The 144,179-nt window shown below is 43.6% G+C and overlaps 5 protein-coding genes across 12 annotated transcripts in view; 1 reads left to right on the forward strand and 4 right to left on the reverse strand.

The window, feature by feature from the left end:
- Positions 1 to 1,314: 1,314 nt before the first annotated feature.
- On the reverse strand, positions 1,315 to 24,500 carry LOC135521773 (eukaryotic translation initiation factor 3 subunit A-like). Of its 3 annotated transcripts, none has more exons than XM_064947495.1 (11): positions 24,382 to 24,500; positions 14,170 to 14,252; positions 13,939 to 14,029; positions 6,948 to 7,009; positions 6,412 to 6,844; positions 6,044 to 6,271; positions 5,766 to 5,789; positions 5,094 to 5,146; positions 4,865 to 4,981; positions 4,640 to 4,730; positions 1,315 to 3,614 (listed from the first exon to the last, which is right to left on the reverse strand). In XM_064947495.1, exons 2-11 carry the CDS (start codon positions 14,224 to 14,226, stop codon positions 1,807 to 1,809), a joined length of 2,964 nt encoding a protein of 987 aa, XP_064803567.1. In that variant the 5' UTR covers positions 14,227 to 14,252; positions 24,382 to 24,500; the 3' UTR covers positions 1,315 to 1,806. The 3 variants fall into 3 exon arrangements, with proteins under 3 accessions (XP_064803567.1, XP_064803565.1, XP_064803566.1); XM_064947493.1 differs by having other exon boundaries at positions 4,496 to 4,730; XM_064947494.1 differs by lacking the exon at positions 5,766 to 5,789 and having other exon boundaries at positions 4,496 to 4,730.
- Positions 24,501 to 24,773: 273 nt separating this feature from the next.
- Positions 24,774 to 26,793, reverse strand: LOC135521776 (lens epithelial cell protein LEP503-like). Its single transcript, XM_064947500.1, has one exon. It carries the CDS (start codon positions 25,630 to 25,632, stop codon positions 25,441 to 25,443), a length of 192 nt encoding a protein of 63 aa, XP_064803572.1. The 5' UTR covers positions 25,633 to 26,793; the 3' UTR covers positions 24,774 to 25,440.
- Positions 26,794 to 27,000: 207 nt separating this feature from the next.
- LOC135521774 (SHC-transforming protein 1-like) lies at positions 27,001 to 55,093 on the reverse strand. 4 transcript variants are annotated; one of them, XM_064947498.1, is made up of 14 exons: positions 54,827 to 55,093; positions 47,328 to 47,374; positions 39,717 to 39,881; positions 39,327 to 39,397; positions 37,742 to 37,805; positions 36,921 to 37,040; positions 36,549 to 36,602; positions 35,302 to 35,353; positions 33,904 to 34,030; positions 33,644 to 33,794; positions 33,321 to 33,378; positions 30,997 to 31,116; positions 30,482 to 30,726; positions 27,001 to 30,287 (listed from the first exon to the last, which is right to left on the reverse strand). In XM_064947498.1, the coding sequence occupies exons 2-14, from the start codon at positions 47,337 to 47,339 to the stop codon at positions 30,159 to 30,161; spliced, it is 1,368 nt and encodes a 455-aa protein (XP_064803570.1). In that variant the 5' UTR covers positions 47,340 to 47,374; positions 54,827 to 55,093; the 3' UTR covers positions 27,001 to 30,158. The 4 variants fall into 4 exon arrangements, with proteins under 4 accessions (XP_064803570.1, XP_064803569.1, XP_064803571.1 ...); XM_064947497.1 differs by lacking the exon at positions 47,328 to 47,374 and having other exon boundaries at positions 39,717 to 40,062; XM_064947499.1 differs by lacking the exon at positions 47,328 to 47,374 and having other exon boundaries at positions 54,827 to 55,092.
- Positions 55,094 to 56,180: 1,087 nt separating this feature from the next.
- LOC135521777 (FAD synthase-like) lies at positions 56,181 to 67,018 on the forward strand. Of its 3 annotated transcripts, none has more exons than XM_064947503.1 (10): positions 56,181 to 56,253; positions 57,494 to 57,711; positions 57,862 to 58,239; positions 62,016 to 62,129; positions 62,409 to 62,676; positions 62,803 to 62,950; positions 63,113 to 63,211; positions 65,021 to 65,210; positions 66,323 to 66,396; positions 66,501 to 67,018. In XM_064947503.1, exons 2-10 carry the CDS (start codon positions 57,532 to 57,534, stop codon positions 66,634 to 66,636), a joined length of 1,587 nt encoding a protein of 528 aa, XP_064803575.1. In that variant the 5' UTR covers positions 56,181 to 56,253; positions 57,494 to 57,531; the 3' UTR covers positions 66,637 to 67,018. The 3 variants fall into 3 exon arrangements, with proteins under 3 accessions (XP_064803575.1, XP_064803574.1, XP_064803576.1); XM_064947502.1 differs by having other exon boundaries at positions 56,194 to 56,253; positions 57,526 to 57,711; XM_064947504.1 differs by lacking the exon at positions 56,181 to 56,253 and adding an exon at positions 56,269 to 56,712.
- Positions 67,019 to 144,170: 77,152 nt separating this feature from the next.
- The window catches only part of LOC135521778 (ephrin-A4-like), an 84,420-nt gene continuing 84,411 nt past the window's right edge, over positions 144,171 to 144,179 (reverse strand). Inside the window, exon 5 of the mRNA XM_064947505.1 lies at positions 144,171 to 144,179. This exon is cut by the window's right edge and continues 2,314 nt beyond it. The gene's annotated coding sequence lies outside the window, so the exon portion shown is untranslated.

The raw sequence follows: 144,179 nt of genomic DNA on the forward strand, positions 1-144,179 counted from the left end.
TCTCTCTCGATTCCCATCAACAACTTCACACATCCCTCTGAAATGAATGGCTGAGGTGTGTGTTTGTGTGTAATGCATTATTCATTCAGACTTTTAAACTGTTGAAATGGAAAATAGCATAAGCTTAAAGACATTAATAGATTGTGTGTGTGTGTGTGTGTGTGTGGATGTGTTTCACCATATTTGTGGGGACCAGAAGTCCCCACAAGAATAGTAAAAAAACTAATTTGACTGGGAACATTTTGTTCGTCCCCAAGGTCAAATGCTATTTCTAGGGGGTTTAGGGTTAAGGTTAGATTTGGTGTTATGGTTAGAATTAAGTTCAGGGTTAGGAGCTAGGTTTAAGGATTAATGTTAGGGTACAGGATTTCGAATGGGTTAGTTATACAAGACTGTGTGTGTGTGTGTATATAACATACATACACATACATATATATATATATATATATATATATATATATATCCGTTCAAAGGTTTGGGGTCACTTAGAAATGTCCTTGTTTTTGAAAGAAAAGCTACTTTTTTGTCCATTAAAATATCAAATTGATTATAAATACAGTGTAGACATTGTTAATGTTGTAAATGACTACTCTAGATGGAAGTGTACAGAGGCCCTTTATCAGCAACCATCACTCCTGTGTTAGCTAATTCAATTTTAAAAGGCTAATTAATCATTAGAAAACCCTTTTGCAATTATGTTAGCACAGTTGAAAACTGTTGTACTGATTAAAGAAGCAATAAAACTGGCCTTCTTTAGACTACTTGAGTATCTGGAGCATCAGCATTTGTGGGTTCGATTACAGGCTCAAGATGGTCAGAAACAAAGTGCTTTCTTCTGAAACTTGTCAGTCTATTCTTCTTCTGAGAATTGAAGGCTTTTCAATGCGAGAAATTGCCAAGAATTTGAAGATCTCGTACCACGCTGTGTACTACTCCCTTCAAAAGAACAGCGCAAACTGGCTCTAACTAGAAATAGAAAGGAGTGGGAGGCCCCGGTGCACAACTGAGCAAGAAGACAAGTACATTAGTGTGTCTAGTTCGAGAAACAGACGCCTCACAAGTCCTTAACTGGCAGCTTCATTAAATAGAACCTGCAAAACACCAGTCTCAACTTCAACAGTGAAGAGGCGACTCCGGGAGTCTGGCCTTCTGGGCAGAATTCCTCTGTCCAGTGTCTGTGTTCTTTTGCACATCTTAATCTTTTATTTTTATTGGCCAGTCTGAGATATGGCTTTTTCTTTGCAACTCTGCCTAGAAGGCCAGCATCCCGGAGTCGCCTCTTCACTGTTGACGTTGAGACTGGTGTTTTGCGGGTACTATTTAATAAAGCTGCCAGTTGAGGACTTGTGAGGCAATTGTTTCTCAAACTAGACACTAATGTTTTCTAATGATCAATTAGCCTTTTAAAATGATAAACTTGTATTAGCTAACACAACATGCCATTGGAACACAGGAGTGATGGTTGCTGATAACTGGCCTCTGTAAGCCTATGTAGATATTACACATATTCCACAAAAAAAATCAGCAGTTTCCAGCTATAATTTACAACACTAACAATGTCTACATTGTATTTCTGATCAATTTGATATTACATTTATAAATGACCCCAAACTTTTGAACAGTGGTAGTGTGTGTGTGTGTATATATATATATATATATATATATATATATATATGTGTGTGTGTGTGTGTGTGTGTGTGTGAGTGTTGCTCCTCCTAAATTCTACCTTGCAGCACATCCATCTATTTTCCTCCACCTTTATCTTTCCGCTCCTCCTGACATGCGTTGACTCCCTTTCTCACTCCATCACACCCGTCCTCTCCCACTATCCTTCTTCCACTTCTCCCTCTCTCCTCCCCCTGGAACTGAAAACCTGTTCATTGCCTCTTCCTCAAAGTCATCCATCTCCTCCTCTACCTCCTCATCCTCCACAATATCCTCTAAGATGTCATCCACATCCTCCACAAAGTCCTTGAAGCTCATCTGGTCGTGAACGAACACTCCGTCACTGAAGAACTCCTTGGTTAGCTTACTGAGCTCCTCCCTCTTGGAGGCCTCCACCCCCAGCCTCTCTGCCTTGACCAGGTAACCCAGGAGCAGGGCCTCAAACTCCGGCATGGTGACAGGGAGCAGCCCCTCTGCCTGGGCGCAGGCCTCCACTGAACTGCAGTGGGTTTGAGGGTTGGGTTTGTGCTGCAGTCGTTCTCTCTGGTGGCTCCAGTAGTCAGGTTGCTCAAGGGGGGGTCTTCGGTGGGTTTGGGGAGGGCCCTTTTCTCTCTTTCTCCTCTCTTTCTGCCCTTCCTTAGAGTAGTGGTGGTGGTGGTCCTTCTCGTACTTCTCATTCCCTCCGTCCTTTTTCCAGTTCCCACCGTTTCTCTCCTCCTTCAATCCTTCCATCTTTCTATTTCCATCCGACCACTCATTTTCTCTCCTGTTGTCTTTACTCTTCCACTCTTTACTGACACCTTTCTTTCTGTCTTTCTTTGTTCGATCTTTCTCTCCCTTCCACTCCCTTTTCTCTCCTCTCTCCTTCCATCCTCTGCCAAGGTCCTTATAGTCATCCTTGTCGTTCTTCCACTCCTTCTCTCCCTTCCACTCATCCCTGCCCTTATTATAACCTTTTCTTAGATTGTTGTCCTCTTTTCCATTCTTCTCTCCCTTCCACTCCTTCTCTCCCTTCCACTCATCCCTGCCCTCGTTCCAACCTTTTCTTAGATGTTTCTCCTCTTTTCCATTCTTCTCTCCCTTCCACTCATCCCTGCCCTCGTTCCAACCTCCTTTTCTTCGATTTGTGTCCTCTTTTCCATTCTTCTCTCCCTTCCACTCATCCCTGCCCTCATTCCAACCTCCTTTTCTTCGATTTGTGTCCTCTTTTCCATTCTTCTCTCCCTTCCACTCATCCCTGCCCTCGTTCCAACCTCCTTTTCTTCGATTTGTGTCCTCTTTTCCATTCTTCTCTCCCTTCCACTCATCCCTGCCCTCATTCCAACCTCCTTTTCTTCGATTTGCGTCTTTTCCATTCTTCTCTCCCTTCCACTCCTTGCTATCACTCCATCTTTCAGGTGTTTCCCTTTTCCAATCTTTCTCCACCTTCCAGTCTTTTTTCTCACTCTTCTCCTTCCATTCCATCTTGTTTCCTCTGTCCTTCCATGGTTTGCCCTCATCCCCTCTGATAGATTTATCTTTCTTCCATTCTCCCTTCTTGTCTTCTCTCTTCTTCCACTCTTTCTCCTCTTTTCCTTCTTTCTCCTGGTCATATTTTCCACTTCTCCACTCTTTTTCAACCTTATAATCCGCCTTCCGTCCCTTATTCCAATCAGTCTTCCCCCCCTTATTCCAATCAGTCTTCCCTCCCTTATTCCAATCAGTCTTCCCTCCCTTATTCCAATCAGTCTTCCCTCCCTTATTCCAATCCGCCTTCCGTCCCTTATTCCAATCCGCCTTCCCTCCCTTATTCCAATCAGTCTTCTCTTCCTTCAACTCTGTTTTCTCTCCCTTCCCTGGTTTCTTAACCTTCCTCTCTATTGTTCCGGCTGTGTTCTGGCTGTCATCCCCAGCTTGGCCAGAGGGGGGCGGGACAGAGGCAGAGACTGGAGGTGATGCTGCTTCTTTGGCTAAGGAAAGAATTTAAGAGAATTAGACATCTTTGTGTTTGTGTGCATGTACATGTGTGTGTGCTAGTTCAGTCACTGTGGCTATTAGTGTCACTAGCTAGTGCTTTCCCCTTGTCCTCTTCCTCCCTCCTTCACATTCCCTACTCACCTCCCTCTGTCCTACTCATTCCCTACTCCCCTCCCTCTCTCTCTCCTACTCATTCCCTACTCCCCTCCCTCTCTCCTACTCATTCCCTACTCCCCTCCCTCTCTCCTACTCATTCCCTACTCCCCTCCCTCTCTCCTACTCATTCCCTACTCCCCTCCCTCTCTCCTACACATTCCCTACTCCCCTCCCTCTCTCCTACACATTCCCTACTCCCCTCCTTCTCTCCTACACATTCTCTACTCCCCTCCCTCTCTCCTTCTCATTCCCTACTCCCCTCCCTCTCTCCTACACATTCCCTACTCCCCTCCCTCTCTCCTACACATTCCCTACTCCCCTCCCTCTCTCCTACACATTCCCTACTCCCCTCCCTCTCTCCTACACATTCCCTACTCCCCTCCCTCTCTCCTACTCATTCCCTACTCCCCTCCCTCTCTCCTACACATTCCCTACTCCCCTCCCTCTCTCCTACACATTCCCTACTCCCCTCCCTCTCTCCTACACATTCCCTACTCCCCTCCCTCTCTCCTACACAGACCTGTGGGTTCAAATACTACTGGAAATCTTCCAATTACTTTTAGGGATCGCTTTAGCATGCCTGGTGTAGCAGGTGGGTGGGGCTCGCTTGGAGTTAAGACAATTGTATTGTGCCAGGCATTCTCAATCAAGCCCAGCTGAAGTACAGTATTGTAAATTATTTTAAATAGTATTTGAAGCCAGGTCTACTCCTAAGTACCTGTGCTGTGTTTTAGTTCAGTCACTGTGGCTCTGAGTGTCTCTAGATCCTTCTGTAAGACAGGAACAGACTCCAGCTCTCTCTTCATCCTCTCGTTCTCCTTCTGAAGGACAGGGAGCGACGTCATCTCTTTCTTCAGCCTACCGTGCTCCTTCTCCACCTCCTCCCTCTTCTTTCTCTCCTTCCCTCCATCCTCCGCCTCCTTCTGGGCTACTTTTAGCTCCTCTTTCTGTGCCTGATTAAAAAAAAAGACAAAAAAGAGGATCCTTTGAGAATATAGGCAGCACACACACAGTTGAACATTAAGTCAGAAAGAGAGAGAGATGGGGGGAGAGGAAGAGAGAGAGAGAGACACAGCGAGGGGCCTACCAGGAGTTGGGCTTGCAGTACAGCTATCCGTGGGTCTTCTTTAGCCAGTTTATTCAGTTGGTCTGTACTGTCAACTTCTACAGGTGGTGGAAGAGGAACCTCAGGATTCAGCCATTCCTTTGATAACACACACAGACAATCATTACACACACACACAACACACACACTACACACACTACCATTTGAATGTTGAAGTTAGAGGGGATAAGATAGAGAGAAAGAGGCTGACCTGTTTTCCCACCACCTCTGTTTCTCTCAGCTCCCTGGCATCATAGTCCCCCTCTGGAAGGACAACAGCTGTTATAACGCATCACAAGACTGACACAGAATGTTACAATGCATTATATCACAGTTATAACAAGTATAATGCATCATAAAGACAATGGAGACAACCACAGACATATCAAATAATACATTGGGGACAATACACATCACTCAAACACTAGGATGCACTATCACCATGACAACAACACACAAGGATGGAATGCAATAGTGCATGTCAGGAGCTTCCTAATCAAAGCATTGAGAAACAACATGATGCATCAAAACACACTCAAATGGTGTCATGAGGATGGGCAGGCAACATTCACCTGCACAAAGCCCCCTCAGCATGCACACACACACACACACACGTTATCATTATCAACGTGCACTTGTCATTTGTAATTGGCTAAGTAACCCTTCAGTTACACAGGGGGGAAAAAACTAAATCATTAAGCGAATATCAATTTCTAACATTCATTGAATAGTAATATTATATACAGTGTAGATCTAGAGAGAGCAGTGCATCTTGGGAAAGCATGGAGAGCACTGTCAACCAAGCATGTGAGTGTTAATCGCATTACACTCCTCTTTTCATCTGGTATACACACACACACACACACACACACACACAACCTACCACCATCCAGGTCCATGAAGACACCTGTAGACATAATACAGTCTCAGATACACCATTATCTGCGACCACGACTTCAACCAACACACTACTGACTCGCTGTGATGTGGGGGACAAATCCCTTTAGTCTAATCATTCATCATTATGTGAAGCACATCGTGTTACCGTCAAAGAGAAGAGACAGGCACAGGTGACATACAGGTGTGTGTAGGTTGTACACAGGTCACTTAAAGGTAGCAATATTGTATGTTACCATAGTAACAGAAACTGCAGACACACACCTGAGAAGATGATGGTTCCGAGGCCCAGCAGTATGACAGCTCCCAGGATGCACTTGTTGAGAGAGAAACCAGTCTCCTCTTGCTCCCTCTGCTGCGGAATCCGGAACTCATCCTCCTCCTCCTCCCTTCCGATCCGCTCCAGAGCCGCCAGGAGAGACCCCCTCCTCCTCCTCACCCCTGACACCCCTTCCTCCTCCTCCCCCACCACTTCCGCTTCCAGATGGGAGTCTGACCCAGGGAGAAAGAGAGGAGTTATAGCCACTGAACATTAGCGTTAAAGGGACAGTTCACACAAACTACATTTTAAGGAGAAGTGACAGTGAAGCTAATGTTGTTACGGTGCTCCAGACAGATGCCTTGTGTCTCACCTGTCTTGGCCCTGACCTCAGACAGATCAGACTCCTCCTCTTCCTGCCCAAGGCCTTCCTCATAATGATGATGCACATCCTGTATATACCCCTCCGCTTCCTGTACAAGCCCCACATGCTCAGTGTTGAGCAGCAAGGCAGGGGGCTCTTCAAGGTCGGGGGAGGAGCTAATGTGGGTGTAGGAGTCAGAGAACGAATCAGGGTCAGAGATGGGAGGGGCTGGGTTCCCAGGGAGGCTTCTGGATTGGCTGTGTGTATTTGGGTCAAGCCCTGTGGGGGCGGGGACTTCTAACAGAGGGCTTGGAGGAGCAACACTAGCAGAGGTGGAGTCAAGGGCAGGGTCAAAAGGAAGGTCAAAGGGAAGGTCATGGGTGGGACTCTCTACAACAGGGGTGTAATCCTTGTCTCTCTCTGGTTGTGTTTCCTGGGTCTCCTGGGGATGGATGTGAAACAACTGTTAGTGTCCAAGACCAGTCAGTGTTTCCTCTAGCTAGATATGATCCTAGGTGGGGTGTCAATAGAGATGGATCTCTAACCTGCTGTAGCTTCACAGAGTGAGACTCTTCAGCAGACACGGCATCCTCCCCAGGCCTACTCTCTGACAGACAGACAGACATGTTAGAGGTTAAGTAGTATAACAGTATTAGTGCCTGTAGGTTATACTATTGCAGTTGCTACCCATCATTCACGGCAGGGCAGAGCCCCACCTCTTTTGTGTGTTATTTGGCATTAATACATTTCAAATATCAGTTTGCAAACAATGAGTTTATAAAGCTGCATACAAACATGGTCTCTTTTTAGATTTCCTGAGTAACGCAGCTCCAAAATGCAGGTGTTTTTGCCAGGCTCAGCGCTTTCTGTGGTGGTGGGGCAGCCAGAGGATAATACAGAGCGAAGGGGATGGAAACGTTCTCTAGTTGGGTCGTGATTGGGTCAGTATTCTGTCACTCATGGGGACACTGTCAATGTAAAATCTACAGGGAGATTCTGCAGCAATGAAGGTCCACAAGAACACAGTGGCCTCCATCATTCTTAAATGAAAGAAGTTTGGAAACACCAAGACTATTCCTAGAACTGGCCGCCCGGCCAAACTGAGCAATCAGGGGAGAAAGGCCTGGTCAGGGAGGTGACCAAGAACCCTATGGTCACGTTGACAGCGCTCCATAGTTCCTCTGTGGAGATGGGAGAACCTTCCAGAAGGACAACCATCTCTGCAGCACTCCACCAAATCAGGCCTTTATAGTAGATTGGCCAGACCGAAGCCAATGCTCAGTTAAAGGCACACGACAGCCAGCTTGGAGTTTGCCAAAAGGCACCTGAAGGACTCCGACCATGAGAAACAAGATTCTCTGGTCTGATGATTGAACTCTTTGGCCTGAATACCAAGTGTCACGTCTGGAGGAAACCTTGCACCATCCCTACGGTGAAGAATGGTGGTGGCAGCATCATGCTGTGGTGATGTTTTTCAGTGTCAGGGATTGGGAGACTAGTCAGGATCGAGGGAAAGATGAACGGGGCAAAGTACAGAGAGAACCTTGATGACAAACTGCTGTAGACCGGCTCATCTTCCAACAGGACAACAACCCTAAGCACACAGCCCGGACAACACAGGAGTGGCTTCAGGACAAGTCTCTGAATGTCCTTGAGTGACCCAGCCAGAGACCGGACTTGTAACATCTCTGGAGAGACCTGAAGAGAGTTGAGCAGCGACACTCCCCATCCAACCTGACAGAGCTTGAGAGGATCTACAGAGAAGAATGGGAGAAACTCCCCAAATTAGCTTCATACCCAAGAAGACTCGAGGCTGTAATCGCTGCCAAATGTGCTTCAACAAAGTACCGAGTAAAGAATCTGAATACTTGTGTAAATGTAACATACATTTGCAAAAAAAAAGAACAAGTTTTTGCTTTGTCATGATGGGGTATTGTGTGTAGATTGGGCGCACAATTGGCCCTGCGTTGTCCAGGTTTGGCCGGGGTAGGCCGTCATTGTAAATAAGAATTTGTTCTTAACTGATTTGCCTAGTTAAATAAAGGTTAAATAAAAATTTTTTACAATTCTTTTTTACAATTCTTTTAAAAATCTATTTTAAAATAAGGCTGTAATGTAACAAAATGTGGAAAAAGTCAATGGGTCTGAATACTTTCCGAATGCACCATCTACCGTAGCTTTGATTGGACTGATCATGTCAACATGATTATTTCAAAATCTTATCTATCAAACAGTCATCATGAGTCAGGTCGACAATGTACTGGCAAATCATTTTCAATAATTGTCATACGAAGAGAAATTATACAAAATGTATCATTGCTCATCGGCCAAACATTACACAACAAGTTGAAAATCGCAAATTCAACAATGAGTGGTTTGGAAGGAATCAGTGGCTAACTGCAATCATTGCAAAGCAATCACTAGCCTGCTATTCAGTGGAAAGGGTGTGTGGTCCAAGTCTGGGTTTAAGGGTCTCTTTTCCAAGCTTCAAAGGATAAACTCACTCAAGTCAGATTTCCAAGTTCCAAAAACTGCCACGTTGTTTTGAACACGGCAGATTTCGGAACTGGGACATCTCAGACTTGAGTGAGTTCAAGACAAATGGGAACTCTGGAAGAAATAAAAAGATCTGACTCGGAAGATATGTTTTGAATGGTCATCCAACTCTGAATTCTAATTCAGGAACTCAAGCCTCTTTCTAGAGCTCCGTCCTGAAGATCATGACCTTGTCCCTTCCCGTCCCCCGTCCCCCTCCAGAGTTCCCAGTTGTCTTGAAGGCACCATAAATCCAGCGAATGCCAGGCTTTGATGACTAAATTTGCTCCCAAGATGGACCTCTGCACCCCCTTCCTGTTCAAGTGAGCACAACAAGGTGAGTCCAAACATGTCTTGTATGCTGCTGCATAAATTATGTAATATGCCAGGGAGATACAGTAAGCTATTAGTAGCTCCTGTGCCTCACCCTAATAGATTTGGTAACTTTCCCCCTCATAATTTAGCCTACTGTTCTGACTTGTAGCCTATAGCCTGTTTTAGAGATGTCACTTGTATTATCAATAAACACTTCTACATTAATGTGGATGCTACCATGATTATGGATAGTCCTGAATGAATCGTGAATAATGATGAGTCAGAAAGTTAGACGCACAAATATCATACCCCCAAGACATGCTAATCTCTCACCATTACAATAACAGGAGAGGTTAGCATTTTATATCATACCCCCAAGACATGCTAATCTCTCACCATTACAATAACAGGAGAAGTTAGCATTTTATATCATACCCCCAAGACATGCTAATCTCTCACCATTACAATAACAGGAGAGGTTAGCATTTTCTATCATACCCCCAAGACATGCTAATCTCTCACCATTACAATAACAGGAGAGGTTAGCATTTTCTATCATACCCCCAAGACATGCTAATCTCTCACCATTACAATAACAGGGGAGGTTAGCATTTTCTATCATACCCCCAAGACATGCTAATCTCTCACCATTACAATAACAGGAGAGGTTAGCATTTTATATCATACCCCCAAGACATGCTAATCTCTCACCATTACAATAACAGGAGAGGTTAGCATTTTCTATCATACCCCCAAGACATGCTAATCTCTCACCATTACAATAACAGGGGAGGTTAGCATTTTCTATCATACCCCCAAGACATGCTAATCTCTCACCATTACAATAACAGGAGAGGTTAGCATTTTATATCATACCCCCAAGACATGCTAATCTCTCACCATTACAATAACAGGAGAGGTTAGCATTTTATATCATACCCCCAAGACATGCTAATCTCATTACAATAACAGGAGAGGTTAGCATTTTCTATCATACCCCCAAGACATGCTAATCTCTCACCATCACAAAATAAGGGGAGGTTAGCATTTTTTGGGGGGGGGGTATTTGAGCGTCTAACATTCTCACTCATAATTATTCAGGACTATCCGTAATCTTGGCAGCTTTCACATTTTTTTAAATTTTTTTTTTACCTTTATTTTACTAGGCAAGTCAGTTAAGAACAAATTCTTATTTTCAATGACGGCCTAGGAACAGTGGGTTAACTGCCTGTTCAGGGGCAGAATGACAGATTTTGTACCTTGTCAGCTCGGGGATTTGAACTTGCAACCTTTCGTTTACTAATCCAATGCTCTAACCACTAGGCTACACTGCCGCCCCTCAATGTAGAAGTGTTTAAAAACATATATTGTTATTTACAATGCACCTGACTTAAAACAATACAATTCATTCATTTACTATTCATTTCTACTGGGCAAAAAATTATCTGAAAGACAACCAAAACAAACAGCAAATGCATCCAACAAGTTTGTAGAGTCACACGCTTTATGTAATACTAAACAACTTCTTTGCTCACTTTGAGGACAATACAATGCCACTGACACGGCCCGCTACCAAAACCGGCGGGCTCTCCTTTACTGCAGCCAACGTGAGTAAAACATTTAAACGTGTTAACCCGCGCAAGGCTGCAGGCCCAGACGACATCCCCAGCCGCGCCCTCAGAACATGCGCAGACCAGCTGGCTGGTGTGTTTACGGACATATTCAATCGATCCCTATCCCAGTCTGCTGTTCCCACATGCTTCAAGAGGGCCACCATTGTTCCTGTTCCCAAGAAAGCTAAGGTAACTGAGCTAAACGACTACCGCCCCGTAGCACTCACTTCTGTCATCATGAAGTGCTTTGAGAGACTAGTCAAGGACCATATCACCTCCACCCTACCTGACACCCTAGACCCACTCCAATTTGCTTACCACCCAAATAGGTCCACAGACGACGCAATCGCCATCACACTGCACACTGCCCTAACCCATCTGGACAAGAGGAATACCTATGTGAGAATGCTGTTCATCGACTACAGCTCAGCATTTAACACCATAGTGCCCTCCAAACTCGTCATTAAGCTCCAGATCCTGGGTCTCGACCCCACCCTGTGCAACTGGGTCCTGGACTTCCTGATGGGCCGCCCCCAGGTGGTGAGGGTAGGTAACAACATCTCCACCCCTCTGATCCTCAACACTGGGACCCCACAAGGGTGCGTTCACATCCCTCTCCTGTACTCCCTGTTCACTCATGACTGCGTGGCCATGCACGCCTTCAACTCAATCATCAAGCTTGCAGATGACACTCCAGTGCTAGGCTTGAATACCAACAACGACAACAACAGGGAGGAGGTGAGGGCCCTCGGAGTGTGGTGTCAGGAAAATAACCTCACACTCAACGTCAACAAAACAAAAGGAGATGATCGTGGACTTCAGGAAACAGCAGAGGGAGCAGCCCCCCTATCCACATCGATGGGACAGTAGTAGAGAGGGTAGTAAGTTTTAAGTTCCTCGGCGTACACATCACAGACAAACTGAATTGGTCCACCCACACAGACAGCATCGTGAAGAAGGCGCAGCAGCGCCTCTTCAACCTCAGGAGGCTGAAGAAATTCGGCTTGTCACCAAAAATACACAAACTTCTACAGATGCACAATCGAGAGCATCCTGGCGGGCTGTATCACCGCCTGGTACGGCAACTGCTCCGCCCACAACCGTAAGGCTCTCCAGAGGGTAGTGAGGTCTGCACAACGCATCACCGGGGGCAAACTACCTGCCCTCCAGGACACCTACACCACCCGATGTCACAGGAAGGCCATAAAGATCATCAGGGACAAGAACCACCCGAGCCACTGCCTGTTCACCCCGCTATCATCCAGAAGGCGAGGTCAATACATGTGCATCAAAGCTGGGACCGAGAGACTGAAAAACAGCTTCTATCAAGGCCATCAGACTGTGAAACAGTCACCACTAACATTGAGTGGCTGCTGCCAACATTCTGACTCAACTCAAGCCACTTTAATAATGGAAAAATGGATGTAATAAATGTATCACTAGCCACTTTAAACAATGCCACTTTATATAATGTTTACATACCCTACATTACTCATCTCATATGTATATACTGTACTCTATACCATCTACTGCATCTTGCCTATGCCGTTCAGCCATCACTCATTCATATATTTATATGTACATATTCTTATTCATTCCTTTACACTTGAGTGTATAAGGTAGTTGTTGCGAAATTGTTAGGTTAGATTACTTGTTACATATTATTGCATGGTTGGAACTAGAAGCACAAGCATGTTCTACACTCGCATTAACATCTGCTAACCATGTGTACGTGACAAATACATTTTGATTTGAGAAGTGAATTTGTTCCCTATACTTGGGGTACTATGTACAACAAGTGCTGTTAATTCTACACAGTTCACCCAATATGTATGAAAATACCCTCAAATCAAAGCTTGACAGTCTGCACTTTAACCTCATTTCAAATCCAAAGTGCTGGAGTACAGAGCCAAAACATGTCCAATACTTTTGGTGCTCACTGTATGACTGGGTGTACCTGTAGGTTTCTCTGCAGCAGTATGACTGGGTGTACCTGAAGGATTCTCTGCAGCAGTATGACTGGGTGTACCTGTAGGTTTCCCTGCAGCAGTATGACTGGGTGTACCTGAAGGATTCTCTGCAGCAGTATGACTGGGTGTACCTGTAGGTTTCTCTGCAGCAGTATGACTGGGTGTACCTGTAGGTTTCTCTGCAGCAGTATGACTGGGTGTACCTGTAGGTTTCTCTGCAGCAGTATGACTGGGTGTACCTGTAGGTTTCACTGCAGCAGTATGACTGGGTGTACCTGAAGGATTCTCTGCAGCAGTATGACTGGGTGTACCTGTAGGTTTCTCTGCAGCAGTATGACTGGGTGTACCTGTAGGTTTCTCTGCAGCAGTATGACTGGGTGTACCTGTAGGTTTCCCTGCAGCAGTATGACTGGGTGCACCTGTAGGTTTCCCTGCAGCAGTATGACTGGGTGCACCTGTAGGTTTCCCTGCAGCAGTATGACTGGGTGCACCTGTAGGTTTCCCTGCAGCAGTATGACTGGGTGCACCTGTAGGTTTCCCTGCAGCAGTATGACTGGGCGCACCTGTAGGTTTCCCTGCAGCAGTATGACTGGGCGTACCTGTAGGTTTCTCTGCAGCAGTATGACTGGGTGTACCTGTAGGTTTCCCCACAGCAGTATGACTGGGTGTACCTGTAGGATTCCCCACAGCAGTATGACTGGGCGTACCTGTAGGTTTCCCCGCAGCAGTATGACTGGGTGTACCTGTAGGTTTCCCCACAGCAGTATGACTGGGTGTACCTGTAGGTTTCTCTGCAGCAGTATGACTGGGTGTACCTGTAGGTTTCTCTGCAGCAGTATGACTGGGCGTACCTGTAGGTTTCCCCACAGCAGTATGACTGGGCGTACCTGTAGGTTTCCCCACAGCAGTATGACTGGGCGTACCTGTAGGTTTCCCCACAGCAGTATGACTGGGCGTACCTGTATGTTTCCCCACAGCAGTATGACTGGGCGTACCTGTAGGTTTCCCCACAGCAGTATGACTGGGCGTACCTGTATGTTTCCCCACAGCAGTATGACTGGGCGTACCTGTAGGTTTCTCTGCAGCAGTATGACTGGGCGTACCTGTAGGTTTCCCCACAGCAGTATGACTGGGTGTATCTTCATGGTGTTCTGTTCCCTCCGCTACAGGCCTCAGGGTTTCAGCAACAGTCTCCTGAGACACACACATTATTTAATTGACCCATATGGTGACACATTAATCTCATTTGAAAAACAAAATGTTCAAAACTCAAACTTTTGTAAACTCTGCAGTTCGCACACACACACACACACTAAAGTGTAAAGAGAGCGTACCTCAGCTGTGAGGACAGTCCAGCTACTGCTGTTGGCAGCACCACTGTTGTCAGACATTTCCCCCTCGTGGCTCTGACCAGCACCTGCAAGTCAAACACAGTACTTCAGCACAGGCTATAGACAGGCCTACAGTAGGCCAGCGATACTGAAATCCTGGCCTCAAGGTCCACAGTTTAATGGTTTTCATTCTTTCCTTCAACTGATTTAGACCTGGGAAACCAAGTGTGTGCCTGTCATGGGCGATTACATTAGATTGATAGAGTAAGGGCCAGAGGGAGAGGAGAAAGGCAGCAGTACTGCAGAGAGGCCCCCAGGGCCTGAATAGTGTTGCTATAGACTTTATGTACAGATACTAAAAAGACTAAGAACACCAGGAAATCAGCTCCAAGAGATTTAATTCAATAAGTCTGTTGTAAGGATTCCCATACATAAGAGAGACACGTGGTTGTACACAAAGGTAAGCAAGGTTTGAAATGATTATTTTAGTCAAACATAGTGGCAAGAAAAGTATGTGAACCCTTTGGAATTACCTGGATTTCTGTATAAATTAGTCATAACATTTGATCTGATCTTCATCTAAGTCACAACAATAGACAAACAGTGTTCTTAAACTAATAACACAAATTATTGTATTGTTCTTGTCTATATTGAATACATAATTTAAACATTCAGTGTAGGTTTGAAAAGTATGTGAACCCCTAGGTTAATGACTTCTCCAAAAGCTCATTGTAGTCAGGAGTCAGCTAACCTGGAGTCTAGTCAATGAGACGAGATTGGAGATGTTGGTTAGAGCTGCCCTGCCCTATATAGAAAAAACCTCACAAAATTTGAGTTTGCTATTCACAAGAATCATTACCCGAAGTGAACCATGCATCGAACAAATGAGATCTCAGAAGACCCAAGATTAAGAATTGTTGACTTGCATATATCTGGAAAGGGTTACAACAATTCTCTAAAAGCTTTGATGTAAATGGAGAAAGTTCAGCAAAGATGGCAGCAAGAGCACAGTGCAGAATGCTCAACTCGGTCAAGGAAAATCCTAGTGTCAGCTAAAGACTTACAGAAACCTCTGGGACATGCTAACATCTCTGTTGACGAGTCTACGATACATAAAACAAGAATGGTGTTCATGGGAGAACACCACGAAAGACGCCACTGCTGTCCAAAAAACAATTGCTGCACATCGGAAGTTCGCAAAAGGGCAGCTGGATGTTCCACAGAGCTACTGGCAAAATATTCTGTGGACAGATGAAACTACAGTTGAGTTGTTTGGAAGGAAGGAACACACAACACTGTGTGGAGAAAAAAGGCACAGCACACAAACATCAAAACATCATCCCAACTATAAAGAATGGTTTTGTAAAGAGGAATGGTCCAAAATTCCTCCTGACCGTTGTGCAGGTCTGATCCGCAACCACAGAAAACATGTGGTTGAGGTTATTGCTGCCAAAGGAGGGTCAACCAGTTTTTAAATCCAAGGGTTCACATACTTTTCCCACCCTGCACTGTGAATGTTTACACGGTGTGTTCAATAAAGGCATGAAAACGTATAATTGTTTGTGTTATTAGTTTAAGAAGACTTTGTCTTTTGTTGTGACCTAGATGAAGATCAGATCACATTTTATGACCAATTTATGCAGAAATCCAAAGGGATCAGATACTTTTTCTTGCCACTGTATCTGTTTGGGCTTCTTGTTCCCCCCCCCCGACCATCCACTCAGAGTCAGTATGATACAGTACAGTTCAGTGTTCCATTTCTCATTCTGTTACTGAAGGCCTTACAGAGTCAGTATGCTACAGTACAGTTCAGTGTTCCATTTCTCATTCTGTTACTGAAGGCCTTACAGAGTCAGTATGCTACAGTACAGTTCAGTGTTCCATTTCTCATTCTGTTACTGAAGGCCTTACAGAGTCAGTATGATACAGTACAGTTCAGTGTTCCATTTCTCATTCTGTTACTGAAGGCCTTAGAGTCAGTATGCTACAGTACAGTTCAGTGTTCCATTTCTCATTCTGTTACTGAAGGCCTTACAGAGTCAGTATGCTACAGTACTGTTTTACTCCTCATTCTGTTACTGAAGGCCCTACAGCATCAGTATGCTACAGTACTGTTTTACTCCTCATTCTGTTACTGAAGGCCTTACAGAGTCAGTATGCTACAGTACAGTTCAGTGTTCCATTTCTCATTCTGCTACTGAAGGCCTTACAGAGTCAGTATGCTACAGTACAGTTCAGTGTTCCATTTCTCATTCTGTTACTGAAGGCCTTACAGAGTCAGTATGATACAGTACAGTTCAGTGTTCCATTTCTCATTCTGTTACTGAAGGCCTTACAGAGTCAGTATGATACAGTACAGTTCAGTGTTCCATTTCTCATTCTGTTACTGAAGGCCTTACAGAGTCAGTATGATACAGTACAGTTCAGTGTTCCATTTCTCATTCTGTTACTGAAGGCCTTACAGAGTCAGTATGATACAGTACAGTTCAGTGTTCCATTTCTCATTCTGTTACTGAAGGCCTTACAGAGTCAGTATGCTACAGTACAGTTCAGTGTTCCATTTCTCATTCTGTTACTGAAGGCCTTACAGAGTCAGTATGATACAGTACAGTTCAGTGTTCCATTTCTCATTCTGTTACTGAAGGCCTTACAGAGTCAGTATGATACAGTACAGTTCAGTGTTCCATTTCTCATTCTGCTACTGAAGGCCCTACAGCATCAGTATGCTACAGTACTGTCCTCATTCTGCTACTGAAGGCCCTACAGCATCAGTATGCTACAGTACTGTCCTCATTCTGCTACTGAAGGCCCTACAGCATCAGTATGCTATAGTACTGTCCTCATTCAGCTACTGAAGGCCCTACAGCATCAGTATGCTACAGTACTGTCCTCATTCTGCTACTGAAGGCCCTACAGCATCAGTATGCTACAGTACTGTCCTCATTCTGCTACTGAAGGCCCTACAGCATCAGTATGCTACAGTACTGTCCTCATTCTGCTACTGAAGGCCCTACAGCATCAGTATGCTACAGTACTGTCCTCATTCTGCTACTGAAGGCCCTACAGCATCAGTATGCTACAGTACTGTCCTCATTCTGCTACTGAAGGCCCCACAGCATCAGTATGTTACAGTACTGTCCTCATTCTGCTACTGAAGGCCCCACAGCATCAGTATGCTATAGTACTGTCCTCATTCTGCTACTGAAGGCCCCACAGCATCAGTATGCTATAGTACTGTCCTCATTCTGCTACTGAATGCCCTACAGCATCAGTATGCTATAGTACTGTCCTCATTCTGCTACTGAAGGCCCTACAGCATCAGTATGCTATAGTACTGTCCTCATTATGCTACTGAAGGCCCTACAGCATCAGTATGCTATAGTACTGTCCTCATTCTGCTACTGAATGCCCTACAGCATCAGTATGCTACAGTACTGTCCTCATTATGCTACTGAAGGCCCTACAGCATCAGTATGCTATAGTACTGTCCTCATTCTGCTACTGAAGGCCCTACAGCATCAGTATGCTACAGTACTGTCCTCATTCTGCTACTGAAGGCCCTACAGCATCAGTATGCTATAGTACTGTCCTCATTATGCTACTGAAGGCCCTACAGCATCAGTATGCTATAGTACTGTCCTCATTCTGCTACTGAATGCCCTACAGCATCAGTATGCTACAGTACTGTCCTCATTATGCTACTGAAGGCCCTACAGCATCAGTATGCTATAGTACTGTCCTCATTCTGCTACTGAAGGCCCTACAGCATCAGTATGCTACAGTACTGTCCTCATTCTGCTACTGAATGCCCTACAGCATCAGTATGCTACAGTACTGTTCCACTCCTCATTCTGCTGCTTAAACTCCTCATTTACATCCTCTGTTTTTACATGCACATGAAGTGTGTGTGTGTGTGTGTGTGTGTGTGTGTGTGTGTGTGTGTGTGTGTGTGTGTGTGTGTGTGTGTGTGTGTGTGTGTGTGTACATGAAGTGCACACTCCTGTGAGTGTATTCAGTCCTTCATTAGTAGTATAGTGTGTGTTGCTAGCATTGTGGCTACCCTGGCTTCTGACTGGCTGACGCATGCTTTGGCAGAAACAGGGGTTACTATGGCTCGGGCCATTGTAGAATTAGAATTAGTAGAACAGACATTCCCAAAGAAGCAGTGGATTGGCCTACACCCGGAGCCACACTAGGTACAGGAAGGCCAGGTATTATTATTATTATTATTATTATTTTTAAATGTTCGATTAATTGATGCCAACCACAATCTCTTTTATTGTGCCTTTCTCAAAGTTCTACTACACATGCACAAAATGGCAAATTCTATTGTCATTCGGTGGATGGTGGATTTTAGAGAACTAGTCCATTCTAGTCATTGTGATTCTATGTCTGACCAGGCAGTGCAGGAGGCACCTCCACTCTGGCTGAAATTACTGGGGCAGAAACCAACTGACTGAAAATACTGGACAGGGTTCTAAAACGACGCAATATACTGCATACATGCATTAGTATGTTTATTGAAATTAGGGGGAAAAGTGTCCTGTCTACTTTTAAAAGTATGTTCTTCTATTAAATTGGACTTTCTAGGCTACTTCCAATATGGGTTATTATTGTCATTGTGTCTGACACCATCTTCAATCATGCCACTTCTGTCAGATCACAGCATGACACACTTTAGTCCCCCATGTCTCTTCTCTGTCCCACAGTCATTTAGGTCTTCTAATCAGGCTCTTCCCATGAGAAGCCTGCTGAATGTCGCCTCGGGCCAACGAGCATTGTGGAGCATATCGTGGAATGACTTAAATATAGATATTGGCCTAGCTAAATATAGAGCCAATGAGATAGACTTCAAGACAGAAAGAGCGAACAGTGCCCTGGTGAATCAATCAAACATGCACACGCATTCTGAAGGAGCGTCACTGTCTTAACTGTGGAGCATTTAAAGAGGCAGTGGCGGCCCGTCATTCAGGGCAGAGCTAAAAAATATACAAATAACACATGTATATATCTTTTTTGCATGTTATTTTGGCATTAGTGTCTGTTTGCAAACAATCATTGCGTTAATAAAGCCGCATAGTCTCTTTTTTGCTTTCTTAAGGCAGCTCCAAAATGCAGGTGTCTCATGGGGACACCAAGTCACTGCAAAATCTACAGGTAGAGCTTGAAAATTCAAGCCCCTTGGGTGCCCATCCAAGAAGGCGCAAGGTCTTTGGCCACAGATAAAATGTTGTCAAATCACATATCTACAGAAGCTTTGATTGGACTGATCATGTCAACATTTCAAAGTCCTAGCGAGCAGTCAAAATCATGAACCAAGTCAACAATCTACTGGCAAATCCTTTCAATACTTGTCATATGAAGAGAAATTATACATAAAATGTATCGTTGCTCATCGGCAATTGGACATAAACATTACACAAGAAGTTGGAAATTTCAAATTCAACAATGAGTGGTTTGGAAGGAATCAGTGGCTAACTGCAAACATTGCAAAGCAATCACTAGCCTGCTATTCAGTGGAGAGGGTGTGTGGTCCAAGTCTGGGTTTAAGGGTCTCTTTTCCAAGCTTAAAAGGATAAACATTCAAACACCATGGGCTATAAAAGGGTGAATACATTAGCCATGCGGTCAACCCAGACTTCTACAGTTTGAGTTTATTTTTACAGGGACAGTGCACATTTATCAACGTTTCAGTAAAAGTGCCGGTTTTAGCCAGCCAGCTAATTTTCAACCGCAGTCCCTGGGCAGGTTATTAAAAACAATTCGAATACAGCATTCAAAACAACTGGAAACCCGGAACTGAGAACTGTATGCTGCTGCATAAATGTAATATTCCAGGGGGATATGTATACTATAGCTAAGATGTTGTGTCGTAAGCTGACTCACCCTAATAATTTGGTCCCTTTCCCCCTCATAATTAAAGATATGAGTCTCCAGCTTCAGTGATTTAAAAATAAAAATAAAATTGCAGTTCATTCCAGTCATTGGCAGCAGAGAAACACTTTGAAATTTGTGAAAATGTGAATTGGATGTAGGAGAATATAAACACAATAGGATATGGTAGAAGAAAATACAAAGAAAAAAACAACAGGTCTTCTACCACCATCTTTGAAATGGAAGCGAAAGGTCGCAGTTGTAGCTATCACTGGTTGTAATTCTGATAGTGTCCACAAGATGGCAGCAGTGAATGTGCAAAGTTTAAGATGGATAACTTGAAGTATGAGTGAACTACAAGACTTTTAGTGTGAAGTCCCCAGGTACATTTGGGCAAATCATGAAGGAGACATTTGCATTCATATGACATTTTTCTGCAAGGATATCGACAAATCTGTATACTTGGACTTGATTTAGCTTTCCAAGTATTAGTAGCCATATTATACGTTCAACAAAACAACCAATTTTCATAACTGTGAATATCCTTTTAATTTTTGTCCAAAATGAAAAGGGATGTTGTCGTACAAGCCAAGTCAACAAACAGGTCACTGATCATTTCGAATCTCACCATACCTTCTCTGCTATGCAATCTGGTTTCAGAGCTGGTCATGGATGCACCTCAGCCACGCTCAAGGTCGTAAACGATATCTTAACCGCCATCGATAAGAAACATTACTGTGCAGCCGTCTTCATCGACCTGGCCAAGGCTTTTGACTCTGTCAATCACCATATTCTTATCGGCAGACTCAGTAGCCTCGGTTTTTCTAATGACTGCCTTGCCTGGATCACCAACTACTTTGCAGACAGAGATCAGTGTGTCAACTCGGAGGGCATGTTGTCCGGTCCTTTGGCAGTCTCCATGGGGGTGCCACAGGGTTCAATTCTCGGACCGACTCTTTTCTCTGTATATATCAATGATGTTGCTCTTGCTGCGGGCGATTCCCTGATCCACCTCTACGCAGACGACACCATTCTGTATACTTCCGGCCCTTCCTTGGACCCTGTGCTATCTAACCTCCAATCAGCTTCAATGCCATACAACAACTTCCGTGGCCTCCAACTGCTCTTAAACGCTAGTAAAACCAAATGCATGCTTTTCAACCGTTCGCTGCCTGCACCCGCACGCCCGACTAGCATCACCACCCTGGATGGTTCCGACCTAGAATATGTGGACATCTATAAGTACCTAGGTGTCTGGCTAGACTGTAAACTCTCCTTCCAGACCCATCAAACATCTCCAATCTAAAATCAAATCTAGAGTCGGCTTTCTATTCCGCAACAAAGCCTCCTTCACTCATGCCGCCAAACTTACCCTAGTAAAACTGACTATCCTACCGATCCTCGACTTCGGCGATGTCATCTACAAAATAGCTTCCAATACTCTACTCAGCAAACTGGATGCAGTTTATCACAGTGCCATCCGTAGCACGCGCTCCAGCAGGTGTATCTCACTGATCATCCCTAAAGCCAACACCTCATTTGGCCGCCTTTCGTTCCAGTTCTCTGCTGCCTGTAACTGGAACGAATTGCAAAAATTGCTGAAGTTAGAGACTTTTATCTCCCTCACCAACTTCAAACATCTGCTATCTGAGCAGCTAACCGATTGCTGCAGCTGTACATAGTCTATTGGTAAATAGCCCACCCAATTTACCTACCTCATACCCATACTGTTTATATTTATTTACTTTTCTGCTCTTTTGCACACCAGGATCTCTACCTGTACATGACCATCTATCACTGCAGTGTTAATCTGCAAAATTGTAATTATTCGCCTACCTCCTCATGCCTTTTGCACACAATGTATATAGACTTTTTTTTCTACTGTGTTATTGACTTGTTAATTGTTTACTCCATGTTTAACTCTGTGTTGTCTTGTTCTCAACTAGCCTACCTGGTTTAATAAAGGTGAAATAAAAAAATAAAAATACTACCCACCACTGCGACCTGTACGCTCTCGTTGGCTGGCCCTCGCTTCATATTCGTCGCCTTGGCTCTAGGTCGTCTATAAGTCTGCTTGGTGAAGCCCCATCTTATCTCAGCTCACTGGTCACCATAGCAGCACCCACCCGTAGCCCCCGCTCCATCAGTTATATTTCACAGTCACCCCAACAGCCAATTCCTCCTTTCGCCGCCTTTCCTTCCAGTTCTCTGCTGCCAATGACTGGAATGAACTGCATTTTTTTTATCACTGAAGCTGGAAACTCATATCTCCCTCACTAACTTTAAGCACCAGCTCTCAGAGCAGCTCACAGATCACTGCACCAGTACATAGCCCATCTGTAAATAGCCCATCCAACTACCTCAACCCCATACTGTTATTTTATTTATTTCTCTCCTTTGCACCCCAGTATCTCTACTTGCACACTCATCTACTGCACATCTATCACTCCAGTGTTTAATTGCTATATTGTAATTATTTCACCACTATGGCCTATTTATTGCCTTACCTCCCTTATCCTACCTCATTTGCACACACTGTATATAGACTTTTTCTATTGTATTATTAACTGTATGTTTGTTTATTCCATGTGTAACTCTGTGTTGTTGTTTGTATTTTACTGCTATGCTTTATCTTGGCCAGGTCGCAGTTGTAAATGAGAACTTGTTCTCAACTAGCCTACCTGGTTAAATATGGGTAAAATATGTACAGACATTTGTTTTTTCTCTAAAATCTGCGTTCTTGACATAACGCGCTGCATGATTTACAACAGTCCCGGGGCGCTGATCCTTAAGCAAGTCAGCCAAATCAGCTATGTTTTCATAAAAGACAGTAAATGAGGCTGAATTAACTGTCGCCGCCAGACGAGACTCCGCTGATAGCCAGGTGTAGTGTAGGTGCGCGCTAAATAGCGCTTCAATCTGTTGCGTCACCTGCTCTGAGACCTAGTAGTTGTTCCCCTTGCTCTGCAAGGGCCGTGGCTTTCGTGGCGCGATGAGTAACGATGCTTCGTGGGTGACTGTTGTTGATGTGTGCAGAGGGTCCCTGGTTCGCGCCTGGGTATGGGCGAGGGGACGGTCTAAAGTTATACTGTTACAGTAGCAGTGGCAAGGATTCACTCCACGGTGCTGAAAAGAAAGCACTGTTTGTCACCACTATAGTGCAATTAATGTATTGTTGGTATATATATATATATATTTTTTTGCCCCACCAAGATGTACATTTTAAAATAGCCACTGTAAATAGTATTTTTTCTCTAGACCTATAGTATGTAGCCTAGAATTCTATATAAAATAAATCTAGCTTGTTTAAAGAAAAAATATTTGTAAAAATGGTGTCAATGAAAGATAACCTCATTCTTCCGTACTCGCTCTCTGAAGTGGATCATGTCTAGAAGGGATACATCTTTTGTCAAATTGAAGTCAAAAGTTGCATTTTAGCTAACTCCTAAAGTTAACCTAATTCGCCTAACCTGCTGCATAAATTATCTGAAACCTGCTACGAAGTCCATTTGAACTAAAGCTGTATCGCTTCTAGACAAAACCTCTGAAGTGGTGTATTAGTTTGGCAGCCATGGAGCTCTCGACAGAGTAGCAAACTTCTGAGACGCACACTCTTGACCCATCAACTTCACAAATTAACAAACGCTTCGGCGCCAGTGGTAGCACACTTGGCCTATACAGGCGTCCACTGCAAACTGCACTTTTCCCTCTTTATATTTGCTTAAATAGGCATGGGTAACAGAGGATGTGCTTTGAAACGAGTTTCTCTCATTCTCTTTCATCTTTAATTACATTTATTTTTGAGTTGTCACATGCTTCTTCCGTCTGTGTGCCAACAGCCTATTATATATATTTATCTGTGTCTCGGGGAAAGAAAATTACCAAAAATGGTCACAACGCTACACTGCTGGCCTTGTTTAAAACTTTACAGCCTAACATCGACTAGACAAGTGTTCAACCTAAGCCTGGCAGTGAATCATCGCTCCCTGACACCTAATTTGCATGTTACCCATCTCAGTGTCGACAAAGAAGGTGTGTACTCTAAAATGTCAACTGTAACACGGCATCTCCACTGATGAACCATTTAGAAAAATAAAAAAAATCATAATCGAGTGAAACATTGTGACCATCGGTGGTAACACAATATAGAACTAAATAATACGGTAACTTTACTACATCCGTTATAAAACACGTACTATTCAATTGAAAATAAAACCTGTTTTCTGCCAACCGACTACGAAAAACTTGATTCCCTTCCACCGAAAAATCCAGACAGTTACTTTAACCTCTGTTGAGAAACAGTAACATCTAACGTAACATTACATTTTCTACTGCACTTACCTCTGAACGCGTTGGTTCCCTTATAAATGGCAATTGGGTGTAAATCCCTTTCTGCCAAATTAATTGAATGCACCCAACTTCGGGACTTGGAAGTCTTTGACACTTGCGTGAGCCACGCTCTCTTGTCCAACCGGGAAGGGCACTCTGACGTCCCACCCCTCCTTGCCCATCTCGCCAATGATAATCGCTCTCTCGTGTCGTTCAATGGGCACACTTTCAAATTGATTGACACTCGCAGGTGATAAGAGTGGGTATGCAAAATATACCATACGCATTGCTTTTCCGATGTTGAGTGGTGCAACCTGACACTATGATAACATTGGCAGATGTCAGGTTCTACTTTTTTGTTTCTCACACACACACATTACCTGACTCTGGTTGGCACACACAAACAAAATCAGATATTGTTTATTCCTTGCATATTAAGACTGTACAGAAATTAATAAAACTTGGAATTAAATGTGACCTAAGCAGCATCAAAAGCCATGTCCATTGCCTCACAGGTTTGGTTTCTCCACAGGTCTAGGATCAGCTGATTGGTGTTAATAATAAGACGACGCTTCACACACACACTGCAGGTCTCCAGACCGACTGACTCAGGATCAGAGAATAACAGATCCTCTGATACACCAGGCAGCACATCAGTTTCCCAAGCCTCCAGACAGGAATACAGAACTGCATCATGGGCACTAAGAGGAGCAAATCCACACACCAGGGCCATATAGTACAACATGTAAACCATAACATACTACACAGTCCTACATACTTGGTAGAATATTTTACAGGTAACATGTACCGTAGCTGAAAGGAAATTATGTTGTCAGTAAACAGTTCGACTCCAAAGTAGAAGACATTTGCCAAACTATGTACAATATCTACTGTATGTAATGACAAGACTCATACTTAAACAGAGTGTGAAGCGGTGTTTCTCTCCCCAGCTAAGATGTTAAACACAGAGGAGAAAGAGTGAAAAGGAGGAAGAGAGAAACACATCCAGAGACAAGCAGGAAAGAGAACCTCACCCTCGTGCCTCTCTCCCTCTCGTAGTGTCTCAGTCAGTCAGTCCAGTATCTCCTTGATGCACCAGCAGCAGAGTACGAAGTAGAGGCACTCCTTGAGGGACTGGATGAAGCCGTAGGCAATGTTCCCACCAAGGAAGTTCTTCCCTCTGCCTAGGCCCATGGCCATGTCACGCAGGTTCTGCCCGAGGGAGGAGGGCATTGCCTGGGGGAGAGGACGCTGGGGGTGCATGGCTCTGTGGCACTGCTCCACACGGAGGACAGGAGGAAGAAATGATAGAAATGGGAGATGAGAGGAATAGGGGTCAGGTCAATCCCAGAGGAGTAGAGGAGGAAAGGAAGAGGAGAAGACCAGGGTTTGACTGGGTGTGAGTGGACAGAGAGCTCCTCCTATAGTGACATCAACACTACCAACACCAGGGGGTGTTCTCTCAGCTCCTGATCTTTCTCTATTCTATTCTTCTATACTCTGGAACACAGACACACCAGTCACCCCTGGTTATGAAACATTCTGTTCACTGGCTCTGGGTGTGTTCTGCACCCCACCACCCCTCTCTCTCTCCCTCCCTCCAGCTCTCTCAGCATCTCTAGAGTTCTTGCCAGTCTGGAACAGTCTCTCCCTATGTAAAGCATAATCTATCCACCACACCTACGGTACACCCCTCAGGATAGTTCCAGTATCACCTGCTCAATGCAGCTCTACTGTAAAAGCGCACAATATGCCTCCTCTCTTTGTCCAGGACTGTGTGACAGTCTATTGTTTCTCTCTTCTGGTAATCTGTGTTTTGTGTTCTGAACAGGTTGAAATAAGTAAGCCCCACTATTCTGATTTCTATATTGTTGGATGACTGCGTGGTGGTCATCGTCCAGGTTGAAATGATTCTGTGAATGACAGCAATATAGAACATTTTCTGACATGGACACTGCACCAATGCACATTCTCTAACCCCAGACGCTACTGTACACCTTGGCACTTAATGTAGATGTACAACTAGCCTCTACCTCCCCCTGCGGTAACTCAACTAGCCTCGTCCTCCCCCTGCAGAAACTCAACTAGCCTCTACCTCCCCCTGCGGCAACTCAACTAGCCTCTACCTCCCCCTGCGGCAACTCAACTAGCCTCTACCTCCCCCTGCGGCAACTCAACTAGCCTCTACCTCCCCCTGCGGCAACTCAACTAGCCTCTACCTCCCCCTGCGGTAACTCAACTAGCCTCGTCCACCCCCTGCGGCAACTCAACTAGCCTCTACCTCCCCCTGCGGCAACTCAACTAACCTCGTTCTCCCCCTGCGGCAACTCAACTAGTCTCGTCCTCCCCCTGTGGCAACTCAACAAGCCTCGTTCTCCCTGTGGTAACTCAAGTAACTTCTTCCTGCCCGATCCTGTCGCTTTCCTTGTCCTCTCATAATCTCCTTGGTCGTCTCCTCGAAGTGTAGAACTTCAATTAAAACAATATATAGTCTTCACCTGTATTTAGCAGAATAAATAAGGGCATATGTTCTATTTAATAGTTATGAATCAACATTTAAGAAAACACATCACAGGAGACCAAATAGTAAATCCAGAAACTGCATTTTAAAGCCAAACTCACCAAGAAAGATTCATGATATATGCATTTATATGCAATCTGTGATTTCAGATACAGGTGTAAACAGATGTATTTCCCCCCCAAAAGAACAAGAGTATTACAACAGTACTGTAAAAAGTAAAACATTAAATCAATATTTGTGAAGGCTAATTGAAAATAACCCTTTGGCTTTCAAAACTCAAATTAAAAAGTACATCAAAACAACAATATAGAAACTTTAAAAATGATTTCCATGCAACAAAGGCAACTGTGATGAACAATGACAACGCTAGAATGCTTCACAAATTATGTAGAGGATAGATGATTCCTTTTACACACACATCTTGGGGCTTGTATACTTGTTTTCTTGTTGCCTATCCAGGACCTATAGTCACAAACAGTCTGTGTCTAACACAGCTGTCCCTCCTGTGTGTTTGTGACAGAATGAAGCAAAGACCTCACACACAGAGCACAAGTGCCACCATGTAAGAACTACACAACCCCCTACACTCCCAACCATAAACTCTGATCATCCACACATCCTCTCTCACAACACACACACAAGCACGATGAGAAAGATGAAAACAATTACCTGTCCAGGCTCAAAGAGCCCTTTCTCATGACTAGAGTTGCAAAATTCAGATAACTTTCCCCATATTCCCCGGTTTTCCTGAAATCCTGGTTAAAATAATCCTAGAATTACACGAGCGAATAAGCAGGAATTCCGTGAATCATTACATTACATTACATTTAAGTCATTTAGCAGACGCTCCTCCCTCCAACCAAGATTTCTGGAAAACCACAGGATTTTGCAACCCTACTGATGAGAAATATTTTGTACAGCAGGTGGCAGATCCCAGTTTACTCTTCACTTCCACATTTACAGTTTGGTTTCAGCCTCCCTCAAAAACCTGGACATGGTTTATTGGCTAGAATCAAAATTAATTGGATTCAGAGAGAAAAGTATTCTGTGGGTATTACATGTGAAATACAGTATCTGGTTCTGTCCCACCCATGTTATTAATAACATCTAAACAATAAAGACTTTCATTTCAGAACCAAGAACTCAAACCGACCAATCAGATCTGATGTTATTTACAGGTGGAGTGGAAATCCCTCCAATGAGAGCTGCGACATCAACCAACCGTGACAACAACAAGTGACAACAGGAAGTTAGAATGAATGTGCAATAGAGGAGCGGATTGGCATCACTGGACCTGGGTGGTGAGAGTCAGTGTCCTTTTTGCAGTCTTTGATGGACTGAGAGACCATGTGACAGGATCCAACGGTCCACTACATTTGGATTAAGTACATCAACTGACTGTACAATAAGCACAGTACATTAGGTGACAAACTGCACTGGAGTGAGGTGACTGCATCGAACAAACAAGGCACGAGTAAAAGATACAAAAAATATCATGAAGAGAAGGAGGGAGAGGATGATTCCTCCACGTTCTCTCCCTCTACCATCTTCTAATTCCAAGGAAAACAACACGTCAAAGTCCAACGTCTGACCAACGTTCGCCAAACTCCCAGATTTCGTTGTGAACAGTGCTGATAACAGTTTTCCCTGCAGTGAGCTGAGAAGAAACATCACACAATAATGCTAATGCTAACGCTAAACGCTAATCTCCTGACCAAGTGTTGCAGCACATTTGGAGAGGAGATAAATTCATTGCTTTGAATGCTCTGGACCGAACACTTTCGGCATTAAACACACTTCATCCAGTATGCCCCCCAACCTCTCCACCCCCCACTCGTCCAGACAGAGACATGGCCATAGATTGTCAAGGCAAACAGTTATTAACAACAAATCCATTGAAAAGCAAGAAAATATTGGCTTTAATACGAACTACGATTCCAACACAGCACCAATGAAATTGTGACAGCAGCATTTGGGTTGACTGTGACATCGTCGTAGAATTGGTTTTGAACTCTTTCAGATGACATCGTGTCTAGGTCTGATGACATCTCTAGATGTGGAACCTCCCCCCGGCCTCCTGCCCCTTCCCAGTCTTCTCTCCATCCCTCTCTATGTAAACACACTATACTCCCAATGAAAGTACACGACAGATACAGACGAGCACACTGTATGTTGGTGTTGGAGTCATCTCCATGGTTTCTGCTGCCCCAGTCCAACCAAGTCCACTTTCTTTGTCATGATCAGAGCAGAAAGGTAAGACCAGTCCCATGCAGACAGAAAGGTAAGACCAGTCCCATGCAGACAGACAGGGAGACCAGTCCCATGCAGACAGACAGGGAGACCAGTCCCATGCAGACAGACAGGGAGACCAGTCCCATGCAGACAGACAGGCGGATGTCGGATGGGCATGAATCACATCCTTTTATCAAACTCCACCTTCGGAGGCTGGAAAGAAACCTTGTCCATATTTGGACAGACGGAGACAATGGTTGTTGGCATAGCAACCCCCTTTTTGCATACAGAGACGTCCTCCGTGACATCACCAGGTATCACTCAGGGGGTCAATGGTCAAAGATGAAAGGTATTTTAATGGGAGTGGCTTGAGGGTGAGTGAGGGCCCTGATTGGTGTGGACACAAAAATGTCTATGCATATTAACAGGAGGCCTGATCTCAGTCATGATTGGTTATTTATGTGTTCCACTGATATTTGATTGGCTGTTCCTGTGTTCCACTGATATTTGATTGGAGGATCCATGTCTGAGCTCTCTGATGAGTCCAATCATCAGACAAGTCTTTGGAGTGCTTCTGTGACGGTGAGAGAAACTGTTTCCTCTGCCATGTCTGGATCAAGACCTCTCCCCCCATCCCTTTCTCTACATTTCACTCCTCCCCTCCAAGGTGCATAGTCCTCCTTTACTATGATAGTATCATTCAGAAATGATACAATGGCATGATTGAATTAATAATGCTCTGTTTTTTACTAAATTGTATTCATTTCTGTCCCAATGAGAAGGAAAATAAAGTGCTCCTAGGTGTTACTCCCACGTTCTTTGGAGGGATGGAGGGAGTGGACCTCGATGACGGAAGGATAAACAGAAGGAGGGATCACGGAGGTAACAGTGAGTTGTCCAGGAGGAGAGAAGGGTGTGAGGAAAAGCAGAGAGCAAATGATTTTGGCAGAACGAGTTAGAGGTGTTTTTTTTTTGGCTTTCCTTAATGTTGTCAGCACTGCTTATGTGTGTAGTGTTTCTGAGAGTGTGTGTGTGTTCAGGCCCTGTGCTCCACTGGTTGTTGCAGACACACCTCACTGCCTGCTGATACGATGGGCAGTCTGTTGTCCATGTGGTAACTGATCAGGTGGCTCACACTCTCAAAGTGGTGGTCTTTGGTACGTACCTGAGTAGGACAACACACACACACACACACACACACACACACACACACACACACACACACACACACACACACACACACACACACACGAGAGAGAGAGATAGAGAGAGTCAACAAAACATATCACGTCACAGCTGATAAGTGGGAAGGCTTCGGGTGGCTCGCTCTAACTCAGACACCTCTCCCTCCCAACTCACCACTCCCTCTGGGTCGACCAGTAGTAGGTGTTTGGGCTGACCCCCCTGTTGTCCAGTCAGGACGTACTGTCCAGGGGTGGTGCCTGACTCTCGGACCAGGAAGTCTCCGTCACGGGTCAGCAGTCTCTCAGCCTGCCTGCGACTCAGGCTGCCGTGGAACCAGGCCTCGCACTGCAGCTGTTCCACCAGAGGGGGCGCCGTTGAGACCCCCAGACCTGATACACCCAGGGAATCATCAAATGGCTCTGAGAGGAGAAGGATAGAGGGCAGAGCGAGAGACGTTGTGAGACCATACGACCAGACCAGATTCATTCTTGATACATTCAGGATAACAATATTCTAATTTCCCCTATGTCCAAACCCAAATGAAAAAACAAATGACTTCTACTGTAGTGTAATTACTGCAATATAGCTGACAACCATTCTAATTAGTCTTATCTGTGACTGCTATAGACTGCAGGGCCAGTTGATGTATTGTACACAGACTCTAGCTGATAGGGCCAACTGGGACTCACTCATGTCGAACGCATCTCTGTGAGCATTGCCATTAGCTGCAGCTGTTGCGGGGCGGGGTTTATCCACATTGACGTATGAAGGGTCATCACACAGGTCCCGCCCTCCCTCCTTTGCTCCCACTGAAACAACCAATCAGAGGAGTTTATATAAAAATAAAAGTTTAATCACATAACTGTCTGTCAGTATCACCTGGGAGGTGTTCAGGGATGGGAAACATTTAGAGCAGAACAGATAAATAGAATATCTGTTCTGCGATGTCACAGATAGAAGAACCCAGATAATTCACAGGATGTATAAATCTGAGGCATTCGTTTAGAAATTCTTCTCACCAGCAGACATGGTGATGAGAGGAAGTCCAGTGGGAGGAGATGGAGTTAGATGAAACCTACTACAACTACTAAGGACATGGTGATAAGAGGAAGTCCAGTGGGAGGAGATGGAGTTAGATGAAACCTACTTCAACTACTAAGGACATGGTGATGAGAGGAAGTGCAGTGGGAGGAGATGGAGTTAGATGAAACCTACTTCAACTACTAAGGACATGGTGATGAGAGGAAGTCCAGTGGGAGGAGATGGAGTTAGATGAAAACTACTAAGGACATGGTGATAAGAGGAAGTCCAGTGGGAGGAGATGGAGTTAGATGAAACCTACTACAACTACTAAGGACATGGTGATGAGAGGAAGTGCAGTGGGAGGAGATGGAGTTAGATGAAACCTACTACAACTACTAAGGACATGGTGATGAGAGGAAGTCCAGTGGGAGGAGATGGAGTTAGATGAAACCTACTACAACTACTAAGGACATGGTGATGAGAGGAAGTGCAGTGGGAGGAGATGGAGTTAGATGAAACCTACTACAACTACTAAGGACATGGTGATAAGAGGAAGTCCAGTGGGAGGAGATGGAGTTAGATGAAACCTACTATAACTACTAAGGACATGGTGACCTCTAGTGGACAACCAGAGACTTACACAACCAGAGACTTTCTGTTTAACTATTCGTCACAGACGGATCGGGCGATTTCAGCAGAGCGAGTCGACAGACATAAAAGCATAAATATGTACATTGCATTTCTAAATCTGAATGAGCGGGTGTTAAATATCCATATTTACGATTAACGTATTATTCAACTGCATGTACGATAGTTGAATTCCTTTCTCTCCTTCTCCCGCTCTTTCTTTCCCCAGCCATTTCACTGTGTAACCAGCCGTCATATCGGGTTAGTCCACTAGGGACGTTTCATTGCATTATGTTAGTAAGCAACGTATAATCTATCCTGTGTGTGTTAACACACACTGTCCGAGAGCAACACACACTGTCCGAGAGCAACACACACTGTCCGAGAGCAACACACACTGTCCGAGAGCAACACACACTGTCCGAGAGCAACACACACTGTCCGAGAGCAACACACACTGTCTTAGAGCAACACACACTGTCCGAGAGCAACACACACTGTCCGAGAGCAACACACACTGTCCGAGAGCAACACACACTGTCCGAGAGCAACACACACTGTCCGAGAGCAACACACACTGTCCGAGAGCAACACACACTGTCCGAGAGCAACACACACTGTCCGAGAGCAACACACACTGTCCGAGAGCAACACACACTGTCCGAGAGCAACACACACTGTCCGAGAGCAACACACACTGTCCTAGAGCAACACACACTGTCTTAGAGCAACACACACTGTCTTAGAGCAACACACACTGTCTTAGAGCAACACACACTGTCTTAGAGCAACACACACTGTCCTAGAGCAACACACTGTCTTAGAGCAACACACACTGTCCGAGAGCAACACACACTGTCCGAGAGCAACACACACTGTCCGAGAGCAACACACACTGTCCGAGAGCAACACACACTGTCCGAGAGCAACACACACTGTCCGAGAGCAACACACACTGTCCTAGAGCAACACACACTGTCTTAGAGCAACACACACTGTCTTAGAGCAACACACACTGTCTTAGAGCAACACACACTGTCTTAGAGCAACACACACAGTCCTAGAGCAACACACTGTCTTAGAGCAACACACACTGTCCGAGAGCAACACACACTGTCCGAGAGCAACACACACTGTCCGAGAGCAACACACACTGTCCGAGAGCAACACACACTGTCCGAGAGCAACACACACTGTCCGAGAGCAACACACACTGTCCTAGAGCAACACACACAGGGTCAATCTGACTCATTTCCTCTCACTGTGTCCGTGTCATTCTCTCACTGCAAGTCATTGTATTGTGTCACCTCATATCCTTTAGCTGTGTGTGTGTGTGTGTGTGAGAGAGAGAGAGATTGCTCACTTGGTAGAGGGGGAAGCGGCTGCTTGTGAATATCATTCTGACCCGGCTGTCCATAGGGCTGAAAACACACACACCAGATGCAATAAAGATACAGATGGAAAAACATACATTACACTGACCAACTGATGACATACACACACTGTGAGGTGAATAAGGAGAGCGCCAGAAAGAGTGGAAGACTAAGGCCTGCTGTGATATGAGAGTGAGACTTGGTCAGATGATTAGCCTACATACTGAACTGCCCTCTCTCCCCTGGAGCTGCAGTCTGGATTCAATACAATGGACTAACAATTACTTGATGTGTGTGTTTGTATATATCTCACCAGCGTAGCCCCAGGGCGGGCCCTCATGTCCACCAGTCCACCAGGAGGAGGTTGTTTCCCGGGGAAGTTATTATAGTACGGAACATCTGCAGGGGGCGGTGCTCCCTCATCTTCCTCTTCCTCCCACGCTGAGCCGTCAAATGGAGCCATCCTGAGAAAGGGGAGAGGAGTCAGAACTCAGGAGTGAGACACACACACACACACACACACACACACACACACACACACACACACACACACACACACACACACACACACACCTGTCATGGGGGGTGACCAGTTTGGGGGGGTTCTTCAGGTACTGTTTGAAGCGTAGTTCGAAGGCCTGCCCTATCGTACTGATGACTTCCTGGGCCAAGCCCTCCGAACACTCCAGGATATGACACGCTGGACAGAAAGGAAGCAGAGAGGAGGGTAAACAACAGAGGTAAGGAAACAGAATATTGGCACTGCCTCACTGTCCAAAGAAAGGTACTGAACAGGGATTTGATGTGCTGCTGGATAAATATATTGAGTTGATTTCATTTTTACAGGGACAGTGCACATTAATCAACGTTTCAGTAAAAGTGCCAGTTTTAGCCAGCCAGCTAATTTTCAACTGCAGTCCCTGGGCAGGTTATTAAAAACAATTACAATATAGACAATCAATGAGCAGTGAGCACACGCAGAATTATATAGGACAAGCAACACATAGCATGCAGACAAAGCAATAGCACAAAAAGCAACAAAACAAAATACATAAAAGCAACAAAGTGGAGTGATGACATTGATGTAAGGTACTGAACAAGGACTGGATGTGCTGCTGGATAAATCTATTGGAGGGATGACATTGATGTAAGGTAGTGAACAAGGACTGGATGTGTTGCTGGATAAATCTATTGGAGGGATGACATTGATGTAAGGTAGTGAACAAGGACTGGATGTGCTGCTGGATAAATCTATTGGAGGGATGACATTGATGTAAGGTACTGAACAAGGACTGGATGTGCTGCTGGATAAATCTATTGGAAGGATGACATTGATGTAAGGTAGTGAACAAGGACTGGATGTGCTGCTGGATAAATCTATTGGAGGGATGACAGTGATGTAAGGTAGTGAACAAGGACTGGATGTGCTGCTGGATAAATCTATTGGAGGGATGACATTGATGTAAAGTACTGAACAAGGACTGGATGTGCTGCTGGATAAATTTACTGGAGGGATGACATTGATGTAAGGTACTGAACAAGGACTGGATGTGCTGCTGGATAAATCTATTGGAGGGATGACATTGATGTAAGCTACTGAACAAAGACTGGATGTGCTGCTGGATAAATCTATTGGAGGGATGACATTGACGTAAGCTACTGAACAAGGACTGGATGTGCTGCTGGATAAATCTACTGGAGGGATGACATTGATGTAAGGTACTGAACAAAGACTGGATGTGCTGCTGGATAAATCTACTGGGGGATGACATTGGTGTAAAGTACTGAACAAGGACTGGATGTGCTGCTGGATAAATCTATTGGAAGGATGACATTGATGTAAGGTAGTGAACAAGGACTGGATGTGCTGCTGGATAAATCTATTGGAGGGATGACATTGATGTAAAGTACTGAACAAGGACTGGATGTGCTGCTGGATAAATCTATTGGAGGGATGAAATTGAGTCTCACCTCTCTGGTTGACTGGGTCTTTGGCCACGTATGCTACATACTCTGCTGTGTCCTGAGGGAGAGAAAAGAGAAGAGGGGGATGGGGAGGAGGAAGAGAGGGTGGGAGGGAGGGGTAAATGAGAGGGAATATGGAGAGGAGGGTGAGGAGAAAGGGGAGTCAGAAGAGCTATTAACACACAATGATGTAGAGAGGAGGAAGAGCTATTAACACACAATGATGTAGAGAGGAGGAAGAGCTATTAACACACAATGATCTAGAGAGGAGGAAGAGCTATTAACACACAATGATCTAGAGAGGAGGAAGAGCTATTAACACACAATGATCTAGAGAGGAGGAAGAGCTATTAACACACAATGATCTAGAGAGGAGGAAGAGCTATTAACACACAATGATCTAGAGAGGAGGAAGAGCTACCTGGATAAGAGCGTCTGCTAAATGACTTAAATGTAAATGTAATGATCTAGAGAGGAGGAAGAGCTATTAACACACAATGATGTAGAGAGGAGGAAGAGCTATTAACACACAATGATCTAGAGGAGGAAGAGCTATTGACACACAATGATGTAGAGAGGAGGAAGAGCTATTGACACACAATGATGTAGAGAGGAGGAAGAGCTATTAACACACAATGATGTAGAGAGGAGGAAGAGCTATTAACACACAATGATGTAGAGAGGAGGAAGAGCTATTAACACACAATGATGTAGAGAGGAGGAAGAGCTATTGACACACAATGATGTAGAGAGGAGGAAGAGCTATTAACACACAATGATCTAGAGAGGAGGAAGAGCTATTAACACACAATGATCTAGAGAGGAGGAAGAGCTATTAACACACAATGATCTAGAGAGGAGGAAGAGCTATTAACACACAATGATCTAGAGGAGGAAGAGCTATTAACACACAATGATCTAGAGAGGAGGAAGAGCTATTAACACACAATGAAGCAGGGAGAGAGAGAGGCATTGAGGAGTAGTTGGACAGAGTGAAGCAGGGTGAGAGAGAGAGGCATAGAGGAGTAGATGGACAGAGTGAAGCAGGGTGAGAGAGAGAGGCATAGAGGATTAGATGGATGGACAGAGTGAAGCAGGGAGAGAGAGGCATAGAGGAGTAGATGGATGGACAGAGTGAAGCAGGGAGAGAGAGGCATAGAAGAGTAGATGGGTGGGCAGAGGCAGAGCAATGAATAGAGTGGGGATAGAGGATGGATAGTGAGGTGAGTGAGGGAGAGGGCTGTATGACTCACTGGGTCTCCTCCAGAAGCGAAAGAGATGGACTGCATGTGATGATTTGCAATTATCTGTGAAAAGAGAAAGAGAGAGAGAAGAGAAAGAAAGAAAAAGAGAGAGATATGTTATCATGATAAAGAGTTGAGTTGTAGAGGTGGAGAGAGAGAGAGAGAGAGAGAGAGAGAGAGAGAGAGAGAGAGAGATCATGTCTCTCCATTCAGCAGTATGGGTTGGTTCCATTGACCGTTAGATATAGTGTATACTAAATACCTAACTGACTGGATGATGTAATTAACACCATGTAACAGTCTGTAATAACAAACCCAGATAAATCAATAACAACAAACACTCATTCAGGATCCATGCCCGAATGTGCTTGTGTGTGTCACCTGTTTGCAGTCGGAGGCCAGCAGGTTGAGGCTGCTGGTAGAGACCGTCAGGCTGATGGTCATCCCAGCAAACTGCAGGTTACGTTTCCCCAGAATGGACGTCATACAGCGAGACGACGGCTGGAGGGGGAGGGGAGGGACATTCATGTTAAACAGAAGGCCAACAGGGAAAGGAAGATTTCACCAATAAGGAAGATGAAACAGAAGATATTCTAAAGGATAACAACAGAGCATTGTAAACATACTGTACAATATACAGAGAAGAATGTGTGTGTGTGAAGGCAATAGAGAGGGAGAAGCATGTCTGAGCCGTGTGTGTGTGTGTGTGTGTATATGTGTGTATATATAGAAGAACAGCTGCAGGCTGCAAGTGATCCTGTCCGACTCTGCTCTGTTCAATGGTTCATATGATCAACTGAAGCTTGTCAAGTCCCCCACAGTCTCCCACAGTCTCCCAGGGCCAGACATGCTTTAGCCAAACCAGTCTGTTGGGTATATAGCTGTTTTATGTAGTGTTAGGGTGGATGCTTTAAGTTTCACTGGAATGCCCCCAGAAAGACGGACTGGGCCCGGCCCAGTTGGAGTTGGCTTAGTCTCGGAACACACAACTTAGTCACAAGTCTCCCTCATACAAGGGGCAGTGTGTACATGTGTGAGAGAGACAGTGAGAGAGAAAGAGAGAGACAGAGGTAATTACCTGGAAGTACCACTGACCACAGAGTGGTCAATCCAGCTAAATCCAGATCCAACAACGCCCTGACCACGGCCCTCCACTTAACACATAAAGAAATAATACTCTGTGTGTGTGTATATTGGTGTACCTTTCTCTTGCGTTGGGCTCCTTTGGCTCCAGGCACTGCCTCACACACCACTGAGATAGCCTCTCTGAAACAACAACACGTGTGAGAATCTCTCTGTAACACACTTGTGCGGATTTCACACTGTGCAGCAGATTAGATGAAATCTGGCAACATGTGACAGACTTGATCATCCTGACAACCACACTCATCCTCACCATGGATACAAACATCACTATAGAAACCAGAAGGAAACCACCAGGATTCCAGAACATGCTAATTTAGAGGTTGTGAGGGCGGTAGGCACACACACACAATACTGTTAAACCTATACAGTCCTTTCAGATTGGCCAACACAGAATGGGTAGCGGCTCGGGACCAAAATAGAACAGGGCAAAAAAGAGAACTGGGGGATATGAACTGGAGATAAATAATGCATTTGTATGTATAAAGGAGGTAGCTAGTAAGAGTACATTTTGTGATTTGCAATGTTTTGAACCAGAGCCCTATATACAGCACTTAGCTCTAACTACATGGCTCTGTTTTGAACCAGAGCCCTATACAGCACTTAGCTCTAACTACATGGCTCTGTTTTGAACCAGAGCCCTATACAACACTTAGCTCTAACTACATGGCTCTGTTTTGTACCAGAGCCCTATACAACACTTAGCTCTAACTACATGGCTCTGTTTTGTACCAGAGCCCTATACAACACTTAGCTCTAACTACATGGCTCTGTTTTGAACCAGAGCCCTATACAACACTTAGCTCTAACTACATGGCTCTGTTTTGTACCAGAGCCCTATACAACACTTAGCTCTAACTACATGGCTCTGTTTTGTACCAGAGCCCTATACAACACTTAGCTCTAACTACATGGCTCTGTTTTGTACCAGAGCCCTATACAACACTTAGCTCTAACTACATGGCTCTGTTTTGTACCAGAGCCCTATACAACACTTAGCTCTAACTACATGGCTCTGTTTTGTACCAGAGCCCTATACAACACTTAGCTCTAACTACATGGCTCTGTTTTGTACCAGAGCCCTATACAACACTTAGCTCTAACTACATGGCTCTGTTTTGTACCAGAGCCCTATACAACACTTAGCTCTAACTACATGGCTCTGTTTTGTACCAGAGCCCTATACAACACTTAGCTCTAACTACATGGCTCTGTTTTGTACTACCTAACCACAGTACATCTGCGTGCAGTAACTTGATCATTAGCCTTAAACAACAGCTTAAACGGTTAGTTCACCCAAATGACAAAATAACACATTGGTGTCCTTACCCTGTAAGCAGTCTAAGGACAAGGTATGACAGCAATCCATCCCTTGGTTTAGTTTTCCTGGCACTGTTTCCAAATGCTAACGTTTTAGCAATTGTTGCACAAATCCCATTCAAGTCATGGTACTGATATTAGCATTTTCCGCGCATCATGTTCAAATCATCTATAAGTGACTTTGTTGAGCTTCACAATACATTTGAGATACTTCCGGGGGATTTTGATTGTCATAATGTTTTATAGACTGCTTACAGGGTAACGAAACCAATATGGCATTTTGTAATTGGGTGAACTATCCCTTGAACAATTGGAGGTTCTCACCTGGTGACCTGAGTTCTGGTGTTGAAGTCCAGCGCCCTCATAGACTGTAGCACCTCCACACAGCCCATATACTACACAGGAAATAAAGAGGAGACGCATATGAACAGGGATGCCACTTCCTACAGCACTCCTCTCCACACAGCCTATACACTACACAGGAAACAGGAAAGGAACTCATATGAACTTGGATTCCATTTCCTCAAGAACACCCATATTGACCGGAGGGGCAGATGGAAACAGACAGACGGAAAGATGGACAGACAAGAGAATATATCATTTTGAGAGAGCAACAGAAAAATTGACAGATATGGACAGTTAAAGAAACATGCAAGTACTAGCCTATAGGCCTACATCCTACAAACTGAAAAACAGAGAACAACCAACTCTTACCCGTACTGAGTAGGCGACCCCAGTGGTGCTGACCACATGGTCTGAGTGTAGCCATCCTCTGGTGGGCTTGTTGACGAAGGAGCCGTGGCGTGTCCACTCATCTCCCCCCAGCTGCCCCCCCTCCACCCGCGCCCTCCTGGACGCCCCACCCAGCCGGTTCATATCCTGCAGAGGGGGGCGATGGGGGGGAGAGGGGGCTGTTAAACAGGGAGGGGGGTGAGGAGTGGGAGAGCTGGAACTGTTACCCCCTGAAGACCCCATGGGGGCTTGAGCCTGCTGAGGCCTGCTGGAGACCTTGAGGCCTGGGAGTAGAGTAGCAGAGACACCCAGGCGAAGGGCTCCCATCCTGGGGAAGAAGGAACAGAGCGTGGTGGGGCTGTTCTCAGCCCGGCAGGGGGAGGAAGGGGGGAGGATGGGGGTGAGAGAGGAGGAGGAGGAGAGGGAGGAGGGTAGCCCAGGAGGTGTGAGGGACAAAGGGTTGGAGTTGGTATCGTCATTCGAACTGAGAGATTCACTCCGGAAGTGAGTGTACTTAGTTTTAGGGACCAGCTCCATCATGGATCTGAGATGTTCGATGTTATTTCAGTGTTTCTCTAACAAGTCCACACACTCTGGTGTGATTCAGTCTAAACAACAACGGTGGTTCATTCTCTCCTTCTCTGTATTATCAGTCTCTCGCTCAAAAACACACTGGTCTTTCTTTCCCTCTCAGTGACCGTTGTCCATCCGTCCGCCCTGTTTTATATCCTCCCGTCATTGTCAGGCAGTGCAGCAGACACTGCGCAAGAAACACCTTCATCTACAAGACAGAGGAGAGCAGCAAGAGGAGCGATTGAAGATCAGAGGGGATCACTCTCTAAGAGTCTAACCCAGCACACTGATGGAGTGATACTCAGTTGTTTGGTGTCTTCGCTGTCAGTCTTACAACATGTTATCACTTTCAAACCACAGAAATGAATGCCACTTTCCAATAGACAGAATCAAAAAGGATTTTCTGAAAAATACTGTTTGAGCACATCAGCATGTCAACTAATGTAGCATGGCACTTAAGTCCCGTTGTTCATCTTTGAGCACCATGGAGATTCCACATACAACCTCAGAATGTGATTGTCTATAGACACAGACACTCAGGTGGTATGAGTTACTGCATCAAGAGGCCTACTCTCATGTGTCTGTGTGTGTTAGCATGTGTTGGAGTAGAAACCTACTCTTCTGCCTGTAAATGGCACAGTGTGTGAGTCTGTGGTGTGTGTGTGCGCGCGTTTCAGCGTGTCTGTCGGGGCAGTAGCTCACTAGCCTGTCTTGCCTGACACGGGCCCATAAAAACCCTATCAGCTGCCAACGAGTAGATCAGAAGGGACACACACATATAGGGCCGACACACACAGTGCTGATACGCACACACACTGCCAAGACACAGCAGTGACGGGTCGATACAACAGAGTAAGATTATCTGCAGAGCTTAATATAGCAAAGTTCTGTTAAGACCTGCTGATCTATGGCCAGACACCAATTCTGGCAGGGAAAATCTCTCTATCCCTCTTGCTTTTAATTTTTTTTTTTTATTCCTCTCTCTCTTTATCCATCTTTCTCTCCTGTGAGCAGCTTTGTTTCAGGTTCCAAGGCTGCTGGAGAATACTCCTAAGTAATTTAACTCTTCCCCTCCCTCTCTCTTTTCCCTTACTCCCTCGCTCTCTCTTCCTCACTCCCTCGCTCTCTTTTCCTCACTCCCTCGCTCTCTTTTCCTCACTCCCTCGCTCTCTTTTCCTCACTCCCTCGCTCTCTTTTCCTCACTCCCTCTCTCTCTTCCTCCAGATGGTCTCGTGTCCTCTCTGGATGGCCTTGGCCTTCTCCCTCTCTTTCTCCCCCTCTTCCTCTCTCTTCCTCCAGATCACCTCCTGGGCAGTCTCTCTCCCTCTCTCTGCGCTTCTCTCTCCCCTCAGCTTGTCCTCTCCTATCCTCTCCTGGAATCCCTCTCTCCTCCTCCACACTGTTTTCTGTGCCTCCCTCAGTAGCCGCTGCACTTCCTCCTTCTCTCGCTCCACCACTTCCTGCCTTCTCTTCCAAATGATCTCTCGCTCCCCCCCCCCCCCCTCCTCGTCTCCTTTCCCGTTCTCCAGACTGTCCTCTTAAACAGTCCCTCTACTTCAAAGATTGTCTGTCTCTCTCCACACTCACTCTAACTACAGCTAGAGTCTATACAATGCACATAACCTAGTAACAGACACCACTAGATAAGAAAAAGACCAGATGCTGGGCTTGTCCCTGACTGAAGTTTCTGATATGGCTAAAACCGTAGGTAGAGCTGTTCTAGAACATTGCTGCCCTGGTTAGAGTGGATACGTTCTGGAGCACCATAGCACCAGAAGTGCTAGAGTTGGAGAAGATGCCTCTTTCTGGTTACAGAAACAGTGACACACACAGTGATGATGTAACAAGAGAGAATGTAGGTCATTGGCTGATGACACCACCGGTGCGATTGTTTTGATGATAATGAGACCTGAATGGTACTGGAGGCTTGTTAGAGAACTCCCTCACCCAGTCATTACACTTAATTAAACCTCCCTCCCCTCTCTCTCTCTCCTTATGGATACCACAGAAACAGTCTTGTTTAAACAAGCCACGCCAATAGTCAGTTACCTGAGAGAAGCATGTGTATTTCTTGACACAGCACAGTACGATACAGTACTAGCCTAACTAGAAACACTGAGCTAACTACAGTCAGAACAATCTGTATAGTCCATCCAAAGAGAAAACTAAATTTGTCTTACATGAACAGTCTCCAGCCGCAAGACACAGCTCACAGGACTGAATAGTGGAGGTTGAACCTGGAATATAACTCCAGGGGCTTGTCAGCTCACAGGACTGAATAGTAGAGGTTGAACCTGGAATATAACTCCAGGGGCTTGTCAGCTCACAGGACTGAATAGTGGAGGTTGAACCTGGAATATAACTCCAGGGGCTTGTCAGCTCACATATCAGTGTTGTTTCCAGCACTTTATACATGTTCTAACCATTACTCAGCCAGGTTTGACCCACTGAGATAAAACTTTGTAACAGATTGACAATTTGGCACCAAGAGTTACACGATGATACCAGAGAAAGTTGACTTTCAACAACAAGCGCTAACGGCTAAAGCCCTGTATGTTTGGAAGCAGAGGGCTACCAGCTAGCCGTTTGATTTTGGCTGCCTAGCAACAGACATAGGGATGCTCGCTCGATCACGCCAGTCTAGCACCAGAGGGTCTGTCTACAGAGCCTGCCACAGCACTCGCTAGCTAACGTCTCCTCCCAGACAGAGAGCACCAGAACACATCAGGATACTGACTGGGATTAGCTATGAAGTGCTACGTAGGGGGTATGAAGAGCTATTAAGGTCTTATGACAGCCTACGGCAGGCTCTTAGCACAGCCTAACTGTCTTCGCATAACTACAAAAGTCTTCCATTATAGTCTATGCTCTAAATGTCTATTTGTCCTAGTGCTGTAGCACTACCAGTGAAAGGTCAATTAGTGGCTGTAGCCAACGTGTCCCGTGTGGCTCACCTGGTGGAGCATTAGGCTTGCAACGCCAGGGTTGTGGGTTCGATTCCTACAGGGGACCAGTACGAACAAGTATGCACTCACAACTCTAAGTCTCTCTGGAAAAGAGTGTCTACTAAATGACTAAAATATAAATGTCAACACAGATGAATGTATAGAGTTGCGTTCAATTGTGAAACGCTAGCAACAGACAGAACCAGTCGCTAACAGTGACAAGATGTCACAAACATAGCCAACGGGTCAGTTAGCAAACATAGGTTAACACTAGTAAATGCTAGTACAGCAGGTTTAACCCTCGCCCTGCCAGATGTTAGTGCACAGAATAAAACACAGTGTAGGTCAGATGTGTGCAGAGTACAGCGCCCTCTACCTGAAGAGATGTCCTGATTCTCCTACACACAGATAGAAAACACACACAAGTAGAGAAAGTCACCACTACACTAACACATAAACAACACACAGTTGATGAAACCAGTTAAGACTACACAGTTCCACAGCTGTACAAAGTGAATGATATGTCCACATACAGTATCAGTAGAATCATTGTAATCCAGATGACATCGGCTTGGTATACCACCTGTCCCGGTCAGGACACCAGTTAATATGGCAAATATGGCACAGCACAAAGCTAAAGAGGAGAACGAGAGATATACCTCTTGGCAAACCGGTAAGAACACTGCATCAAATTCATTCTCAACAGAGCCTACATTTACATAAATAGGTTAGAGGTTCTAGTCTGGACTGTTTCTCCTGGTTCTCACCACCCCACCAGTAGTCTGGACTGTTTCTCCTGGTTATCACCACCCCACCAGTAGTCTGGACTGTTTCTCCTGGTTATCACCACCCCACTAGTAGTCTGGACTGTTTCTCCTGGTTATCACCACCCCACTAGTAGTCTGGACTGTTTCTCCTGGTTATCACCACCCCACTAGTAGTCTGGACTGTTTCTCCTGGTTATCACCACCCCACCAGTTGTCTGGACTGTTTCTCCTGGTTATCACCACCCCACTAGTAGTCTGGACTGTTTCTCCTGGTTATCACCAGTTGTCTGGACTGTTTCTCCTGGTTATTACCAGTTGTCTGGACTGTTTCCCCTGGTTATCACCACCCCACCAATTGTCTGGACTGTTTCTCCTGGTTATCACCAGTCGTCTGGACTGTTTCTCCTGGTTATCACCACCCTAGACAGACCCGTATAGAAAGAACAGCACCGGTGTTTGAAAAAAGAGAAAAAGACTCAAAATAACTTTACATCTCAGTCTGTCTCCGACTAGGTGGATGCAAGTTGCCGTGGCAACAAACATTAAAAGAGAAGCCTGCTCAGGATCTATATTGAGAAATCCTGACGGCGGCAGAAACATCTCAGACAACGAGATAACAGACTGCTTCCACAAATCAGAGCCCAGGAGCAGCTAAGCAGAGCGGAGACTGACCCATTACGGTCTTTAACATCTAACTATAGAAACCACAGCCGGTCGGCCTGCCAGAGACTCCTGGAGGGATCAATACCACTCAGGAAATGATCAAAGTTTGGCCCACATCGCACCGGCCATAAAACCAAATCAATGTTGACATCCCAACCTGGCTGATTCCAGACTCTGGCTAGGACACATGGATTAACACAACATATATTGCTTCAGAGGATGAAATACTTTCATATATGATAGTCAATATTAATATCAATAAACTTTACTAATCACAATAGCTAACACTTTAGAAAAAAATTGCATAACAACAACCTGAATGTTTTCCTGTACAGTCCTAACTGTTAGGTAAGTAACGACAAAGGTGGTGATTGTATAATAATCTGCAGAGCAGGTTTTTTTCCACCTATAATTGTTTTGAGTTGTGAATAAATTCTTGAGAACTCTTCCTTTGCTTCAAGAGTGAATGAAAAATGTAAAACAATTGTTCCTTATTTTGGGTTAGACAGAGTAGAGGTGATTATCCGTAGCATGGTATTAACAGAGCTCCATATTCACATCAGAACCATATACATGTTTAAACACCCTCTCTCTCCTCTCTCCCACTCGTTTAAATCACTAAGTCATTGCCAGATCTCATATCCTCTCCATTTATCCTCTCCTCAGCTTGTCCTCCTCCTCTCTTCTCCGTCTCAGTTCAATGTGAAACAGCAGAATGGCAGGGCTGAACAACGGCACTCCTTCATTGTCTTCCTCTCCTCCTCTTGCTTCGCTCTCTCATTCCCCTTTGCTTTCCTTCCAGCTCTGTCTGAGGGAGAGACGAGCCCGCTGTCTATCCTCTCCTTCTCCCTCTGTCTGTCTGGGTGATGCCGCCTCTCTCTCGTGCTGCTGCTTTTTTCCTGTCTCATCCGCTCACCCCTCCTTCCCCTCTCTCGTTCCATTTCCCTCCCTCCCTCTCTCCTCCCACCCCCCCCTCCTACCCTTTCCCTCTCTCGTTCCATTTCCCTCCCTCCTTCCATTTCCCTCCCTCCCTCCTTCCCTTTCTCGTTCCATTTCCCTCCCCCTCTCTACTTCCATTTCCCTCCTTCCCCTCCCTCGTACCATTTCCCCCCTCCCTCCTTCCCGCTCTCGTTCCATTTCCCTCCCTTCCCCTCTCTCGTTCCATTTCCCTCCCTTCCCCTCCCTCGTTCCATTTCCCTCCCTTCCCCTCCCTCGTTCCATTTCCCTCCCTTCCCCTCCCTCGTTCCATTTCCCTCCCTTCCCTTTCTTTTTCCATTTCCCTCCCTCCTCCTCTCTCCTTCCATTTCCCTCCCTCCCTCTCTCGTTCCATTTCCCTCCCTCCTTCCATCTCTCGTTCCATTTCACTCCTTCCCCTCCCTCGTTCCATTTCCCTCCCTCCTTCCATCTCTCGTTCCATTTCCCTCCCTCCTTCCATCTCTCGTTCCATTTCCCTCCTTCCCCTCCCTCGTTCTATTTCCCTCCCTCCTTCCCTTTCCCCTCTCTCGTTCCATTTCCCTCCCTCCCTCCTTCCTCTCTCGTTCCATTTCCCTCCCTCCCTCCTTCCTCTCTCGTTCCATTCCCCTCCCTCCCTCCTCTCCTCTCTCGTTCCATTCCCCTCCCTCCCTTTCCCCCTCCTCCCCTTTTACCCCTCTTCCACTTTGCAGTCTAAACCATTTAACAGTACATGCACGTGTGTGCACTGAGCGTTGCTCTCTCCCTTTCTCACTCACACACACACACACACACACACACACACACACACACACACACACACACACACACACACGGGGAAGGACAAAGGAATGGATGGATGAGGGGAAGGCGAGAGGGATGAGATAGTAGAGCCCACATGGGCTGTTTCCCTCTAAAAGGCTCCTCCCCCTTTTTCCTGTTTGGTAACCTGAGAACCAGAGGGAGAGATGGATTGAATTAATATGGAGGGAAAGAGAAAAAAGGAGGGAAACAGACAGAGGAGGAGAGGGAGAGAAAGAGAGGGAGGGGAGAGTCTCTCTCTCCCTCTCGACAGACCAGACATGCAGGCTGATTTGAGGGCACTGTGAATAACATTGATGTATACGGCCAAATATGGACACTTAACCTGGCAATGCCAAGCAGCTACTGTACCACGAGTTCACCGCTGGTAAAGAACAGGTTACTATCTCACAAACAGGACAGTAACAACAGAAACAACACACTTGATGTGGCAGTCAAGATACATATTCTTCAAGTTGTAAAAAGAAAAGAGAACTTCCAGTGATGAGAACCGAGATTCAGACAGAAACACAGAAGAATATCTAGAACTGCAGAACCCCTAGAGAGACAGAATCCGTAAGAGAACCGCAGAACCCACGTCAACACTTCAGCGTTACAAAGCGTTGCCCACAGAGAGATTGATTGTTGAACGCACACCCACAGTGTGATGACACCGTTCACCATACAGATCACAGCGGTATACAGAGTGATTGTTGTGCTTGTTGAACGCACACCCAGCAACCCCACACCAGGCCCTGCACCAGCGTAACACACACACCTCTAAATGGCTTAGACAGACAAATAAACAATGTCCTTTACAGCAGGGAGATACTGACAGTGGGAGGCGCAACCAGCAACCCATATGCCTGTGTGTGTGTCTCTCAAGTTCTTACCACATATTCCATGGGACAACACTGACTGCCTGTGAGTGTCTGTAACCCTAAAAACACCAAAGCGCACATCAGCACACAGTACACACACTCTTAGCCAATCACTGAGCGTTGTACATGTAGCGAATCATAGTTCTCCTAAATGATCCCCTCACAAACACTTGGCTTGGAGCATGCATTGCTCCCAGGATCAGCTGTGGAGAGAGTCATGTGACCTCCTTGCTCAGGTGAGCGCAAAGGCACACACACACACACACACACACACACACACACACACACACACACACACACACACACACACACACACACAAGCAGCTTGCCTAACGTGTGTATCATACCAAAGACAGTGTGTGTGTGTATTGAGCATGTTCAGACACACATTGTGGAATGAAAGGAATTACTTACAGGGACTAGTCAAATAAATCCAGACAACAGCTTTCCTTTCCAAATATGTGTAGACACACGCACAACATATAACCTGTCAGGTGTTGTGAATGTGACAGAACAGGCCCAGAAATAGTCAGGTTATAGAGGGTATATCAATGTGATTTGTGGGTGATGTGAACATTAGATTAGCCAGGCTTTCAGCATTCAGCAGGCCCAACCAGCCGACTAGACCAGTTAACAGTTCTAGATGAGAGAAACAGATTGGGGCAAACAACCTGAAACTCGCCCTTCCTCTCTCCCTCTTTTTCGCTCTCCCTTCCTCTCTCCTCGTTTTATTCTCACTCTGTCCCTATCCTCGTCTTATTCTCACTCTGTCCCTATCCTCGTCTTATTCTCACTCTGTCCCTATCCTCGTCTTATTCTCACTCTGTCCCTATCCTCGTTTTATTCTCACTCTGTCCCTATCCTCGTCTTATTCTCACTCTGTCCCTATCCTCGTCTTATTCTCACTCTGTCCCTATCCTCGTCTTATTCTCACTCTGTCCCTATCCTCGTCTTATTCTCACTCTGTCCCTATCCTCGTCTTATTCTCACTCTGTCCCTATCCTCGTCTTATTCTCACTCTGTCCCTATCCTCGTCTTATTCTCACTCTGTCCCTATCCTCGTCTTATTCTCACTCTGTCCCTATCCTCGTCTTATTCTCACTCTGTCCCTATCCTCGTCTTATTCTCACTCTGTCCCTATCCTCGTCTTATTCTCACTCTGTCCCTATCCTCGTCTTATTCTCACTCTGTCCCTATCCTCGTCTTATTCTCACTCTGTCCCTATCCTCGTCTTATTCTCACTCTGTCCCTATCCTCGTCTTATTCTCACTCTGTCCCTATCCTCGTCTTATTCTCACTCTGTCCCTATCCTCGTCTTATTCTCACTCTGTCCCTATCCTCGTCTTATTCTCACTCTGTCCCTATCCTCGTTTTATTCTCACTCTGTCCCTATCCTCGTCTTATTCTCACTCTGTCCCTATCCTCGTTTTATTCTCACTCTGTCCCTATCCTCGTTTTATTCTCACTCTGTCCATATCCTCGTCTTATTCTCACTCTGTCCCTATCCTCGTCTTATTCTCACTCTGTCCCTATCCTCGTCTTATTCTCACTCTGTCCCTATCCTCGTCTTATTCTCACTCTGTCCCTATCCTCGTCTTATTCTCACTCTGTCCCTATCCTCGTCTTATTCTCACTCTGTCCCTATCCTCGTCTTATTCTCACTCTGTCCCTATCCTCGTTTTATTCTCTCTATCCACTCTCCTTCCTTCACTTACTCTTGTCTGTTTCCCTTTTGTCTGCTCTGTCTCGCATTGATGTTCTCTTTTCCTCTCAGGTTCTCCAAGTCTGTCCCTTCCTCTATCCTTCAATACCAAATACTGTAAAACTTCAATTAATATCCCAGGTGTTTATTTGCTTTAATCACTGAACACAACTGGCGCTTATTAGAGACAGGCCTTTATTTCAGCCAGGCGTCTACTTCCTTAACCCACACAGCTCTTGCTCAATAAAGTGTTGAAAAGACTACCACACTGTTTGTTACCAGTATAAACATTGTAATAACAAATCCATCACAGATCAGACATGCAAAGACTAGCCTGCCCATCATACACCCCCGATTTCACGTTTCAGCACCATTGTCTCACTCGTTGCACCTCGTATCCACCGTAGTTGAGTCGACCATGTCAAACCACACTGCGGTCTCATCCAGGACTCTCCTTTATCTTTAATGTACTCACTGAAGATCACTCGTAAACAATTACATTTAGACACAGCATTTATTTGAAACAGGTGTTATTTGCTGGAATGTGTGCCGATGCCTGGTTATTAAAAAAGGACAGGCAGTCTGAAGGTAAAGTTTGTTTTATTGCCTACTAACATACTTAGCTACTCTCAGATACTCAAACACACACACCTTCCCATTCTGCCTGCCTCCTGTCCTGACCACACCGGGTTCCATCCTATCAGCTAAAAACAAGAAGAAGTGGCTCCAGTGGGCACGAGATCACCAACACTGGACAACTGAGGAGTGGAAACATCCCCTGGAACATGACAGCCAGTTCAGTTTATTGTTGTGGCTGGGTCAGTCCACAGACCTCAACCCAATAGAACATATTTAGGAGGAGATGGAACGGGCTGTTCACAGCATGTATGTACCACTGTCCAATCTGCAGTAACTGCATGAGCCCATAACGCCAACATGGACCAACATCCCTGTGGAACGTTTCCGACACCTTGTAGAATGCCACAAAGAATTCAGGCTGTTCTGGAGGCAAAGGGGGCCTGTCCCAGTACTAGATGGGTGTACCTAATTATCTGTCTGGTGAGTGTTTTAACCTGGGTGTAAAAATGTATATACAGTACCAGTTAAAAGTTTGGACACTCCTACTCATTATTTTCTTTATTTGTACTATTTTCTACATTGTAGAATAATGGTGTTATTTCATAGTTTTGATGTCTTCACTAAGAGCGTGCAAAGCTGTCATATATAAACCAAAGATTCTCAGGGCAGTGACTGCTAGACTTGACTGAATAACAAGATATCTCCCATCGGTCTCTCTCCATGTCCCTCTCCCTTCTGTGTTGCTGCTTTGATGAATATTAACCAATTCTACAGGGCCCAAGAAATGCTGTACACACAAACGCACGCGCACACACCTCACTGTCCAGAACAACAGGCCTTAACGGAGACCAATACTTTACAACACACAGGACAGGTCTGTCCGGTCCAAATCTATACAGACTCGTTCTGACTCATAGCCTACCCTACACAACTCATGGCCCAAATAAATTGGATAATTCAAGACAACAGCACAAAGACTGAAGAAACTCAGAGTCGTATCACTTTATTCACAAACATACTGGTATGGTAGACAGAGAACTCCTGACTACAGGCTCAGCCAGCCAGGGGAACTATTAGTGTGTAACACTACACAGACTGCACACCATAGTGAACTCAGAGTGTAACACTTTACAGAGAAACAATAAGTAATCCCTGGAAACTGTAGCCTCTGGGCCAGAGCAGGATGTGAGACTGAAACAGTTCCCTTTAACCTCACAAACCTCCCACACAAAGGTGTTCACACCACACAGACCCAATGCCATGAACCTAGGATGGCACAAAACAGGATTAGGCACAGAGATGTAATAAAGGAGACCAGGAATGGGAGCTAACCATTCCATTCATTTAATTTGGTTCCATTCAGTGGGCAGGAGACCCATTCGCTCCCTGTTCATGTGTACTCCTGTTAATAACATCAGACATTAGGAATGTCCCTGTTTAACTTTGCTGACCAAATGTGACCGACAGGACCGGCAGGAAGCACCAGTATATTATTGGCCTGAGTATGAAACATGTGCAACCTTGATCAAGCTCCCTGTTTTGTATCACAAAAAAATCTATGAATGTATGAATAGTGGTTTCATAATGATTACTTTGGGAGTTGATTATTATATATGCCATTTAGAAGACACTTTTATGCAAAGCGACTTACAGTTATTAAGTGCATCAAGTAAATACTAGTAGGCCTTTAGTTTAAATGTATCTATGTGGGAGTGAATCTGTATGCAGCTCAGCATGTAGTCTTAAGTGTCTATGTGAAGTGAGTAGGAGGCAGACCAGGGCTGCAGAGCAGGAAGTGAATCTCAGGCATCACCATCTCTTCCACTACGTTGTAAGAGATGGACAACCACACACTGAGACCCAGATAACTGCTCCTACAGTGTTTCCACACACACTGAGACCCAGATATCTGCTCCTACAGTGTTTCCACACACACTGAGACCCAGATATCTGCTCCTACAGTGTTTCCACACACACTGAGACCCAGATAACTGCTCCTACAGTGTTTCCACACACACTGAGACCCAGATATCTGCTCCTACAGTGTTTCCACACACACTGAGACCCAGATAACTGCTCCTACAGTGTTTCCACACACACTGAGACCCAGATAACTGCTCCTACAGTGTTTCCACACACACTGAGACCCAGATATCTGCTCCTACAGTGTTTCCACACACACTGAGACCCAGATAACTGCTCCTACAGTGTTTCCACACACACTGAGACCCAGATATCTGCTCCTACAGTGTTTCCACACACACTGAGACCCAGATATCTGCTCCTACAGTGTTTCCACACACACTGAGACCCAGATAACTGCTCCTACAGTGTTTCCACACACACTGAGACCCAGATATCTGCTCCTACAGTGTTTCCACACACACTGAGACCCAGATAACTGCTCCTACAGTGTTTCCACACACACTGAGACCCAGATAACTGCTCCTACAGTGTTTCCACACACACTGAGACCCAGATAACTGCTCCTACAGTGTTTCCACACACACTGAAAACTATGTGGGTCCACAATTAAGTGTTACAGTGAAGGACCCAAAAAAGTCAAATGTCATACATATGAATGTTCTTAAAACTATGGAAACAAAACCTCTTCTTGATGCAGATAAGCTGCTGCTTACAACAGCTGAAACAGTATCTTGCCAGCTAAAACAGAGCAGTATCTAGCCAGCTGCTTGGCTTTTTTCTCTGGCAGTGAGCTACATGTCAGACACCGCCTCATATTGATACACAAACTGACGCTGAGTGAAATCCAAGACTGTTGCCAATTGCAACTAAGGGCTGACACACGTGTGCACACATGTATATGTGCACGCGCTCGCACACACTTATTTTTGAGCAGAGATACACACACCTGTCTGACAAATCAAAAGGGAGTTAACGAAAGGTGTCACCCAGCCAAGCTTATCACACAGACAGGACTGATTGGTTCTGCTTTTGATTGATAGGGTCTGCATTAGATTGGGCAGACCTTGTTTGATTGAGAGGGTCTGAGGTGGATTGTGAAACTCTGTGTCAAACAGGATGTATTTGATTGACAGATAGATTAATAGATTAGTTGGTAGTGTGTGTGCATGTACATTTCTAACACTGACATTTCAGTCTCTCAGAGTTTATTATCCCCATGCAGCAGTCAGTCAAGCCTTCCTCCTCTTCATCACCATCAGAGAGATAACCCACTGACAGTGAGTTTAAGGAGTGTGGAGAGTGTGATATGAGAGCTGGGCTTATTATGAAGCAGTCTGTTCAGACACAAGCCTACCTCTATCCACTCCATCCCTGACTCCTGTCTGTTTGGGGTGTTGCCAAACCATCAGAGTGGTATACAATGATTAAACCTAGATCTACTCAGGGTTTTCCAAAGCTAGCCAGCTTTAGTCACATTCCAGCTCAGGCTTCATCCGTACTACAACAGTGGATGTTGCTTATATGCCTGCTGCTAACTGTAGCAGGCTTGTAACTGTGCATGCATGTCACAGTGTCTGGTGGAACAGCAACCTTTTCATTGAGACAAGGCTGAAACATCCATCCATGGGCAAGTTAGTGCCACGTCTTAATTTGTGCAAAATGAAAAGAGTTATGCTGCACATTCAGCAGGCTGTGGTGTAAAATAGGCTTGTTGAAGGGCCATCTTTATTTTATTATCGTTAATGCCTTCTTTAGTGTGCTTATCAATACACGAGCACCTTTCCCCCACTCCTATCGATATAATAATCTTATTAAGTTATACACACGTTTTACTTGATTTTATTGGTCTTTAACTCGTGACACTTCATTCAGGATACATGGAGTTAACCCTGAGTAAGCCTGCCCAGGTGCAGGTTAGTTCTGGACTTGTTGCCATAGAAATGTACCTGGCTAAAAGGTGAGCCACTGTCGTGGTACCAGTTATCCCGAGTTGAACTCAGAGTTGACCAAAGTTACCTCGCTAACTCCTCAAACCACATACGTAGTATAGGGCTCAGGAAAAGGCCAGCTGTCTAACAACAGTAGTCCTATCACAGACTGAGGTGTAGGTAACCATAACAACTGTGTGTGTTTATGTATCTGGCCACACCAATACAGCCCGAATCATGGGCTTATGAGGGGCCCAGTATCACAGCTTGTTGTTGAATGTTCTGTATGGCACGTATCCAACTACAGAGCACTGTTTTAGTCAGGGCTTGTTACAGATGATTTAAATTATCGTTGTTGTCTGAAACATATAGTTACACTTCCATGACAATATAGAACCTAGACCAATTGAAACATTAAATCATCTCCATGAGAATGCCATCTTGACAATATGCTAAAGATCTATATTGCACATCACAGAAATGTAGTGTAATCCTAACTTCTGATTAGGTCGCTGAAAAAGAACTAGAGCATTTACAGAAAGCCAAAACTAGCCTGTTTAGTCAGACTTTAGATTCAGTTTCTCTAACCCTGTGTGGTAACACTGGGATTCATTTAGTAATATCCTTGCATTAACGTGTTTTTACATAGTAAGAACAGTAGCATAGTTTCCATTGCATAGTAGGTATTGTGGAGTTTACATAAACGGAATAGTGGCCACTTCCTGTTGCACGTGTAGAAAAACAAACAACTCCATATTGCTATAGTAGTACGTAAACAACACGGCAATACAAACAGTGCGGTTACTTTTCTTGTTACAGTATTATACTCATGTAGGTCTATAAAGTGTTACCAGAACAATTTAAATGACAGAGTTGGACAACTTGTTGTGAGGAAAGTAATGATATCACAGGGACCCAGGCCTACAGAACTGACTATTTCTAGTAGCCTATGCAGCAAACCACTTTTATTTTGAAAACACACAAAAGTGACAACACGGTTGTTTGCGACTTCTGTTGAATAGATAAAATGTTTAATGTTCGGCCGAAGCTAGTTACTTTGTATCACTAGGCTAAATTTCGCAATGTTACCATAACTACATTTTTCGTAGTACGGCTATACTGAACTCAGCAGTCTTGCTAGAATAGATATCAGCAAAATATTGTTTCGCCAACATCGAACTGATGGCACAACAAAAAGTAAGGCAGCCTCCAATCGGCCTACAGCAAATAATATTAATCTATCAGACAGAATGTTATTGTTTTAGTATTCGAAAGTCCTAAAACGTCTCTCTACCACGTTACAACACGCAGCCCTTAAAATTCAAGCCCAAACCATGCCCAGAGAAGTGTGGTGAACTTTTGTCAGGAGAACTTACCAGCTATCTTCCTCCTTGTATCTTTTGTGGCTCTTGTTTTCTCCCAGCTGTTGTTGTCCCGTAGGCCTACCTCTAACTAAATTACACAAGTGGCTGAATGCGAAGGATCAAAACGCCAGCTGTCGTACAGTGTGCATAGTAATGTCTTTAGAAAGAGGGCTGAAACTTTTCTTCTTTAGTTTCTCTTCCTTTCCTCCCCTTTCTACCAACACAAAAAAGCCACTTCCGCGAACAAATGGTAACGTCATTTGCCACTCAGTTTGTGTGGTTCTTTGCACCTGGGCCGCGGTTGAGCGGCCTTGAAAGAAAGGGATTGCGCAAAACGATAACTTCGCACAATAACAAACCAGCCTACCGTATAACTGAGTAAACTAACATTAAACCACATTGACACAGTCTTTGTTGAATCACACATTATTATTTGCATAGTGCATCTGTAATGCCTGTGTTTTAGGCTACAACATTTCTTGACCGAGGAGCACGAGAACAAACCTGAATAGCAGTTCATAATGTTTATGATTGGATAACTGAGACCAAATAATGATCAATAATATAATAGACCCTTATTGAATAGGTAAAGTATGATAAATAGCCTAGATATATCCATGTAGCCCAGTCATTTATGCATAGTGAATACTGTTCACCGGAGTCCTCTGCTGGTAGATACCATATTTGCACGCGCACATATTAATATTTGTACTTGACAGTATTAGAAAATAAAAAATAAAAACATTTACATTTGGCAGACGATCCAGAGCGATTTACAGCAGTGAGTGCATATTTTAATCCTTCTTTGTATTGGTCCAACCTGGGAATCGAACCTACAACCCAAGCGCCATGCTCTACCAATTAACATACAAAGGATAGACATCTACATTCTACTGCCTACTTATTGTTTTTGTTATGGTTTATCACAAATCATTGTAAGAATTGTAAACTCTGTTGCAGATAGGCTTAAAACACGTGTTTTTGCTTGGTCGAGGCTAATATAATAATAACGTTATAATCATAAAATTATACTGTAGGCATACTCTGGGTGCATGTTATCAGGGTCTTGTCTAGAAGGGATACAGGTTGTGAAATTTGACGTCAAAAGTATTTTTATTTTTTTAGCTAATCCTAACTCTTTTCCTAATCTTGACCTAGTTCTCATAACCTACTGCTCACGTTATGCTTAACCTACTACGAAAAACATTGTATCCCATCTAGACAAAACCAAGTTATCAGTGCAACACTGCACACCCTGTACTTCCGCTACACAAACAACCCCGTGGTAACATTTCGTCCCGCCTTCTCACAGCTCATTGGCTTTCTGGATTCAGAGATTGCAATTTGTTGCTCTTGATTGGTTCACCCGAGTCGCCCAGTGTTTGAAGGACATGCAGTTTTGTCGGCTAATACATTACGAGGACGTATGCGACTTTAGGGTAAGCACTTGTCTGTTGATGACACGGGTTATCAAATACATGATTGTTGCTATCTATTGTCACAGCAGAGATAAATTATGTTCTGTAGAAAGGGTATCACGTTGCCATTAAACTAATGATCATGGTTACATACAAACTCATGTGCGCGGTGCGCAGGGGGTAACTAGCTAGCTGTTAGCTTATGATGTAGGATAAATTAAGATATCTTACGCAGGCCGTTTACCTTTGTAAACAGTTGTCATAGTTCCGGTCTGCTTTAGGGATAGCAGCTGGATCTGGTCTGTTTAGTTAATTGACTTAATATGAACCTGAAAAAATGTGCGAGTGGGATGTCTCGCTTCCTTTTCCGTATCTGGTCCAATACAATGGTGGTGGCTGGCTTGTTCCTCGCCGAATGACCGTGGCCGAATGACCGTGGCGAGATCGCCCTTTACTTTGGTTTAGCCTTCATTTAACTAGGTAAGTCAGTGAAGAACAAATTGTTATTTACAATGACGGCCTACTCCTGTGGGGACGGGGACCTGGGATTAAACAAATAAATCCAATATAAATAAAGGACAAAACACACATCACAACACTACATAAAGAGAGACCTAAGACGACAACTTAACAAGGCAGCAAAACATGACAACACAGCATGGTACAGTAGCAACACAATGGTAGCAGCACAAAACACTGTACAAACATTATTGGGCAAAGTCAACAGCACAAAGGTCGAGACAACAATACATCATACAAAGCAGCCACAACTGTCAGTAAGAGTGTCCATGACCTGAGTCTTTGAATGAAGAGATTAAGATAAAACTGTCCAGTTTGAGTGTTGCAGCTCATTCCAGTCACCAGCTGCAGCGAACTGAAAAGAGGAGCGACCCAGGGATAAGTGTGCTTTGGAGACCTTTAACATAATGTGACTGGCAGAACAAGTGGATGAGGGCTGCCACTTTTGATAGACAGGTGGCTTATAACTACAGCAGACATGTATCTTGAACTTAGACAGCAACACATTTGAACCACCATAACTTCAAGTTAATGCTTGGATTTCAAATAGAATAGGTAGCTAACTAGACAATCATTTATGGTGAAATCCTGTGTATGTAACACTCCTCCCCTGGTCTACCCTCCCTGCCTTATGTAAATATGATGACAACCTTATTGCTGTCCATTCTCCCATTTCTCCCTCTCCTCTACTCCTCCATAACTCACCCTATATGTCCATCTCCTTCCCTGCCTCCCTCTCTAGTTGGTTCTCTTCCCCCACTCTTTCTGTCTCAGGTCTGGATGCTGCAGGATGTGTCCAGGCTGAGTAGAGCAGCGGTGCGTGTGAGGCGAGTGGCCGCCCAGGTCCAGGTCACCACTGTAACCATGGCCCAGAATCACCAGAGCTGCGGTACCTCCTGTCAACAGAAGGGGGGTGCTGTCACAGCAGCCATCCTCATCATCGGGGACGAGATACTCAAGGTGATACTAGAGATGGGGGCTTGGTACTAAGTGGAATATGCCTGATCTCTGACAACAACCTCCTCCCGAAGTCCCTATCTCTTAGGAATGAGCTAATCCAAAGAGTCTCTCTCCCTCCCTCTACCCCTCCTCCCCCCAACTCTCTCTCAGGGTCACACGGTGGACACTAACAGTGCCTTTCTGTCGCGAGCGCTGAGGAAGCTGGGAGTGTGTGTCCAGCGTGTCACAGTAATCCCTGACCAGCAGGAGGTCATCTCTAAGGAGGTGGCCTTCCTGGCCCCACAGTACACGCACCTGCTCACCTCTGGGGGAATAGGCCCCACCCACGACGACGTCACCTTCGAGAGTGTTGCCATGGCGTTCAAGGAGGAACTGCATGCCCACCCGGAGCTGACCCGTTTGGTGGAGGAGTTCTTTGGGGTGGTGGATAGGGAGAATGCAGCCATGAAGCTAGCCATGGTCCCCCGCTCGGCCAAGCTTAACTACGGCACTGACCCTCAGACTGGAAAGCCACTACGCTACCCACTGGTCAGTGGCTGACTACTGTTAAACAAAAATGTGTTTTGTTATTTTCTTTCTCATTAGTCCACTGTTGATACAGTCCCTAAATGTTTTGAATGTTAGCAGTCAAGTCAAGATATTGGACTTTCAAGAAGTAAAGCATCACATCATCATTATGATGTAAAATGCATCATGTGATTCCTTTAACATGTAAGGGATAAACACCCACGTTCTGTACGTTACCTTGGAAACAACGGACGGCACAGTGGCAGGCGGCGCCAACTAGCTACAGCAACACAGTCCCGACCTCTGCAGACGAATAACAGCAAAGTTTATTTTGTTGCATTTGTTTGTTGCATACTACATTTGCCAAAGAAAACAATACCAACCACACATTTAGTGGTAGAAAATAAAAGAAAATCCATTGATATTTTCACTCATAAGCAAATTCATACTCATATTTTGGTTACTAAAGACTCGACCCAGTGGTTCATTATGATTAGTTCGATATTTATGGACGTGACCCAGTCGTTTGTTCTTTGTCCCGTTGCCATGCGCACTGCCAACATTCTTATCCCTTGCTTGCTAGCTAGCCAGCTAGCTATGGCTAACACAGTCAATCTCTTCAGCAAGATTAACAGCAAAGTAGATGTTTTCTATTGACATTCATTTGAATAAATCGATAACAATGAGCTGATAATGCCCGAATTTGCCTGGTATAGCTAGAAAAGTTTGCCTTCTCGTCAGGACAGTCGACACTGTTCATTACAAGGAGAATGCATTGCATATCAAACACTAGGCTAGAAGCTAGCTAAATAGTTTGTTGCTAGCAAACCTGCCAATATGACAACCAAATGGGGGAGAAAATACAATTGTCTGAAAACAGCTGGTCAAACTAGAATTATGCGGCAGGATTTGACAGCATGGCGCCACTTGTGTCATGACTGCAAAAGTAGGGCCCAATGTTCCCTCAACATTTTTGTCACTCAGCATTTCACGTCTGCTGAGCGCTAACTTGAATGTTGTGAAAATTCTGTGCAACTTCCAGTGCATATTTACTGAGGCTGTACCCGCTTTAAGTTACAGTTTTCAGACAGTGGTCAAGTAGGCTACTGTGCCTATTTGACCTACCAGAGTAGCCTACCACCAAAAACAATGGAGAAAATGCATTCCATAATAGCTGTTCTATCTTCAGCTTACAGTAGCAGCCGAATTGTGGTGCTCGATGTCGGCCTACATTCCATGAGACTTTTGAAAAAACCTGCATGGCTTGACATTAACCTGTTTATCCACTTGTCCTTCAGACAAGGTGACTGATTGTTGATTGATGCAAGAAACCACTTCACAAAATAAAAAGCATTATTATTCCCATACCATTATTACAGAGAAATTATGCTACAATCTGCCTATTGGCTAATTATCTTATTCAAGCCTGTCCCAAAACACAACACTGCCCCTTTTAAGAAAAAAAAGCTCTTTACCTGACTTGCATCTCAAAGATGGTGAGACATGTACACATTTTGTGCTCTTGTAGGAAGCAACCACTCCCCCATTGCTGACTACAAATGATCTATAACTGGACTAATAACTCACTAACTAGCAGAGAATATGAACAAATGTGCACAAGTGGCTACATGCAGCTCACAGTTTTGATCTCAAAACAAGCTCATCTACTCACAACTGCTTATGCTGTAAACAGTCCAGTTCAAAGTGAATGGCATAGATCCATATATGGAAAACAAAAAGGATAACTCCGCACACTGCTGCTCATGCTCCCAGGTGATTTTATTTAGAACGTTTCGACCCTTCATCGGGCATCCATGTCCCAGGTGGGGGTGGAGGGACCTATATATATATATATATATATATATATGCAAACTTAACGTGTAAATATTTGTATGAACATAACATTCAACAACTGAGACATAAACTGAACAACTTCCACAGACATGTGACTAACAGAAATGGAATAATGTGTCCCTGAACAAAGGGGAGGTCAAAATCAAAAGTAACAATCAGTATCTGGTGTGGCCACCAGCTGCATTAAGTGCTGCAGTGCATCTCCTCTTGATGGACTGCACCAGATTTGCCAGTTCTTGCTGTGAGATGTTACCCCACTCTTCCTTCAAGGCACCTGCAAGTTCCTGGACATTTCTGGGGGGAATGGCCCTTGCCCTCACCCTCAGATCCAACAGGTCCCAGACCTGCTCAATGGGAGTGAGATCCGGGCTCTTAGCTGGCCATGGCAGAACACTGACATTCCTGTCTTGCAGGAAATCATGCACAGCTCATGGAGGGCTGTGCGGCGCCCCAAAGAACCCCCACCTGTGGACTTCAGGCCCTCATACACCCTCATGGAGTCTGTTTCTGACCGTTTGAGCAGACACATGCACATTTGTGGCCTGCTGGAGGTCATTTTGCAGGGCTCTGGCAGTGCTCCTCCTTGCACAAAGGCGGAGGTAGCGGTCCTGCTGCTGGGTTGCCCTCCTACGGCCTCCTCCACGTCTCCTGATGTACTGGCCTGTCTCCTGGTAGCGCCTCCATGCTCTGGACACTACGCTGACAGACACAGCAAACCTTCTTGCCACAGCTCGCATTGATGTGCCTTCCTGGATGAGCTGCACTACCTGAGCCACTTGTGTGGGTTGTAGACTCCGTCTCATGCTACCACTAGAGTGAAAGCACCGCCAGCATTCAAAAGTGACCAAAACATCAGCCAGGAAGCACAGGAACTGAGAAGTGGTCTGTGGTCACCACCTGCAGAACCACTCCTTTATTGGGGGTGTCTTGCTTAATGCCTATAATTTCCACCTGTTGTCTATTCCATTTGCACAACAGCATGTGAAATTTATTGTCAATCAGTGTTGCTTCCTAAGTGGACAGTTTGATTTCACAGAAGTGTGATTGACTTGTAGTTACATTGTGTTGTTTAAGTGTTCTCTTTATTTTTTTGAGCAGTGTAATATATATATATATATATATATAGGCAGTACTCAGTGATGTCACTTAGTGAAACAGTTTGGGAGCAGTGTGCAGCGCTTTCCATAAATTCACCTGCCAAAAGTACCTGGATGTGCGTATGTTCTTCAGCTTTTGTACAGATCCATATATGGCAATGGTCTATTTGCATGTAGGCTACTGCTGTTCTGATTGGTTATGCCGCACCGGTCTGTGAAGAGTAAGGGCTGAACAGAATCCTTCTCCGATGCGTTCTGCCTACCAAAAAATCTCTTGCATAGTTAGTTTAGGATACTAAGTAGGTTGCATTGAAAGTGGCTAATATTGTGTTGATTCGATCCCAATTCCCACAGTAAAGGGAAACGTTCATAGTGTTAACTAAGTGGGAAAAACTGGAAAGTTAAGTGCAATTCAATCTCGTGCTTTTCTTTGCAGGCTGATATTTCTACTGTGTCGCGCCTGTGCACACACACAGTTTAGAGGGAACATTGGTATTGTCCAGAGAGATTCATGTTCATCACTAACCACGTTAGGTCATCAGATGCTCCAAAACATGTCTCTGCAAGGCATCCCAATATCTTTTCCAACTGTCCAGTTATCTGGTTTTAATGTCATTCTAGAATGCCCTTCTAGCCAATCAGAAATTAGTATATTTCAACGCTGTAGTATAACATGATGTCATGTAGAAAACATGAACGTTCTACCTGATGGTCAGTGTCTGAAACCAGGTAAAATATATTTGAATGATAGGAGATATGAGTGCGTTGGAGCCACCGGCTTTAAGAGTCTGGAGATGCTTGATGTCATGCTGGTCGTGGTTCTGACTCCGTGTCTGACATTCCCAGGTGAGTGTGCGTAACGTCTACATCTTCCCTGGGATCCCGTCTCTGTTGGAGAGAGCCTTCAACGGTCTGGAGCACCTGTTCGCTGGCTCAGGGACCACCTTCCACACACGAGAGGTGAGGTGACCAACCGTCTGACTCCACTACAATACAGTCGACAGGACGTTTTCAACAGACAAACGGTCGCTTCACTCCCGGTCCTGGAGACCCACAGGATGTGCAGGCTTGTGTTCCAGCTCACATTTAACACATCTGACTCAAGTTATGGACTAATCATCAAGACCTTGATGAGCTGAATCAGCTGTGTTTGTGCTGGGTTGGAGCAAAGCCTGCACAGGACCACTGCTGCAATGGATGCCTACTATAATGTTATGTATTCTCCGTGTTGTGTTGTAGGTGTTTGTAGATGCAGACGAGGCGTTGATCGCCCCGGTGCTGACCCGCCTGCAGGTGGGCTGGGGGAAGAGGGTGGCTCTGGGCTCCTACCCTGACTGGCTCAGTAACTACCACCGGGTCAGGCTGGTGCTGGATTCAGACAGCTCTGAGGAGGTGGAGAAGGCCCGGGCTCAGCTGCTGGAGGAGATGCCCAAAGGCAGTGTGGTTCCCCTGGTCACGGACCCTGTGTCCATCGCTACTGAGGAGGTCTACACACTGGCCAACAGCGGTGTGTGTGTGAGAGACCAAAGGAGGGAGGGGTGGTGGAGGGAGGGACAGGTAGAGTACCCATAAAAGTGACAGTGACAACATTTCCCATGATTCCAACTGTCTGTATGAACTCCATCTCCCATAGGCACACCACTGGGTGATAAAGTGGCAAACGCTCTGAAGACCATAGAGACTGCTCTGGATCAGTATTCGGCAGGGGAAATCTGTGTGGGCTTCAATGGAGGCAAAGACTGCACTGCTCTTCTACATCTATATTACGCTGCACTGAAACGGTGAGAGAGAGAGAGGGAAATAGACAGTTTTCTGTCTACACAGAATGAAGGAATGAGACGATATGTGACTTTTAACCCATATTGTGTTCTCCGGTCTGAATTGATTGTTTACTGGGAAAATCTAGCTCGTATTTATTCTCTCTCTCTCCCCCTCCCTCACAGGCTGTATCCGGAGGGTAAGGACAAGGTAAAGGCTCTGTACATTCGCATCGTCTCTCCCTTCCCAGAGATGGAGAGATTCCTCCAGGACACAATAAAGAGGTAAGCTATCGGTCTCTGTAGTTAGCGTTAGCATCGCTAGGTCGTTTCCTCAATCCCTATATACTGCACCTCTGTTAGCTACAGTGGGGCAAAAGTATTTAGTCAGCCACCAATTGTGCAAGTTCTCCCTCTTAAAAAGATGAGGCCTGTAATTTTCATCATAGGTACACTTCAACTATGACAGACAAAATGAGAAGAAAAAAATCCAGAAAATCACATTGTAGGATTTTTAATGAATTTATTTGCAAATTATGGTGTAAAATAAGTATTTGGTCAATAACAAAAGTTTATCTCAATACTTTGTTATATACCCTTTGTTGGCAATGACAGAGGTCAAATGTTTTCTGTAAGTCTTCACAAGGTTTTCACACACTGTTGCTGGTATTTTGGCCCATTCCTCCATGCAGATCTCCTCTAGAGCAGTGATGTTTTGGGGCTGTTGCTGGGCAACACGGACTTTCAACTCCCTCCAAAGATTTTCTATGGGGTTGAGATCTGGAGACTGGCTAGGCCACTCCAGGACCTTGAAATGCTTCTTACGAAGCCACTCCTTCGTTGCCCGGGCGGTGTGTTTGGGATCATTGTCATGCTGAAAGACCCAGCCATGTTTCATCTTCAATGCCCTTGCTGATGGAAGGAGGTTTTCACTCAAAATCTCACAATACATGGCCCCATTCATTCTTTCCTTTACACAGATCAGTTGTTGTCCTGGTCCCTTTGCAGAAAAACAGCCCCAAAACATGTTTCCACCCCCATGCTTCACAGTAGGTATGGTGTTCTTTGGATGCAACTCAGCATTCTTTGTCCTCCAAACACGACGTGTTGAGTTTTTACCAAAAAGTTATATTTTGGTTTCATCTGACATTCTCCCAATCTTCTTCTGGATCATCCAAATGCTCTAGAAAACTTCAGACGGGCCTGGACATGTACTGGCTTAAGCAGGGGGACACGTCTGGCACTGCAGGATTTGAGTCCCTGGTGGCGTAGTGTGTTACTGATGGTAGGCTTTGTTACTTTGGTCCAAGCTCTCTGCAGGTCATTCACATTCACTTGTGATCATTTTGACCCCACGGGGTGAGATCTTGCGTGGAGCCCCAGATAGAGGGAGATTATCAGTGGTCTTGTATGTCTTCCATTTCCTAATAATTGCTCCCACAGTTGATTTCTTCAAACCAAGCTGCTTACCTATTGCAGATTCTGTCTTCCCAGCCTGGTGCAGGTCTACAATTTTGTTTCTGGTGTCCTTTGACAGCTCTTTGGTCTTGGCCATACTGAAGTAAGGAGTGTGACTGTTTGAGGTTGTGGACAGGTGTCTTTTATACTGATAACAAGTTCAAACAGGTGCCATTAATACAGGTAATGAGTGGAGGACAGAGGAGCCTCTTAAAGAAGAAGTTACAGGTCTGTGAGAGCCAGAAATCTTGCTTGTTTGTAGGTGACCAAATACTTATTTTCCACCATAATTTGCAAATAAATTCATTCAAAATCCCGCAATGTGATTTTCTGGATTTTGTTTTCTCATTTTGTCTGTCATAGTTGAAGTGTACCTATGATGAGAATTACAGGCCTCTCATCTTTTTAAGTGGTAGAACCTGCACAATTGGTGGCTGATTAAATACTTTTTTGCTCCACTGTATGTACTTTTTTTCTGTCCCAAACAGGTCTGTGTATGGTTGTAGCTTGGTTGTAGCTTGATCTGCATTGGATCTTTTGAGTTTGAGCAAAACTCTGATAATAAAATGTATTACAGTATTATTATACAGAGACTTTGGCTCACTATTTAGCAGAGCTCCATACTCTCTCCCATAGATATGACCTGGAGATTTTCTCAGTGGAGGGCAGTATTCGGCAGGCATTGAGTGAGGTACAGGAGAGGAGGCCGGAGCTGAGAGCTGTGTGTATGGGCACCAGGAGGAGTGACCCCTACTCACACACACTCACACCCATGTGTCTCACTGACCCTGGATGGCCGGACTACATGAGGGTCAACCCCCTGCTGGTGAGACATGATGCTTGCAATGTTCCCTTTCTGAGGGTGTGTGTGTGTGTGTGTGTGATATACTTCTAATTAAACAAAATCTAAATCAATTTTTTTTATATAGCCCTTCTTACATCAGCTGATATCTCAAAGTGCTGAATAGAAACCCAGCCTAAAACGCCAAACAGCAAGCAATGCAGGTGTAGAAGCACGGTGGCTAGGAAGAACTCCCTAGAAAGGCCAAAACCTAGGAATTAACCAGGGTATGAGGGGTGGCCAGTCCTCTTCTGGCTGTGCCGGGTGGAGATTATAACAGAACATGGCCAAGATGTTCAAATGTTCATAGATGACCAGCATGGTCAAATAATAATAATCACAGTAGTTGTCGAGGGTGCCGCAAGTCAGCCCCTCAGGATTAAATGTCAGTTGGCTTTTCATAGCCGATCATTGAGAGTATCTCTACCACTCCTGCTGTTTCTAGAGAGTTGAAAACATCAGGTCTGGGACAGGTAGCACATCCGGTGAACAGGTCAGGGCTCCATAGCCGCAGGCAGAACAATTGAAACTGGAGCAGCAGCACGGCCAGGTGGACTGGGGACAGCAAGGAGTTATCATGCTAGGTAGTCCTGAGGCATGGTCCTAGTGCTCAGGTCCTCCGAGAGAGAGAGAATTAGAGAGAGCATACTTAAATTCACGCAGGACACCAGATAAGACAGGAAAAGTACTCCAGATATAACAAACTGAGACAAACTTAAATGTAAACACAAACTACTGCAGCATAAATACTGGAGGCTGAGACAGGAGGGGTCAGGAGACACTGTGGCCCCATCCGATGATATCCCCGGACAGGGCCAAACAAGAAAGATAACCCCACCCACTTTGCCAAAGCACAGCCCCCACACCACTAGAGGGATATCTTCAACCACCAGCTTACCATCCTGAGATAAGGCCGAGTATAGCCCACAAAGATCGCCACGGCACAACCCAAGGGGGGGCGCCAACCCAGACACGAAGATCGTGCTCTCATGCTCTCTCTTCCTCCCTCTCTTGTCTCCCTCCCTCTCTCTCTGTCTCTCTCTCCCCCTTCTTTCTTGCTTTCTCTCCCTCCCTCTCTCTCTGTCTGTCTCCATCAGGACTGGACGTATCATGATATCTGGTCATTCCTGAGGACTCTATATGTGCCCTACTGTATTCTATATGATAAAGGGTAAGAAGACATACACACCTTAATCAAGCATGTCCTCTGTTTCCTCTCACTGTCTACTCCCCCGTCCTAGTCTCTGACTGAGTCCTCTGTCCGTCTCCTGACAGGTACACCTCATTGGGCAGCATGGACAACACCTGCCGAAACCCCGCCCTCCAAGTGGTGGATGGGAGGGGCGTGAGCCGCTATAGACCTGCCCACCACTTGGAGAATGAGGAAATGGAGCGCGACTCACGTGAATGATGTGTCTTCCTTGTTTGTAACGTCATGTCCTGATCTTTTATCCGCCCTTCCTGTTTGGGGCTCCAGGTAAGAGATGCTTGTAGGGACAGACCTAGGATCAGCATATCCTCCTCAAATCCCAACCTTAACCATTAGACAAAACTGAACATACAGGCAACTTCTGAAGAGAGGAGGGAAGGAAGGAAGAGTAGAGTGAAGGAAAGAGGAAACTGATTGAGGAAAGTGGAACAGACAAAGAACCAGAGACTGATCACAGAATGAGTGAATTTTGAAGGAAAGGTGTGTGTTTGAGTGGAAAATGTGTATGTGTGTATGTCTGAGTGGCTTAGAATCTAATATGGATTTACATGGTTTGTAATAAAATATCAATCTGTCAAGTTTACTTATTGATTAATTATTGGCAAGAGATTGGAGGTGCTTATGAGTAAAGGGGAGGGAGAGTAATTATTCTGTTGTACATTTTAACAATGTTCACGATTTTACACGACAAGCTATGTCTTTTAATCTACGCTGAGTGTACAAAACATTAGGAACACCTTCTTAATATTGAGTTGCACCTCCATTTTCCCTCAGATCAGCTGCAATTCGTTGGGGCATGGACTCTACAAGGTGTCAAGCGTTCCACAGGGATGCTGGCCATGTTGACTTCAATGCTTCCCACAGTTGTGTTAAGTTGGCTGGATGTCCTTTGGGTGGTGGACCATTTTAGATACACAGGAAACTGTTGTGTGAAAAACCCAGCAACGTTGCAGTTCTTAACACTCAAACCAGGGCGCCTGGCACGTCCTACCATGGCACGTTTAAAGGCACTTCAATATTTACTCTTGCCCATTCACCCTTTGAATGCACACATACACAATATGTCTCAAGGCTTAAAATCCTTCTTTAACCTGTCTCCTCCCCTCCATCTAAACTGACTGAAGTGGATTTAACATGTGACATCAATAAGGGATCATAGCTTTCACCTGGTCAGTCCATGTCATGGAAAGAGCAGGTGTTCTTAATGTTTTGGACACAGTGTATATTATAGCATATTTGTATACTGCAGTGGAGGCACGTGGGAAGTGCTATGAGACGGGTTCATTGTGATGGCTGGAATGGAATCAAACATGGAAACAACATTTTTCACCCATTACATTGAGCCGGTTTTCCGATACCTCCTCCCACCAGCCTCCACTGATATATTGTATATACTGTGCATTATTTTGAGTGGGGTATGAGAGGGAGTGTGAAAGAGACTAGGAACGAGGAAGGGAGGGAGAAAAGTTCTGAATGTGTTGGAGGCTCACCAGCAGGTCTGGCTGCTCCTCTGAGAACACGTTTTTACATTTCAATCATTTGGTAGATGCTCTAATCCAGAGCGATTTTACAATTAGTGCATTCATCTTAAAGTAGCTTGGTGATACACATCACAATTGTATCAAATACATTTTCTCTCAACAAAGGATCAGCAAAGTCAGTGCTAGTAGGAAAAGACGTGTTTTTTGGGGGCTTCGTGAGCGTTATTTAAGATACTCTTCAAAGAGGCCCGGATTCATGATGCGAGCTTCAACTGGAAGTTAGTGGAGTGTGCCGGGGAGCAGGGTGACATGAGAGAACCTGGGACGGTTGAACACCAGGTGGGCTGCAGCCTTCTGGATAAGTTGCAGGGCTTTGATGGCACAAGTGGGGAGCCCAGCCAACAGCGAGTTGCAGTCATCCCGACGGGAGAGGACAAGTGCCTGGAATAGGACCTGTGCCGCTTCCTGTGTGAGGAAAGGTCGTACTCTACGGATGTTGTAGAGCATGAACCTGCAGGAGCAAGTTACTGCTTTGATGTTTGCAGAGAATGACAGGGTGTTGTCCAGGGTCACGCCAAGGTTCTTTGCACCCTGGGAGGAGGACATCGTGGAGTTGTAAACCATGACGGAGAGGTCTTGGAGTGGGCTGGCCTTCCCTGGGAGGAGTAACAGGTCCGTTTTGTTGCGCTTGAGGTGGTAGGATCACATCCAAGCTGAGATGTCTGCCAGGCACACAGAGATGCGTGTCACCACCTGGGTGTCAGAAGGGGGGGAAGGAGAAGTACTTGAGCAATAAAAGGAGAGCCCATGTGAGGATATGACGGAGCCGAGTGACTTGGTGTAAAGAGAGAGAGTAGAGGGCCTAGAACCGAGTCCCACACAAACCCTCCATGGTGTGTATGCACTCACACAAACACTCTCTGGTGTGTACACACCAAACTTTAATGAGACTACAGACTTTAGACTGAGATAACGTGTCCTATATTAGTGTTTGCGTTGTGTGCTGATCTAGAGATACCTTATCTACAGAGTAATACAGGTCATTACAACAGATACTTTTTGTTGTCAACATTTACATGTCTTTATTATGGTTCTGTCCCAGATGATTTGGTATACCAATAAAAAACATAGGGCGGCGCAACGGTCTAAGTCGTCTTAGACCGTTGAGGCGTCACAACAGCACCGGCACAATTGGCCAAGCGTCGTCCGGATTAGGGGAGGGTTTGGCCCAGTGTCGTCCGGATTAGGGGAGGGTTTGGCCCAGCGTCGTCCGGGTTAGGGGAGGGTTTGGCCCAGCGTCGTCCGGGTTAGGGGAGGGTTTGGCCCAGTGTCGTCCGGGTTACGGGAGGGTTTGGCCCAGCGTCGTCCGGGTTACGGGAGGGTTTGGCCCAGTGTCGTCCGGGTTACGGGAGGGTTTGGCCCAGTGTCGTCCGGGTTACGGGAGGGTTTGGCCCAGCGTCGTCCGGGTTAGGGGAGGGTTTGGCCCAGCGTCGTCCGGGTTAGGGAAGGGTTTGGCCCAGCGTCGTCCGGGTTAGGGGAGGGTTTGGCCCAGCGTCGTCCGGGTTAGGGGAGGGTTTGGCCCAGCGTCGTCCGGGTTAGGGGAGGGTTTGGCCCAGCGTCGTCCGGGTTAGGGAAGGGTTTGGCCCAGCGTCGTCCGGGATAGGGGAGGGTTTGGCCCAGCGTCGTCCGGGTTAGGGGAGGGTTTGGCCCAGCGTCGTCCGGGTTAGGGGAGGGTTTGGCCCAGCGTCGTCCGGGTTAGGGAAGGGTTTGGCCCAGCGTCGTCCGGGTTAGGGGAGGGTTTGGCCCAGCGTCGTCCGGGTTAGGGGAGGGTTTGGCCCAGCGTCGTCCGGGTTAGGGGAGGGTTTGGCCCAGCGTCGTCCGGGTTAGGGGAGGGTTTGGCCGGCTGGGATGTCCTTGTCCCATCGCGCTCTAGCAACTCCATGTGGTGGGCCGGGTGCCTGCAAGCTGACAACGATCGCCAGTTGGACCGTGTTTCCTCAGACACGTTGGAGCGGCTGGCTTCCGGGCTAACAAGCAGTGTGTCGAGAAGCAGTGTGGCTTGACTTTCGCCACTCCCGTGTCCGTAATGGAGTCGCAGCGATGGGTGAAGACTAACTATCGATTGGATATCAAGAAAGGGGTAAAATAAAAACCACATAGGGCTTTATTTTATCAGATCCTTTTTAGCCGACATCTGCATAGCGCTTGTTTTGGCCCTGTCGGCGGTGGAACTGCATTAGGGTGGCAGGTAGCCTAGCAGTTAAAGCATTGGAACAGTCACTGAGGCTGTTGGTTCAAATCCCTGAGCAGACAGAAAAATCTGTCTGTGCCCTTGAGTAAAGCGCTTTAACCTTAATTGCTCTGGATAAGAGCATCAGCTAAATGACTCAAATGTAAATCCACAAGCAGCTCCTGGAATTATACCATTAATAGAAATCCCATGCAGATTTGTTGGAACACTGAGTGTGAGATATAGATTAATCTACACCTTGATTAGGATGGTAGAAAACCTCATTATTCCATTTAATGATTTTTCAATTTGAGCATGATTATTTCTGTATAGCCTACACTTTCTGGTTCTGAACTTCTAACGTGAGTGGGGCGGGGGTGTGGCTTCGTGACAATGATCGCAAGAGCAGCTGTTCACTGGTCCAACCCAGCTCCACCTCCAACATGCCAAAACATCAGCTATGCAGGTGTCTGCTATCGCTTGATGTGATTTCATCCATATGGGCCTTAATATATAGTATATGGTGCAATCTAAAACAGCATAGAATTAAAAAGTCCTACAGCTACTGCAAAGTAGTCTAATCTACATTCAAATTCCACGACAAAGACATACCCACAGAGATCCTATTAAATTACAAGAAACCCTCAATATTAACTTATAATTAGGCCTACAGTTTATACACATGTTCTGTATATCTTCCAAAATATATGCAAACAGACAAATGTCTCAATTTTTGTTTTCTTGGAAAGCTGAGTGTTAGAATATGATGCATTATCCATATTGCTACATTTACAAATTGCCTAAGTCCTAGCATCCATTGATTTCAGCCAGTGGATGGCTGTGGATTGATTGCATTTGTTTGTATGGAATGTTAATAATAATAATAATTGATGTAACTTTTATAGCGCTTTTCTTTTCAGAAAATGTTAAAGTGCATAAAAAGCAAACAACAAATGTAAATTTAGATGGTAGAGATTGAATATTCCTTTGGCTTCGGATGAAAGGCTGGAATTTAAGGCAGTTTGGATTGAAAGGCGGCAGTGTTGCTTCAGGAGAAAGGCTGGGAGATGAGGCAGTTTGGATTGGAAAGGCAGTGTTGCTTCAGGAGAAAGGCTGGGAGATGAGGCAGTTTGGATTGGAAAGGCAGTGTTGCTTCAGGAGAAAGGCTGGGAGATGAGGCAGTTTGGATTGAAAGGCGGCAGTGTTGCTTCAGGAGAAAGGCTGGGAGATGAGGCAGTTTGGATTGGAAAGGCAGTGTTGCTTCAGGAGAAAGGCTGGGAGATGAGGCAGTTTGGATTGAAAGGCGGCAGTGTTGCTTCAGGAGAAAGGCTGGGAGATGAGGCAGTTTGGATTGGAAAGGCAGTGTAGCTTCAGGAGAAAGGCTGGGAGATGAGGCAGTTTGGATTGAAAGGCGGCAGTGTAGCTTCAGGAGAAAGGCTGGGAGATGAGGCAGTTTGGATTGAAAGGCGGCAGTGTTGCTTCAGGAGAAAGGCTGGGAGATGAGGCAGTTTGGATTGGAAAGGCAGTGTAGCTTCAGGGGAGGGGGCATCGATGGCAGAGCCAGAGAGAAACAGACAGTCTGACAAACAGGCCCAGAGTGCTTCATCAGTACACCACATCTGCTTCTTCCACGGTCAGTTCGTCTATAGGACCCACTCCTCCGTAGCTACTGCTCCTCCACTGCCCAACATGTAGCACCCACCTAGGTGATGCCACAGCTGCATCTCCCACGGTCAGTTCGTCTATAGGACCCACTCCTCCGTAGCTACTGCTCCTCCACTGCCCAACATGTAGCACCCACCTAGGTGATGCCACAGCTGCATCTCCCACGGTCAGTTCCTCTATAGGACCCACTCCTCCGTAGCTACTGCTCCTCCACTGCCCAACATGTAGCACCCACCTAGGTGATGCCACAGCTGCATCTCCGACGGTCAGTTCGTCTATAGGACCCACTCCTCCGTAGCTACTGCTCCTCCACTGCCCAACATGTAGCACCCACCTAGGTGATGCCACAGCTGCATCTCCCACGGTCAGTTCGTCTATAGGACCCACTCCTCCGTAGCTACTGCTCCTCCACTGCCCAACATGTAGCACCCACCTAGGTGATGCCACAGCTGCATCTCCCACGGTCAGTTCGTCTATAGGACCCACTCCTCCGTAGCTACTGCTCCTCCACTGCCCAACATGTAGCACCCACCTAGGTGATGCCACAGCTGCATCTCCCACGGTCAGTTCGTCTATAGGACCCACTCCTCCGTAGCTACTGCTCCTCCACTGCCCAACATGTAGCACCCACCTAGGTGATGCCACAGCTGCATCTCCGACGGTCAGTTCGTCTATAGGACCCACTCCTCCGTAGCTACTGCTCCTCCACTGCCCAACATGTAGCACCCACCTAGGTGATGCCACAGCTGCTGAAAAGTTGAACTTTTTGGGAATATTATTGGCAGTTAATTAGAACAAATATTTGATTAATTTCACTTAAAATGGCTGGCTAGATAGCTACTAAACATAATGTGCAGATAATCTTCAAATTCATTGTTTTACACTACCTTCACATCACACTGGCTGGACATGGTTGCCCGACTCCCTGACCAAAATGGCGTCATAAGACCATTTCCATTCTGGTATTCTAATTCCTAATTATATGGAAATATCTGTGCCATTAAGCAGAACATACAGAAGAAAGGTTTCAACTATGTCTCTCTCACACAGAACAGTTGATTCAGGATGGGACAGCATTCATTTTACAGTAGGTCTAAGATGCAGTTTCAGTGTCCAACCTCACAGGAGCGTTGTTCTCACGTTTTTCATTTAGCCCTTTGATTACAATAAATGACCCTTTCTGTTTTCAAGCGTGACTGAATCCCGGCGTATCGATTCCCCTCTCCCCGCCAGGAGGTTAGTCGATGCTCCGGCAGCAGGGATCGATACAGGCCAATCTAATCAAGCGGGTCGCTTACGAGGCCTCCCCAGGCCTCACACAATGTTACAGCATCAATCACCTTCTCTGCTCTGTCTCACTCCCGTGTCCCCCAACTTCACTGGTCTGGGTGTTATGGCGTGATTAGATTATTATTAATAAGAGCGACAATAAGATGAGATATTACAATTATAAAGGTAATGGTGTTAGATTGTGGGACTTGATAGGAGATTGTCTGGAATATGATGTAGGTATATTTGGAGTGATTACTTTATATTGGTTAAGATGCTTGTCAATTACAAATGTAGTGTGTGTGTGTGGCAGGTGTTCCGTATGTAATTATTTCAGAGAAGCAGGTGTCCACCTCTTCCCCAAGATCTACCCCATACCCTCTCTCTCATCCTCTCTCTCTCCTCCATCCTCATATCCCTCCCTTTCCTTCATGACTCCCTCTCCCCTGCTGACCGTTATTCCCTCTAGTCTTTAATGTTCAACTTTCAGAGTTCACCGTCTCATAAACAGGAGCTAGATGGTGCCAATCTTTCCCATTTGTCTGGGATGGAGCCTGCAGATTTCCCATAATGCATATTGCTGAATTAATTTACTCAACAGATGCCATGAAAAACAGACACAGCTTGACTTTAGACCACTGTTGATGTCAAAAAGGTGTGAAAAATCTGACAGACTTGGATTTGGTAGAGAGCTATTGCCTTAATGTCCCCAGATATGTGTTCTTCAGATAGTGTTCTATAGAAGAACGTCTCTAATCCAATTGCATGCTGGCTCTCTGTGTTAGAGGAGACAGAGGCAGCATGAGACAGTGATTCAGCTCCCTGTCCTGAGAGATGCTGAACACTCAGGATGAATGGATTCTCAGTTGTGAGAAATCATCTGGAGAGGAGCGAGAGCTTTGAGTCTATGCAAATCACAAACTGATCAGCATGTAAAGTCAACCAACAGGAACGCAGGAAATGTGATGTTCAGTATCAAAGTGTCACATTTAAAGGGGATGAAAGTGAGAGAATAAAAAGTGGGAGAGAGGGCTCTTTGAACCGTCTCATGTGAGGTGTGACTGAGTGAGGTGATTTAAATTTGTCTAGCTTTGGTTTCTACACATAATGGTATTCTCATAATCTCAGGTTTGACACAGTTCTGAGTTCACTTAATAAAACCTAGACCCCTGCTTGTATTGGGGTACATGAAGGAGTTTCTGAAAAGACTTTCAAACCAGACATCACAGGGTTCACTCAAAGTAAATGCAGCATGGCTTACAGATTCAATACCAGTTTTCTGAAACTGATGAGAAAATTCAGAGATTTGTGGGGTTCATGTTTTGTACTGAGAACATTAACACAGCAAAAGATATCCAGAAGGGAATTGCAATATCCTTCAGATTGTCGCTATTAAAGTAAGGACGTTGCGACTCTGTGAACGGTAGGCCTAGATAAGGCTGAGAAGTATTTGATTGGGCAAGAACGTCTTGACTGATTGGTCAGTTTGTGTGTAACAGTCCATTGTCCTGTAAAGACTGAACAAACACAAGAGTTTTGTGAAGTTCTAAAAATACATCATGGTAAAAACCACCTTCTCACTTGGTTTTGAACGCAGCATTAGACACACTGATCTATACAACTAATTGAATACAAATGTCACTGAACTTGTGTTCAAAGAATGTCTTGCCATTTCTCAGTAACTGAAAATATCACAACACAACTTGTCTGTTAATGAATTAAACATGTTTAATAGTATATGGTATGTCTGCTCTAAATAAAGTTAAGCTATTCAAAAACCCACTGGAATGTCAAATAAAGAGAATGTGTATAAATTATCCTAATAGGTTTCAGAAACGTAAGCATATAAATGACTGTAATGTGGCTGGTGTGGCTGTTTTTATAGATGCATACAACCCTTATTTAAAGTGACTCACCTGACTATCACCGGTCATGCAACACAACATTTCTCCTGTAATTTGTAAAGGGAATCAGAAAAGGACATTTACCACTATGGTGGAAATGACAAGATTATGTTCTAATGCTGTTATTGCATCAAATGGTTGTTTTATGGAACAGAATAAGGGGTTGTTAGAACACTCATCTCTGTGTGTTCTACTGAGTATGGGGCCTCTGGAAGATTTACCATGTCTTTGGGTGATACCCCATTCCAGAGCATGAGTTAATGTTTTTGTACTGGAGTACCAGGGGGAGATGGCTCCAGTATGGAGTTGGGGGCCAGACACTGGTCTCTACACAATGAGAACTGTTTTTACTGTCTGCTGTGAGTTATAAGTATCTTTCATACAAATCTTAACCTTGTGACCCATTCCATACATGTGTTGTTTGTCATGTGGACTGAATGGACTTTCCTATAAAATGCTGTGGATGAAACCAGCTGGTTGATTTCTCAGTGATCACCTCCAGGGGTGATTACTGACCAGCTCCATTACTGCACTAATTAAATAAAGTTTGATTGTTTTGAAGAAATCTAAAATTCTCCTTTTGATTACAATAATTCCACTACACCACTTAAAACACAGTAGTCCTCCATTGTCTCTGTACAGACTGAACAAACACATGAGAACTTAGTGAAGTTACCTCGAGACAATGAATCATAATGAAGACCATAACCCAGTTATCTAGACACTAAACTTTGCATGTAAAGAATGTAATTTGTCTCTGAATGTTCACAAGCAATTCTCAGACTTTCCTTACCTCTGAAAACAAGTTAAAAATACAACTAAACATAAGAAGATTCACACCCCCCCCCCCCCCCCCAAAAAAGGTGCAGCAATTATATATTACACCTTACAATGGAAAGTCACATAGAGAGACAAATGTAACCCCGCAGATTGCATTTCCTTTAAAGGTTTAAGAAACATACACATGAGATGTTTTATAAAATACAATAATGGGACCATAATAAATAATAATGGTTTGATGACAATTGCAGTAATTCCTACTTCAACAATAACATGTAATTTGCTTGTTATCATTTGCAAAAGGTAGTGATTCAAAATCTGAATTGGAAATGGAAACTCAAATTAACTTTGTAGCTCTGTTTTACGGGTGGCATCCAATGATGGCTGCTGATGACGCATAGTTAGATGTGGATATTTGTATGGCTGCACGCAACCTTTACATAACTATTTACATAGACTCACCTGAGTTTCAGAGGTCATACAGCACGACAGAGAAGACACACCTGAGTATCAGAGGTCATACAGCACGACAGAGAAGAAACACCTGAGTATCAGAGGTCATACAGCACGACAGAGAAGAAACACCTGAGTATCAGAGGTCATACAGCACGACAGAGAAGAAACACCTGAGTATCAGAGGTCATACAGCACGACAGAGAAGAAATAGCTGAGTATCAGAGGTCATACAGCACGACAGAAGAAACACCTGAGTATCAGAGGTCATACAGCACGACAGAGAAGAAACACCTGAGTATCAGAGGTCATAAAGCACGACAGAGAAGAAACACCTGAGTATCAGAGGCCATACAGCACGACAGAGAAGAAACACCTGAGTATCAGAGATCATACAGCACGACAGAGAAGAAACACCTGAGTATCAGAGGTCATACAGCACGACAGAGAAGAAACACCTGAGTATCAGAGGTCATACAGCACGACAGAGAAGAAACACCTGAGTATCAGAGGCCATACAGCACGACAGAGAAGAAACACCTGAGTATCAGAGGCCATACAGCACGACAGAGAAGACAACTGAGTATTAGAGGTCATACAGCACGACAGAGAAGAAACACTTGAGTATCAGAGGCCATACAGCACGACAGAGAAGAAACACCTGAGTATCAGAGGCCATACAGCACGACAGAGAAGACACACCTGAGTATCAGAGGCCATACAGCACGACAGAGAAGACACACCTGAGTATTAGAGGCCATACAGCACGACAGAGAAGACACACCTGAGTATCAGAGGCCATACAGCACGACAGAGAAGACACACCTGAGTATCAGAGGCCATACAGCACGACAGAGAAGACACACCTGAGTATCAGAGGCCATACAGCACGACAGAGAAGACACACCTGAGTATCAGAGGCCATACAGCACGACAGAGAAGAAACACCTGAGTATCAGAGGTCATACAGCACGACAGAGAAGAAACACCTGAGTATCAGAGGCCATACAGCACGACAGAGAAGAAACACCTGAGTATCAGAGGTCATACAGCACGACAGAGAAGAAACACCTGAGTATCAGAGGCCATACAGCACGACAGAGAAGAAACACCTGAGTATCAGAGGCCATACAGCACGACAGAGAAGACACACCTGAGTATCAGAGGCCATACAGCACGACAGAGAAGACACACCTGAGTATCAGAGGCCATACAGCACGACAGAGAAGACACACCTGAGTATCAGAGGCCATACAGCACGACAGAGAAGAAACACCTGAGTATCAGAGCCCATACAGCACGACAGAGAAGAAACACCTGAGTATCAGAGGCCATACAGCACGACAGAGAAGAAACACCTGAGTATCAGAGGTCATACAGCACAACAGAGAAGACACACCTGGATCAGCACTATACCGGTGAGGTTATTATACTTTTTTTATGTGTTGGTGACTGTAGAACTTCACCATCATTACATTAAAATGGTTATTGGTAGCTAAGCAGAGATTCATCTTTTAAGCTTTGTTTTTTAAATTATCCTCTGAAAAGAAAAGATGTGTGAATTGTGTGCTTGTTCAAATACTTGCTGAATCTTTTGGTTAGAAAGAGGAAAGTCTGATTTAAAGCAGCTTATTGTGAACTCAATATGATATCTTTATGTTTTAGAATTCAACCAAGAAACACCAATAACTATGAAATTATCTACAGGAAATAGTCATCACCTGGAACACTTGTGGTGTTAAACCAACAAAACGGTACCCAAATAAATTGATTGATATCGTAAACCATCTTGAGAAACAGAAGGCTGTTATAATCTTTCTTCAAGAAACTCGAATTGGACCAAACTGCTATAAAGAGACTGAAAAAGTGAGATGTTGGTTATTTTACTTTACAGTTTACTCTCCGAGTAGCAAAGGAGTGGCCATACTGGTGAATAAAAAACTAAAACCACACTATGAGTACATCTGCCATGATGAAGATTACGCTGGTGGCTACATTGTCCTGTTCTGTCAGATGTGTGGTCAACTCTTCACTCTTGTGAACGTGTACAATCATAAAGAAGCCAAGAAAGTACTGGGGAGGCTGTCCCAGTATCTTCAGGAGATGAAGATTGGAACTTTAGTGATTGGAGGGGATTTCAACACAGTCTTGGACCTCGACTTTGACAAGCGTACAACATCTGAATATAAACGGGCCACATCCCTACGACCTCTCCTACAGAGTTTCATTTCCTCACTGAACCTCCGAGACACATGGGCAAGACTACAACCAACAGAAGAAGCCTTCATTCGTTCTCAGGGCACCAGCCACTCCCGGATAGATATGTTCTTCATGCAACAGGACAAAGCCCCATGTGCTCAGAGCTGTGAGATTCACACTGTCCCAGGGATTTCAGATCACAACCCTGTGTCTCTGAAGATCCTCATTCCTAAAATAGGAAGCACGTTAACAGATGTTCATGAAAAGCTGAGGAGGTTGGGCGATGGGGGACAAAAAGTCAAGAACAAATTAGATAGAAGAGCAGGAAAAATCAGTGGAGCTGAAGTCCTAGTGGCGATAAAATCCCTGGCTGACTCAACACAATCACCACCATATGAGGTGGTGACTTCAGGGTCAATTGACTATACACGATCCCCATCGAGGTCAGATGACTATAGACAATCAACAAAACATGAACCATATGATAGATGTCTAACTCCATCTCCATATAATGCAAGACTCCAAATGGAGTCAGATCAATCCCCATACTGGCGGTCAGATGATTCCAAACAATCACGGTCAGATGGTTCCATACGATCGCGGTCAGATGATTCCAGACGATCACGGTCAGATGATTCCAGACAATCATGGTCAGATAATTCCAGACTATCATGATCAGATGATTCTAGACTATCACGGTCAAGATTAGATGATTCCAGACGATCACCATTAAGGTCAGATAAATACAGACAATCACCATCAAGGTCAGATGATTCCAGAATATCACCATCAAGGTGGTCAGATGACTCCAGACAAGCAACACTATATGATTCAAGTTCAAATGACTACAGACAATCGCCATCAATGTGGTCAGTTGACTATAGACAATCAACAAAACATGATAGATGTCTAACACCGTCTCCACACGATACACGACACCAGAGGGAGTCAGATCATTCCAGACAATCACCATCCATGCGGTCAGATGATTCCAGGCGATCACGGTCAGATGATTCCAGACTATCACTGTCAAGATCAGATGATTCCAGAAGATCACCATCAATGTGGTCAGATGACTCCAGACAATCAACACTGTACGATTCAAGATTAGATGACCCCAGACAATTACCACAATGTGAACCACATGATTCAAGATTAGATGATTCCACACACTCAACACTATATAAATCAGCATTAGATAATCTTATGGAAATAGAAAGATTAAAACACTATTACAATGAAGTACTTAGAGAAAAGAAAATAATCCCTAAAGGATTCAACAGAAAGCACAAAATATTTGCAACAGTACTTGCCAACCGTCTGCAGAAGTACTTGGAACCTTTATTAAAAGAAAGGACCAAGACACCCCTATGTCCACATTGCACTGTTACTTTGGTCATCAATGGCAAAACACAGATCAATTGGAAGTTCTTAAGCATTGCAATTAAATCAATCTCATTACAAAAAAATCCGAAAGAAGAAATCCTTTTGAAGAAGGTGCTATCCCAGGACTTGGATATCTTGGGAAAGTTGCTTTTTAGGGTTGAACATTCCCGTGTTCATAGAAAACATCTACATCATGACTGTCCCCTCACCCCAGCCCTACTCAGCCTGAGTCTCAAATACATGGAGGAAGAGATATCCAGAGTCATCCCCAATGTCACCACTAGCATCAGCTACCAAAGAAGGAGTCTTAAGATCTACATAGACACTCTGGGAGTAAAGTCTGTGCAGGACCACCTCTCCCACATCAGAGAAGAGTCTGGGATTGAAATGAAAGAAGAATGGCAGAATTAAGATCTGAAATTACTGTGATTTTACTGTGTTGACATATATAAGGACAAAACTTATTTGGAATATGTTAAAGCACACATTTTGCAGACTGGAAAGAGAACTGCATAGGAAATATATATTAAATTATCCTGATTGCATTTCTTCTATATGTATTAGAAGCATAGACATATACACTACCAGTCAAAAGTTTGGACACACCTACTCATTCAAGGGTTTTTCTTTATTTGTACTATTTTCTACATTATAGAATAATAGTGAAGACATCAAAACTATGAAATAACACATATGGAATCATGTAGTAACCAAATAAGTGTTAAACAAATATATATTAATATTTGAGATACTTAAGATAGCCACCCTTTGCCTTGACAGCTTTCCACACTCTTGGCATTCCCTCAACCAGCTTCATGAGGTAGTCATCTGGAATGCTTTTCAATTAACAGGTGTGCCTTGTTAAAGTTAATTTGTGGAATTTCTTTCCTTAATGCGATTGAGCCAATCAGTTGTGTTGTGATAAGGTGGGGGATATACAGAATATAGCCCTGTTTGGTAAAAGACCAAGTCCATATTATGGCAAGAACAGCTGAAATAAGCAAAGAGAAATGACAGTCCATCGTTACTTTAAGACCGGTTACTTTATATATAGAGATTTTTAAGTAAAGATACCTTGAAGAGAAAATGACTCAAGTAAAAGTGAAAATTACCCAGTAAAATATTATTTGAGTATGGAAAACTTCAAGAACTTTGAAAGTTTCTTCAAGTGTAGTTGCAAAAACCATCAAGCGCTATGAAACAGGCTCTCATGAGGACCAACACAGGAATGAAGACCCAGGGTTACCTCTGCAGCAGAGGATAAGTTCATTGTAGGTAACAGCCTCAGAAATTGCAGCCCAAATAAATGCTTCAGAGGTCAAGTAACAGACACATCTCAACATCAACTGTTCCGAGGAGACAGTGTGAATCAGGCCTTCATGGTCGAATTGATGCAAAGAAACCACTACTAAAAGACACAAATAAGAAGAAGATACTTGCTTGGGCCAAGAAACACTGGCAATGGACATTAGACCGGTGGAAATTTGCCTTTTGGTCTGGAGTCCAAATTGGAGATTTATGGTTCCAACCGTCGTGTCTTTGTGAGACTTGGTGTGGGTGAACGGATGATCTCCGCATGTGTATTTCCCACCGTAAAGCTTGGAAGAGGTGATGTGATGGTGTGTGGGGGCGCTTTGCTGGTGACACTGTCTGGGATTTATTTAGAATTCAAGGCACACTTAACCAGCATGGCTACCACAGCATTCTTCAGCGATACGCCCTCCCATCTTGTTTGGGCTTAGTGGGACAATAATTTGTTTTTCAACAGGACAATGACCCAACACACCTCCAGACTGTGTAAGGGCTATTTGACCAAGAAGGAGAATGATGGAGTGCTGCATCAGATGATCTGGTGTACACAATCACCTGACCTAATTGAGATGGTTTGGGATGAGTCGGACCGCAGAGTGAAGGAAAACCAGCCAACAAGTGCTCAGCATATGTGGGAAGTTCTTCAAGACTGTTGGAAAAGCATTCCAGGTGAAGCTGGCTGAGAGAATGCCAAGAGTGTGCAAAGCTGTCATCAAGGCAAAGGGTGGCTATTTGAAGAATCTCAAATATAAAATAGATTTTGATTTGTTCAACACTTTTTTGGTTACTACCATTGTTAGTAAAAGTAAAGATACCTTCAGAGAAAAGAGAAAATGACTGAAGTAAAAGTGAAAGTTACCCAGTAAAGTACTACTTGAATAAAAGTTTAAAAGTATCTGGTTTTAAATGTACTTAAGTACAGTGGTAGAAAAAGTACTCAATTGCCATACTTGAGTAAAAGTACAAAGTACAAGTAAATGATATACATCATACTCCTTATATGAAGCAAACCAGATGGCTCGATTTTCATATTATTTTTAGTTACAGACAGACAGGGGCACACTTCAAAACTCAGAAATAATTTACAAACACAGTATTTGTGACTCGTGAGTCCGCCAGATCAGAGGCAGTAGGGATGACAAAGTGTTCTATTGATAGTTGCCATAATTCTGTCCATTCCAAATGTAACGAGTACTTTTAGGTGTGAGGGAAAATGTATGGAGTAAAAACTACATTATTTACTTTAGGAATGTTGTGGAGTAAAAGTAAAAGTTGTCAAAAATATAAATAGTAAAGTACAGACACTTAAGTAGTACTTTACACCACTGATTACTACATGATTCCATTTGTGTTATTTCATAGTTTATGTTTTCACTATTATTCTACAATGTAGAAAATATTAATAATAAAGAAAAACCCTTGAATGAGTAGGTGTTCTAAAACTTTTGACCGGTAGTGTACCTACATTACTATAATGTGGCTTTAATGGGATACTTTGGGATTTGGGCAAAATCCCCAGTCAGATGAACTCGTGGATAACATTTTTTTGTCTCTGTGTGCAGTTTAAGAAAAATGCTAACTAGCGCTAGTGCTAACTTGTGTTAGTGCAATGATCAGATACCCATAGACTTCCAGTCATTGTGCTAATGCTAGTTATCATTGGCTCACAAAACGACCTCTAACTTCATTCTTAATGGACATAGAGACATAAGTTGTATCCACGAGTTCATCTGACTCTGGGGAAGTAGATAAAGGGCCTCGTTGACACAATCATTAAGTATTCCTTTAACCCTGTGATAAATCCAAATTAGGGGGGAAAAATAGGAAAAGAACGTTATATTCTTCAGAAATACTTGTAATAGTCCTCTAACTTTGAAAATAATATTTTTTTATATCTAGATCTATTTTATCTATTAGATATATTCTATTATATCTATATCTATTATATATATTATATCTATATCTATTATATGAAGAATATTTTCTGGAAATTATGCAAAAATGCAACATTGGGCATCAATGGTAGTAAATACTGTATTTCTGGTAAGAAAACTGAAATTACATTAAAATGACTTCAAAATGGATAGAATGCATTTACATGTGATAGAAAATATTGTCTAATGGTATTTACATTCAGAGTGAAGTAATATTTTGTCTGAAATGGTCAAATTGATCAACTTGACCAATCCAATTTCTTGTATTTTACTATAAAAAATATATTTTTGTATGGAAAACATTTAACTTACCTTTAGTAATATTTGGTTGTCCTTTTTGGCTTAATTTGGAGAGATAACCAGCTCAGCATTTAACACCATAGTACCCTCCAAACTCGTCATCAAGCTCAAGACCCTGGGTCTCGACCCCGCCCTGTGCAACTGGGTACTGGACTTCCTGACGGGCCGCCCCCAGGTGGTGAGGGTAGGTAACAACATCTCCACCCCTCAACACTGGTGCCCCACAACGGTGCGTTCTGAGCCCTCTCCTGTACTCCCTGTTCACCCACGACTGCGTGGCCATGCACGGCTCCAACTCAATTATCAAGTTTGCGGACGACACTACAGTGGTAGGCTTGATTACCAACAACGATGAGACGGCCACCAGGGAGGAGGTGAGGGCCCTCGGTGTGTGGTGCCAGGAAATAACCTCACACTCAATGTCAACAAAACTAAGGAGATGATTGTGGACTTCAGGAAACAGCAGAGGGAACACCCCCCTATCCACATCGATGGAACAGTAGTGGAGAGGGTAGTAAGTTTTAAGTTCCTCGGCGTACACATCACAGACAAACTGAATTGGTCCACCCACATAGACAACATCGTGAAGAAGGCTGAAGGCTCAGGAGGCTGAAGAAATTCGGATTGTCACCAAAAGCAGTCACAAACATCTACAGATACACAATCGAGAGCATCCTGTCGGGCTGTATCACTGCCTGGTACGGCAACTGCTCCGCCCACAACCGCAAGGCTCTCCAGAGGGTAGTGAGGTCTGCACAATGCATCACCGGGGGCAAACTACCTGCCCTCCAGGACACCTACACCACCCGATGTCACAGGAAGGCCATAAAGATCATCAAGGACAACAACCACCCGAGCCACTGCCTGTTCACCCCGCTATCATCCAGAAGGCGAGGTCAGTATAGATGCATCAAAGCAGGGACCGAGAGACTGAAAAACAGCTTCTATCAAGGCCATCAGACTGTTAAACAGCCACCACCAACATTGAGTGGCTGCTGCCAACACACGGACTCCAGCCACTTTAGTAATGGGAATTGATGGAAATTGATGTAAAATATATCACCAGCCACTTTAAACAATGCTACCTAATATAATGTTTACATACCCTACATTATTCATCTCATATGTATATGTATATACTGTACTCTATATCATCTACTGCATCTTTATGTAATACATGTATCACTAGCCACCTTAAACTATGCCACTTTGTTTACATACCTTACATTACTCATCTCATATGTATATACTGTACTCGATACCATCTACTGCATCTTGCCTATGCCGTTCTGTACCATCACTCATTCATATATCTTTATGTACATATTCTTTATCCCTTTACACGTGTGTGGATAAGGTAGTAGTTTTGGAATTGTTAGGTTAGATTACTCATTGGTTATTACTGCATTGTCGGAACTAGAAGCACAAGCATTTCGCTACACTCGCATTAACATCTGCTAACCATGTGTATGTGACAATAAATTTGATTTGATTTTGATTTAACCTATCTTACTTCTTTACCATTAAATGAATGGTGGTCAATTACATTATTCTGACCTCAAAAACCACACATTTTAAAATATATATATTATTTTCTACATAAATCACTAGATCTCAGAGAAGACAGGAACAAATATTTTGAGTAATGTACTTGCATGGATAGCCTACAACATATACTTGTGTAGGAGACCAGTGAGGTGTCAGACGAGAGGACAGTTTCTGTCAAGCCCTGACCTTAGTTATCTACAGTGCCTTGCGAAAGTATTCGGCCCCCTTGAACTTTGCGACCTTTTGCCACATTTCAGGCTTCAAACATAAAGATATAAAACTGTATTTTTTTGTGAAGAATCAACAACAAGTGGGACACAATCATGAAGTGGAACGACATTTATTGGATATTTCAAACTTTTTTAACAAATCAAAAACTGAAAAATTGGGTGTGCAAAATTATTCAGCCCCCTTAAGTTAATACTTTGTAGCGCCACCTTTTGCTGCGATTACAGTTGTAAGTCGCTTGGGGTATGTCTCTATCAGTTTTGCACATCGAGAGACTGAAATTTTTCCCATTCCTCCTTGCAAAACAGCTCGAGCTCAGTGAGGTTGGATGGAGAGCATTTGTGAACAGCAGTTTTCAGTTCTTTCCACAGATTCTTGATTGGATTAAGGTCTGGACTTTGACTTGGCCATTCTAACACCTGGATATGTTTATTGTTGAACCATTCCATTGTAGATTTTGCTTTATCTTTTGGATCATTGTCTTGTTGGAAGACAAATCTCCGTCCCAGTCTCAGGTCTTTTGCAGACTCCATCAGGTTTTCTTCCAGAATGGTCCTGTATTTGGCTCCATCCATCTTCCCATCAATTTTAACCATCTTCCCTGTCCCTGCTGAAGAAAAGGAGGCCCAAACCATGATGCTGCCACCACCATTACATTTACATTTAAGTCATTTAGCAGACGCTCTTATCCAGAGCGACTTACAAATTGGTGAATTCACCTTCTGACATCCAGTGGAACAGCCACTTTACAATAGTGCATCTAAATCATTTAAGGGGGGGTGAGAAGGATTACTTATCCTATCCTAGGTATTCCTTGAAGAGGTGGGGTTTCAGGTGTCTCCGGAAGGTGGTGATTGACTCCGCTGTCCTGGCGTCGTGAGGGAGTTTGTTCCACCATTGGGGGGCCAGAGCAGCGAACAGTTTTGACTGGGCTGAGCGGGAACTGTACTTCCTCAGTGGTAGGGAGGCGAGCAGGCCAGAGGTGGATGAACGCAGTGCCCTTGTTTGGGTGTAGGGCCTGATCAGAGCCTGGAGTTACTGCGGTGCCGTTCCCCTCACAGCTCCGTAGGCAAGCACCATGGTCTTGTAGCGGATGCGAGCTTCAACTGGAAGCCAGTGGAGAGAGCGGAGGAGCGGGGTGACGTGAGAGAACTTGGGAAGGTTGAACACCAGACGGGCTGCGGCGTTCTGGATGAGTTGTAGGGGTTTAATGGCACAGGCAGGGAGCCCAGCCAACAGCGAGTTGCAGTAATCCAGACGGGAGATGACAAGTGCCTGGATTAGGACCTGCGCCGCTTCCTGTGTGAGGCAGGGTCGTACTCTGCGGATGTTGTAGAGCATGAACCTACAGGAACGGGCCACCGCCATGATGTTGGTTGAGAACGACAGGGTGTTGTCCAGGATCACGCCAAGGTTTTTAGCGCTCTGGGAGGAGGACACAATGGAGTTGTCAACCGTGATGGCGAGATCATGGAACGGGCAGTCCTTCCCCGGGAGGAAGAGCAGCTCCGTCTTGCCGAGGTTCAGCTTGAGGTGGTGATCCGTCATCCACACTGATATGTCTGCCAGACATGCAGAGATGCGATTCGCCACCTGGTCATCAGAAGGGGGAAAGGAGAAGATTAATTATGTGTCGTCTGCATAGCAATGATAGGAGAGACCATGTGAGGTTATGACAGAGCCAAGTGACTTGGTGTATAGCGAGAATAGGAGAGGGCCTAGAACAGAGCCCTGGGGGACACCAGTGGTGAGAGCGCGTGGCGAGGAGACAGATTCTCGCCACGCCACCTGGTAGGAGCGACCTGTCAGGTAGGACGCAATCCAAGCGTGGGCCGCATCGGAGATGCCCAACTCGGAGAGGGTGGAGAGGAGGATCTGATGGTTCACAGTATCGAAGGCAGCCGATAGGTCTAGAAGGATGAGAGCAGAGGAGAGGGAGTTAGCTTTAACAGTGCGGAGCGCCTCCGTGATACAGAGAAGAGCAGTCTCAGTTGAATGACTAGTCTTGAAACCTGACTGATTTGGATCAAGAAGGTCATTCTGAGAGAGATAGCGGGAGAGCTGGCCAAGGACGGCACGTTCAAGAGTTTTGGAGAGAAAAGAAAGAAGGGATACTGGTCTGTAGTTGTTGACATCGGAGGGATCGAGTGTAGGTTTTTTCAGAAGGGGTGCAAGTCTCGCTCTCTTGAAGACGGAAGGGACGTAGCCAGTGGTCAGGGATGAGTTGATGAGCGAGGTGAGGTAAGGGAGAAGGTCTCCGGAAATGGTCTGGAGAAGAGAGGAGGGATAGGGTCAAGCGGGCAGGTTGTTGGGCGGCCGGCCGTCACAAGAAGCGAGATTTCATCTGGAGAGAGAGGGAGAAAGAGGTCAGAGCACAGGGTAGGGCAGTGTGAGCAGAACCAGCGGTGTCGTTTGACTTAGCAAACGAGGATCGGATGTCGTCGACCTTCTTTTCAAAATGGTTGACGAAGTCATCTGCAGAGAGGGAGGAGGGGGGGAGGGGGAGGAGGATTCAGGAGGGAGGAGAAGGTGGCAAAGAGCTTCCTAGGGTTAGAGGCAGATGCTTGGAATTTAGAGTGGTAGAAAGTGGCTTTAGCAGCAGAGACAGAGGAGGAAAATGTAGAGAGGAGGGAGTGAAAGGATGCCAGGTCCGCAGGGAGGCGAGTTTTCCTCCATTTCCGCTCGGCTGCCCGGAGCTCTGTTCTGTGAGCTCGCAATGAGTCGTCGAGCCACGGAGCGGGAGGGGAGGACCGAGCCGGCCTGGAGGATAGGGGACATAGAGAGTCAAAGGATGCAGAAAGGGAAGAGAGGAGGGTTGAGGAGGCAGAATCAGGAGATAGGTTGGAGAAGGTATGAGCAGAGGGAAGAGATGATAGGATGGAAGAGGAGAGAGTAGCGGGGGAGAGAGAGCGAAGGTTGGGACGGCGCGATACCATCCGAGTAGGGGCAGTGTGGGAAGTGTTGGATGAGAGCGAGAGGGAAAAGGATACAAGGTAGTGGTCGGAGACTTGGAGGGGAGTTGCAATGAGGTTAGTGGAAGAACAGCATCTAGTAAAGATGAGGTCGAGCGTATTGCCTGCCTTGTGAGTAGGGGGGAAGGTGAGAGGGTGAGGTCAAAAGAGGAGAGGAGTGGAAAGAAGGAGGCAGAGAGGAATGAGTCAAAGGTAGACGTGGGGAGGTTAAAGTCGCCCAGGACTGTGAGAGGTGAGCCGTCCTCAGGAAAGGAGCTTATCATGTTTGACAGTGGGGATGTTATGTTCAGGGTGATGAGCTGTGTTGCTTTTACGCCAAACATAACGTTTTGCATTGTTGCCAAAAAGTTCAATTTTGGTTTCATCTGACCAGAGCACCTTCTTCCACATGTTTGGTGTGTCTCCCAGGTGGCTTGTGGCAAACTTTAAACAACACTTTTTATTGATATCTTTAAGAAATGGCTTTCTTCTTGCCACTCTTCCATAAAGGCCAGATTTGTGCAATATACGACTGATTGTTGTCCTATGGACAGAGTCTCCCACCTCAGCTGTAGATCTCTGCAGTTCATCCAGAGTGATCATGGGCCTCTTGGCTGCATCTCTGATCAGTCTTCTCCTTGTATGAGCTGAAAGTTTAGAGGGACGGCCAGGTCTTGGTAGATTTGCAGTGGTCTGATACTCCTTCCATTTCAATATTATCGCTTGCACAGTGCTCCTTGGGATGTTTAAAGCTTGGGAAATCTTTTTGTATCCAAATCCGGCTTTAAACTTCTTCACAACAGTTTCTCGGACCTGCCTGGTGTGTTCCTTGTTCTTCATGATGCTCTCTGCGCTTTTAATGGACCTCTGAGACTATCACAGTGCAGGTGCATTTATACGGAGACTTGATTACACACAGGTGGATTGTATTTATCATCATTAGTCATTTAGATCAACATTGGATCATTCAGAGATCCTCACTGAACTTCTGGAGAGAGTTTGCTGCACTGAAACTAAAGGGGCTGAATAATTTTGCACGCCCAATTTTTCAGTTTTTGATTTGTTAAAAAAGTTTGAAATATCCAGTAAATGTCGTTCCACTTCATGATTGTGTCCCACTTGTTGTGGATTCTTCACAAAAAAATACAGTTTTATATCTTTATGTTTGAAGCCTGAAATGTGGCAAAAGGTCGCAAAGTTCAAGGGGGCCGAATACTATCGCAAGGCACTGTATGTTTTATGTATTATTTTGGTCAGGGTGTGACTTTGTCCTGTCTAGGGTTTTTGTAATTCTATGGGTGTTTTGTATGTCTAGGTAATGTAGGTCTATGGTGGCCTGAATTGGTTCCCAATCAGTGGCAGCTGTTTATCGTCGTCTCTGATTGCCATTTCCCATTTTGGTTTTGTGGGTTATTGTCTATATGTAGTTGCCTGTCAGCACTAGGTTTATATAGCTTCACGTTAGTTTGTTTAGTGTTCTTTCTTAATTGAAGTATGTATTCATATCACGCTGCGCCTTGGTCTCATCAATACGACGAACGTGACAGTTTCTCATGTTTCAGAGTCTAATAATCATACTGACACACAATAAATACTACTAAGAGATAGGATATGCACTTATGTAGTGTGCAACACATTTTTTGTTTAGGACCTGTACAGGAGGCAATTTACAACTCTGTATTTTTGCAATGTTTGGTCTCACAGGGTTAAAAATTAACAATAACAATATCTGATGACCCTGGAAAAAAACAATTTAATATATTTTAGAATAAGACTAACTAATTCAAGGGGTCTCAATACTTTATGAATGCACTCATCAAGCTACACACAATGCCCCATAAGGCTGTGTGCTTAGTGTTTGTCCTTTTGGAAGGGGAACCTTCACCCCTGTCTGAGAACCTGCTCCAGAGTGCTCAGGACTTCATCAAGGATCTCTGTACTTTGCTCCGTTCATCTATCCCTCAATCCTGACTAGTCTCCCAGTCCCTGCCGCTGAAAAACATCCCCACAGCATGATGCTGCCACAACCATGCTTCACCGTAGGGATGGTGCCAGGTTTCCTCCAGACGTAACGCCTGGTATTCAGGCCAAAGAGTTCAATCTTGGTTTCATCAGACTAGAGAATCTTGTTTCTCATGGTACGAGAGACTCCATGTGCTTTTTACTCAGGAGTTCCTTCCGTCTGGCCACTCTACCATAAAGCCCTCATTGGTGGAGTGTTGCAGAGATGGTTGTCCTTCTGGAAGGTTCTACCATCTCCACAGAGGAACTCTGGAGCTCTGTCAGAGTTACCATCAGGTTCTTGGTCACCTCCCCTATGAAGACCCTTCTCCGCCGACTGCACAGTTTGGCCGGGTGGCCAGCTCCAGGAAGGGTCTTGTTCGTTCAAAACTTCCTCCATTTAAGAATGATGGAGGCCACTGTGTTCTTGGGGACCTTTTAATGCTGCAAACATTTTTTGGTACACTTCCCTAGATCTGTGCCTCGACACAATCCGGAGCTCTACGGACAATTTCTTCAACCTCATGTCTTGGGTTTTGCTCTGACATGCACTCTCAACTGTGGGACCTTATATAGACAGGTGTGTGCCTTTCCAAATCATGTCCAATCAATTGAATTAGCACAAGTGGACTCCAATCAAGTTGCAGCAACATCTCAAGGATGATCAATGGAAACAGGATGCACCTGAGCTCAATTTAAAGTCCCATAGTAAAGAGTATGAATCCTTTTGTAAATAAGGTATCTATTTTTTATACATTTGCAAACATTTCTAAAGACTTGTTTTCACTTTTTGATTATGGGATATTGTGTTTAGATGGATGACGAATTAAAAAAAAAACTATTTTAGAATAAGGCTGTTTCATGACGTTACCCTCTTTGGGTACAGCAAGCCCCATCCCCCACTCCCTATCTCCTACACACAGGCTGCTGTGGTCAGAGAGATGTCTTAAATTCCTGGAGGCCACAGTATAGAGGCCACATCTCCTCATGGCCACAGTATAGAGACAGAGTGAATTTTCATAGAGAACAAAGGAATTTCTTACACCTCACCGGAACTTGAGGTTCGACCAACATTTATGCTCTGGAGAAGGTATAAAAGATCGGTGAAGAATCCAGCTACGAACTGGTCCGTTTGTTACAACTTGGTAAAACTCATGGGAGACAATATGGCCACATTACCGTAACGCTGTTTATATAATAGAGTCAGATATGAGGTTTTACATCTAATTGTTGTATAAGATGAATGAGTGAAGATGATACTGTTTGTAAAATTATGTAATGTGATTTTGGACTGTTTAATGAAGGAAACTCCAATTCCCTTTTGAATCTAACTAAATCAGAGGACCGCCCATGAGCCCAGTTAGGGTCGGGCATCCTGGGACAGGCCCTTTTTTGCAACTCCTGAATAAAACCCCCATTTTGAGAATTTCTCAACAGACCAAGTTTCCCTCAATTACGAGAGGACAAAGGTTGCAGACCAGCTTACCTCGATAACGAGAGGGCCAAGGTTTGAGTAGATGGCTACTTAGACTCTCGATACCGACAGAATAAGAACAAGTCTTTGATATTAATTACTAGTCTGCAGCTAGTGGACAAAGTCTCCAACAGAAACAAAATTTTCAACAGAGATCCCAACGACACACTGAGTGTAAATATATATATATTGATTGCAATTGTTCCCGAATGAGTGAGCGTTCATCTGCAAAGGATTAGCATTTCAATTGTTATAATTATCAACTGTGTGTTGTCTTATCTCAGTCGACCCTCACTTCCCTTTTGTACACCAAGCTGCGATGCCGGTTTATCCCACTAGGGAAACTCCGTTATCATTTCCTTGTAAAACTATCTACTGTTTGTTTATGCATTTCTGTGAATTACTTAGTTAGTAAATAAATTATTTAAGACAATTGATGTATGGATGACTCATAGTGAAGACTGGGTTCGTTTGGAGTGAGACTAATGTGAGGTAAAATAATTAATTAATTATTTCAGAAGACTATTGATCAGATATGAAAATATCTGAAAAGTTATATTAGGTAAATTATAACTTTGTAATCTAAATATTTTCCTTGGTGCCCCGACTTCCTAAGTTAATTTCAGTTACATGATCAATCAGTTTAATCGCATAATACTAATTACAGAGAATTTTTGAAAAAAACTAAAAGTCTTAATTTAATGATGGTAAAGTCACGACAGCTGTAACGTAACAAAATGTGGAAAAAGTCAAGAGGTCTGAATACTTTCTCGAATCCACTGTTATGCACTGAGGTCAAAGGCTTTAATATTTAATAATCTCTGCCCTCCAAATTCATATTCATTATCTAAATAGGCCTGTTTAATTTTGTCTGGCTTGCCATTCCAAATAAAATAGCATTTTTTTGCTCATATAAAGTAAAAAACAGGTCGCTAGGTGTAGGCAAGACCATAAGCAAATAGGTAAACTGGGATATTACTAAAGAGTTCATCAGTGTGCTTCATCCACAAATAGACAGGTATTTTCCTTTCCATGGTAGCAAGATCTTATCTATTTTTGCTAAATTTCTATTAAAATGTATTGTAGCGATAATTTCTTTCTTTCTGGATATGCATACTGAGTATGTTCACATCACTGTCAGACCACTTTATTGGTCAACTATACAGTAATGTAAAAGTTGTATTTTGTTGTAATCCAACATGTAATATATTTGAATCCAGATACTTTTTCTAAACTATCTAGATCCTCTATAAGGCTGTGGAGGTATCCAAATAGTGGATTCAAAAGTAAACTTGAATCATCAGTGTACAATAACACCTTTGTTTTTAATCCCTGGATTTTTATTTATTTTTATTTTATTTTTTTACCCCTTTTTCTCCCCAATTTCATGGTATCCAATTGTTAATAGCTACTATCTTGCCTCATTGCTACAACTCCCATACGGGCTCGGGAGAGACGAAGGTTGAAAGTCATGCATCCTCCGATACACAACCCAACCAAGCCGCATTGCTTCTTAACACAGCGCGCATCCAACCTGGAAGCCAGCCACACCAATGTGTCGGAGGAAACACTGTGCACCTGGCAACCTTGGTTAGCGCGAACTGCGCCCGGCCCGCCACAGGAGTTGCTGGTACGCGATGAGACAAGGATATCCCTTCCGGCCAAACCCTCCCTAACCCGGACGACGCTAAGCCAAATTGTGAGTCGCCCCACGGACCTCCCGGTCACGGCCGGTTACGACAGAGCCTGGGTGCGAACCCAGAGTCTCTGGTGGCACAAATCCCTGGATTTCTAACCCCTTGATATTATTGTTGCATTTGATTTTAATAGCTAAAATTTCTATGGCCATAATAAATAGATTAGCCGACACTGGACAACCTTGTTTTACTCCTCTTGACAGTTTAATACTTTCTGAGAAGTAGCCATTATTTACTATTTTACCCCTTGGGTAACTGAACATAACTTTAAAACCTGATGGGGCTATGGGAAATACTGCCCCCTTTGGATGAATTGTGTGCCCAAAGTAAACTAAAGAAAACTGTCAAAAATTGCTAATATATGGCATATAATAATTATTATTGAATAGAAAACACTCTAAAGCTTCTAAAACCGTTCGAATTATGTCTGTATGTAAAGCAGAACTCACAGGGCAGCCATTCTCCCAAACTCTCTCTCTCTAACTAAGAAAGTTGCTCCAACTTTGACGTCATCGCCCCCACCCTTCCCAACCAGCTATGGATCTGGAAACAGTTTCTATTTCTTCAGCGCGCTCTCGTCTTTCAATGAGACGTGGAACAGAGAAAATAGCACGAGCTTTGACTGCTTGGCGGGCAAAATACTGAGGTGTCACGAGTTTTCAGGAGCGCGCTCTGTGAAAAGGGACTTTTTTTTCCAGTCTGGCTGAAGAGAGTTCGTTATGTTTGATTTAATCGCCAATTGTTTTGTACGTTAAAAACATCCTAAAGCTTGATTCTGCACTTAGTTTGACCAGTTTAGTCGACATATAATATGTAAATTTGAAGTTTTGATGCGCAATTTTCGTGATCAGAAGTCCTTTTTGGGGTAATTCACCTGAAGATGTTAGCTTTTGCTAATACAAAGACACACCAACAGCAACCAAACGTTATATTAGGTAAGTATAACTCCTTCCACGGCATTCTTGTCGAAGACCATCAAAGGTAAGGGAATATTTATGTTATAAAATTGTATTTTTGTCGAATCCAACATAGTAGAGAAATAATGCTAATGGCTGAGCGCCGTCTCAGATTATTGAATAGTAAACGAATTCTGTAACGTTAAAAATAAATGTAACACAGCGTTTGCATTAAGAAGAAGTGTATCTTTCTAAATATATGTATATTTAGTCAAAGTTTATGATGTTTATTGCTGTTATCTGGCGTTAACTGCCGGAGATATTTATAATTCCTCCGGTCATTTCTGCTGCATTTTTTGAACATGGCTCAATGTAAATGGAGATTTATGGATATAAATTGCATATTATTGAAAAAAACATAAATGTACTGTGTAACATGTGCTATTACTGTCATCTGATGAAGATTTTCAAAAGGTTAGTGAATTATTTTTCTTTTAATCCTGCGTTTGTGATTGTGCTATTTTGCATAGCCATGTGGCTACATATTGTATGTTTCCCTAGTGGTGGTTTAACATAAATATGTGCTATGTTTTCACTGTAAAACAGTTTAAAATTCTGACATGCTGGGTAGATGAACAAGGTGTTTATCTTTCATTTAAGCTATTGGACTTGTTAATGTGTGGAGGTTAAATATTTTTAAGAATATTTTTGCTTTCCCTGCGCCACCGTTTGGGCTGAAGGGGGGGGGGGGTTCCTAGTTGGGAACCCGTAGCCCCATATGGATTTATTAACACATTTTATAAGAGATTCTCCAAAATTGAGATATTCTAGGCAATAATATATAAATTCCAGTCGTATTTTATCAAAATCCTTTTTGAAGTCAGCTATGCATTTTTCATAGTGTTCTATTCTTTCCAGTACTTGTCTTATATTATCTCCAATGTATTGTCCATATAAAAAAACAGTCTGATTCGGTTGAATAACATCCAACAATACCTTTTAAATTCTTTGCACTATGCATTTTGCTAGAATTTTAGCACCACAACACTGAAGTGTAAGGGGCCTCCAATTTTAGGGCTTAAGTTTGGGACCGTCCCACCTGGCCAACATCCAGTGAAATGGCAGAGCACCAAGTTCAAATTAAATTACTATAAATATTAAACTTTCATGAAATCACAAGTGCAATACATCAAAATAAAGGTTAACTTGTTGTTAATCCAGCCAAGGTGTCAGATTTCAAAAAGGCTTTACAGCGAAAGCAAACCATGCGATTATCTGAGGACAGTGTCCAGCACACAAATGCATAACAAATAATTTTCAACCAGAGAGTTGCGACATGAAAGTCAGAAATAGCGATATAATATATGCCTTACCTTTGAATATCTTCTTCTGTTGGCACTTCAAAAGGTCTCAGTTACATTACAAATGGTTATTTTGTTTGATGAAGTCCTTTATATCCATAAAAAATCAGTTTAGCTGGCTCGATTCAGTCAATAATCCCGCCGTAATCAAAATGCATAAAAAATTAATCCCAAACGTTACCAATGAATTTATCCAAACAAGTCAATCAACAGTTATAATCAATCCTTAGGTACCCTAATATGCAAATAAAAAATAAAATTTAAGATGGAGAATTGTCTTTACCGGAAATAAACAAAAAGAACGCGCTCTCTCGGCCACGCGCTTGGAAACACTACAGCCAAAATGGAAGCCACTTCGAAAAACTACAACTTCTCCCTAATTTTTCCAAAAACCAATCTAAAGACTTTGACATCTAGTGGAAGCCCTAGGAACTGCAATCGGGGACGATTTCACGCTACTATAAAAGTGCCAGGCATTGAAATCAGTGGTATGCTGAATATTTTTCTTTTTATGGTTTGTCCTCTGGGTTTCGCCTGCCATTTCAGTTCTGTTATACTCAGACATTATTTTAACAGTTTTAGAAACTTTAGATTGTTTTCTATCCAAATCTCATACAGCACGACAGTGATGACACACCAACATTGCCTCAATAACTAGTAAAGAGAATCACAAAATAACATTTACTCCTTAAATAGCAAATGTGCCTACTCTTTCTTGGCACGTGCACTCTAGCCAACAGTTAGCAAATACATAAGCTGTGCGGGTAAACTAGTCTACATGTTGAGATTATTATGGAAAAAAAGCGAGAATATTTGTATTTGTCAAATGGCAGTCAAGCATCGATCATCATGTCACCAGAATAAGACCCACAATATTCATAGGAAAGGAGCATCAAGATCACTGTGCATTTTCACCACCAAGTGAAGGTCATCATAACATTTACATTTAAGTCATTTAGCAGACGCTCTTATCCAGAGCGACTTACAAATTGGTGAATTCACCTTCTGACATCCAGTGGAACAGCCACTTTACAATAGTGCATCTAAATCATTTAAGGGGGGGTGAGAAGGATTACTTATCCTATCCTAGGTATTCCTTGAAGAGGTGGGGTTTCAGGTGTCTCCGGAAGGTGGTGATTGACTCTGCTGTCCTGGCGTCGTGAGGGAGTTTGTTCCACCATTGGGGGGCCAGAGCAGCGAACAGTTTTGACTGGGCTGAGCGGGAACTGTACTTCCTCAGTGGTAGGGAGGCGAGCAGGCCAGAGGTGGATGAACGCAGTGCCCTTGTTTGGGTGTAGGGCCTGATCAGAGCCTGGAGGTACTGTGGTGCCGTTCCCCTCACAGCTCCGTAGGCAAGCACCATGGTCTTGTAGCGGATGCGAGCTTCAACTGGAAGCCAGTGGAGAGAGCGGAGGAGCGGGGTGACGTGAGAGAACTTGGGAAGGTTGAACACCAGACGGGCTGCGGCGTTCTGGATGAGTTGTAGGGGTTTAATGGCACAGGCAGGGAGCCCAGCCAACAGCGAGTTGCAGTAATCCAGACGGGAGATGACAAGTGCCTGGATTAGGACCTGCGCCGCTTCCTGTGTGAGGCAGGGTCGTACTCTGCGGATGTTGTAGAGCATGAACCTACAGGAATGGGCCACCGCCATGATGTTGGTTGAGAACGACAGGGTGTTGTCCAGGATCACGCCAAGGTTCTTAGCGCTCTGGGAGGAGGACACAATGGAGTTGTCAACCGTGATGGCGAGATCATGGAACGGGCAGTCCTTCCCCGGGAGGAAGAGCAGCTCCGTCTTGCCGAGGTTCAGCTTGAGGTGGTGATCCGTCATCCACACTGATATGTCTGCCAGACATGCAGAGATGCGATTCGCCACCTGGTCATCAGAAGGGGGAAAGGAGAAGATTAATTGTGTGTCGTCTGCATAGCAATGATAGGAGAGACCATGTGAGGTTATGACAGAGCCAAGTGACTTGGTGTATAGCGAGAATAGGAGAGGGCCTAGAACAGAGCCCTGGGGGACACCAGTGGTGAGAGCGCGTGGTGAGGAGACAGATTCTCGCCACGCCACCTGGTAGGAGCGACCTGTCAGGTAGGACGCAATCCAAGCGTGGGCCGCGCCGGAGATGCCCAACTCGGAGAGGGTGGAGAGGAGGATCTGATGGTTCACAGTATCGAAGGCAGCCGATAGGTCTAGAAGGATGAGAGCAGAGGGGAGAGAGTTAGCTTTAGCAGTGCGGAGCGCCTCCGTGATACAGAGAAGAGCAGTCTCAGTTGAATGACTAGTCTTGAAACCTGACTGATTTGGATCAAGAAGGTCATTCTGAGAGAGATAGCGGGAGAGCTGGCCAAGGACGGCACGTTCAAGAGTTTTGGAGAGAAAAGAAAGAAGGGATACTGGTCTGTAGTTGTTGACATCGGAGGGATCGAGTGTAGGTTTTTTCAGAAGGGGTGCAACTCTCGCTCTCTTGAAGACGGAAGGGACGTAGCCAGCGGTCAGGGATGAGTTGATGAGCGAGGTGAGGTAAGGGAGAAGGTCTCCGGAAATGGTCTGGAGAAGAGAGGAGGGGATAGGGTCAAGCGGGCAGGTTGTTGGGCGGCCGGCCATCACAAGAAGCGAGATTTCATCTGGAGAGAGAGGGGAGAAAGAGGTCAGAGCACAGGGTAGGGCAGTGTGAGCAGAACCAGCGGTGTCGTTTGACTTAGCAAACGAGGATCGGATGTCGTCGACCTTCTTTTCAAAATGGTTGACGAAGTCATCTGCAGAGAGGGAGGAGGGGGGAGGAGGATTCAGGAGGGAGGAGAAGGTGGCAAAGAGCTTCCTAGGGTTAGAGGCAGATGCTTGGAATTTAGAGTGGTAGAAAGTGGCTTTAGCAGCAGAGACAGAGGAGGAAAATGTAGAGAGGAGGGAGTGAAAGGATGCCAGGTCCGCAGGGAGGCGAGATTTTCCTCCATTTCCGCTCGGCTGCCCGGAGCTCTGTTCTGTGAGCTCGCAATGAGTCGTCGAGCCACGGAGCGGGAGGGGAGGACCGAGCCGGCCTGGAGGATAGGGGACATAGAGAGTCAAAGGATGCAGAAAGGGAAGAAGGAGGGTTGAGGAGGCAGAATCAGGAGATAGGTTGGAGAAGGTATGAGCAGAGGGAAGAGATGATAGGATGGAAGAGGAGAGAGTAGCGGGGGAGAGAGAGCGAAGGTTGGGACGGCGCGATACCATCCGAGTAGGGGCAGTGTGGGAAGTGTTGGATGAGAGCGAGAGGGAAAAGGATACAAGGTAGTGGTCGGAGACTTGGAGGGGAGTTGCAATGAGGTTAGTGGAAGAACAGCATCTAGTAAAGATGAGGTCGAGCGTATTGCCTGCCTTGTGAGTAGGGGGAAGGTGAGAGGGTGAGGTCAAAAGAGGAGAGGAGTGGAAAGAAGGAGGCAGAGAGGAATGAGTCAAAGGTAGACGTGGGGAGGTTAAAGTCGCCCAGGACTGTGAGAGGTGAGCCGTCCTCAGGAAAGGAGCTTATCAAGGCATCAAGCTCATTGATGAACTCTCCGAGGGAACCTGGAGGGCGATAAATGATAAGGATGTTAAGCTTGAAAGGGCTGGTAACTGTGACAGCATGGAATTCAAAGGAGGCGATAGACAGATGGGTAAGGGGAGAAAGAGAGAATGACCACTTGGGAGAGATGAGGATCCCGGTGCCACCACCCCGCTGACCAGAAGCTCTCGGGGTGTGCGAGAACACGTGGGCGGACGAAGAGAGAGCAGTAGGAGTAGCAGTGTTATCTGTGGTGATCCATGTTTCTGTCAGTGCCAAGAAGTCGAGGGACTGGAGGGAGGCATAGGCTGAGATGAACTCTGCCTTGTTGGCCGCAGATCGGCAGTTCCAGAGGCTACCGGAGACCTGGAACTCCACGTGGGTCGTGCGCGCTGGGACGGCCAGATTAGGGTGGCCGCGGCCACGCGGTGTGGAGCGTTTGTATGGTCTGTGCAGAGAGGAGAGAACAGGGATAGATAGACACATAGTTGACAGGCTACAGAAGAGGCTACGCTAATGCAAAGGAGATTGGAATGACAAGTGGACTACACGTCTCGAATGTTCAGAAAGTTAAGCTTACGTAGCAAGAATCTTATTGACTAAAATGATTGAAATGATACAGTACTGCTGGAGTAGGCTAGCTGGCAGTGGCTGCGTTGTTGACTTTGTAGGCTAGCTGGCAGTGGCTGCGATGTTGACACTACACTAATCAAGTCGTTCCGTCGAGTGTAATAGTTTCTACAGTGCTGCTATTTGGGGCTAGCTAGCTAGCTAGCAGTGTTGATTGATTGATTTAATCTGTAGTTTATAAACTGCAAGGTTTCCCAAGTCGTAGTGAGAGGACCACACACCATATCATGGCGTAACTCAAAGTTTCCACCACCATTTCTCGCAGAATTAATTTACCAACAAAAACAGATTCCCCCCATATCGAACAAACAAATGATCTGTCGGCATTCATAAAAGTTGTACCTGTTTCTGTCATAGCTGTCAAGATTTATTTTTTATATACGGTATGACAGTACTGCCCTGGGGAAAGACCACCCTCTGCCCCCAGCTGTGCTCTGGACACCATATGTGAACTGATTTCCCCCCATCTATCTTCAGAGCTCGTGCTGCTAGGTGACCTAAACTGGGACATGCTTAACACCCCGGACATCATACAATCTAAGATTGATGCCCTCAATTGCACACAAATTATCAATGAACCTACCAGGTATAACCCCAAAGCTGTAAACACAAGCACCCTCATAGATATCATCCTAACCAACTTGCTCTCCAAATACACATCTGCGGTTTTCAGGGATCACTGCCTCATTGCCTGCATCCGTAATGGGTCTGAGGTCAAACGACCACCCCTCATCACTGTCAAACGCACCCTAAAACACTTCAGCAAGGATCTCTTTCTAATCGACCTGGCCCGGGTATCCTGGAAGGATATTGACTTCATCCCGTCTGTAGAGGATGCCTGGTTTTTCTTCAAAAGTGCCTCCCTCACCATCTTAAAAAAGCACGCCCCATTCAAAAAATGTAGAATCAGGAACAGATATAGTCCTTGGTTCTCACCAGACCTGACTGCCCTTGACAAAAAAACAGCATAAAAACATCCTGTGGTGTTCTGCATTAGCATCGAATAGCCCCCGTGATATGCAACTTTTCAGGGAAGTCAGGAACCAATATACACAGGCAATTAGGAAAGCTAAGGCTAGCTTTTTCAAGCAGAAATTTGCATCCTGTACCACAAACTTTAAAAAGTTCTGGGACACTGTAAAGTCCATGGAGAATAAGAGCACCTCCTCCCAGCACTGAGACTAGGAAACACTGTCACCACCAATAAATCCACTATAATTGAGAATTTCAATAAGCATTTTTCTACGTCTGGCCATGCTTTCCACCTGGCTACCCCTACCCCGGACAACAGCCCTGCACCCCCCACAGCAACTTGCACAAGCCTCCCCATTTCTCCGTCACCCAAATCCAGATAACTGATGTTCTGAAAGAGCTGCAAAATCTGGGTCCCTACAAATCAGCCGGGCTAGACAATCTGGACCCTCTGTTTCTAAAATTATCTACCAAAATTGTTGCAAACCTTATTACTAGCATGTTCAACCTCTTTCGTATCGTCTGAGATTCCCAAAGATTGGAAAGCTGCAGCGGTCATCCCCCTCTTCATAGGGGGAGACATTCTAGGCCCAAACTGCTACAGTCCTGTATCTATCCTACCCTGCCTTTCTAAGGTCTTCGAAAGCCAAGTTAAACAGATTACAGACCATTTCAAATCCCGATGTACCTTCTCCGCTATGCAATCTGGTTTCAGAGCTGGTCATGGGTGCACCTCAGCCATGCTCAAGGTCCGAAACGATATCTTAACCTCCATCGCTAAGAGACAATACTGTGCAGTTGTATTCATCGACCTGGCCAAGGGTTTCGACTCTGTCAATCGCCACATTCTTATCGGCAGACTCAACAGCCTTGGTTTCTCAAATGATTGCCTCACCTGGTTCACCAACTACTTCTCTGATAGAGTTCCGTGTGTCAATTCAGAGGGCCTGTTGTCTGGTCTCTATGGGGGTGCCACAGGGTTCAATTCTCGGGCCAACTCTCTTCTCTGCATACCTCAATGATGTTGCTCTTGCTGCTGGTGATTCTCTGATCCACCTCTATGCAGACGACACCATTCTGTATACTTCTGGCCCTTCTTTGGACACTGTGTTAACTAACCTCCAGACGAGCTTCAATGCCGTACAACTCTCTTTCCATGGCCTCCAACTGCTCTTAAATACAAGTAAAACTAAATGCATGCTCTTCAACTGATCGCTGCTCGCACCTGCCCGCAGCATCACTACTCTGGACGTTTCTGACTTAGAATATGTGGACAACTACAAATACCTAGGTGAATGGTTGACTGTAAACTCTCCTTCCAGACTCACATTAAGCATCTCCAATCCAAAATTAAATCTAGAGTCTGCTTCCTATTTCGCAAAAAAAGCATTCTTCACTCATGCTCGAAACATACCCTCATAAAACTGACCATCCTACCAATCCTCGACTTCGGCGACATCATTTACAAAATAGCCTCCAACACTCTGCTCAACAAATTGGATGCAGTTTATCACAGTGCCATCCGTTTTGTCACCAAAGCCCCATATACGACCCACCACTGCGACCTGTATGCTCTCGTTGGCTGGCCCTTGCTTCATACTAAACCCACTAGCAAAATCCACTGGCTCCAGGTCATCTACAAGTCTTTGCTAGGTAAAGCACCACCTTATCTCAGCTTACTGGTCACCATAGCAGCACCCACCAGGATTACACGCTCGAGCAGGTATATCTTACTGGTCACCCCCAAAGCCAATTCCTCCTTTGGTCGCCTTTCCTTCCAGTTCTCTGCTGTCAATGACTGGAACGAACTGCAAAAATCACTGAAGCTGGAGACATCTCCCTCACTAGCTTTAAGCACCAGCTGTCAGAGCAGCTCACAGATCACTGCATCTGTACATAGACCATCAGTAAACAGCCCATCCAACTACCCCATCCCCATACTGTATTTATTTATCTTGCTCCTTTGCACCCCAGTATCTCTACTTGCACTTTCATCTTCTGCACATCTACCATTCCAGTGTTTAATTGCTATATTGTAATTACTTCGCCGCCATGGCCTATTTATTGCCTTACCTCCCTTAACTTACCTCATTTGCACACACTGTATATAGACCTTTTCTACTGTATTATTGACTCTGTTTGTTTATTCCATGTGTAACTATGTGTTGTTGTTTGTGTCAAACTGCTTTTCTATCTTGGCCAGGTCGCAGTTGTAAATGAGAACTTGTTATCAACTAGCCTACCTGGTGAAATAAAAAAATACAAAAACTGTACTCACATAACAACTGTGGATGAAAATGTAGTTTGTGATAAGTTTTCTTAATTTGTACTGCCTAATAACAGAAAATAAACCCTTCTACTTGGTCAAATATTATCTATTACTGTATCAATATAATCTAAACTTTTTCTGTAACCCAGCGATGCACTCACCTGAGTTGTTGATCCAGATGTCATGCCTGCCATGCTGTAGGACCCGTGTGGTGGTTCATTTCTGTATTATCAAATGAGGAGAGACAAACTTATCACACAAGTTAGAGTTATACTTAAACTGAATCTTTATTAGTGAGAGCTGGTGGCTGGTCGACGATGGCTGGTCGACGAATCATCCTCAGATGATTCGTTGAGAGCCACAACACAAAGGCTACTGAGATCTTTTATAGCAAAGATCCACCCCCTAGTCTACATTACAAACCACAGATGTTTGGAACGGGGTCACAAGGAGAGACTTTATAAAGGAGAAAGGAGTATCCCGTAGCCAGATAGCATTCGCTATAAATTATCGTTCAGTTTGGCCCCTAAAACGAGGCTCCGATCTCGTTCCTGGTACTTCATAGCACAAAAACACCAACTCATCCAATGGCAGAAATCAACTGTCAACTCCAGATACTCCCATCTCAAGTAAAAACAACTTTTTGACCCCACTCCTGGACAAGCTCACTAAGGGGAGTGAGCTTCTAGGTCATACACTATCCCAGGATAAGTGCAACATCAGAGATGACATACAATGGTTCCAGACACTACCACACACATCTGTTGTCTCAAACCTTATCTCCCCCAACGCCAAAGGAGAGAGTGACTGGAGCAAAGACATTGTGGAGACAAGTAATTGGTTCCCCATTAATCACACCATCCCTTCACATGGTTTAAGAATAGATAAAGACACATTCACATATGAAGACAATGTTCCCACCTGTCCTCTTCCCTTTCTGATATTCTGCATAGCACCAGGGACATGTGAAAGACAAGCCTGATCTCTCCCCTCTCTGGGCCCCAGGTGACTGAGCCCCAGTTGAGGGAAGAAGTGCAACTGCCAACACCAAAGGGATACATTCTAATAACAAGTATATCACATAAGCATATTATGCAGATAAGACATCTTAATTATCTATGTTACTCAACTAATTCTGATTCTTGCGCCACAAAATGCACTTTAGTGTTTCTTGATATGACTTTTGATTGGAAAGTGAAATTCCATTGACCTAATATATTCAAAAATGGCATATATCTAACACAGATAATAACCATATTCCACAATAAAAATAAAAGTAATGCATTTAACAAAAACATCTATTCAAATTAACACCAGCCTTAAGCCTCTCCTCATTGGTGGAGGGCATCACTTGGTTAAGTACTCAGCAGACAGTCTAAATAACACCTGGTTGGTCAGGAGCATCCGGCAATCAGCCAATGGATCCCAATAATACTTTTGATTGCCTTTTAAGACTGGAGAAGGGGGGACAGGTGTACAGGGGGAAAGGGTCCCCATGCCAAAACAATATAGGAAGGGGGATAGAAACCTCCCTCCCTCACATCCCTCCCAACCAGCCACAGTTCCAGATATTCCCAGATATGGTCAGATTACTCCCACAGAGTAGTATGGCCTATTCTCCAATCCCAGAGTGTCTGGTGATACAGCCCAGTTGGACCAGTCTAACCAGTATAAGCGTCGCAGACTAGTCACTGATTTCCATTTCACATTCCTAGGGTTCAATTCACGTAGCATGTCCTGATTTAGGCAGTGTAAACTTTAATTGTTCCTGTGTTTTTTTAAAGATTAGCCTTATTTTATTTAAAAAGAGAGAAAGAGAAATAAAGAGAGAGAGAGAGAGAGAGTGAGTGTGTGTGTTGTCAATTACAAATGCAATGTGTGTGTGTTTGGAGCAGGTGTGTTGTTTGTTCAATAATCTGGATCAGATTGTTTACCTGAAGCAGTCTCAGATCTACTATTAACTACTAAGGCACCCACTCTTCCTTTTCCCACCCTCCTCATCTCACTCTCCCCCTCACCCCACTCTTCCTTTTCCCACCCTCCTCATCTCACTCTCCCCCCACTCTTCCTTTTCCCACCCTCCTCATCTCACTCTCCCCCCACTCTTCCTTTTCCCACCCTCCTCATCTCACTCTCCCCCTCACCCCACTCTTCCTTTTCCCACCCTCCTCATCTCACTCTCCCCCACTCTTCCTTTTCCCACCCTCCTCATCTCACTCTCCCCCTCACCCCACTCTTCCTTTTCCCACCCTCCTCATCTCACTCTCCCCCCACTCTTCCTTTTCCCACCCTCCTCATCTCACTCTCCCCCCACTCTTCCTTTTCCCACCCTCCTCATCTCACTCTCCCCCTCACCCCACTTTTCCATTCTTTGCCAACCTTTCTCCCTCTGCCCTTCTTTTATCCCTCACTTTTTCCCTTTTCCCAAATCCAGTATCTACCCCATCCCACCCTCTCTCTTCCCCATCCCACCCTCTCTCTTCCCCCATCCCACCCTCTCTCTTCCCCCATCCTCCACCGCAATCCATCATTCTTTTCTCCTTCAATACCTCTGTCCTCTCTCTTCCACTTCCTCCCTTTGCTCTGTTCACCCTCACTCCCTCTAGTATTTCATGTCCAACTTTCTCCATCAAAGTTTCACCGTCTAATAAACAGAAGCTAGATGGTGCCAATCTTCCCCATTTGTCTGGGATGGAGGTCTGCAGAATTCCCGTAACGCATATTGCTGAATTTATTTACACAACGGATGCCATGGAATACAGACACAGCTTGACTTGAGATCACTGTTGACGTGAAAAGGTGTGAAATCGTCTGACAGACTTTGATTTGGTAGAGAGCTATTGCCTTAATGTCTCCAGATGTAAGCCTTCTTCAGATAGTGTTTGTGTTCTATAGAGGAAGGTCTTTAATCCAATTGCATGCTCTCTCAGTTGTAAGAGGAGACGAAGGCAGCTTGAGACAGCGATTCAGCTCCCTTTCCTGAGAGGGATGCTGAACACTCAGGATGAATGGATTCTCAGTTGTGAGAAATCATCTGTGAGTGAGTGAGTGAGTGAGTGAGTGAGTGAGTGAGTGAGTGAGTGAGTGAGTGAGTGAGTGAGTGAGAGAGAGAGAGAGAGGAGCGAGACCTTTGAGTCTATGAAAATCAAACTGATCGGCATGTAAAGTCGACCAATCAGAATTCAGGAAATGGGATGTTAAGTATCAAAGTGTTACATTTAAAGGGGATGAAATTGGAAAGAAAGAGAGAGAATAGACGATATATAGAGAGAAAGAGTTGGAGTGAGTTCTTAGAACTGTGTGTGACTGAGTGAGGTGATTTAAATTTGTGTCTAGCTTCAATTCTACACATAAAGGAATTCTCATAATCTCAGGTTTGCCACAGTTCTGAGTTCAGTTAATAAGACCTTGACCCCTTCTTATATTTGCCAGCAGCATATACCACCCTGCATCCTGCTACTAGCTTGCTTTTGAAGCTAAGCAGGGTTGGTCCTGGATGGGAGACCAGATGTTGCTGGAAGTGGTGTTGGAGTGACAGTAGTAGGCACCCTTTCCTCTGGTCTAAATCAAATATCCCAGGGTGATGTCTTTCGGATGGGATGTTAAACGGGTCTCCTGACTCTCTGTGGTCACTAAAGATCCCATGGCATAAATTTTAAGAGTAGGGGTGTTAACCCTGGTGTCCTGGCTAAATTCCCAAACTTGCCACCATGGGCACCCAGCTTACAATTAGCTCATTCACCCCCCTCCTCTCCCCTGCAACTATTCCCCAGGTCATTGCTGTAAATGAGAATCTGCTCTCCGTCAACTTACCGGTAAAATAAATAATACATTGAGAGAGAAGGGGAACAAGGAGATACATTGATGTAAAGGTGCTCTGGCAGTGCAGTCTATTTGTAGGGTAATGGAGAGCCTTTCAAAACAGACTTCAAGCAAACACACTGTGGCTTATAGATTTTTTAAATTTTATTTTTATTTGACCTTTAATTCAAATTATTATTTTCAATGACGGCTAACTGGGTTAACTGCCTGTTCAGGGGCAGAATGACAGATTTTGTACCTTGTCAGCTCGAGGGTTTGAACTTGCAACTTGCAACCTTCCGGTTACTAGTCCAACGCTCCAACCACTAGGCTACCCTGCCGCCCAACATGACCCTGAACAGCTTCTACCCCCAGGCCATAAGACTGCTAAATAGTTAGTTAGTTATTAAACAGGTAACCAATAATACCCATAATATATGTATGGAACCATTTTTGACTCATCACAAATGCCTCCGTTATTGTTTATTATCTATCCTGTTGCCTAGTCACTTTATCCCCACCTATATGTCCATATCTACCTCAATTACCTCGTACCCCTGCACATCCACTCGGTACTGGTACCCCGTAGTGAAGTTATCGTTACTTATTGTCTATTTATTATTGTTCTATTATTTCTTCTTTTCTTTTATTATTTCTTCTTTTTTTCTCCCAGCATTGTTGGAAGGGCCGGTAAGCATTTCACTGTTAGTTTACACCTGTTGTTTATGAAGCATGTGACAAATACAATTTGATTTGATTTGATTCATAACCGTTTGGTGAGAAAATGTTCACTGATTGGATTTGCTTCATGTTTTGTACTGAGAAAGTTATCAAAGCAATAGATATTCAGAAATGGATATTTGCAACGTCCTTCAGATTTTCACTATTGAAGTAAGGATGTTATTGCTCAGTGAACAGTATAGACTATGGCTGAGAAGTATTTGATTGGGCATATAACTGAGAACGTCTTAAACAATTGGTCAGTTTGTGTGTGTTTTGTGTAACCTGTCCAAGCAATCAACAACAACAAACAAATCTGCATTGCCTCAGTAATTAGTAAAGGAAATCCTAAAAGGACATGCAACATTGAAGAGACAGTAATCCTCCGTTGTCCCTGTACAGACTGAACAAACACACCAGAACTTTGTGAAGTTATAGAAATGACCTCAAGACAGTTCATTGAATCATAATGAAGACCATAACTCTTATCTAGTACATCCTGCTCTACCATCACTAAACTTGTATGTACATGATGTAATGTGTTCAGTTGAAGTCGGGGCGGCAGGGTAGCCTAGTGGTTAGAGCGTTGGACTAGTAACCGGGAGGTTGTGAGTTCAAACCCCCGAGCTGATGAGGTACAAATCTGTCGTTCTGCCCTTGAACAGGCAGTTAACCCACTGTTCCCAGGCCATCATTGAAAATAATGATGATGTTCTTAACTGACTTGCCTGGTTAAATAAAGGTAAAAAAAATAAAAATACACCTTAGCCAAATACATTTAAACTCAGTTTTTCACAATTCCTGACATTTAATCCTAGTACAAATTCCCTGTCTTTGGTCATTAAGGATCACCACTTTATTTTAATTATGTGAAAAGTCAGAATAATAGTAGAGAGAATGATTCATTTCAGCTTTTATTTCTTTCATCACATTCCCAGTGGGTCAGAAGTTTATATACACTCAATTAGTATTTGGTTGCATTGCCTTTACATTGTTTAACTTGGGTCAAACGTTTTGGGTTGCCTTCCACAAGCCTCTCACAATAAGTTTGTCCCATTCCTCCTGACAGAGCTGGTGTAACTGAGTCAGGTCTGTAGGCCTCCTTGCTCGCACATGCTTTTTCAGTTCTGTCCACAAATTTTCTATGTGATTGAGGTCAAGGTTTTGTGGTGGCCGCTCTAACAGCTTGACTTTGTTATCTTTAAACGATTTTACCACACCTTTCGAAGTATGCTTGGGGTCGATGTCCATTTGAAAGACCCATTTGCGACCAAGCTTTAACTTTCTGACTGGCGTCTTGAGACGCTGCTTCAATATCTCCACATACTTTTCCTTCCTCATGATGCCATCTATTTTGTGAAGTGCACCAGTCCCTCCTGCAGAAAAGCACACCCACAACATGATGCTGCCACCCCTGTGCTTCACGGTTGGGATGGTGTTCTTTGGCTTGCAAGCCTCCCCCTTTTTCCTCCAAACATAACGATGGTCATTATGGCCAAACAGTTCTATTTTTCTTTCATCAGACCAGAGGACATTTCTCAAAAAAGTAGGATCTTTGTCTCCATGTGCAGTTGCAAACCAGAGTCTGGCTTTTTTATGGCGGTTTTGGAGCAGTGGCTTCTTCCTTGCTGAGCGGCCATTCAGGTTATGTCGACATAGGACTCGTTTTAAGGGTTATATAGATACTTTTGTACCTGTTTCCTCCAGCATCTTCACAAGGTCCTTTGATGTTGTTCTGGAATTGATTTGCACTTTTCACACCAAAGTACGTTCATCTCTAGGAGACAGAATGCATCTCCTTCCTGAGCGGTATGACGGCTGCATGGTCCCGAACTGTTTATACTTGCGTACTATTGTTTGTACAGATGAATGTGGTACCTTCAGGCGTTTGGAAATTGCTCCCAAGGATGAACCAGACTTGTGGAGGTCTACAATTTTTTTCTGAGGTCTTGGCTGATTTCTTTTGATTTTCCCATGATGTCAAGCAAAGAGGCACTGAGTTTGAAGGTAGGCCTTGAAATACATCCACAGGTACACCTCCAATTGACTCAAATGATGTCAATTACCCTATCAGAAGCTTCTAAAGCCATAACATCATATTCTGGAACTTTCCAAGCTGTTTAAAGGCACAGTCAACTTAGTGTATGTAAACCTCTGACCCACTGGAATTGTGATACAGTGAATTATAAGTGAAATAATCTGTCTGTCAACAATTGTTGGAAAAATGACTTGTGTCATGCACAAAGTAGATGTCCTAACCGACTAGACACCCCCCCCCCCCACGGAAAGTCAAATAGAGAGACAAATTGAATCCTCCCAATCACAGCTGGATGTGATACAGCCTGGATTCGAACCAGGGACTGACTGCAGTGACACCTCTTGCACTGAGATGCAGTACAAGAGGCACTGCATCACTCGGGAGCATTATGGCATCTTAAAGGTTACCATAATTGGACTCTAATAAATAAAAAGTGTAATCTATTTGATGACTTTGGCAGTAATTCAAATTTCAATTTGCTTGTCCAAAACTAAAAGGTAGTGATGAAAAAACAGTATTGGAAATGTAAACTCATTGGAAATCTAAAACTGTTTTCACTGGTGGGATTCCATAGGTCATATCTATCTAACGATAGGGGCTGGTATGACGCAGAGGGTGCTTGTGGATGTTTGTTTAGATGCACGCAACCTTTAATGTTTAGAGACTCACCTGAATATCAGTAGCCAGTTGTGGAAAATGTACCCAATCGTATAGTATAAATTGTATAGTACAATAGTAAAGTATAGATACCTTAATAGAAAGTTACTCAAGTAAAAGTTAAAGTCATCCAGTAAAATACTACTTGAGTAAATGCCTAAAAGTATTTGGTAAATGTAATTGCTACAATGTACTTACGGATCGATCCCTTTTTTCAATTTTTGCCTAAAATGACATACCCAAATCTAACTGCCTGTAGCTCAGGACCTGAAGCAAGGATGCATATTCTTGATACATGTGAAAGGAAACACTTTGAAGTTTGTGGAAATGTTAAATTAATGTAGGAGAATATAACACGTTAGATCTGGTAAAATATAATACAAAGAAATAAGCGTTTTGTTTTGGTAACATCTTTGAAATGCAAGAGAAAGGCCAATATATGACTTAGGAATATAGGCACAATTTAGATTTTGGCCACTAGAAGGAAGCAGTGTTTGTGCAAAGTTTTAGACTGATCCAATGAACCATTGCATTTCCGTTCTACATTTTGTATCAAGACTGCCCAAATGTGCCTAATTGGTTTATTAATATATTTTCAAGTTCATAACTGTGCACTCTCCTCAAACAATAGCATGGTATTCCTTCACTGTAGCTGCTGTAAATAGCTACAGTGTAAATAGCTACTGTAAATTGGACAGTGCAGTTAGATTAACAAGAATTTAAGCTTTCTGCCAATATCATATATGTCTATGTCTTTGTTACTTATGTAACCGATGTGAAATGGCTAGCTAGTTAGCGGGGTGCGCGCTAATTGCATTTCAATCGGTGACGTCACTCGCTCTGAGACGTTGAAGTAGTTGTTCCCCTTGCACTGCAAGGGCTGTGGCTTTTGTGGAGCGATGGGTAACGGTGCTTCATGGTGACTGTTGTTGATTTGTGCAGAGGGTCCATGGTTCAAGCCAAGCGAGACTGTTACATTGATGCTGTTGACCCGGATCACTGGTTGCTGCGGAAAAGGAGGAGGTCAAAAGGGGGGTGAGTGTGAAATGGCTAGCTAGTCAGCGGGGTGCGCACTAATAGTGTTTCAATTGGTGACGTCACTCGCTCTGAGACCTTTAAGTAGTTGTTCGCCTTGCTCTGCAATGGCCGTGGCTTTTGTGGAGTGATGGGTAATGATGCTTTGAGGTTGACTGTTGTCAATGTGTGGAGAGGGTCCCTGGTTCAAGCCCAGGTAGGGGCGAGGAGAGGGACGGAAGCAAAACTGTTACACTTACAAACTCATGCTAATATCGCATAAGCCTACATTAGCTCAACCGTCCCGCAGGAGACCCACCGATCCTGTAGAGGTTTTAAGGATTAAAAGTGAAAGTAAAATCATTTAAAATTCCTTATATTAAGCAAAGCAGACAGCACCATTTTCTTGTCTAAAAAAATGTACAGATAGCCAGTCATAATTTACAATGATGCATTTGTGTTTAGTGAGTCTGCCAGAACAGAGGCAGTAGTGTTCTCTTGATATGTGCGTGAATTGGACCATTTCCTGTCCTGCTAAGTATTCAAAATGTAACTTTTGGGTGTCAGGGTATGTCAGGGTAGGGAGTAGGGGTATGGAGTAAAAAGTACATTATTCTCTTTAGGAATGTAGTGAGATACAAAAGTTGTCAAAAATAAATAGTAAAATAAAGTACAGATACCCCCAAAAACTATTTAATTAGTACTTTAAAGTCAAATAATCAGTTATACAGTAATAACTGTAGGGGTTTGTAACATGTTTGACGCATTGTCCAGATCTATACAACTAATATAAATGTATATAAATGTCACTGAAGTGTTCAATGTTTTGCCATTTTTTTGCAATCAACTATCATAATCCAGTCATCAGGTAATTCCTGCACTACCGTCACTGAATTTAAATGAAAATTATGGTCATTTGTCCTCAAGTGTTCATACACGATTCTCAGAAGACATTACTTACCGCTCAAAGCAAGACAACGACAACAATGAAATTCCACACGACACTGGTGGTAATTCCTACTTCAACAATAACATATCATCTGCTTGATCGAAATTAAAGGTAGTGATTTAAAACCTGGATTGGAAATGGATATTCAAATTAACTATGCAGCTCTGTTTTAGGGGTGACATTCCATAAGTCTTATCGTTGACATCTATCCAATGATACGTGCTGGTAGATGTTTGTATGGATGAAGGCATTTGTGACCTGATTCAGGAGACTAGGCGTATGTCTCAAGTCACGACTTCACAGGAGAGCTGTTTGAACATATATATATTTTTTAAAATCAAAATGCATTTTCTTATGCAGAAATGCCTTCTCAAACATGTAAACTTTCATGTGCCTTAAACCCCTTTGGGCTGACATCCCGTTACCGGGATGATATTACAACAGCCAGTGAAAGTGCAGGGCGCCAAATTCAAAACGTCAAAAATCTCATAATTAAAATTACTCAAACATATGTGTATCTTTTACCATTTTAAAGGTAAACTTGTTGTCAATCCCACTACAGTATCCGATTTCAAATATGCTTTACAGCAAAAGCACCACAAACGATTATATTAGGTCACCACCAAATGACAATAAACACTTTTCCAGCCAAAGATAGCAGTCACAAAAAGCACAAATAGAGATAAAATTAATCACTAACCTTTGATGATCTTCATCAGATGACACTCATAGGACTTCATGTTACACAATACATGTATGTTTTGTTTGATAAAGTTCATATTTATATCAAAATATGAGTTTACATTGGCACGGTACATTCACTAGTTCCAAAAACATCCAGTGATTTTGCATAGCCACATCATGAAACAGAAATACTCATCATAAATGTAGATGATACACATGGAATTATAGATATACCTCTCCTTAATGAAATCGCTGTGTCAGATTTCAAAAAAACTTTACGGAATAAGCAAACCATGCAATAATCTAAGACGGCGCTCAGAACAATAGTCGAAATAGCCGCCATGTTGGCGTCAACATAAACAAGAAATTACATGATAAATATTCCCTTACATTTGATCTTCATCAGAAAGCACTCCAGGAATCCCAGGTCCACAATAAATGTTTGTTTTGTTCAATAATGTCCGTTATTTATGTCCAAATACCTCATTTTGTTAGTGCGTTTGGTAGATACAGTGGGGAGAACAAGTATTTGACACACTGACGATTTTGCAGGTTTTCCTACTTACAGAGCATGTAGAGGTCTTTTATATTTATATCATAGGTACACTTCAACTGTCAGAGACGGAATCTAAAACAAAAATCCAGAAAATCACATTGTATGATTTTTAAGTAATGAATTACCCTTTTATTGCACGACATAAGTATTTGATCACCTACCAACCAGTAAGAATTCCGGCTCTCACAGACCAGTTAGTTTTTCTTTAAGAATCCCTCCTGTTCTCCACTCATTGCCTGTATTAACTGCACCTGTTTGAACTCGTTACCTGTATAAAAGACACCTGTCCATACACTCAATCAAACAGACTCCAACCTCTCCACAATGGCCAAGACCAGAGAGCTGTGTAAGGACATCAGGGATAAAATTGTAGACCTGCACAAGGCTGGGATGGGCTACAGGACAATAGGCAAGCAGCTTGGTGAGAAGGCAACAACTGTTGGCGCAATTATTAGAAAATGGAAGAAGTTGAAGATGACGGTCAATCACCCTCGGTCTGGGGCTCCATGCAAGATCTCACCTCGTGGGGCATCAATGATCATGAGGAAGGTGAGGGATCAGCCCAGAACTACACGGCAGGACCTGGTCAATGATCTGAAGAGAGCTGGGACCACAGTCTCAAAGAAAACCATTAGTAACACACTACGCCGTCATGGATTAAAATCCTGCAGCGCATGCAAGATCCCCCTGCTCAAGCCAGCGCATGTCCAGGCCGTCTGAAGTTTGCCAATGACCATCTGGATGATCCAGAGGAGGAATGGGAGAAGGTCATGTGGTCTGATGAGACAAAAATAGAGCTTTTTGATCTGAACTCCACTCGCCGTGTTTGGAGGAAGAAGAAGAATGAGTACAACCCCAAGAACACCATCCTAATCTTGAAGCATGGAGGTGGAAACATCATTCTTTGGGAATGCTTTTCTGCAAAGGGGACAAGACGACTGAACCGTATTGAGGGGAGGATGGATGGGGACATGTATCGCGAGATCTTGGCCAACAATCTCCTTCCCTCAGTAAGAGCATTGAAGATGGGTCGTGGCTGGGTCTTCCAGCATGACAACGACCCGAAACACACAGCCAGGGCAACTAAGGAGTGGATCCGTAAGAAGCATCTCAAGGTCCTGGATTGGCCTAGCCAGTCTCCAGACCTGAACCCAATAGAAAATCTTTGGAGGGAGCTGAAAGTCCGTATTGCCCAGCGACAACCCCGGAACCTGGAGGATCTGGAGAAGGTCTGTATGGAGGAGTGGGCCAAAATCCCTGCTGCAGTGTGTGCAAACCTGGTCAAGAACTACAGGAAACGTATGATCTCTGTAATTGCAAACAAAGGTTTCTGTATCAAATTTTAAGTTCTGCTTTTCTGATGTATCAAATACATATGTCACGCAATAAAATGCTAATTAATTACTTAAAAATCATACAATGGGGCTCCCAGGTGGCGCAGTGGTTAAGGGCACTGAACTGCAGCGCCAGCTGTGCCACCAGAGACCCTGGGTTCGCGCCCAGGCTCTGTCGTAACCGGCCGCGACCGGGAGGTCCGTGGGGCGACGCACAATTGGCCTAGCGTCGTCCGGGTCAGGGAGGGTTTAGCCGATAGGTATGTCCTTGTCTCTTCGCGCATCAGCGACTCCTGTGGCGGGTTGCCAGGTGCACAGTGTTTCCTCTGACACATTGGTGTGGCTGGCTTCCGGGTTGGATGCGCGCTGTGTTAAGAAGCAGTGCGGCTTGGTTGGGTTGTGTATCAGAGGACGCATGACTTTCAACCTTCCTCTCTCCCGAGTCCGTGCCGGAGTTGTAGCGATGAGACAAGATAGTAGCACTAACAATTGGATACCACGAAAAAGGGGTATAATTATATATATTTTTTAAATCATACAATGTGATTTTCTGGATTTTTGTTTAAGATTCCGTCTTTCACAGTTGAAGTGTACCTATGATAGGAATTACAGACCTCTACATGCTTTGTAAGTAGGAAAACCTGCAAAATCGGCAGTGTATCAAATACTTGTTCTCCCCACTGTATATCCAAACGCACATTCTGGTCAGCGTTACTTCAGACAAAAACTTCAAAAAGTTATATTACAGATCGAAGAAACATTTCAAACTAAGTACAGAATCAATCATTAGGATGTTTCTAACATATAGCTTCAATAAAGTTCCAACCGGAGTATTCCTTTGTGTCTTGATGAGCAATGGAACGCAAGTGAATAGCATGAGGAATGCGCGTGATCAGAAAATGGCTGACTGCCAGGCACCTGATACATTCTGCTCTCATTCAGTCCCACAACACAGTAGAAGTCTCATTCAAATTTCTATAGACGGTTGACATCTAGTGGAAGCCCTAGGAAGTGCAACATATCTCAAGGGGATTTCAATGGGAACTGTGGTGAATACATACTAAGCTTAGATTTCTCACTTCTTGTTTTGATTTCTCCTAAGGATTTTGCCTGCCATATGAGTTCTGTTATACTCACAGACGTCATTCAAATAGTTTTAGAAACTTTAGTGTTTTCTATCCAATACTAATAATAATATGCATATATTAGCAACTGAGACTGAGGAGCAGGCCGTTTACTTTGGGCAACTTATTCATCCAAGCTACTCAATACTGCCCCCCAAGCTATAAGAAGTATGCCATCTGTAAATACGAATACAATTGTTAAATTACAAGCCTAGTTGGTTTAGCCACAGAAAAAGTGAGAAAACTTCCCACTAGCCGTGATTGGCTGAGATAATACGTGGGCTGAACATGCCGAGAGATGAGTTTGGATTGGTCTACCATACAGCACGCGTCTGTCTATTGGAGCTGGTCAGTATGTTTAGGTAATCAAGTCGAATGCGGCTTTAATATATATATTTAATATATATATATATATATATATATATATATTGAGGGTTAAAACGGCATAAACCTAATGTCAAGTTAAAATGTACTGTTGGCTAGTGTCATGACGTTGCCCTCTTTGGGTACAGCGAGCACCCCTCCCGCTGCATCAGCTCTTTTCTATGCACAATCCCCCTACCCCCTGACTCCTACACCCAGGCTGCTGTGGTCAGAGAGAGGTCGTAAATTCCTGGAGGAGATTATCTCCTCATGGCCACAGTATAGAGAGAGAGTGCATTTTCATAGAGAACAAAGGAATTTCTTCCACCTCACAGAACTTGAGGCCCGAACAACATTTATGTTCTGGAGAAGGTATAAAAGATCGGTGAAGAATCCAGCTACGAACTGGTCCGTTTGGTACAATTTTGTGAAACTCATGAGAGACAATACGGCCACATTACCATAACGCTGTTTGTACAATAGCCTCAGATATGAGGTTTGCATCTAATTGCTGTACAGGATGAATCAGGAAAAATGTAGCTATTTGTGAAATTATGGGATGCTATGTAATTATGTAATGTGAGAGAATTGTATTTCTGTGGAAAGTTTCACTTAAGCCACTGGCACGCCCCCATGAACACAGCCAGGATTTAGCGTCATGAGACAGCCTTTTTCTGCTTTTCCGAATAAAATCCCCACCTTGAGAATTTCTCAACAGACCATGTGTCTCTCAATTATGAGAGGACAAAGGTTGCAGACCAGCTTACCTCAATAACGAGAGGGCCAATGTTAGAGACCAGACTGCTGAATCTTTTAACCATCCCATGTGGTTAAACTCTTAGACTATCGATACCGACAGAATAAGAACAATTCTTTGATATGAATTATTAGCCTGCAGCTAGGAATTCGGTATCATTGAACGGGAAGACCAACAACCGCCGAAACATACATTCTACAACAACATCGCTGAATGTTACTCTGAAGTATCTATTCTGACCACGGCAGAGAGAGAGACAGACTCTCCAACAGAAACAAACTTTTTAACAGAGATCCCGACGACACACTGATCGAAAATACAGTATATATATTGATTGCAATTATTCCCGAATGAGTGAGCATTCATGTGCAAAGGATTAGCATTTCAATTGTTATTATCAACTGTGTGTTGTCTTCTCAGTCGACCCCCACTTCCCTTTTGTACACAAGCCGCGATGCCGGTTTGTCCCACTAGGGAACGTCCGTTATCATTTCCTTGTAACTATCTACTGTTTGTTTATGCATTTCTGTGAATTACTTAGTTAGTAAATACATGATTTACTAAGTGCAGATTTGTGGTTTGTGTGCAGATAACCAACAATTTACGACATTTGGAATGAGACTAACATGAGGTAAATAATGATTAATTAATCAAGACTATTGATCAGATATGAAAATATCTGAAAAGTTATATTAGGATAATTATAACTTTGTAATGTGAATATTTTCCTTGGTGCGCCGACTTCCTAGTTAATTATATTTACGTGATTAAGTAGTTCAATCACGTAATAATAATTTGAGAATTTTTGATCAAGTTTAATCTTCAGTTTAATGATGCCAAAGACACGACACGAGCTAACATTAGCTGGCTGGCTCGCTAGCTAATGTTATGCATATTGAAATCAATGGAATTCAAGTATGATAGCTAAGGAGATGGAGAAAACACCAGTCTGGAATACATCTTCAAACTAAGGCAACCATGCATTGCATCAGCCGCGTCCAACCATGATGTACACTGGTAAGATATTACACGTTTCTAACTTTGACAGAAAGTGGTTTCATTTCAAGTGTACTGTTAGCTAGCTAACGTTAGCTGGCTGGGTCGCTAGCTAACGTTATGCTTATTATTGCTTGATTAGTTATAGCCATAGAACCTGGTTAGCTTCCTGCAGGGAAGTAACGTCATGAGTTTTGATTATGGTCCATCGTTTAGCTAGCTTGCTACATGTCTTAACAAAAGACTCCACTCTAATTTTGACAAAGTATTTTCATTTCAAGTTAAAGTGTACTCTTAGCTTGCTCCAATAGTAGTAAAAAACATTGAAAGATTTTCACGTGGATGACGCTGGAGAGACGAAGAGGTACGGGGAGTCAAACATTAATGAGGAACGGACATGGAATGGAACAGCATCAGCAAACAAGCAATACAGACAAAAACAATTAACCAATCAGCAGGGAACAGAGCAGGGATACTGACAAATATAGGGAGGTAATAAACAGATGATAAGTGAGTCCAGGTGAGTCCAATATCACTGAAGCGCGTGAAGAGGGAAGGCAGGTGTACGTAATCGATGGCAGGAGTGCGTGATGCAGGGCAACCTGGCGCCCTCAAGCGCCAGGGGGAGGGAAGAGCGGAAGCAGACGTGAAAAAGATGACTTTCTCAAGTGAGTTTACAAGTTGATCAACTTTCAAAGCAGAATTACTTTCCCATTGTTTCCTCAAATGCAATGTATGATATACCATTTTGTACCTCTGAGTCTCTATTATCCAATGTAAAAAAACAGAAATTCAAATGTTTTTTTACATAAGACCGAATCCAGGTGGTGAGTCACATTTATTTACATGTATTTACATAGACTCACCTGAGTATCACAGGTCATACAGCATACCAGAGAAGACACACCTGGTTCATGTCTACACAGGTGAGGTTATTGTACGTTTTTAAATATTTGTTGGTGACATAACTGTGTGTAGAACTTCACTATTATGTCAAGTAGATGGTAAATAGCAGATGATCAGAGATTCATCTTTAATCTTTGGTTTTTAAATCATCTTCTGTGCTTATGCAAATACATGCTGAATCTGGCTGAATCTTTTGGTTGCAAGGAGGAATGTCTGATTTAAAGCAGCTTATTATAAAATCAATATCTTTATGTTATAGTATCCAACCTAGAGACACCTAAGGCAATAACTATGGCACAATCTACAGCAAATAGTCTCTCTATCATCACCTGGAATATTTGTGGTGTTAAACCAACAAAACGCAGCCCAAATAAATTGATTGATATAATGAAGAATGGCAGGAATGATGACGTAATTTCCTTCAAGAAACTCACATTGGACCTAACTGCTATAAAGTGATGGAAAGACATGGATGGATAGAGATGGAAAGACATTGGACCTCTTACTTTACAGTTTACTCTCAGAGTGGCCATACTGGTGAATAAAAAACTAAAACCACACTATGAGTACATCTGCCATGATGAAGATTACGCTGGTGGCTACATTGTCCTGTTCTGTCAGATGTGTGGTCAACTCTTCACTCTTGTGAACGTGTACAATCATAAAGAAGCCAAGAAAGTACTGGGGAGGCTGTCCCAGTATCTTCAGGAGATGAAGATTGGAACTTTAGTGATTGGAGGGGATTTCAACACAGTCTTGGACCTCGACTTTGACAAGCGTACAACATCTGAATATAAACGGGCCACATCCCTACAACCTCTCCTGCAGAGTTTCATTTCCATTTGAGTCAGTCAGGGATTTTATCGCCACTTGGACTTCAGTTCCACTGATTTTCCTTGTTTTCTTGTTGTTTCACCATATGAGGTGGTGACTTCAGGGTCAGATGAATATACACGATCCCCATCGAGGTCAGATGACTCCAGACAATCACCATCGAGGCCAGATGATTCCAGACAATCAACACTATATTATTCAAGGTCAGATGACTCCAGACAATGACCAACCATGTGATTTAAATTATTCAAGATTAGATTTAACACCATATGATTCAATGTTAGATAACCTTATGGAAAAAGAAAGAATAAAACACTATTATAATGAAGTACTCGTAGAGGAAAAACCGAAAATAAGAAAATCCCTAAATGATTCAGCAGAAAGTACAAAGTATTTGCAACAATACTTGCCAACCGTCTGCAGATGTACTTGGAACCCTTATTACATGAAAGGACCAAGATACCCCTGAGTCTGCACTGCACTGTTACTTTGGTCCTTAATGGCAAAGCACAGATCAATTGGAAGTTCTTAAGCATTGCAATTAAAAATCAATAAAGGCAATCCCAATACAACATATCCCCAAAGAGGACACCATTTTGAGGAAAGTGCTTTCCCAGGACTTGGCTTATCTTGGGAAAGTTGCTTTTTAGGGTTGAACATTCCCGTGTTCATAGGAAACATCTACATCATGACTGTCCCCTCACCCCAGCCCTACTCAGCCTGAGTCTCAAATACATGGAGGAAGAGATATCCAGAGTCATCCCCAATGTCACCACTAGCATCAGCTACCAAAGAAGGAGTCTTAAGATCTACATAGACACTCTGGGAGTAAAGTCTGTGCAGGACCACCTCTCCCACATCAGAGTAGAGTCTGGGATTGAAATGAAAGAAGAATGGCAGAATTAAGATCTGAAATTACTGTGATCTTACTGTGTTGACACAACAGCGTCTGATTTTCTCAACTTTTTTTTCTCATATTTTTTATATTGAATGTTATCAGATCTTCAACCAAAACCTAATATTAGACAAAGGGAACCTGGGTTTAGAAATAACAACAACAAAAATATTTGATTTAATTAACAAAGTTATTCAACATCTAATTCCCCTGTGTGGAAAAGCAATTGCCCCCTCACACTCAATAACTGGTTGTGCCACCTTTAGCTGCGATGACAGCAACCAAATGCTTCCTGTGGTTGTTGATCAGTCTCTCACATCACTGTGGAGGAATTTTGGCCCACTCTTGCATGCAGAACTGCTTTAACTCAGCGACATTTGTGGGTTTTCAAGAATGAACTGCTCGTTTCAAGTCCTGCCACAACATCTCAATTGGGATTAGGTCTAGACTTTGACTAGGCCATTCCAAAACTTAAAATCCATTGCTTTTCAACCGTTTTCATGTAGACTTGATTGTGTGTTTTGGATCATTGTCTTGCTCTCAGCTTCAGCTCACAGACGGATGGCCTGACATTCACAATGATCAATGATCATGAGGAAGGTGAGGGATCAGCCCAGAACTACACGGCGGGACCAGGTCAATGACCTGAAGAGAGCTGGGACCACAGTCTCAAAGAAAACCATTAGTAACACACTACGCCGTCATGGATTAAAATCCTGCAGCGCATGCAAGATCCCCCTGCTCAAGCCAGCGCATGTCCAGGCCCGTCTGAAGTTTGCCAATGACCATCTGGATGATCCAGAGGAGGAATGGGAGAAGGTCATGTGGTCTGATGAGACAAAAACAGAGCTTTTTGGTCTAAACTCCACTCGCCGTTTTTGGAGGAAGAAGAATGAATACAACCCCAAGAACACCATCCCAACCGTGAAGCATGGAGGTGGATTCCAAGAACACAGGATGAGATGTTACTATCCTTTGTGCAAGCACTTCCAAGAGTTACTGAACAGGGAGCATGGTGAAATTTGGGGAGCGCATCGTCAGTAGTGTACCTTTGGTTCCTAGGGTGTTTCGGCCTTTCACACTATACACCCTCCCCAAAGGCGGCCAGCGACAGGGTGATCAATCCTACGCTTGCGTCCCATTCCCAATTAGTCATAGGAGTTGCCTTGTTGTTTATAGCCAACATCCCATGGGACTATGCATGGCAGGGGCGTCCTCCTCCCTGAGTCAAGCATTGTTGACCGCATACCTCCTGGCCTTCTCACTTCGGGGCCCAGCTGGGGTCTTTCCTCTTCATCCAGAGCCACTGACTGCTGCCTTCTGCTGCCTCTGATACAGCTTTGATTGCCGAACGCTGGCTCTGGCCCTTAATTCCCAGGTCTCTAAGCAGTCTGGTTGTAGATGTTGCCACAAAACCTCTGCAGCCCACCTCCACTGGTCGGATTTCTGTGTTCCAGCCATGATGCCGTGCTTCGGCAGCTAGATCAGCATAGCGCAGATGTTTTCGCTCATAAGCCTCATCTACTGAGTTTTCCCAGGGTACTGTGAGCTCAATGATGAAGACCTTATTGAGTGAACGGGACCAGAGCACCATGTCAGGTCCTAGGGTGGGGGTTGCGATCTCCGGAGGAAACACAAGTTGCCGGCCAATGTCAGCTAGCATTTTCCAGTCACGGGCCAAGCGCAGCTGGTCTCGCTCTAATGGTGTAGAGCCGCTCTTTGGTGGTTTAGCCCCTTCGCGGACAAAGTTTGTCCGTAAGGAGTGTGATGCTGGTGTGGGTGGTAGGGAGTTGGTGGCAGCTCGCTTGTCCTCCAGGGCGGACGCAAGGTTTTTAAGGACTTGGTTGTGACGCCAAGTGTAGCGTCCTTGGCTGAGGCTTGTTTTACACCCTGTGAGAATGTGCCTGAGGTTGGCTGGCATGGAACAGAGGGCACAGTCCGGATCTTCACCATACCATTGGTGAAGACTAACTGGTGTTGGAAGGACGTCATATGTTGCTCTGATTGAAAAGCTCAACCGCCTCGCTTCCATGGCCCACAGATCCTTCCAGCTGATCTTCCTCTTCTCCACACTGTCCCATCGAGTCCATTGTCCCTGTTTGGCAAGAGAGACTGCCTTGGCCCACCTTGCAGCCTCCTCCTAATGGCGTACTTCCTGCACTACCATCTTCCGCCACTCTGGTGCAGTGGCCTTACTCCAAACATCATTCTTTGGGAATGCTTTTCTGCAAAGGGGACAAGACGACTGAACCGTATTGAGGGGAGGATGGATGGGGACATGTATCGTGAGATCTTGGCCAACAATCTCCTTCCCTCATAAAGAGCATTGAAGATGGGTCGTGGCTGGGTCTTCCAGCATGACAACGACCCGAAACACACAGCCAGGGCAACTAAGGAGTGGTTCCGCAAGAAGCATCTCAAGGTCCTGGAGGGGCCTAGCCAGTCTCCAGACCTGAACCCAATAGAAAATCTTTGGAGGGAGTTGAAAGTCCGTATTGCCAAGCGACAGCCCCGAAACCTAAAGGATCTGGAGAAGGTCTGTATGGAGGAGTGGGCCAAAATCCCTGCTGCAGTGTGTGCAAACCTGGTCTAGAACTACAGGAAACATATGATCTCTGTAATTGCAAACAAACGTTTCTGTACCAAATTTTAAGTTCTGCTTTTTTGATGTATCAAATACATGCAATAAAATGCAAATTAATTACAAAAAAATCATACAATGTGATTTTCTGGATTTTTGTTTTAGATTCCGTCTCTCACAGTTGAAGTGTACCTATGATAAAAATTACAGACCTCTACATGCTTTGTAAGTATGAAACACTGCCGATTTTGCAGGTTATCAAATACTTGTTCTCACCACTGTAGCTGAGAAGTATTTGATTGGGCTTGTAATTGAGAACATTTTGAAGGATCAGTTTGTGTGCATTCTGTGTAACCTGAACAATTACCAACATTAAGCAAGTATATAGTCCAGGAACCTACACTGGACTGTTTAGAATCGCCCGATTCTAAAGCTGACTCCAATCCACAGATTTGAAAGGATTGGATTGGTGTTAGGAATACAGCTACTGTCACACCCTGACCATAGAGAGCCATTGTTTCTCTATGGTGTAGTAGGTCAGGGCGTGACTAGGGGGTATTCTAGTTTACATTTAAGTCATTTAGCAGACGCTCTTATCCAGAGCGACTTACAAATTGGTGAATTCACCTTCTGACATCCAGTGGAACAGCCACTTTAGTTGATTATTTCTATGTTGTGTTCTAGTTTATTTTTCTATGTTGGTGTTTTGTATGATTCCCAATTAGAGGCAGCTGGTAATCTCTGTCACTAATTTGGGATCATATTTAAGTAGCTATTTTTCACACCTGTGTTTGTGGGATATTATTTTGTGTTTGTGCATGTGCACCACGTCGTCATGTTTAGTTGTTCGTTTAGCTTAAGTTTCACTTTATGAGAAAGATGTGGAACTCTACGTACGCTGCGCCTTGGTCCAGTTCGTACGATAACAGTGACAGTTAAAGTTGGAAGTTTACATACACCTTAGCCAAATACATTTAAACTCAGTTTTTCACAATTCCTGACATTTAATCCTAGCAAATATGCCCTGTTTTAGGTCCGTTCGGATCACCACTTTATTTTAAGAATGTGAAATGTCAGAATAATAGTAGAGAATGATTTATTTCAGCTTTATTTATTTTGTCTCATTCCAAGTGGGTCAGAATGTCACGAACATCTTCAGGGAAATGACCGGACCAAGGTGCAGCGGGGTGAGTGTACATTTCTTTTTTATTATGAATGTCGCCAACAAAAACGAACGTGAAGCTTACTAGGGCTATACAGGCCACTAACAAAGTCAACTACCCACAACTAAGGTGGAAATACAGGCTGCCTAAGTATGATTCCCAATCAGAGACAACGATAGACAGCTGTTCCTGATTGAGAACCATACCCGGCCAAAACATAGAAACAGAAAACATAGAAATAAAGAAACTAGAATGCCCACCCATGTCCCACCCTGGCCTAACCAAAATAGAGAATAAAAGCCTCTCTATGGCCAGGGCGTGACACAGAAGTTTACATACACTCAATTAGTATTTGGTAGCATTGCCTTTAAATTGTTTAACTTGGGTCAAACGTTTTGGGTAGCCTTCCACAAGCTTCCCACCATCAGTTGGGTGAATTTTGGCCCATTCCTCCTGACAGAGCTGGTGTAACTGAGTCAGGTTTGTAGGCCTCCTTGCTCGCACACGCTTTTTCTGTTCTGCCCACAAATTTTCTATAGGATTGAGGTCAGAGCTTTGGGATGGCCACTCCAATACCTTGACTTTGTTGTCCTTAAGCCATTTTGCCACAACTTTGGAAGTATGCTTGGGGTCATTGTCCATTTGGAAGCCCCATTTGTGACCAAGCTTAAACTTCCTGACTGATGTCTTGAGATGTTGCTTCAATTTATCCACATAATTTTCCTGCTTCATGATGCCATCTATTTTGTGAAGTACACCAGTCCCTCCTGCAGCAAAGCACCCCCACAACATGATGCTGCCACCCCCGTGCTTCACGGTTGGGATGGTGTTCTTCGGCTTGCAAGCCTCCCCCTTTTTCCTCCAAACATAACGATGGTCATTATGGCCAAACAGTTGTATTTTTCTTTCATCAGACCAGAGGACATTTCTCCAAAAAGTATGATCTTTGTCTCCATGTGCAGTTGCAAACTGTAGTCTGGCTTTTTAATGGCGGTTTTGGAGCAGTGGCTTCTTCCTTGCTGAGCGGCCTTTAAGGTTATGTCAATATAGGACTCGTTTTACTGTGGAAATAGATACTTTTGTACCTGTTTCCTCCAGCATCTTCACAAGGTCCTTTGCTGTTGTTCTGGGATTGCTTTGCACTTTTTGCACCAAAGTACGTTCATCTCTAGGAGACAGAACGCGTCTCCTTCCTGAGCGGTATGATGGCTGCGTGGTCCCATGGTGTTTATACTTGCATACTATTGTTTGTACAGATGATCGTGGCACCTTCAGGCGTTTGGAAATTGCTCCCAAAGATGAACCAGACTTGTGGAGGTCTGAATTTTTTTTCTGAGGTCTTGGCTGATTTCTTTTGATTTTCCCATGATGTCAAGCAAATAGGCACTGAGTTTGAAGGTAGGCTTTGAAATACATCCACAGGTTCACCTCCAATTGGCTCAAATGATGTCAATTAGCCTATCAGAAGCTTCTAAAGCCATTACATCATTTTCCAAGCTGTTTAAAGGCACAGTCAACTTAGTGTATGTAAACTTCTGACCTACTGGAATTGTGATACAGTGAATTATCAGTGAAATAATCTGTTAACAATTGTTGGAAAAATTCCTTGTGTCATGCACAAAGTAGATGTCCTAACCGACTTGCCAAAACTATAGTTTGTTAACTAGAAATGCGTGGATTGGTAGAAAAACGAGTTTTAATAACTTTAATGACTGTATTTAAGCTTCCGACTTCAACTGGAAATTGCATCAGGCAAATTTAGCAGCAGTTTGGAGTCGACACGCTACTATTTACCTTTCAAATATCAGACTGGGATGGAAGGTATCCTTGGAGAGCATTGGGCCAGTAACCAAAAGGTTGTTGTTTTGAATCCCTGAGCTGACAAGGTAAAAAGTATGTTGATGTTCCTTTGAGCAAGGCACTTATACCTAATTGCTCCTGTAAATCACTATGGATCAGAGTGTCTGCTAAATGACTAACATGTCAATGAGGTTCTAGTGAAATAAACCAGGCAGGCTCAACATAAATACATGATCATAATCTCAGGTTTACCACAGTTCTGAGTTCAGTTAATGAAACCTTGACCTCTGCTTGTATTGGGGTACATGAGAGAGTTTCTGAAAAGTGTTTCAAACCAAACATCAGGGACTCACTGAAGCAAAAACACCGTGGTTATAGATTCATAACCGTTTTTCTGAAACTGTTGAAAAAATTCACAGAGATTGGATTTGTGAGCTTCGTGTTTTGCTCGGAGAACTTTAACAATGGCAAATATATTCTGAAATTGCTACTGCAATGTCCTTCCGGTCGTTACAACTCATTGAACAGTAGAGAGCTAGATAGTTTTTGATTGGGCATGTAATTGAGAACGTCTGTCACGACTTCCGCCGAAGTCGGTGCCTCTCCTTGTTCGGGCGGCGCTCGGCTGTCGGCATCGCCGGTCTCCTAGCCGTCGCCGATCCACTTTTCTTTTTCCTTTGGTTTTGTCTTTGTTTTCACACACCTGTTTTCCATTTCACAATAATTTGTTCCTGTATTTAAACTCTCTGCTTCCCCCATGGTGTTGTGCGGGATTATTACATGTTCAGTTAGGTTTATTTTGATGGCTGTTTTTTGACGGGTGCTGTGTTCACCTGTGCTTTATCTTTACCGTCTTGTTTTGGTCAAGTGTAATTGTTACCTTGTGCCTTGTTGAGTAAAGTACGTAGCTCACTCACTCTGCTCTCCTGCACCTGACTTCATGCACCAGCTACACTAACCTTCTGACAACGTCTTGATTTATACAACATGGTTCCAGACATCAGTGTTTAAACCCCTGGAATAATCATTATATTACTGAATAACTTGCTTAGACCAGACAAAACGATTTAAACGTCATTTAAAGGATATTGTTATCCAAATGTGTGAGGAAACTAATACTACAGACTCCTCTTCATGAGTTAGTTCTTACAGGCATAACTATGAGTCAATATATTGTAAATGCTGTGACAAAAGACAAGATTAGAATGTGGGAGAAACTGCAGCCCAGGAAAGCCTTTATTATTATGGCCGGAAAATGTCAATGAATTATGTTTTGATTAAGTTAAGTAAATAATCAGAATTAGCAAATTACGGACTCCTCTTTAAATCTGCGTATTCCTTCAAAGCTCAGTTGTCCTGAGTCTGCACAACTCTGCCAGGACCTAGGATCAAGAGAGACGCTCAAGTGTTTTAGTACTATATCTCTTGACACAATGATGAAATAATCATGGCCTCTAAACCTTCAAGCTGCATACTGGACCCTATTCCAACTACTGAAAGAGCTGCTTCCTGTGCTTGGCCCTCCTATGTTGAACATAATAAACGGCTGTCTATCTACACGATGTGTATCAAACTCACGAAAAGTGGCAGTAATAAAGCCTCTCTTGAAAAAGCCAAACCTTGACCCCAAAATATAAAAAATAATCTGCCTATATTGAATCTTCTATTCCTCTCTCAAAAAAAAGCTGTTGCACAGCAACTCACTGCCTTCCTGAAGACAAACAATGTATACAAAATGCTTCAGTCTGGTTTTAGACCCCATCATAGCACTGAGACTGCACTTGTGAAGGTGGTAAATGACCTTTAAATGGCATCAGACCGAGGCTCTGCATCTGTCCTCGTGCTCGTAAACCTTAGTGCTGCTTTTGATACCATCGATCACCACATTCTTTTGAAGAGATTGGAAACCCAAATTGGTCTACACGGACAAGTTCTGGCCTGGTTTAGATCTTACCTGTCGGAAAGATATCATTTTGTCTCTGTGAATGGTTTGTCCTCAAGGTGTTCCTCAAGGTTCCGTTTAGGACCACTATTGTTTTCACTATATATTTTACCTCTTGGGGATGTCATTCGAAAACATGTTGACTTTCACACAGCTGTCCATTTCAATGAAACATGGTGAAGCCCCAAAATTGCCCTCGCAAGAAGCATGTGTTTCAGACATAAGGAAGTGGATGGCTGCAAACTTTCTACTTTTAAACTCGGACAAAACAGAGATGCTTCTTCTAGGTCCCGAGAAACAAAGATCTTCTGTTGAATCTGACAATTAATCTTAATGGTTGTAGTCGTCTCAAATAAAACTGTGAAGGACCTCGGCGTTACTCTGGACCCTGATCTCTCTTTTGAAGAACATATCAAGACTGTTTCAAGGATAGATTTTTTCCATCTACGTAACATTGCAAAAATCAGAAACTTTCTGTCCAAAAATGATGCAGAAAAATTAATCCATGCTTTTGTTACTTCTCGGTTAGACTACTGCAATACTCTACTTTCCGGCTACCCGGATAAAGCACAAAATAAACTTCAGTTAGTGCTAAATATGGCTGCTAGAATCCTGACTAGAACCAAAAAATGTGATCATATTACTCTAGTGCTAGCCTCCCTACACTGGCTTCCTGTCAAGGTAAGGGCTGATTTCAAGGTTTTACTGCTAACCTACAAAGCATTACATGGGCTTGCTCCTACCTATCTCTCTGATTTGGTCCTGCAATACATACCTACTTGGTCTTAACCTTTAAGTCTTTATTGAAGACTCATCTCTTCAGTGGGTCATATGATTGAGTGTAGTCTGGCCCAGGAGTGTGAAGGTGAGCGGAAAGGCTCTGGAGCAACGAACCGCCCTTGCTGTCGCTGCATGGCCGGTTCCCCTCTTTCCACTGGGATTCTCTGCCTCGAACCCTATTACAGGGGCTGAGTCACTGGCTTACTGGTGCTCTTTCATGACGTCCCTAGGAGGGGTGCGTCACTTGAGTGGGTTGAGTCACTGATGTGATCTTCCTGTCTGGGTTGGCGCCCCCCCCTTGGGTTGTGACGTGGCGGAGATCTTTGTGGGCTATACTCGGCCTTGTCTCAGGATGGTAAGTTGGGGGTTGAAGATATCCCTCTAGTGGTGTGGGGAATGTGCTTTGGCAAAGTGGGTGGGGTTATATCCTTCCTGTTTGGCCCTGTCCGGGGGGAACATCGGATGGGGCCAGTGTCTCCTGACCCCTCCTGTCTCAGCCTCCAATATTTATGCTGCAGTAGATTATGTGTCGGGGGGCTAGGGTCAGTTTGTTATATCTGGAGTACTTCTCCTGTCTTATCTGGTGTCCTGTGTGAAGTATGCTCTCTCTAATTCTCTCTCTCTTTCTTTCGCTCTCTCGAGGACCTGAGCCCTAGGACCATGCCTCAGGACTACCTGGCATGATGACTCCTTGCTGTCCCCAGTCCACCTTGTCGTGCTGCTGCACCAGTTTCAACTGTTCTGCCTGCGGCTATGGAACCCTGACCTGTTCACCGGACGTGCTACCTGTCCCAGACCTGCTATTTTAAACTCTCTAGAGACAGCAGGAGTTGTAGAGATACTTTTAATGATCGGCTATGAAAAGCCAACTGACATTTACTCCTGAGGTGCTGACTTGCTGCACCCTCGACAACTACTGTGATTATTATTATTTGACCATGCTGGTAATTTATGAAAATTTGAACATATTGGCCATGTTCTGTTATAATCTCCACCTTGTTTTACAACACTTACAAAACTACCTCTCGCTCTGGCTTGGAATGTTTGTTTCTCAACCTATTTTTTTCTACATCTTGAGAAGACAGAAAAACATATTTTAAGTCTTGCACTTGCTTATGTTTGGGACCAGTGAGGTGTCAGACGAGCGGACAGTTTCTAATGTTTCAGAGGCTACTGTTGTCACAATAATCATAGTGGCACAACAAAGAATACTAAAAGATACATCTGGGTCTAAGTAAAGTAGATGCACTAGGTAGTGTTTGACATTATGTTTAGGACTTTTAGTTTAGGACTTGTACAGGATGTAATTTAGGAAACTTTGTATTTTTGCAACATTGGGTCTCACAGGGTTAACAGTTAACATGATGATGCAGAGGTGGGTGTGGATGATATTATGGCTTCATGCAACCTTGGATACTCACCTGAGTATCACTGGTCATACAGCACCACAGGGATGACACACCAACAAAAGTGCATGTAACACTTGAGACACAGTAATAATAATAATAATGATAATAGTGAAGTTATGGAAATGACCTCAAGTTCAATGAATCATAATGAAGACCATAACCCAGTTATCTAGTACATCCTGCTCTACCATCACTAAACATGTAGGAAAATAATGTAATTTGGCTCCGAGTGTTCACACAATTCTCAGAAGACATTCCTTAAAGCAAGAGAAAAGTAAACTCCACACTCCCCCACCCCCTCAAAGCAATGGTTTCAACAATTAGACATTACACCTTACACAGTAGAAGGTCAAATGGAGAGAACAATTGCTTTACTTCTAAAGTGACATATGTGAGATGTTCCATAAAGGACATGGGACTTCAACAATTATTTGATGACATTGGCACTAATTCCTACTTCAAAAAATAACATATCATTTTCTTGACCAAAGCTAAAAAGGCAGTGATTTAAAATCTGGATTAAAAACAGAAACTCATATGTAACTGTTTTATGGTTGGGAGGAATTCCATAAGACTAATCTTCAGCCTGGTATGACACAGTGTGGGTGTGGATGTTGGTTATAACCTAACATGCCGACCAGATCGGACACGTCGCGTGCGTCGTAAAATACATTTAGAAATCCATGTTATTCAATTATTGCACTTGGTGTAGGGGGACAAAATACATTTAGAAATCCATGTTATTCAGTTATTGCACTTGGTGTAGGGGGACAAAATACATTTAGAAATCCATGTTATTCAATTATTGCACTTGGTGTAGGGGGACAAAATACATTTAGAAATCCATGTTATTCAATTATTGCACTTGGTGTAGGGGGACAAAATACATTTAGAAATCCATGTTATTCAATTATTGCACTTGGTGTAGGGGGACAAAATACATTTAGAAATCCATGTTATTCAATTATTGCACTTGGTGTAGGGGGACAAAATACATTTCGAAATCCATGTTATTCAATTATTGCACTTGGTGTAGGGGGACAAAATACATTTCGAAATCCATGTTATTCAATTATTGCACTTGGTGTAGGGGGACAAAATACATTTCGAAATCCATGTTATTCAATTATTGCACTTGGTGTAGGGGGACAAAATACATTTAGAAATCCATGTTATTCAATTATTGCACTTGATGTAGGGGGACAAAACACATTTATGCACGATGGCGCACGCGCGCAGCCGATTTGGGTTCCGTGTAAGGATCGTACCCTTTTTTTCAACTTCCGCCTAAAATGATATACCCAAATCTAACTGCCTGTAGCTGAAGCAAGGATATGCATATTCTTGATACCATTTGAAAGGAAACACTTTGAAGTTTGTGTAAATGTGAAATTAATGTAGGATAATATAACACATTAGATCTGGTAAAAGATAATACAAACAAAAAAAACATGCCTTTTCTATTTTTGTTTTGTTCTATCATCTTTGAAATGCAAGTGAAAGGCCAAACATTGAGGTCAGATTCTAGGTGTAATTCAGATGTTGTCCACAAGATGGCATCAATGTGTGTGCAAAGCTTCAGACTGATGCAGTGAAGAATTAATTCACAACACAATATTATGTATCAAGTCTGCCAGGAGTTTGCCCAAATGTGCCGAATTGGTCAATTTATAAAAGTACATAACTATAGAGAACATACAAAAATACTATGGTAATTTGTTTTTAGTTTACACACTCCCAGGAATGTCATACATGATGGATCGTTAGCTTCCCTACGAAAAAGACGCTAACCTTCACACATCTAGATGAAAAAAAATATTTATAAATGTTCCTAATATGTTCAGAAACATTAACATATCAATAACTGTAATGTGGCTTTAAAAGTTAACAATACAAAAGATCTGACGCAGATGTGGGTGTGGCTGATGACGCAGATGTGGGTGTGGCTGTTGTTATAGATGCATGCAACCTTTAATATTTAAAGAGACTCACCTGAATATCACCGGTCATGCAGCACGACAGAGACGACACACCAACATTGTCTCAGTGATTAGTAAAGATAAACACAAAATAACATTTAACACTTTAGACAAACTAATCCTCCATTGTCCATTAAAGACGAAACAAACACATGAGAACTTTGAATTTATAGAAATGACCTCAAGAAAGTTCATTGAATCATATCTGAATCAAGAATCAAATCCAATTTTCTAGTAAATTCTGCACTTCCATTACTGAATTTAAATGAAAATAATGTAATTTGTCCTCGAGTGTTCACACACAATTCCTGAACTCTGAAAGGAGGACAAAAATATATATTTTTTAATTCACACCCCCCGACCACCTCAAAACAAAGGATACAGCAATTATACATTACACCTTACAATGGAAAGTCACATAGAGACACATGTAATCATCCAAATTGCTTTTCTTCTAAAGGTTTAAGAAACATACATGTGAGATGTTTTATAAAATACAATAATGGGACTTTAATAAATAATAATGGTTTGATGACATTGGCAGTAATTCCTACTTCATCAATAACATATCATTTGCTTTTCTTCATCGATGCTACCTACTTCACTAAAAGGTGAAAATGAAAAAACAAAACAACGAATATTTGTTCCTATGAACTGATGGTAATAAATATTACATCTGGGAGTACCAGATTTATACAACAAGGTTCCACACATCAGTGTTTAAACCCCTGGAATAATCATTACATTACTGAATAACCTGTGTAGACCAGAACAAATTTTTTAACTGTCATTTTAACTGTCATTAAGGAACATTGAGAACCAAATAGCGTGTGTAAAGTAATGAAGTAATGATTAAAAATAATTTCAGTTAATTCTCCCATGCACTTTTTTAAAACAAAAAAACATTTGTTTGTGATATTTTTAACACACTTCTACAGTAAGTACACTTTAGTGTTCCCTGATATAACTTTTGTGGAAAATGAAATTGCATGGAAGTAATAAATTCATAAAAGTCATGTATCTAACCAATAGATAAACAGATATTACACAATCAAAATAAAAGTAATGCATTTAAATTGCATTGATAATAACATTGAATGATTTTATGTTATATGTTTAATGAACAGACTATAAAAATATATATATATTTTATATTTTAGATATTTTATAAATACAGTGTAACCTGTACTAAAGAGCTTGAGTTAGTAGCCACACTGAGTTCATATACACCTGCAAACATTTGTAAAAAAAAAAGTTCAGCCATATAAAAATTAGGAGATTTTCAGAATGTTTCAAATAATCAAAATGGATGCCAACATGTAATAAATATCAACATTTAACTGAAACACCTAAAGCAGAGTGTTTACTGCGCTAAAACAAAATCCTCCATTTAAATAAACACCAACTTTAAGCCTATTCTCATTGATGGAGGGCCTCATCTGGTTAAGTGTTCAGCAGAAAGTCTAAATAACTGCACACCTGGTGTAAGAAATGTGTACATTATGGTGTAAGAAATCTGTACATTACAATTCTACCTGTAATTACAAAAGTACAATGATTAATGTTTTGCTTTAGCTTGAGATTAAGAATCAGTGGTAGAGATTTTGTAAGTGCATGAAGAGATCGACTGTACAAAAGTCATATGTCTGTTTGTTGAAACTATACTTTCAGTTCATGTTGATGTTATGTTTCGGTCTTACTTCTGCTAGCACATGATAGCAATAGGAGGAAGAAGGATTGGGAAACTAACTGCAAATAACAATAAGTTGAACTCCGCCTAGCAGAAACATCATTGTATTAGCAACTATTAATTATGAGCTTATATGGTGTTAAAGTTAAGGGACATCACCCTGGGCGGGGTGATCGTCAGTAGGGGATAAAAAAGGGAAAACACCATATTTTGAACCGAGTGTCTTGCTTGCAAATTGCTCGAAGTGTAAACTCCGGGTTGCAATCCTTATTAAACAAACTAACCTCTGATCAAATAAGTATTCCCTTACACTGGTTAAAATCAAGCACACTGCAATGCAATCTCCATAGACAAACATTGGCAGTAATGGCCCTTACTGAAGAGCTCAGTGACTTTCAACGTGGCACCATCTTAGGATGCCACCTTTTCAACAAATCAGTTCATAGCATTTCTGCCTTGCTAGAGTTGCTCCCGGTAAACTATAAGTGCTGTTATCACCATGTGCAATGCCAAGCGTTGGCTGGAGTGGTGTAAAGCTCGCCGCCTTTGGACACTGGAGCAGTGGAAATGCATTCTCTGGAGTGATGAATCATGATTCATTTGGGTTTGGCAGACACCAGGAGAACACTACCTGCCTCAATGCATAGTGACAACTGTAAAGTTTGGTGGAGGAGGAATAATGGTCATGGGCTGTTTTCATGGTTCTGGCTAGGCCCCTTAGTTCCAGTGAAAATACATCTTAATGCTAGAGCATACAATAACATTCTAGACGATTCTAAGCACCCAACATTGTGGCAACAGTTTGGTGAAGGCCAGATCCTGGTTCAGCATAACTACGCCCCCATGACAAAGCAAGATCCATACAGAAATGGTTTGTTGAGATCGGTGTGGAAGAACTTGACTGGCCTGACCTCAACTCCAGCGAACACATTCGGGATGAATTGGAACGCCGACTGCAAGCCAGTCCTAATCGCCCAACATCAGTGCATGACCTCACTAATGCTCTTGTGGCTAAATGGAAGCAAGTCCCCGCAGCAATGTTCCAACATCTAGTTGAAAGTGTTTCCAGAACAGTGGAGGCTGTTACAGCAGAGGGGACCAACTCCATATTAATGCCCATGATTTTGGAATGTGATGTTCGACAAGTATGTGTCCATATACTTTTGGCCATGTGTATACTTCCAATCATTTTTTCAACTGGTACCGGGGGACCTTTAGACAAGTCTTGTGAGGCCTGCACATGTACATGTTGGTGAGAGTCTAACCTTTGAACAGAGAGGTTATATTAGTCTGTAGCCCAAACAGTTTGTGATCTGCTGTACTGTCTCCTGACACTTGAGGTCATAGAGCAAAAGTAGAACATCATCGTCTCATCTTGCCATAATCTTCAGATGCTTCAGATACTTTTGTGAGAAGAACCATTTTCGGGATGCCTCATGGTCTGATAAATGCTGCTCTAGTCATCTTTCACCACAGATGTGGAAGTGTGACATCGGAGGATGAGGTGGATTGAGATGCATCCAATGCAAAAAACAGATATCTCCAGCTTAAACTGACAGATTTAGACTTTTTCATTTTTTACTCTAGTTAGTCCTAAACTGGCACACGTGATTCAGCTAGTTAAAGGCTTGATGATTAGTTGACTCATTGAATCAGGTGTTCCAGTTTCAGTTTAAAACAAAAATGTGAGATGTCTGTGTGGGCCCCAAGGAGAGAGTTGTGAAACAATGCTCTAACTTATCTATCAACATATGAATGTGGCCCTGGCTCAGTTTGGCAACACCTTAAGCCCAATGATGCGTTTTTACAACACTTAAAAAACTAGCTCTGGCTTGGAATGTTCGCTACTCAACTTGTTTTTTTTTTCACCATAATTATTACATCTTAGATAAGACAGGAAAAATTATTCAAGTCATGTACTTGCATGGATAGCCTACAACATATACAGCGGGGCAAAAAAGTATTTAGTCAACCACCAATTGTGCAAGTTCTCCCACTTAAAAAGATGAGAGAGGCCTGTAATTTTCATCATAGGTACACTTCAACTATGACAGACAAAATGAGAAAAAAAATCCAGAAAATCACAGTGTAGCATTTTTAATTTTTATATTTGCAAATTATGGTGGAAAATAAGTATTTGGTCACTTACAAACAAGCAAGATTTCTGGCTCTCACAGACCTGTAACAACTTCTTTAAGAGGCTCCTCTGTCCTCCACTCATTACCTGTATTAATGGCACCTGTTTGAACTTGTTATCAGTCTAAAAGACACCTGTCCACAACCTCAAACAGTCACACTCCTTACTTCAGTATGGCCAAGACCAAAGAGCTGTCAAAGGACACCAGAAACAAAATTGTAGACCTGCACCAGGCTGGGAAGACTGAATCTGCAATAGGTAAGCAGCTTGGTTTGAAGAAATCAACTGTGGGAGCAATTATTAGGAAATGGAAGACATACAAGACCACTGATAATCTCCCTCTATCTGGGGCTCCACGCAAGATCTCACCCCGTGGGGTCAAAATGATCACAAGAACGGTGAGCAAATATCCCAGAACCACACAAGGGGACCTAGTGAATGACCTGCAAAGAGCTGGGACCAAAGTAACAAAGCCTACCATCAGTAACACACTACGCCGCCAGGGACTCAAATCCTGCAGTGCCAGACGTGTCCCCCTGCTTAAGCCAGTACATGTCCATGCCCATCTGAAGTTTGCTAGAGAGCATTTGGATGATCCAGAAGAAGATTGAATGTCATATGGTCAGATGAAACCCAAATAGAACTTTTTGGTAAAAACTCAACTCGTCGAGTTTGGAGGACAAAGAATGCTTGCATCCAAAGAGCACCATACCTACTGTGAAGCATAGGGGTGGAAACATCATGCTTTGGGGCTGTTTTTCTGCAAAGGGACCAGGACGACTGATCTGTGTAAAGGAAAGAATGAATGGGACCATGTATCGTGAGATTTTGAGTGAAAACCTCCTTCCATCAGCAAGGGCATTGAAGATGAAATGTGGCTGGGTCTTTCAGCATGACAATGATCCCAAACACACCGCCCGGGCAACGAAGGAGCGGCTTCGTAAGAAGCATTTCAAGGTCCTGGAGTGGCCTAGCCAGTCTCCAGATCTCAACCCCATAGAACATCTTTGGAGGGAGTTGAAAGTCTGTGTTGTCCAACAACAGCCCCAAAACATCCCTGCTCTAGAGGAGATCTGCATGGAGGAATGGGCCAAAATACCAGCAACAGTGTGTGAAAACCTTGTGAAGACTTACAGAAAACATTTGACCTCTGTCATTGCCAACAAAGGGTATATAACAAAGTATTGAGATAAACTTTTGTTATTGACCAAATACTTATTTTCCACCATAATTTGTCTGTCATAGTTGAAGTGTACCTATGATGAAAATTACAGGCCTCGCTCATCTTTTTAAGTGTGAGAGCTGACTAAATACATTTTTGCTCCACTGTGCTTGTGTAGGGGACCAGTGAGGTGTCAGACGAGAGGACTGTTTCTAATGTTTCAGAGGCTACTGATGTCACAATAATCATAGTGGCACAACAAATACTACTAAGAGATAGATCTGGGTCTAAGCAGATGTATTAGGTAGTGTTTTGACATAATCTTTTAGTTTCGAACCAGTACAGGATGTAATTTAGGAAACAATTTTTGCAACATTGGGTCTCACAGGGTTAACAGTTAACATGATGATGCCGAGGTGGGTGTGGATGATATTATGGCTTCATGCAACCTTGGATACTCACCTGAGTATCACTGGTCATACAGCACCACAGGGATGACACACCAACAATTCCTACGTCAACAACAACATATCATTTGCATGACTAAAACTAAATAGGTTGTGATTCAAAACCTGGATTAAAAATATAAACTCTTATGTGACTGTTTTATAGTTGGGGGGAATTCCATAATACTAGTCTTCAGCCTGGTATGACACAGTGTGGATGTTGGTTAAAACCTCTTAAGGATCAGACTCTTTTTCCATTTCCTCCTAAAATGACACGCAAATCTAACTGCCTGTAGCTCAGGGCCTGAAGCAAGGATATGCATATTCTTGATACCATTTCAAAGGGAATATTTTGAAGTTTGTGGAAATGTGAAATTCATGTAGGAGAATATAACTATATATAACTCTCCTACACCTTACAAAGGAAAGTCACAGAGACAAATGTAACCCTCCAAATTACATTTCTTCGAAAGGTTTAAGAAACATACACATGAGATGTTCTATAAAATACAAGAAAGGGACTTTAATAAATATTAATTGTTTGATGACTTTGGCAGTAATTCCTTCATCAACAAAATATATTTAGCTTTTCTTCTTTTTTAATTTACTGTACATTTTTTACTTCAGTTTATTTAGCAAATACTTTCATGTATTTTTTTGTAAAACTGCATTGTTGGTTAAGGGCTTATAAGTAAGAATTTTTGGCGCATGTGACAAATAACATTTGATTAGATATCATCTGATATCATTTGCTAAAAGGTAGTGATTCAAAACCTGGATTGGAAATGGAAACTCAAATGAACTTTGTAGCTCTGTTTTACGGGTGGCATTCCGTGAGTCTTTTCACCGGCATCCAATGATAGGTGATGATGACACATGGGTTGTTGTGGATATTTGTATGACTGCACAAAGCCTTTACGTAACTATGGACTCACCTGAGTATTAGCGGTCATACAGCACAGCAGAGAAGAAACACCTCCACTACCCATGCTCTACCAAGGTTTTCAGCACACAGCTTAGACCTACTACAGTAGCTATATTGCTATTGTAATTCAAACTATGCGTAGACAGGTTGGTTAGGTTTCAGATCTACTAAAAACAACCAACATAGCTACTATAGTAGGTCAAAGCTGTGTGCTGAAAACCTTGGTAGAGCATGGGTGGAATCTGCATTGTGGTGCTCATGAATTCCCTTGTCTTTTTCGTCTTCAGACGGATGCCTACTCTCATTTAAAACATTGTTTTTTGTTTTTAATACAACAAGGTTCCAGACATCCATGTTCCCACCTTTGGAAAATGGATTCCTATCCACTTGTGCAGATCTGAAAGGATTGGATTGGTTTTAGGAATACAGTAACAACATTAACAGCAAAAGCAAGACTAGGTGGATTGCAGGGTCGGGGTCCATTTGAATTGAAGGCAGTCAATTCAGGAAGTGAAACAAAATTCCCATTCAATAATTTAACTGAAATGTAGAAGTTATTTCTTAAACATTGAAACCATTTAAAAAAAATGACCAAACACATGAGAGCTTTGGGATGTTATATAAATGACCTCAAGAATGTTAATTGAATCATAATGAAGACCATAACCTAGTTATCGAGTACATCCTGCCCTGCCATCACTAAACATGTAGGAAAATAAGAATCATAATCATTTGTCCTTAAGTGTTCACATGAAAAGGTCCATTCGTGAATCATAATGATTCAGTAATACCTGTATGTGTTTGGAACATGTATGACACTTTATCCACATCTATACAACTAATTGAATACAAATATCACTGAGCTTGTGTTCACAGAATGTTTTGCCATTTTCTCTGGAAACAAACTTAACTAAAATCATCACAACACACCTGTCTACCCATTAAGCATGTAAGATGAAACAAAGACATATAAATGACTATAATGTAGCTTTAACAGTTAACAATACAAAGTATCTGATGACACAGAAATGGGTGTAGATGTTTATATGGTTGCACACAACCTTCCATATTTAAAGAGACTCATCTGAGTATTATGGTCATACAGCACGGCAGGGAGGACACCTGGATCAACAACTCAGGTGAGTCCTTCACTGGGTTAGAGAAATAGGCTATTTAGGGGTAGGCACACATACTTTAAGATCATATTGATAATGTGTTATAGAGTATTTGACCAAACAGTTAGGCTGGGTTTAAAAAAATAAGATTGTTCTATGCATTAGGAGACTAAAGACAAATCACAAGTACTATTTTGTTACTATTCTGTAGAAATCGAGAAAGGTTATGTTAAAAACAGTATGGTCTTATTGAGAGAGATTTGTTATTTGTGGATTTAATTTAACATGTTTCCGTGAATACATAGATATAAAAATATTTACTTAAATGTTGATTTTCAATATTAAATAAAAAAATACTGGCCTCTTTGTCCAGAGAATGCTAGCTTACTGTACATTTGTATACTGTATTAAATGGTAACTTGAATTATACATTCTGATTTAGCTGCTGAGTGTCAATTAACTGTGTGGCTCTGTCTTTATCTACTCCATTTGTTTGTTTAAACAAGAGCGTTGGAGGAAGGTTTTCATACAATCTACTGGATAAATATACGGCTCGATCGACCCAACAGCATGTCAACATTATATCACCACATTCTCCTCCCCATGATTTCATCCTTCAACGTTTTCCTTTCGTCATGTTGTGCAGAGGGTGTTGAACAACCTACGTCAGTGATCTGACAAAGAGCAAGTCCAACCTCAACCATCACTCATAAAACACTCGACAATATAAATGAATTCATTGGAATCATCAGCAGAGACAGAGGACGATATGAGTCTACCCTTATCAGGATCTACTCTTCTTCACTTCATCACCTGGAACACCTGTGGTATCAAATCCCGCAGACAAGCCTCAGATAAAGACCCGAAACTGAACGCTGTACTTGACCAGCTGGAGGATATAAACTCTTCTGTAGCGTTTCTACAGGAGACACACATTGGACCTAAGGATGTGAAACTCTTAAGGGAAGTGGCTGGTTGGAAATCATTCTTCACTGTATTTGATTCAAAAAGCAAAGGAGTAGCCATACTGATTAAAGATGCCATAACAGACTTTGAGTATATCTGCCATGATGAAGACTACGCTGGGGGCTACATTGTCCTGTTCTGTCGACTGCATGGTCAACTCTTCACTCTTGTGAATGTCTATAATCACAAAGATGACCACACAATCCTGAAGAGACTGGGTCAGTATCTTAAAAACACTGCAACCGGAACCTTGGTGGTGGGAGGGGATTTCAACACAGTGCTAGACCCTAAACGTGACAGGAGTGGCACGTCAGATAATCATCAGCACAAAGCATTTAGAGGTTATCTTAAGGCATTCACCTCTTCTCTGAAGCTAGTGGACATATGGAGAATACAGAACCCTAATTCAAAAGACTTCACTTACTCTAAAAAGACTAAAACCTCAGAGTCTGGAGAACCTCAGATCACGGAATCTAGGTTAGACATGTTCTTTGTGCCAGAATTCAAATGGACACACAATATTACTCACAGCTGTAGAATCCATGATATCTGTAAGGTGGAAGGAACAAAACTGGTTTCTGATCACAAGCCAGTTATTCTGAAGTTCTTGCTTCCTGCCAATGCACAGTTCCACTCCTCCACACTAGAATGTAGAAATACAGAGGTTCTGACAACCTTACCGGAGGATCAATACAATGACAGAACAGGAAGAATATCTGGGTCCGAGATAGTAATGGCAATAGAATCTCTGACTGGCTCTGGACAATCAACACTTGGTACAGTACCTGACCTGATAACAACCGAACGCTTAAAGCAGACATATAATAAAGAACACAAAGCTTCAGAAATGACAGCCAATGAAGGGACGATATTTGCTAAAATACTAGAAAGTCGTCTACAAATGTACCTTCAGTTCTCAATCACAGAAAATGACCGAGGTGAACCATCACAGAGTTTGCCTTATCTTGTTACATCGGACATCCCAACAAAGATTAAGAGAAACTTCTTGGAAGAAGCCCTTTTGTCTATAAAGTGTTCTAAACCATCTCCTAAATCACATGACCCTATTGGATTCACATTTTTAAGGGAAGTGCTTTCTCGTGACTTTACCAACTGGGCAAAGTTGCTTCCAATTGCCGATCCTACTTTAGGTCCCACAAGTCTTTGTTGTGACATGATATGGTTAAAGAATGACTGTCCCCTCACCCGAACTCTACTTGCCTTATGCCTGAAGAATTTGCAATACAAGATTAATGATGCAACTAACATGACCAGTGTGAGGTACTTCAGACAGTGTTGTCTGATACACATGGAAGAAAAGGAATTGCCAACTGTCGCAGCTGTACTCTTTAAATTCAGAAGAGACTCTGGGCTTAGTATTACCACAGATTAATACAATCCCTTTGTCACCGGGCCACAAACCCAGGACAGTGAATTATGGTCAAACCCAGAACCAGTTCTAAAGATCATGTATTATGGTCAAACCCAGAACCAGACCTGAAGATCATGTATTATAGTCAAACACAGAACCAGTCCTGAAATTCATGAATTATGGTCAAACACAGAACCAGTTCTAAAGATCATGTATTTTTGTCAAACCCAGAACCAGTCCTAAAGATCATGTATTATGGTCAAACCCAGAACCAGTCCTAAAGATCATGTATTATAGTCAAACCCAGAACCAGTCCTAAAGATCATGTATTATAGTCAAACCCAGAACCAGTCCTAAAGATCATGTATTATAGTCAAACCCAGAACCAGTCCTAAAGATCATGTATTATAGTCAAACCCAGAACCAATCCTAAAGATCATGTATTATGGTGAAACCCAGAACCAGTCTTGAAGTTCATGAATTATGGTCAAACCCAGAACCAATCCTAAAGATCATGTATTATAGTCAAACCCAGAACCAATCCTAAAGATCATGTGTTATCTGTGACAGACATCAGGGGCCTGAGGGAACACACTAAATGTATTGGGTGTTTTAAAATGTAATGTCATGTAATATTTGTAATGACACCCATGGTATATCAGACCATATACCATAGGTACAACAAAATATGTATTTTTACTGCTCTAATTACATTGGTAACCAGTTTATAATATCAATAAGGCACCTCGGTGGTTTGTGGTATATGGCCAATATACCACAGCTAAGGGCCCGCGTTGCGTCGTGCATAATAACAGCCCCTAGCTGTGGTATATTGGCCATATACCACACCTCCTTGGGCCTTATTGCTTAATCGTATATAACTGCATTAATGTTGTTGGACCCCAGGAAGAGTAGCTGCTGCTTTGGAAGGAACTAATGGGGATCCATAATAAATACAAATCAGATGAGATTATAAACCATGAAATAAGAGACATTAGCCATCACATCCAGGGATATTGGATGTCTGGGGCTATAATTTAAAACCTACATATATTTTCAAACATATAGGCCAAAGATAGGCAAAAACAGTTTCTCCAACAGAAATCCCTGATCACGCTTGTAAGTGATGTCATGGCGACATTAGCAAGCTAAGCTCAGGTACAGAAACATGTCATCAGATCTAATGGTCGTGGCCCAACTGCACAAAGGTCGGTTATTTAGATGTAAGTGGATCTTAAACAAATGCTGATATTACTGTATTCATTGTTGCATATTGGTCTTGATAGGAATACAAATAACTACTGTACATATACTGTATGAGCTATGATGTATGAAGGAGTACTCCCAGGAGTATGCAATGTCTTGGTCTTATCGGGGTTCTGCCGACTGTACATATACTGTATCAGCTATGATGTATGAAGGAGTACTCCCAGGAGTATGCAATGTCTTGGTCTTATCGGGGTTCTACCGACTGTACATATACTGTATCAGCTATGATGTATGAAGGAGTACTCCCAGGAGTATGCAATGTCTTGGTCTTATCGGGGTTCTGCCGACTGTACATATACTGTATCAGCTATGATGTATGAAGGAGTACTCCCAGGAGTATGCAATGTCTTGGTCTTATCGGGGTTCTGCCGACTGTACATATACTGTATCAGCTATGATGTATGAAGGAGTACTCCCAGGAGTATGCAATGTCTTGGTCTTATCGGGGTTCTGCCGACTGTACATATACTGTATCAGCTATGATGTATGAAGGAGTACTCCCAGGAGTATGCAATGTCTTGGTCTTATCGGGGTTCTGCCGACTGTACATATACTGTATCAGCTATGATGTATGAAGGAGTACTCCCAGGAGTATGCAATGTCTTGGTCTTATCAGGGTTCTGCCGACTGTACATCAAATATAAACTCAGATCAATATTCCATTGGTTTTCTCAGGTTACAATGGCCTTTCAAACCACAAGGTCATCTGGAGCCTCAGAGGTCTCACAACGAACATAATCCTTTGCATTGAACATATGTTTGTATTCCATAAATAAAGGTGTGTATTTGTATGTGTGTGTGTGTATACACTGTCTATATTAGTCTTGATTATAGAACTTCCTGTAGTAAAACAAAGAAACACGAAGGAAGACAAATAAACTGCAAAAAACCACAAATAGCAAAGTTAAGAAATTTCA

This window comes from Oncorhynchus masou, chromosome 30, assembly GCF_036934945.1.
Source record: "Oncorhynchus masou masou isolate Uvic2021 chromosome 30, UVic_Omas_1.1, whole genome shotgun sequence".
Taxonomy (NCBI): domain Eukaryota; kingdom Metazoa; phylum Chordata; class Actinopteri; order Salmoniformes; family Salmonidae; genus Oncorhynchus; species Oncorhynchus masou.

What these genes read in the sequence shown, in the direction of transcription:
- LOC135521773 (XM_064947493.1), bottom strand. Translation starts at nt 14,226, where the DNA reads ATGTCTGACAACAGTGGTGCTGCCAACAGCAGTAGCTGGACTGTCCTC. An exon ending in TGCTGTGGGGAAACCTACAG is followed by an intron (nt 7,010 to 13,938) that starts GTACGCCCAGTC and finishes TCTGTCTGTCAG; the next exon opens with AGAGTAGGCCTGGGGAGGAT. An exon ending in CTTCATGGACCTGGATGGTG is followed by an intron (nt 5,147 to 5,765) that starts GTAGGTTGTGTG and finishes TTGTCCTTCCAG; the next exon opens with AGGGGGACTATGATGCCAGG.
- LOC135521776 (XM_064947500.1), bottom strand. Translation starts at nt 25,632, where the DNA reads ATGCACCCCCAGCGTCCTCTCCCCCAGGCAATGCCCTCCTCCCTCGGG.
- LOC135521774 (XM_064947496.1), bottom strand. Translation starts at nt 40,274, where the DNA reads ATGATGGAGCTGGTCCCTAAAACTAAGTACACTCACTTCCGGAGTGAA. An exon ending in TCGCTTCTGGAGGAGACCCA is followed by an intron (nt 35,354 to 36,548) that starts GTGAGTCATACA and finishes TCTCTCCCTCAG; the next exon opens with GACACAGCAGAGTATGTAGC. An exon ending in TGGTCGACCCAGAGGGAGTG is followed by an intron (nt 30,288 to 30,481) that starts GTGAGTTGGGAG and finishes TGTCCTACTCAG; the next exon opens with GTACGTACCAAAGACCACCA.
- LOC135521777 (XM_064947502.1), top strand. Translation starts at nt 56,206, where the DNA reads ATGCAGTTTTGTCGGCTAATACATTACGAGGACGTATGCGACTTTAGG. An exon ending in TCGGGGACGAGATACTCAAG is followed by an intron (nt 57,712 to 57,861) that starts GTGATACTAGAG and finishes ACTCTCTCTCAG; the next exon opens with GGTCACACGGTGGACACTAA. An exon ending in TGTATTCTATATGATAAAGG is followed by an intron (nt 66,397 to 66,500) that starts GTAAGAAGACAT and finishes GTCTCCTGACAG; the next exon opens with GTACACCTCATTGGGCAGCA.